Source organism: Haliotis asinina, chromosome 6, assembly GCF_037392515.1.
Source record: "Haliotis asinina isolate JCU_RB_2024 chromosome 6, JCU_Hal_asi_v2, whole genome shotgun sequence".
Classification (NCBI taxonomy): Eukaryota; Metazoa; Mollusca; class Gastropoda; order Lepetellida; family Haliotidae; genus Haliotis; species Haliotis asinina.
Window position 1 is genome coordinate 3,117,535 of NC_090285.1, and position 105,142 is coordinate 3,222,676.

General features: G+C 40.6%; 2 protein-coding genes across 5 annotated transcripts; one reads left to right on the plus strand and one right to left on the minus strand.

The window, feature by feature from the left end:
* Nucleotides 1-1,265: 1,265 nt before the first annotated feature.
* Nucleotides 1,266-81,016, plus strand: LOC137286341 (phospholipase D1-like). Of its 4 annotated transcripts, none has more exons than XM_067818137.1 (26): nucleotides 1,279-1,611; nucleotides 38,693-38,840; nucleotides 40,095-40,223; nucleotides 43,968-43,997; nucleotides 47,215-47,320; nucleotides 47,901-47,966; nucleotides 49,617-49,774; nucleotides 50,130-50,282; nucleotides 50,939-51,088; nucleotides 51,613-51,696; nucleotides 51,901-51,982; nucleotides 55,302-55,415; nucleotides 55,890-56,029; nucleotides 56,314-56,419; nucleotides 57,122-58,060; nucleotides 58,193-58,224; nucleotides 58,386-58,546; nucleotides 58,726-58,844; nucleotides 59,201-59,311; nucleotides 59,882-59,992; nucleotides 60,543-60,634; nucleotides 63,034-63,197; nucleotides 63,569-63,636; nucleotides 73,994-74,217; nucleotides 74,839-74,953; nucleotides 75,254-81,016. In XM_067818137.1, exons 1-26 carry the CDS (start codon nucleotides 1,410-1,412, stop codon nucleotides 75,476-75,478), a joined length of 4,029 nt encoding a protein of 1,342 aa, XP_067674238.1. In that variant the 5' UTR covers nucleotides 1,279-1,409; the 3' UTR covers nucleotides 75,479-81,016. The 4 variants fall into 4 exon arrangements, with proteins under 4 accessions (XP_067674239.1, XP_067674238.1, XP_067674242.1 ...); XM_067818139.1 differs by lacking the exon at nucleotides 1,279-1,611 and adding an exon at nucleotides 36,042-36,128; XM_067818138.1 differs by lacking the exon at nucleotides 43,968-43,997 and having other exon boundaries at nucleotides 1,266-1,611.
* Nucleotides 81,017-89,694: 8,678 nt separating this feature from the next.
* On the minus strand, nucleotides 89,695-99,657 carry LOC137286734 (uncharacterized). The gene is made up of 7 exons (XM_067818716.1): nucleotides 99,476-99,657; nucleotides 98,380-98,498; nucleotides 95,162-95,298; nucleotides 92,208-92,264; nucleotides 91,456-91,595; nucleotides 90,068-90,215; nucleotides 89,695-89,847 (listed from the first exon to the last, which is right to left on the minus strand). The coding sequence occupies exons 1-7, from the start codon at nucleotides 99,655-99,657 to the stop codon at nucleotides 89,695-89,697; spliced, it is 936 nt and encodes a 311-aa protein (XP_067674817.1).
* Nucleotides 99,658-105,142: the final 5,485 nt, after the last annotated feature.

Below are 105,142 nucleotides of genomic sequence, written 5' to 3' on the forward strand. Positions count from 1 at the left end.
AAAGAAGGCCCCAATTATATACTTTGTGATGGAGTGTAACGAGAAAGAAGGCCCCAATGATATACTTTGTGTTGGTGTGTAACGAGAAAGAAGGCCCCAATTATATACTTTGTGTTGGTGTGTAACGAGAAAGAAGGCCCCAATGATTTACTTTGTGTTGGTGTGTAACGAGAAAGAAGGCCCCAATGATATACTTTGTGATGGTGTGTAACGAGAAAGAAGGCCCCAATGATATACTTTGTGTTGGTGTGTAACGAGAAAGAAGGCCCCAATGATATACGTTGTGATGGAACATAAGGAGAAAGACAGTCCCAATAATATACTTTGTGATATACTTTAAGGAGAAGGAAGGTCCCAATATAATTTATATTATGTGATTATGTTATTGATTGTAAGAAGAAAGAATGTCCAGTCGTTTTGTGTTTTGGGGTTTGGTTTTGTTTTGTTTTTTTTTGTTTTGGGTTTTTTTGCCTGTTTTTGTTTTGTTGTTGTTGTTTTGGTTTTTCCCTTTTTTTTGTTGTTTTGTGGCTTTTTGTTGGGGGTAGGGGGGGACTTTGTAGCTGAGTTTGCATGTTGTTTTGATGTCATCAATTATACCTTATTGCATTTATACAAATATGTATTTATACAATACAAATTATTGCAAACTTACATTTTCAAGTCCCTTCATAACTGGCACTAAGAACATTGCAATAATTTTCTGTCACAGTGGCTTTCTCGCGACAACTTTCTTCACAACAGCATGTGTAGACATCTAATGGCCACGTCACCGGATGAAGGTTACAGCTCAAAATAACTTTCACGTGCATGATAAGTAGAACTCGAGCAGAGATCACCATGATAGCTCCATTACAATCAGACTTTAGGCAGTTTTCGCCGATACAGTCAACCAACTCATGATGTGCTGAGGTAATGAACTGACGTGTATGCATGTTAACATTTATTGTAAATAACGAACACACAATGGACGGCGGCACAACTACGAATAGCCTGTGATCGAACCGGCCTTGGTCGAAGTCACAGTGTATAAAAGTAACGATTGTTTTACGACTTCTCAGGCAAATAGGACGCGTATGTTTGAGTAGAGGCGTGGGTTGTAGAGGTTTTAAACATAGACACTATTGATGTTTTTGCTGTCAGCATTTACGTGGACGGTGTCATACTAAGAACACATAAGCGTTTTCGGCGCAACGCGAGCGAGTGGCCCGCAACAGGGGAATCCCTAAACAGCCTGAGCGTCATATGGTAAATCCGGTCGTCGAGGTCACGTGATTTATATATGAGGGCATTCGAATGGCGGACGTGTACACTTGTCAACAAAGTTGCACACTTTATCTAAATGACAACATGTGACGGAGCACCGTCGGGAAGTTTCCGAACAGGAACCTTACACAACGAAAACTTACACAATGGCCACAGACGATACGTCCGGAACGCGAAACACTACTTTTGAATTCCTTCGGTCGTTTTCTGTCGTCGAGGGTGTCATTGACGAAGATGATGATTTTGATGTTTTGTCACCGATTCCCGAAACCGCCGACAGTCCAGATTTCACCGGGGATATCTTGGATGGTGCCCACAAGATTGACCCCATACACCCCGAGGGGCAGGGTAAGTCAGAGCGTGAAATAAGTCAACGACAGGTGGTTGCACACCTTGATGATTAATCGATCGTTTGTTGTAAATTTAATTGATTTCTTGCCGTATAGCGACATCAGTGTGTTGTGCGAAACACGTTGATAAGACTAATTTGAGGGGGAATAGCCGATCTGATTAGTCTACGTGTGAATGAGATACCGATGATTGTGCTCTCTACACCATAGGTGTGCTGACTGTTTACAGGTAAAAGGTGGGTGGGGTAGCATCTTGCACACATGTGGCACTGCTCAAACAGCAAAACTATTCTTCATCTATCTGAAATAGTGGTAAATATTAATAACAATAGAAACAATAGTATTTTTTAGTTTTGAACAGCCATGAATAAATTATTTCATTTAAAGAAATACCCTTAATTAATATTATTGACAAAACACCTGCTGGCCTAATGGTCAACACATGATATATTTATCCACCACGTTAAACGAAGACTACAGGCAGTGGGATAGTCTAGGGATGAAAGTGTTCTCTCGTCAAACCAAACACTCTGATTCCCACATGGGAACAATGTGTTAAGCCCACTTCTGGTGTCCTCTGCCATGATAATGCTGGAATATTGCTAATATCGACATAAAAAACAATGCTCACTCACTCCTCACAGAATATATGTATTGAGTCTTTGAACAGAATTTAGAAGAGATATTCATAAAGGGGAGAGTAAATGAGTGTCAGCACAACACTACTCAAACTATAGTTTGATATCTATAAAGTGTCGATCTCAGCATATCTTTTGTTAGTTTCAAGCTGTAGAGTCAAGTGATATTTTTACGTTATAAATGTTAAACTATGTATGTTCAGGAAGATTGTCTCCAGTTAGTCTCCCTTGAGACTGATGAATTGTTGTTCTTATCTGAATCAGGACTATGTGACTTACCGGTTTAGAAGTGTCTTAATGAGCCCTACATGATGCCAGAGATATTGATCGAGCAAACAGAACACAACCCCCAACTGAGCAGTTCAATAGAAAGTACATGTCATTACCTTAATCAGTCAGCCAATTAGTCCAATACATCAATACAGTTAGGACTGTAAGTTGATATATATGTTTGTGGACATACTTGCAGTTACTTAATGTCAGGGATGCTCTTAGCTTGACATATTTTACCATTGAGAAAAGCTATTTTTCAAATGATATGCCATATTTACAATGTTTTACATCAAATGTGGCAGTCATGAATGACATCATATCCCCAGTGTGTAAATGGTTGTGCAAGATATCAGTCACTGGATTGATAGGTCCAATTGCGTTTATTAATAGTACATGTCATACAACTGGAGTATTGTTCAGACTTCACACTCACTCACACACACACCCACACACAACCAACCAACCAACCAATGATTCAGCTTTGGGGCATTAGGGTAGAAGATAATTTTGATAGCCTCAGTGTGATTTGGCACTGATATTTTTTCAGAATGTTTATGTCAGTTGCATTCTCTTTAAGAAGTTAGAATAAATTTAATGGAGAAATATGCATCAAAAGCAATGTGCTCGCTAAATCTGATTTAAGCTGCAAACATATTTTGAAATCAATTCTTTTTAGATAAGTAAGTGAACAATAAACAATTCACAGACAGCATACTGAATCATGAACGTATGCATCATTAATACATGGAAATTAATGGCAGTTCGATATCAGTGATGTTCTTCAGTGCACTAGGATGCAGCACAAGCCCCTCCCATTTACTCTCTCACTCACTCACTCGGACCCTTCCACTGATAGTCACTAAATGTTGACAAGCCATCTCACTGTGACTGCTCTAGCAAGTCTATATGTTGACTATTACAAAGTGTGACCACACATTGAATACTCTGTTCATCTTGTACTGAGTTACTTCTGTCTTCATACTGACAAGCAGAAATATACTTTTTACACAGTTAACCTCTTATGTACATCTTACATATTGTATACTCATATGTGGGGAAATATGTGCAAGCAGTTAAGGCCTCGATAAAGAGCTTGTCGGCCCTGACTTGAAGTTTAAACATGAACAACTAGACCAGGCCCCAATTTCTCGAAACAAACTTGAATTTTTACTCAAATTTGAAACGGAGTCTGACAGTTTGAAACAGGTGAGCTTTTAACTCAGATGCATTTCAAAATATTAAAGCCCAAACGACTTAAGCAATATATTCATAAAACTCAAACTGTCTACTATTTTTGAGTTTAATATCAATTACAGTACATTCTGAGAAATGTTGTTTCTCAAATTTGAGTAAACTCATTAACTTAAGTCAAAACTCAGACTTCAGAGAAATCAGGGCCTGGACAAACATTCTCCTTCCTACACTGATGCCTAGTCTCTGAATGTACATAATCTTGATCGTAACAATGAACCTGTTGTATTGAATAGGAGCCCAAGTGAAGTGGCAGAACCGGAACCAAGAAAATCAAGACTTGCTTCATTAAAGGATTTAGCATAGCATTAAGGGCTAGGCAGTAGTGGGGATAATGCGGCTCAGGGACTGTGAGACAGACTAGGAGAGCTAGGCAGTAGGGAGAATAGTGTGGTTCAGGGACTGTGTTACAGTCTAGGTCATGGACAATGTACTGCCTCCAGTTCCACAGTCTGTGTGTTGTGAGATGTTTATGGCATCGTTACTTGACTTGTCACTTCCAGCTGGCTTAGCTGTTTTCACCTTAGAGGTTACCTCCTCTGTGGGACGAATAGGTAGACAAATGCTTCAGTATCTGAAAATCTGAAAAGATATAATTGGATCACAACAGGCGTCTGTATTTTGCATGTTGAAAATCAAGACTTTCTTCATGAAGAGCTGCAGCAGTACATAAGGCTGAAGGGAAACAAAAGAAAAGTTTAAGGACTGTGAATAAGACAAATACACTCAATCATGTGAGATTTATTTAATAGCACCTTATATACTAATATAAATGTAGACATTCATCATGAAACTTTACCATGGTCATGTTGACTGGCTGTGGCTGTGGCCAATGTCACTTTAAAATGTTGGGCTCAAAATATTCATCCTTGAAAATTTGGATCTATTGCTATTTAGATGTTGTACATCCTATATGTGTATCAACTGAGGTAATACAGGAAGCAGTCTTGTTGTGATGTCACAGAAAGGATGAAAATAGGGTTGTTACTTCTATGTGAAGGGAAGTCACAGCCTAAATATTCCTGACTGGTGTGAGTCCCTACCTCTCTTCATGTTTCAGGGACTAGTTATGTGTGATTGAGTGAATCAGGAAATGGTGATCATAACTAGATACAAATATTTTGAAATTTAAAAAAAGGGACATTTATGATTAATAAATACTGAGTACTTTTGAAATGTGTGTTTTCAGTTGCGATCATAATGATTCATGCATAACAGTGTACAGTCACCTGTAGTAAGTGATTTAACTTACCCACCAGACTACTGCTAAGTCTCTGAATGTATATAATGTTGACAGTAACAAATAAACCAGTTTAAGTTGTAAAGGAGCCCTAGGAACCTTAGGAAATGTAGACTTGCTTCAGTTAGAGCTTTGCGGTGAGGGCTTAGTTTTAACTTGACATGAACTTCAGACATGATTTGCTACTACACCATCGTTAGTTTCTGTTTGTGTTACAAGACTTCTAAACAATCATTTTTGTTTGGCCACAAACTGGACATTTAGAATATCCTTATCAAAAGTTGTGTAGTATACACCATTTGAAGTCTGCATTTCCCACATGTCTTTAGACAGCAGTTAACACTTCTGAAGTCATCAGGTTCATCCTTCTTGTTGTTTTACCTGTTTCAACAGGCAGGAGTTGTCAGGAAAGAGTTATATAATGAACACAGGTGGAGGGGATGTCAGAGAGAGGGAGGGACAGAGACAGGCGCACTGACTCAGAGGGATAGATGAGGGGAGAGACAAGGGAGGGACAGAGATTGGTGCATTCAGGGGCAGAGAGCGACCGAGACTGACTGGTGTAGGGAGGGATCACAAACACCTATCAAACAGTTTCAGTTAGGTTGTCAAGTTTAATATAAATAATTTTGTATTGTGAGATTGAGTGACAAAAACTGTTGGACATGACTGAATGAAAAGGGGGATAAGTTCAACTTTCCTGAGTTGTCAAGCAATATTTAAACAGGTCTGCCCTGTGTCTGAGGTACAAGTGAGCATACTTGTATGACGATTTCAAACAGTGTTTTGTTGCTTGCGCAACAGTGTTTGATTAGGGGTACAACATTCAAGGCCTCAGTAAAGCTGTCAACAAGTTTAATGGTAGTAGGTACCTGGGTACAAGAACTGTGGAGAACATTTCCAGTTTTACAGGGCAAAAGCTAGTCTGATGGTTAAGGTGTTCACTCATCACATTGAAGACCTGGGATCGATTCCCTTCATGGATACAGTATATGAATATCATTTCTGGTGTTCCCCACTGTAATATTGCGAAAAATGATCTAAGATTAAACTCACACCAGTTTTACCTGTCTTTTTAACTGGGGAAATTGATCAAATAGAATATGTCATTATAAATTATTTAATGGTCTTTTCATTTTGAAAGACCAATAGTTTCCAATCTTTTCCTATTGCAACACATTACATCAAAAAATAAAAAGATTGAACTTTTTTTTAAAATCTTGTACATGGATACACTGCTGCTTGATATAAGTTAAATTCAGTTAAAACATTTGCCTAAGTCAAACTTCACGTACTCATGTAGAATCTATAAGTCTTCAGCAACCCATGCTAGCCACAAATGGTGAATATCTTGTTATAAGAGGTGACAAACAGGACACAATTATTTCAGAGTCATTGGTCCAATTGCACTGTTCGACACTCATGCAGTTAATCACTGGATTGTCTGGTCCAGACTCAGGTCTTATTGTTGGAATTTTGCTGAGTGCCGAGTAAAACTAAACTTCCTCACTGACTCTTCTAATGTCTGGTGATAAGGTAAACACTACCTGCAAGCATATGGGCTGAACAGGTTAGTGAGTGAGTGTAGTTTTATGCCGCACTCCACACTATTCCAGCTATGTGGCGATCATCTGTAAATAATCAAGTTGGGACCAGACCCCAGACAATCCAGTGATCACCAATTTAACCGTGGTAGACTTACTACTAAGTATCTGAAAGAGATCAGCAGATTGTCACGTGATATTTAAGAATCTTATCTTTGAAAGCACAAAATTCAGAAATTTTCAGTCTAAGTAAACTTATCCTCAGTACTTTTCGTTACACTCCACTACTGAGTCTAACAAAACCTTATGGGAGGTCGCATCTGGTAACCTTTGAGATTGATCAATGAGAACACAGCTTACCATTTGGTAATACCAAATCGCCAAAGTGCACATTCGCACATAACATTTGAACTTTGTATCTCGCAAACGTACATAGTCCCAATGATTCCAAATGCTATTTAGCATGCGCTCGCTTCCGGGTGATGCACACAGCGTACGTACAACCTTGACAACGGTGAGTAAACAGTAGCTGAGAATAGTGGTTTGGCAGTATTCAAGGATGTTATCTTGCAAAAATATTAACTGATGGTAACCATGTCAACAGAACCCCAAAGCGTATATACTGCAGGTCAAATAATTGTGTTATATGTGGATTTTTGATTGTGGAGAGATCTGTGTCAGTGACCTGAATATTTTGAAAGTCCCTCTGATCCATAAGTAGTAGCTGTTGTCTGATTGGTTAAATCTATTTAACTGTCTCGTGTTTGATTGGACAGCCATTGGTCGCTCAAAGGTTACCTGGCACGACCTTCTGCTAGGTTTTGTTAGACTCAGTGGTGGAGTGTAACGAAATACACTGAGACTAAGTTTACTTAGACTGAGAAATTTTAAACATTCTGAAGATTGGTGCATTTTTTTTTTACCATAATGTAACACTGATGTGTACATTTTATGGAAAGAAAGACATCATTTTTTTTTATTGTCAAAAACATAATTCTTCAGTTTAGGAAAATATTTAAGCAAATCATCTTAGACAGTGGACTGCCCTAAAGGTGAGAGGTAATTGGAGTGGTTACAGCCAGTGGATAATCCTTGAATGTCAACCAGCCCACCAAACAACATTTCCATATCTGTAGATGGCTGAACATTCAATACAGAGCTACATTTCATGCTCTCTGAATGTACCTTGTTAGTGAAAATGAATTGCATTACTTGGGAACTGGGAAAAATTAATGAAAGAATTGAGTTTGTAATTTGGACTTCGCTTTTCATCATTTTGATGAGCATTTTTTGTTTCCTTAAGTCCCACATGACCCGGTCTGACTCAGCCATTAACATATATTCCAAACTGTGGCACTGTTTCAGGGAGGGATGGAGGTGTGGATGTTTTGCTTTGACCTAAATATATTGCACTTCAATGTCTTTCCACCTGGTACCAGCCCTTCATTATAAATATTAATATAATAAAATTGGTGATTGACCCCCATTGTGCTGACTGACAGGGTGGTCAATTACAGTGACCCATATTCAGAAAGGTTAGCACTAAAGTGGTGGAGTCTGTGGTTGTTCACAGTCATCCAGGAAGTTGTACAGGGTTTGGATTGTGCATTTCCATACAGAATTTGTCTTGTTTCAGAGTTTCAGACTAAGTGAGTGAGTGAGTGAGTTTAGTTTTATGCCACACTCAGCTGCTGAGTGTTCCAGCTATGTGGCGGCAGTCTGTAAATAATCGAGTCTGGACCAGACAATCCAGTGATCAACAGCATCAACATTGATTTGCGCAACTGGGAACCAATGACATGTGTCAACCTAGTCAGCGAGTCTGACCATGCAATCCCATAAATCTTCTCTTACAACAGGCATAGTTGCCTTTTGTGGCTGGCATTCGTTGATGTTTTTGTTTCAGAACACATTTGGTAGTGTAATTACTAATTCGTTTATTGATTGTGTACTTACTAATTTGTTAATTGCCTCTAATAGCGGTAATGATATTAAAGCAATGTTCATTTCAGGTAGTATGATCTTTGTCCAAAAGTTGAGAATGTTGTTCATGCAGTCGACCAATGGTTTTCTTAGCTGTATCGTATGTAAATGGAGATATTAAACAGAACTATTGTTGACTTGGCAAATATACATGAAATATACTTATATACTTATATACTTATTCTGAGGTGTTGTTTCTAATGTTAGATGGGATGGTAGCACCCTCTGTTTGTGGTAGCAGGGATGGGGACCTTTAGGTTACTTTGGGGAGAGTACTTTTGTGTGATGCATAAGATGCCAGACACTTAGTTCCTGATGACATGAGTTATAGTTCATTTTGATGTCCTTTATTGTCTAATTGCAAGCATTCGCTCCTGACACTGAAGACCCGGGTTCGATTCCCCAAATGGGTACAGTGTGTGAAGTCCATTTTCTGGTGTCCCCTGCTGAGATATTGCTGTAATATTGCTAAAAAGTGGCATAAAACTAAACCCCCTCCCCCACTCACTCTAATTGCAATCTTTGGACCTTGGTGATGTTAATCACATGGTTTATGTGTCCATATACATCACATAGTGATAAGTTTGTGTATTTGTGTGTTGTATAATGCAGCAATGCCCCAGCTCCAGGACAGCAACTGAGCCTGGTGATATTAGTTAAGTTACAACACCCATGATATCTGTATGAAGAAGCGACATGTTATGAGCAGCTCAGCTGTGATAGTGTCACTTACAGGGCCAGTGTTGATGTTGACTGGTATTGTGACACTAACGGCAGGCTTGGCTATGTCTTAGGTCGAGATGACCTGCGATTATAGGCTGATCTGTATGTCTGAATGACAATAACCTTCAGTACATGTTTTCAACTATGACCTTTATTTGACCTGTGGTTGATGTTGACTGTCAGATCTCAGTTATGAACTTTGATCTTCAGAATTACTGTGCAAATACTGTTTAGTATTGGCCAGGACCTTGTCAACAACCATCTTGACACATTGAATGAAACTGTTGGACAGAACAGTAAAACCTGGCACTATTTAACAAGTGAAACTTGCACTCTGCAGTAACAATATTTAGTAAATTAGCAGTTTTCGTAAACAGCCTCTATGCAATATTTCAGAAACATTTAAGGGATCTAAAACATGATACAACTGTTCCTGCATTAATCTGTTGTTTGAATACATAAGAACATGAAATACATTTGAACCCCGTTTACTCGGAACCCACGTATCCTGAAATCTCACCTTTCCCGATGATTTTTATGTGAAACTAAACTTACGTTCAGTAATTGTGCTCACTTAACTGGACCCCACACTTCTGGACCCAGAGGGCGAATTTTCAATTTATTCCCATAGGTTTCCATTGAAAAATGATCCACGTCATTACCGTTTACAGCACAACTATGTGATTTCATTCTTAATCTATCGGAAGGCATTTGATGTGCATCGATTAATTAGCCTCAAAACACTAGGGACGCATGTCACTCAGATTGTTCATTAGGATTTGGCGATGTGAGAACATCTCATCAGTAATGAAAACACATGTTAAGCAGGATTAAAGTAAACTACACTGTAATTATACTGTATAAATACACTGTATATTATAAGTGTAATATACACTTATAAATCAACCCCTTCTATCTGTTGCGATGCAAGTTAAAAATAGCCTACCACATGATCTAAGTCATGTGATTCTGTCCGGAAGTTTACTTTTTGCAGACAGCATAAGTTTGATGCGTTGTCATATGTTTTCAGGGCAACAAATGCATCTTTAAAATATAAAAAAAAAATGCAATTGGGGAAAAAAGTGACTTTTTGTCATGGACTTGTGACACCTGAAGCTTCACTCGCCAAATGATTACATCCAGAGTGAGTGAGTGAGCGAGATTAGTTTTACGCCACACTCAGCAATATTCCAGCTATATGGCGGCGGTCTGTAAAAAATCGAGTCTGGACCAGACAATCCAGTGATCAGCAACATGAGCATCGATCTGCGCTATTGGGAACCAATGACATGTGTCAACCAAGTCAGCGAGCCTGACCACCCGATCCCGTTAGTCGCCTCTTACGACAAGCTGAGTCGCCCTTTATGGCAAGCATGGGTTGCTGAAGGCCTATTCTACCCCGTGACCTTCACGGGTCGATTACATCCAGACACCCTGACAACTTGTAACCTGCGTTCTATCTTCCATGTGTTAGCGGTACACTTATATGTTATGATGAGTCAATGTTATTACTATTGACTACTGATTTATTGATATACATACATGAAAACGATTTCACATTTGCTTTCACTTAATTTTCATATTTTGCTTGTTTGATCCAGTTAACTGGAGGTCTCGCTATCCGGACGATTTTCAAGTAAAACCAAAACATCCGGATAAACGGGGTTCGGCTATAGTTTCACAGAAAAGAATGTTCGAGTCTTGTCAGGTACAATAATCTGTGGTTATATCTTGACTAACATGCTTGTAGTGATCTGATAGATACTAGGGACTATTTCATTTGTCATGGCTACATACTGTATGTTAGATAAGTTATTAATTATGATGAACTATGGTAGTAATGAACTGTAGTTAATGTTCACTATGACTGTAGTAGAATGTATGTAGCTAACTCGGTATAACGGAGCAGTTGTAGCAATATGAGAGAACTGGGCATTCTATATATCTTCTTGTAAGTAATCTTTACAATTTGATTTAGGGATAAACCATTGATATGCCATCATACCGGTGCACATGTACCTATACAGAGTTTTACAGTAGTGTACACACACTCCACTTGTTAAAGGACACATACTTATACGCGTGCAAACAAACTCACACACAGTCACACTCTCCAAAAGCTAAATGAAACTTGCCAAGTCACTAAACATACCATATTTTTTGACTGCATGATGCAGTATTGCTAGAGCAATGCATTCACTGTTGTTGACATCCTACCCAGGTGATATAGCATGTTATTCCATGTCTGGTCTAGTATTAACTGGCTGCTAGTTGTAATACCGCCCACTTGCAGTTAAACAACAAACATACTGTTTTACACTGTTTTTAGCAAGATTCTGATATTTCCCAGAACACCCCCACTCAAAACAACCCAACCAACACACACCACCCACAACGCCCCCATGCAAATCACCCCAACCAACAAACCCCACGCCCAACACCCCAGCCAACACACCCCACCCACAACAATCCCACCTAAAACATCCCAATCAACACATCCCACCCACAACACCCCCACCCATCAAAAATACAACTACTCACAGCACCCCTAATCAAAACACCCTCACCCCCATGACCAACCCCCAAAACACCTCCACCCACAACACCCCCACCAACAATACGCCCACCCTATAACACCTCCACCCACAATGCCCCCACCCAAAACACCTCCACCCCCACAAAACCCCCACCAACAACAAACACACACACACACACACCCCACCCACAACACCCCCACCAACAACATGTCCACCCACAACACCTCAACAGACAATACCCCGGCCATCAACACCCCTACCAACAACAGCCTCCACCAACAACACACACCACACCCCCCTCCCAAAAAAAACACCCTCCACCCCCACCAACACGCCTCCCCAAACCCATGGTTCATAAAGAACTATTACAGATTATTAAATGAGCTAGCCATCTGAGAGAATAGTGTCTCATACAGGGTCGTCAGTTCAGCTACACTGCCTGATGTCACTCCAGGCCTTGACACCAGGCCAAGCTTGTGTGTCGATGCTTCTGTCAGCATTGTGAAGGCAGCCAGGTGAATGGCCGACCATGATGTCACTCCTGCAGTACCTGTAGCTACCTGTGGCTAGCAGGTGTATCAGGAGGCCCCTTGTATATTTGTGTAGCCAAGAACAACTGAAGGAATGGCGTTCCATAACTCTGTCAGTAAATGCTGCTCCTATTTTCTTTGATTCAACCATCAACAAGAAAGTTAAATAAATTTGTGAATAAATCACAATTTCTGAACATCAGCTGTGGCATTCCTGACTGTAGAGTAATAGCCAGTATAGACTATATATCACCCTGTATGCCACAGACCCCAGTATATACTCCCGCAAGAGGTTTATGAGTACTGTTAAGCTAATGACATGGTATGAGCTGGTATTTGGAAGTATATGCAGCGATTCAGTGTAGAGCTAACACTGCTATCAAGCAAGTGATGAATAGTGCTGTAGATAAAGTATTTATGTACATGCATGAGTTAAGTTTTATTTATTAGAGGTGTAACGATACAGAATATTCACAATGGGATATGTATTGCAATATCTTGTGATTTAATTCGACGTACATCACAGTATGCTTGCTATCTGTAGTTATTTTCTGTAAAAATGTTAATTTTTATATTAAGTAACAGTGTAATTTTTTTACATAACCTTCAATTTCTAGCAAAAATTAACAATTTTATGATCATAGAAACGTATCACATTATGAAAAAAAAAGTATCAACATATTTATTGTCATAAGGTATCATGATTAAGGACACCACAATATATCGTCACAGCTCTAGTGTTTATACAGAGGATGATAATGTTTATGATGTTAATACAGTACAAAATATGATGACTGTTTACACAGTGATAATGTTTACACAATGATAATGTTTACACAATGATAATGTTTACAATGTTTACACAATGGTAATGTTTACACAGTGATGACTTTACACAATGATGACTGTTTACACAATAATGTTTACACAATGATGACTGTTTACACAATGATAATGTTTACACAATGATAATGTTTACACAGATAATAGACACAGATGGAAGTTGGAGGACTACCGCAAAGTCAAGATAAGATATATGGCTTAAAAGTCTCTTTATTTGCTATGAAGTGCAACATCTCGATGTAGATTCTAAGATGGTTATTAAGCAGGGTTTCTCATTTTGTCAGTATTTTGGTTTGGGTACCTGGCCAGCTATAAAAAGTCTTATATATATATTGTGTTTGGTAATGAACAAATATAGTTCAAGTTGTGTCAAGTTATTGATTATCCTAATCTCCATTCAACCCCACAGACAAGCGTTACATAGAGACACCTGCTGACTGTAGATAGATTAGTTAGACCCAGTGGTTTATCAATACGCTCCCCTCCGGCAAAGTGTTACATGTCCATCTCCTTGCTTGAGCAGCCAACCATCAATGTCGGATGTCACAAAGTCAGTGAATCTGTCAGGTCAGCACTCTGACAGAGATAGAAGAGACTCTGGTATGCATGGCCCTCTATTTATGTCCATATACTGAAGATGATCACAACATTGTGATAAGACAAGACATCCTGAGATTATAAGACAAAGCATGATCATGCCGAAATGGCTACCAATAAAATCTTTTGATGCCTGGTGTAGTAGTGATTCACAATGGGAGCAGTGAGGTAGCTAGTGGTTGAAGTGTTCACTTGTCACACCGAGTTAGACCTGAGTTTGATTCCCAACATGGATACAATGTGTGAATCCCATTTCTGGTGTCCCCACTCTGATATTGCTGTTTCACAACAAGGGATTGAATGTATGGATATCAACTTCAAGTACGGTGAGGAAATACGTCCACAAAACAGAATCTGACAATCATGACCTTTTCCTCACCCAGTATTACTAAGTACAATTGGTGGTGGCAATCACACAGTATATGTTCTATAGATGTGACCACTATTATATATTATATAAGTGCCACTATTTTCATAGTGTCTTGATTTCACCACTGAAGATCAGAAATACAAACTATAAATGTTTATGACTGAATTAGCCTTCCATAGATTCTTCACCTAAGATTGTCAAGATATGACCAGAAAAACGTTCTGCACGTGCAACTCTGTTTCCCTACCATCTGAATCTTGAAAATCGAGTTTCACACACTTGGTTTCACTGGTCTGTTGTGAGATTCTCCTTTCACTTTAGACTTAGAAAATCAGTCATGGTGAGAAAAATCAGTCAAGGGAAGGAGAAAGTTAACTGCTCCTGAGAGATGGCAGGTGATAAGCATGAAAAATGCTGATAAATTTGCATTATGCTTAGATTGTTTTTTAAAACAAGATAAACTTGCTTTGAGACAACAATAGCGTGACTTAAAGTTTACAAAATGAGTTTAAAATAGCCATAGATCCCGTTATGATAATTACTATTGAGTATCCAAAGTAGCAGATCACAAAAATAATGGGTGGGGCTTAACTTTTGTGCAGGTGTACATAATGTTTACTGGCCAGTCATCCTCACCCTGCCTGGACATATGACTTAAGCAGCGCATATTTCATTAACTGAAGTGTTTCTTATGGACCAGCCCTTACAGGCTTTAGTGAGTGAGTGAGTATAGTTTTATGGTGCACTTATTAATATTTCAGCAGTATCACCATGGGTACAGGCTTAGGGGCAGTGGGGTAGTCTAGTGATTAAACCTTTTACTCATCGTGCCAAAGACCCAGATTTGATTCCCCATATTGGTATACTGTGTGAATTCCTGGTGTCCTCGGCTGTAATATTGCTGGAATATTACTAAAGGCAGTGTCAATTCACTCACTCACTCACTCACTCACTCACTCACTCACTCACTCACTCACTCAGGCTTTATGAGGACAATATGTTTCTAAGAAACTGTTATAATTCTGTTCATCTACACTGTCTCAAGGTCAGGGTACAATATCTTCAATCATTCTCAATGATACAGAATGAGATAAACCATCTTCATCAGAAACTGTGCATCACAAAATAAGTGTGATATCTTGTGTACAGCGTCATATTGTGATATGTGTTCACTGGAATTTTACAGAATTTGTTATTGCAGTTAACAGGTTAATCTATATAAGGTGTGCCCCAAACCAGTAAATACATTCATTACAGTTTGGGAAAGTTTCATATCATCAGGGTATCATACATGTGATCAACCAGTCAATGGCTGCATGTGACTTATCGCTCATTTTTGTCCTAATGGTGTTTTTCACATATCTAGATTTTCATACTAGATGTGGTCACAAACGTTGTCATGTCTGATCTGATCTGATATATATCTACTTTTGTGAGACAAAGAACACCACCTGAAACATAGTATAACCAGAAAAAATCTGATTTAATGTTCAATTCAGCAATAAACCTGTGTCACTCACTCACTCACTCACTCACTCACTCACTCACTCACTCACTCACTCACTCACTCACACACTCACACACACACACACACACATACACTCACACACACTCACACAACTATCACCAACAAGCCTGTCATCTTGACTATCAGGTTGTACCTGCCTTGTGCTACATCTGACTCATCTGACCCGACCACGTCATCAGTATCTCAACACTTGCCATAATGAATGATAAAATGGAACAGTTATGGACAGTTGAAGATCACACATTACCAAACAATGAGCTGGCTTTTCCACGTGGACATATTGATTATGATGCACATGTTATACACAGATTATGCCTCATGTTAAGGACACCATGAGGTAACTGTCCATAATTACAGGGTGATACCAGTAATAACAAAGGGTGGTATCAGGAAGAAACGCAAAATAATACTTTGTAAACATCAAACACAATGTGCAGGACTAGCTGATTGTCCGTGCTAAAGCACTTGGTACAGTGGTTAGTCAGAATGGCCCCCACAGGCTACCATACTGATGTATGAAAAACATGGAATATATAGAAATTATGGAAATAAGTAAGGCTATGTATATTTTTATGGTATTGTCCTGCGGTGTGTATTGGTGTAAGAGATACATAATTTGATATTCAGGGGGTGAATTTGTTCAAACTGTGTGCAGCTTGACTTTGTTCTAAAAACAACTGTGGGTCCCTATACACTAGAGCATTGTATCATCAGCTGATGTAGACATTATCACATGTATCATATACAGCTGGTAACACTCACTCACTCTGTTCAAGTTGTGGGACATTGAACATGTTTCAGATGGGAAATACGGTATACATCAAGCTGTATGGCCCTGATGTGTTAAGATCTCTAATAATTTTCAAGTATAATATTTCCGTTAATGCTTAATGTTACAATATTAATGTAAAACTTTCTCATGACTGGTAATTTCCCAGAAGTAATCTGTTTTCTCTGGCCTAGTAATGGCAGCCATCATGAAAGCATTTACACAACACACTGATTTGTGATTCCTTTAATTCTGCAGGAGCTACTTTATAAAGATTTGTCACGCAATTCAGTGTAGTTGTATGAAAAAAAACATATTTTCATCTCCCGGATTACTGCTGCAAGTAGCGTTATGTGTCTATGTCCAAACTGATACATGAGCTCAGAAATCTAACAAAAAACAAAGAAATGTTAACAATTAGCTATGGTAGTATGAAATTAAAGGTCACATGCAACGTAAAACACAACATTGAAGATCCTGGCACCTTTCGGTATTCACTACCGAAACAAATCATCAAAAATGCCAATTCAACCTATAAAGTTGAAAAAAATGTGATGAAAAAAGAGCCCACGAAATCTGAGTTCAAACCATTCACTGAATTTCCACTGGGGGAAAAAGTGGTTTCAAAAGCTGTGATGCGCAGCACCCATGAATCTTACTTTCTTCTGACTCGCCATACTTCTAAAATCATCTTTCTGTACACACAGTGAGCCCTCAGCATGTCAGCAAATGAACCGGCCAATCGGAAGCCATCGTTACACTTGAGTGCACCCCCACCCGCTATGACTGGGTTCGGTCTCCCAAATGCTTCTTTTCAAAGGATTAGTAAGCCCAAGTACAAAATATTGCACTTTTGAATTGCGATTGTACGCTTATAATTTTGTTTATTTGTTTTCTTTTACAAACAGCAATGTAAATTATGAGTCATGAATAAGTGATAATTGTGTTTTAATTATGTTTGATTATTTTATTGCATGTGACCTTTAACTAGTTTTACAAATCAGTATAAAACACTGCAATGTGGCAGTACACAATAGAGTGACAGTACAAAATGCACTGGTAGGACAACTACATTTGTACTATGCAAGGTCAGTGGTGATACAGTGAAGGCAGTGATAGTAAACTTCCTCTAGCAGCTGCCAAAATATGCCACTGGATGGACATCCAGGTTGAAGACATCTTTCACTCGTTTTGATCTACGGACATTTTTACTGTAGCATTGAAATACCTTCTGGAGCGTTCCCTACCATGCTGGATTAGGCAATAGCTGCTGCAGTACATTGCAGAATACATCTAACTCTTAAGCATCCAAATATAGTTTAGGTAACTTCCACACCACTGTTTATATTTAAGGTAGTATCAGATTCCTAACACCTAATTATTCTTAAATCACACTGTTATGAACCTTTTCTGTATTAATGATGGAAGCAATGGCCAGGTATCGAATGGACAGTTGTTTGGTTTTAGTTGTTATTATTCACCATAAACCATTTCTTAGAAATTGTGGTGATCATAATCTAGTGTTATTTTGCTCAAACCATACAACCAATACTTGGGATGGAAGGTGATGTTTTCTGTTTGTCAGTTTTGTAAATCAACAAAACAGAATTATTGTTCATGAGTTCCATGTCAAGTTGATAATCTGTCAATACACAGGCTGATAAAACTATGACAAATGTCATAGTGTCATAAGATGCCTTTATTACCAGTGCTGAAAGCAACCTTAAAAGAATTATTACCAGTTAAAGAGGTCTAAAAAATAATTTCTTTAACGTGATGAGATTGTGTTCATTGTGATCAGTCTGACAACTGATAATGTCTCCCTCACACAGCAGTTAATTGGTGACAGGGCAGCCAAGGTATGGTATGGATTCACTGAATGGTGGCCTTTCTTACTGCCCCCTGATGTGACTCTTGTGAGATTGATGAAAATTGGTAACAGTGAAGTGAAGCATCTTCCCTCCTTCCCTCCTACATAAAGCCAATGTTTCTGACACTGGTATTTCAGGAGCTGTAGACTTGATGAAGGTGAAATCCATTTGGCAAATCTATCTGTGCCAACATTTTGATTTTATGTGGGACACAAGTTTGGGCACGGGTTTAGAAAAAAACTGAAGCCATGTTATTAATCAGCGTCAAATCCATAGAAGCTGGGTGATGCTGAACTGTATTGTTTACAGTCCGTGATGTCGTAAAACATCTTTGGCGAACAAACGTGACTGACTGACTGAGCGAGTGAGGGTGGTTGCGTTGGGGAGGAAGGAAGATGGTTGGGTTAAGTGAGTGTCCTTTATATACAACAAGGTATACCTTGTTTGCAGAAATCCTTGACTTGTGTCATATGCCTGCGCACTTTGGTGATTGATTATGTAGATCACTCACAGCCACATGTTGTCATAACACTACCCAGTTATGTGTTTAAGTGTGTTTTACTGCTGGTTGAAGGTTAAGCATGGCCCATGTCACAAGGCAAAAATATGTTTAGTCAGCTCACATTATCACAGATCTATTTATCTCAACCACGAGTCATCCTTTATACACCTGATTCAGCTGTGTCCTCATGGTCCTTTGGGCCACATGTCATCCTTTGTAGACCTGATCCAGCTGTGTCCTCATGGTTCTTTGGGCCAAGTGTCATCCTTTATAGGCCTGATCCAGCTGTGTCCTCATGGTCCTTAGGGCCACAAGTCATCCTTTGTACAACTGATTCGGCTGTGTCCTCATGGTCCTTAGGGCCACATGTCATCCTTTGTACACCTTGTCCAGCTGTGTCCTCATGGTTCTTTGGGCCGAGTGTCATCCTTTATAGGCCTGATCCAGCTGTGTCCTCATGGTCCTTTTGGCCACAAGTCATCCTTTGTTCACCTGATCCAGCTGTGTCCTCATGGTCCTTAGGGCCACATGTCATCCTTTGTACACCTTGTCCAGCTGTGTCCTCATGGTTCTTTGGGCCGAGTGTCATCCTTTTGTAGACCTGCTCCAGCTGTGTCCTCATGGTCCTTTGGGCCACGTGTCATCCTTTATAGACCTAATCCCGCTGTGTCCTCATGGTCCTTAGGGCCACAAGTCATCCTTTGTACACCTTGTCCAGCTGTGTCCTCATGGTTCTTTGGGCCGAGTGTCATCCTTTATAGGCCTGATCCAGCTGTGTCCTCATGGTTCTTTGGGCCACGTGTCATCCTTTGTAGACCTGATCCAGCTGTGTCCTCATGGTTCTTTGGGCCGAGTGTCATCCTTTATAGGCCTGATCCAGCTGTGTCCTCATGGTCCTTTGGGCCACGTGTCATCCTTTGTAGACCTAATCCCGCTGTGTCCTCATGGTCCTTAGGGCCACAAGTCATCCTTTGTACACCTTGTCCAGCTGTGTCCTCATGGTTCTTTGGGCCGAGTGTCATCCTTTATAGGCCTGATCCAGCTGTGTCCTCATGGTCCTTAGGGCCACAAGTCATCCTTTGTACACCTGATTCGGCTGTGTCCTCATGGTCCTTAGGGCCACAAGTCATCCTTTATAGACCTGTTCCACCTAATGACCCCAAGTCATCTTTTATAGACCTGTTCTACTTACGTCTTCAAGTTCCTTTGGACTTCAAAAATTCTTTGTACACATGATCAAATGGTACGTGTTTCTTTGGGCACCAAGCATCCTTTATACACATGATCGAATGGTACATGGTCCTGTGAGCACCAAGCCTCCTTTATACACATGATCAAATGGTACATGTTCCTTTGGGCACCAAGCATCCTTTATACACATGATCAAATGGTACATGTTCCTTTGGGCACCAAGCATCCTTTACACACATGATCTAATGGTACATGTTTCTTTGGGCAACAAGCATCCTTTATACAGATGATCGAATGGTACATGTTCCTTTGGGCAACAAGCATCCTTTATACACATGTTCCTGCTATGTCCTCATGGTCCTTTGGGCCACACAAGGCCACTAGCATGTCCTTTGCACACATGTTAAAGAGGTGTCCTCATGTTTCGTTGGGCCCCAAGTCTCTTTTATACACATGTTTAAGAGGTGTCCATATGTTGTTCTGCCCATAGTATCTCTTATACACATGTATTAGAAGTGTCCTCAAGGTTCTTCGTGTCCTCAAGGTTCTTCGTGCCCTGCAAGCCTCTTTTATACACGTTCAATCTGTCTCCTGAAAGTGACACTTAGCTGCAAGATCATAATAGAAGCCCTTGGCATTTTGTAAAGTAACAGACGAGTCTTGCCACGACAGCCATTCCTGTAATGATGAACCCTGTGTATGATGGGGCAGTGGTTGAGTCATGGATGCCAATAGGAAGGCCAACTCAGACCACCTTATTGTGGAACACTGAATACCTGGACATGGTATCTGTCAAGTGCATGTATGAAGTTCTGCCCTACTGCTGCACCCCTCTGTGCTAGCATCCTTTTCTTCTAACCCTACAGCCATCTCAGTGGTTGAACTTGTTACTTAGTGACTGGCATTTATTTCTACAGAGGGATGCCAAATTCGTTCATCCATTCTTTTTCATTACCCATTGCAAATGTTTCTTTGGCCATTTTCATTTCTATTTTATTTCAGCTGTCATGTAATTAGGTTAGTGAGGATACAGTGGGGATTAATTTTGGCTGCTGTTCACTATCCAATCTGATTAGGTGAAGATATGTAATTCATTTGGGAAATCATGAAAAGTAAGTTAGCTGTCAAAAACATGTCCCAGTTCACACTTAAGTGGCATCCTTACGGATATCAACAAAACTATATAAACGTCGCTATGACTGGGGTTTGAGAGGAAGGCTCGTGTAATGCTGCTTCTATGGAGGCGGAAGTGATGATGACCGGCGAGGGCAGGAGAGGTGTTGTGCAGAGAACGCACAGACCCACAGACCCATGCACACATGCATGCCATGCAGCACGCACCCCATGAAGTTTCCAGTTATGTATATTCCAGATCACTATGATGGGACATAAAAGTATAACAAACATTTTCAACTTCCATAAGGCATTCAACAGTGTGAGACAAACATACAAAGTATGTTGTTCAAGCGATGTTAGTGGACATATCAGAGCCAGTAGGAGTATGTTCAAGTGAGACACCATGCATCACATTGTCAGTGGACATATAGGATCCACATTGCGTATGTTCATTTGTGACCCCATACATGGTGATTAGCTGGCACTGGCACTGCAGCATGACCTCAGTGTTTAAACACTTGTCTACTCTTGTGAGATAATATTGGGGATTCTCACACAGACTACATCTTTATATTTCAGATAATTTTTGTCTCAAGTTAATGGAATATGAGGTCATCCATATGCATAATACAGTGTGTTGCTGCACCAACTTACAGAGGACAGCTTGTGCGAGTCTAGAAGTGTGATGTGTCCGTTGTCACTTCCAGAGTTGTTTGTGGAGGTACAGTCCAGCATCATCAGCAGATGGCCCAGACTATGTAACAGTATGCTGGTTCTATCCTGTAATGACTCACGTCAGTACATCACTGGATGGCCCAGACTATGTAACAGTATGCTGGTTCTATCCTGTAATGACTCACGTCAGTACATCACTGGATGGCCCAGACTATGTAACAGTATGCTGGTTCTATCCAGTAATGACTCACGTCAGTACATCACTGGATGGCCCAGACTATGTAACAGTATGCTGGTTCTATCCTGTAATGACTCACGTCAGTACATCACTGGATGGACCAACTGTGGAGTAATATTGTCAGGTTCTAGACATAATCTCTAGTACCTAACTGACTGCATGTAGAAGTGCCATGGCATTTTACGGTCCTGGTGGTAGGATAATGTATTGTGTAGGTGACTTGGGTCGTATCTTGATGGAGACTGTGTTTGTATGGTGCAGCTGGTGGTCATATTAACTTAGCATGTCAGAAATATAATGACTCTTATCACCATGTACATAGCAGCAGTTAATCAGTCTCTAAAATTAACATATTTTATGAAAAAGTAGCACATAGTACAAAAAAAGATTTTCTTCTGGACATGCCACAATTTCTAGACTAATGTAGTCTTTCTTGGATATATTTGTATGACAGGCTAGACTTGGACTAAAGCAATTGAAAGATTAGGTGTCAAACAATACAATTTTGTGCTCAGGTGTAAGTACAGAACAGTTGTATGCTTAAGGGTGTCATATGAAGCTTTATGGCAAATTGGTAATTTTTCATTGATTAGGTCAATTGTACTGAGATAAATTGGTTGGATTACTTTTAGATTACTTTGATAAAAAACGTCTTACTGAACATGTTTTATTTGTGGCAATCAAGGATTACCCTGAGTTAAAGTGATTTTTCTTGCTGCCATGATACACGGGATAATTTGATTGATCTTCAGTTTGTATTCATTCATGTCTGTCTCCTCTGATTGAGCTACGTCCTTACTAATACGGTCTTCTCACGCACTTCACAGCAGTCACACAGGCAAGGTGGTCAGTTGGCCTGGGAAATGTACTAACATTGATTGAAGAATATGATAAAACTGTGGTATACGATCTAAAGCTCCCCAATGAATTGCACTCTAACTCAAAAACAAATAATCAAAAATGTCTAACGCCAAAGTAAATAGGAAAAACACATCAACTCTGCCGGATTTTGTTTCAATTTTTTTCAAAATATGAAAGTTTTCTAAAAAACCATATTATTTTCATTGAATACTGCAAGATTTGTGACAGGGGTGTAGCAACAGCTCAGGTAACCGAGTGCAATTCATAGGGGAGATTTTGACTCAAACTGACTGTGAAACCTGTTACTTGTTCTGTTCCTGTGGGTGTTAATTAGTTGGCTCTATCAGGTTTTAGCTGAGGAATGTGCTGTGATGGTACCAGTGTTATGTGTGCATCTGCAGTTGCATACTGAAATTACACCAGTAGTCATGTTGTAGTTCAGTTGGCATTCAAACTACCTTTAATTCTCACACTCATTCACTCACTCACTCACTCACTCACTCACTCACTCACCACCCTTATGTCTCTCGAGCACAGAATGAGTGACACCTCTCTGCCAATGAGGGAGGAAGGAAGTACACCCTTATTATTCCAGTGTTCCTATTACATCACGATTAGTGGTTAGGGTGAAGGAACACCATTGTTCGCTACTCATCTTGTTATACAGATGTTAGGATCTATACCGAAACATTTCATCATGTATTCTTATCCATAAAGTGTCATTCTTGCTCATGTTAGGAAATAGATGCAGACCCTGGCTTCACGAGCACTACGGGAACCCACCATAGTATCGCAGCTTTCAGCACAACAACACTGACAGTTCATATCACAAATATTGACATACATTTTGTCCAAACATCGAGAAGGTTGTTCTGCTACAAAAGAAATAGTTACAGCATGAGCATTCATTTTATAGCATGTTGGACAAGTGAAAACGTAACTGTCGTCTAAACCCATGTTTATGGTTGTCATAGTGATGGTATTAGAAACAGTTATGAAGTAGATGATGTTATGGTTGTCATAGTGATGGTATTAGAAACAGTTATGAAGTAGATGATGTTATGGTTGCTGTAGTGATGTATTAGAAACAGTTATGAAGTAGATGATGTTATGGTTGTCATAGTGATGTATTAGAAACAGTTATGAAGTAGATGATGTTATGGTTGTCATAGTGATGTATTAGAAACAGTGTTGAAGTAGATGATGTTATGGTTGTCATAGTGATGTATTAGAAACAGTTATGAAGTAGATGATGTTATGGTTGCCATAGTGATGTATTAGAAACAGTTATGAAGTAGATGATGTTATGGTTGCCATAGTGATGTATTAGAAACAGTTATGAAGTAGATGATGTTATGGTTGTCATAGTGATGTATTAGAAACAGTGTTGAAGTAGATGATGTTATGGTTGTCATAGTGATGTATTAGAAACAGTTATGAAGTAGATGATGTTATGGTTGCCATAGTGATGTATTAGAAACAGTTATGAAGTAGATGATGTTATGGTTGCCATAGTGATGTATTAGAAACAGTTATGAAGTAGATGATGTTATGGTTACCATAGTGATGTATTAGAAACAGTTATGAAGTAGATGATGTTATGGTTGCTGTAGTGATGTATTAGAAACAGTTATGAAGTAGATGATGTTATGGTTGCCATAGTGATGTGCTAGAAACAGTTATGAAGTAGATGATGTTATGGTTGTCATAGTGATGTATTAGAAACAGTGATGAAGTAGATGATGTTATGGTTGCTGTAGTGATGTATTAGAAACAGTGATGAAGTAGATGATGTTATGGTTGCCATAGTGATGTATTAGAAACAGTGATGAAGTAGATGATGTTATGGTTGCCAAAGTGATATTTTAGAAACAGTTATGAAGTAGATGGTGTTATGGTTGCCAAAGTGATGTATTAGAAACAGTTTTGAAGTAGATGATGTTATGGTTGCCATAGTGATGTATTAGAAACAGTTATGAAGTAGATGATGTTATGGTTGTCATAGTGATGTATTAGAAACAGTTATGAAGTAGATGATGTTATGGTTGTCATAGTGATGTATTAGAAACAGTTATGAAGTAGATGATGTTATGGTTGCGGTAGTGATGTATTAGAAACAGTTATGAAGTAGATGATGTTATGGTTGCCATAGTGATGTATTAGAAACAGTTATGAAGTAGATGATGTTATGGTTGTCATAGTGATGTATTAGAAACAGTTATGAAGTAGATGATTTTATGGTTGTCATAGTGATGTATTAGAAACAGTTATGAAGTAGATGATGTTATGGTTGCCATAGTGATGTATTAGAAACAGTTTTGAAGTAGATGATGTTATGGTTGCGGTAGTGATGTATTAGAAACAGTTATGAAGTAGATGATGTTATGGTTGCTGTAGTGATGTATTAGAAACAGTTTTGAAGTAGATGATGTTATGGTTGCGGTAGTGATGTATTAGAAACAGTTATGAAGTAGATGATGTTATGGTTGTCATAGTGATGTATTAGAAACAGTTATGAAGTAGATGATGTTATGGTTGCCATAGTGATGTATTAGAAACAGTGTTGAAGTAGATGATGTTATGGTTGTCATAGTGATGTATTAGAAACAGTTATGAAGTAGATGATTTTATGGTTGCTGTAGTGATGTATTAGAAACAGTTTTGAAGTAGATGATGTTATGGTTGCGGTAGTGATGTATTAGAAACAGTGATGAAGTAGATGATGTTATGGTTGCTGTAGTGATGTATTAGAAACAGTTATGAAGTAGATGATGTTATGGTTGCCATAGTGATGTATTAGAAACAGTGATGAAGTAGATGATGTTATGGTTGTCATAGTGATGTATTAGAAACAGTGATGAAGTAGATGATGTTATGGTTGTCATAGTGATGTATTAGAAACAGTGATGAAGTAGATGATGTTATGGTTGTCATAGTGATGTATTAGAAACAGTTATGAAGTAGATGATGTTATGGTTGTCATAGTGATGTATTAGAAACAGTGATGAAGTAGATGATGTTATGGTTGTCATAGTGATGTATTAGAAACAGTTATGAAGTAGATGATGTTATGGTTGTCATAGTGATGTATTAGAAACAGTGTTGAAGTAGATGATGTTATGGTTGTCATAGTGATGTATTAGAAACAGTTTTGAAGTAGATGATGTTATGGTTGTCATAGTGATGTATTAGAAACAGTTATGAAGTAGATGATGTTATGGTTGTCATAGTGATGTATTAGAAACAGTGTTGAAGTAGATGATGTTATGGTTGCCATAGTGATGTATTAGAAACAGTTTTGAAGTAGATGATGTTATGGTTGTCATAGTGATGTATTAGAAACAGTTTTGAAGTAGATGATGTTTTGGTTGCCGTATTGATGGTATTAGAAACAGTTATTAAGTAGATGATATTTCTGTACTGGTGAAAGATCATTGGGAGTTTGACATTTACTCCACCATGCTGTAGGTGCTGGAAGTGGACTTAATAACGTAGCAATGTTTTATGATTCACTTCTCAGTAATAGTAAACCTTGCAAGATTAATTTGATCTCCTCAGCTGTAAATTGTTGTTCCTAGATAAAGTTGAGGGAAAATATGAATATGTATTGATTTTCAAAATTTGGGAGTTTCTTACAGTATCAAATGGGAAAACCCTAGCAAATACAGACAGTCCAAATATTCATATGAAAGTATGAAATATGAACGATGAAAGCATTTTCAGTTATTTTGTGTATGGGAGGAATTTAATATTTGATATGTGGCTGGTGGACAGAAGTTACTATTGGACAGAATAGCTAAAATAATAGGGTTGATATTTGGGAGGTATGAAAATAGTTTGGTTTCTGTCATTTGAACTTTCGACACATTTTGCATGCATTGACTTGTAGTAATTCTGATGTGATTCCAGTTATAGCATAAGTTACTTATGAGAACTTTCTAAAAGCATTGTCTTCCCAAATTTTACGCTTAACAATGAGGTACACAACCAGTTGTCAGAACTTCATTTTGTGGAAGTCTTGGTGGCTCAGTGCACTAGGTTGCTCTATGTTCTGGTGACTACGAGCTTCATTGAGCTTTTGGGTTTGAATCCTGTATGGGACACTAGCCCCCAAAGGGCACTCGAACTTGTACCTTGCTAACAAAGTTTATTACCAGATATGGCCTCTGTTACATCTGTACTTGTTGAACCACTAGTGTGAGTACATACAAAGTGATTGTCTGTCTTTGTACAACAGCAGTTACCAGCACAATACTAAAGATGTTTCGTCATTATTATTCCACAGCTACACTTCATGAATAACCATTGTGAGATATTTAATAACACCAAACATTGATACCTTCCCCTTCACTTCAAACATATATTGACAGTGGTGACCTGATTACTGGGGGTTAAACTGTCATTGTAGAAATAAGTAAACGCTGTTGGTTGGGGTATTTCCATACAACACTCACAGACACACACAGTGAGATTGCTGGTCAGGCAGTCCCTCAGTGAGATCTGGGTCTTTACACCGCCTCAAGAAAATCAATATAAGATATAGCGCACACTTCGCCAGCTGTACTTACCGTATAGACTCCAAGAAATAATCAATATATATTTCAGTTGTTGGATGAAATGTGAGCTGATTTCTATGTTGTTGTTATTGAGTGCAGTAAATATGGATGCTGTTGACAGTACCGTGATATAAAGACAGGCAATAGTACATAGGGCATTATGAACGTATTTCTATGAGTGGTTTACGCCATGTGGATGCTGTTGACAGTACCGTGATATAAAGACAGGCAATAGTACATAGGGCATTATGAACGTATTTCTACAAGTGGTTTATGCCATGTGGGTGCTGTTGACAGTACCGTGATATAAAGACAGGCAATAGTACATAGGGCATTATGAACGTATTTCTACGAGTGGTTTACGCCATGTGGATGCTGTTGACAGTACCGTGATATAAAGACAGGCAATAGTACATAGGGCATTATGAATGTATTTCTATGAGTGGTTTACATCATGTGAATGCTGTTGACAGTACCGTGATATAAAGACAGGCAATAGTACATAGGGCATTATGAACGTATTTCTAAGAGTGGTTTACGCCATGTGGGTGCTGTTGACAGTACCGTGATATAAAGACAGGCAATAGTACATAGGGCATTATGAACGTATTTCTACGAGTGGTTTACGCCATGTGGGTGCTGTTGACAGTACCGTGATATAAAGACAGGCAATAGTACATAGGGCATTATGAACGTATTTCTATGAGTGGTTTACGCCATGTGGATATTTAACTGCAATGGCGCACTAATCTGTGAACTTATCCTGTCCTCTGGACAAAATTTGCATATCTTGTGATTAGGATATTTGTAAAGCTGAAATTTCTTACATCATTCTCTACATTCAAGTATATTATATCTCAGTTCTGTAATAGTATATATCCTGGCCATTCCCACCCTGGGCTTCATTTTGATCATCACCATCAGTCTGCTGTCAATAACCTAGCACAGAATTTCTCCATGAAACATTACACATGTGTGAACAGGCTTTATCTTGGATCTCAGGCTTGCTGAACCTGGCAGTTTGTTCTGAAAACTCCAAATTTATCCTCAAATCATTCTAGAAATACAGCTAACCACATGTCTGACATAAATTTGGAAATTTGTAGTTGATTAATGGAGAAATTCTTCTGGAATTAGCAAATCATTTGATTTCTGTGACTTTGGTGATGTTATGATTTATGCACAAGTTCTGTATTACTTGTATTTATACTTGTCCAGAATGAATGGTTTGTCACCTCCTGGGTCAGAATCAATCACATCAATAGTAGCATGATGTTATCACACTTGCAACTGACCGAAAGTGTGTTCAGTTTGGAGAAGGTGGAAGTCCTGGAACTCTCCATAGTCACACTGCCAAAAGCAGTCACCCAACATCACCTTCATGACTAGTGTTGCCTGACTTTGTTTGATTGGTAGCCCGTGCCAGCAGGTAGTCAATAAATCATGTATCCCACATCCAATTATGGACATTATTGAAAGCACTTGACACAAAGAAGGGTCACGGAAAACACATCAGTGTTTTGTAATCTGTACATTATTCAAAATTAATTGTGGAAGTAGAGGAGTCCATCTCAGTAATGAGATTTACACTATTGTTGAAGAAAAAGTTCTAAGGGATGCTGAGAAGCCAACAATAGGAAATGTCTCCCTACGGCCTGCGTTAGTTCTTGTTATGTCACCATGGTTCGAAGTAGGGCATTATTACATATTAGAGCATGATCAGTGTATCTTGTCAATAATTCAATACTCCAAACAACAAATTATGTTTACTTTTGCAAAGTGTAAATATCAAAGCACAATTGACTGAACTGCCCTTTTCTGTAGTGAAACAACTAATTCTGGTTTCCCCATATACTATTTTGATTTGACTGGAATCGCACTTCTTGTACCTTTGATACCTCCGAAGGTATACCAGTTGCTTCTTACATTAATCACTGGATTGTCTTGTACAGCTGTCCGGACTAGTGCAGCTTTACACAACAAAGATACAATACATCCCAGATGATTAATTAATTAATCATTATTTTACATTACACGAATTCCGTTTTGAAAGTTCATGCCCTTTTTACAAAAAAACGTAAGCAAAAGAAAGATCTGGTGTTTATTATCTTATGATCCATTGATATGGATTCACAGGTAAGGAGCATGTTTTGAACAGCATTCTATAAGTAATCCTGGTGACCTTGGTTGATTCTATTGATTTTGTAGTTATATATTTCCATAATCACTATGTGTGTTTAAGCAATAAATATATAGTTGCCAGAGATTTCATTGATCACAAACAAGGAAAGAGAGTAGGAGGATTTGTGTCAGGAAAGAAAGTAAGTCCGTGACGGTAGATGAAGGGAAATATCCTATATATTCAACATCAGGAAACAGATAGGGGATATATGTGGTGCAACAGCTGTCAACATTGTCATACATCTCTCATAGTGTATCTGCTGTAGGTGACATATCCACTGGCTCTCTGTCACTGGTGCTACATTGTAACATTGTAACAATGCTGTGCTGGAAATACCACACATGAACTGTTGGAGGTCCAACAGTATGACTGCTGACAGGTGTGCAGTTATGTTGCAGTTTATAGTCAAGGCAGGATGTCATCTATGATAAAAGCATACTAGGAATCAAGGGATGAAAGGAATAATTAAATATAAAAAGCTTATTATGGTGATAAGAATAACCTCTTTTGGGCCCTAATGGCCATAAACATAATATTGAAAATGTGTCACATATTTTTTTTCCTTTGTTTTGACATGGGAGGCGGGGGAGTAGAAAGGGCAAAACATGATATCCTCATAAAATCATTACCACAGAACCCACCCTATTCCTGGCTCACACACAACTAAAGGGACTGATTGTTAGTGTATGAAGCAAAGTCCATGTAAACAAGGATGTCCCACAAGTCACGTCCACCTCAGTGGCCTGCAGGGAGTTGCACTGGTCATACAGTAACGGACTAGATGTCATGTCATCAGCTGTCTAGTAATAGGCACACTCACAAATTTCTTTTGTTCCTTTACATTTTTATTTATAGATTTGTGTCATTTTTTGTTTTTGCTCTCCATGATTCCTTTGATGTAATTATTGTACTGTAGATCAGTACCCATGCTATTGGTCACTGTTTTTCCTGGTGCTATATGGCTGGAATATTGCAGGGTTGGGTGTAACACTAAACTCTGTCGCTCACTGTAAGCTCATTGCGCTACTGTGAGCCTTTGTCACCATATGTATACAAGAAATAACAATATTTCTTTATAAGTAACTGACACACACAAAACTATTTAGGGAGGAAAGGCTTTGAGGGCTAATGTGGGCCAGTGTTGGTGCAAGTCATTACCCAGAATTACTTCCCTTTTCTGTGCCAGGATTTACAAAACTGGTAATGGATCGTTTCGGCTTTTTCCCTATAGTGTACATGATGACCTGTGGTATTAAGCAGATCCAAATAAATAACTTAATTGTGGCCATACATGTAGAGACTCTCAGTGTGGTGGAGTGTGTGATCATGTGTGTGGAGCCCAGGTTACAAATCTCTTGAAATAACATTTGTCACTGATTGTACTTGGAGGATTCACCGATAGTGTTTGGAATCTTGACTCCTGAGAATTTTTAGGGCTTCACTTATGGTGGACAATAAGTTTGAGTTTGTTCAAAATTGCCTGTATTCACCCTGAAGTACATGGGTACGAATGTTAACCCTCTAGCACCTCACAGGCAGCTTGTGCAACTGGACCAGGGTTGTGATGGATTGACTTCATACATGTTAATTGTTATTTCTGTCATAGAAGTATAAAAAAAACACTGCTTTAGCCATGACTGGACTAATCCGACAAAGTCCTAAAACCACACAATCTGTCAGTAATTTTACAATTACAGCAAAGTATTAAAATTTATCATTTGCAGTCTGTGCTTTGATATGTTACTAAACAATACAAGGATCACAGAATCATATCCTGAGGTGGTAAAGGGCCACAACTTTTATTTGCCTCATGAAATGAGGCAGTGTAGGCTGACTGTGATCTGACACTGGGTCAGCTGATCATTATGGTAGGCAATTCAACTGGCATTACAGCAATTATTTGTTACAGTGTCTTCGGTAATGGTAATTTGCTCATGCTGTTAGGAATATGACATTTCAAAAAACAATTTCAATATTGTGTTTATTTATCTCTTTTTTCTTTATGGAGCACACACTACCCTCCTTCAACCTTCACTAATGTGGAAACTAATGAAGATTCATTATGATATCTATATACCACACCTGTTTCTCATAGTTATGGAATATTAGAAAGAGAGGGTGTATAAAAACAGGTTTTGTAGTGTGACATTAGTAATCCTTGCTTAATTGCAGTAATGGGTTTCAGTATAGTTGTAAAAAACAGCCATGTACTCTGTATCTTTCAACCTCACTTGTAACCACTTTTGAAAATGCATAAACATGCATTTTAATACTGAGAGTCCAGATTAATTATACAATATGTTGAGTGAGTGAGTGAGTGAGTTTAGTTTTACACCATACTCAGCAATATTCCTCCTATAAGGCAGCAGTCTGTAAATAATCGAGTCTGGACCAGACAATCCAGTGATCAACAGCATGAGCACTGATCAGCACAATTAGGAACCGATGACATGAGTCAGCCAAGTTAGTCAGCCCATTAGTTGCTTCTTGCAACAAGGATTATAAGTCGCCTTTTATGGCAAGCATTGGTTGCTAAAGGCCTATTCTACCCTGGAACTTCACGAGTCCGATTTATTAAGGGTAATCTGTGTAGAAAAAATTATAGGTAAGTAATAGAAAGTCCAAGGCTTGGTATATGTTGTATTTTATTATCCCTCGGCATGTAATGTGGGGGGATATAGTGGACGCCTCGTCTGTCTGTCTGTCCGTCCATAATCATTTTGTTTCTGGAGCATTCACTCAAAAACCATTCAATATCTTTAGACCAAACTTGATAGATATGATAATGTTAACCTATCGTTGTGCCTTTTGCTATTTACAAATTTTTGTCATTTTTTTTTTTTTTTTTTTTTTTTCCATGGAACATTTTGGTATTTGTCTAACGGTGGAGTGGGCTTCATTTCGGGAGCAGAACTCAAAAACTGTTCAATATTTTTCTGCAAAACTTGGTAGATATATCAGTCAGAACCTAAAGTGGTGCCTCTTGCTATGTACAGGTTTTTGTAATTTATCATTATCTCTGTTTCCATGGAAACGTTGTGGACCTAGTCTCAAAATGTTGAGATCTGCTTCGTTTCCGGAGCAGAACTAAAAAATCGTTCAATATTTTTCTGCAAAGGCATTTTTCTGTAGGTATTTGTGGCAGACCCCAAAGTGGTGACTTGTGGTACTTACAGGTTTTTGTGATTTATTGTTTTCTCAGTTTCCATTGAAACGTTTCGGACTTCATCTCAAAATGGAGCAAAGGGCCTCGTTTCTGGAGTACAACTATTTAATATCTTTCAGCAAAACGTGGTAGATATTTGAGGCAGACGACAAAGTGGTGCCTTTTGCTATTTACAAAGTTTTGGCATTTTTATTTTGTCCTGTTCCCAAGGAAACAATTGGGACTTACTCTAAAAATAGAGGGATGGGCTTCGTTTCCGGAGCACAACTCAAAAACCATTTGATATCTTTCAACAGATCTTGGCAGATATATGAGACAGATTTTGAAGTGGTGCCTTTTGCTGTTAACAGATATATGGCATTTATATTTTTCATGATTTCCATGGAAACATTTCAAACTTAATCTAAAAAAACATTAAGTAACTGTCAGATGATTTGTCCTTTCACTTTCAGATATTTGGGGGCCAGGGGGATATGTCTTCTTTTGATGACTCTTTATATTGTGGGATTACCTATATACTGAGGGCTGTTGTCTGCACTACATTGAAACATAGTGCTTGTCATAAGTAGGATGTTCCATGAAGCTTATAGTTGCAGGGATGTGCAGTGATGATAAGGCTTGTGAACCTAACCATTATTAAGCATAATGTGATCCCTCACAGTGGGTATCCGAACACTGAGCATCAACATATGGTCCTGACATCATCATGATGTGAAGTGGTTCCGAGTTCATGTGTCAAAGTGTCACCAGATTCTAAACTAGCATACTGCTGCTCTAGATGTGCCCTGGTCATCACAGATCACACATAGATGGGTAAATTGCCTGTCAGGAGGGCTGCATTGATGAGGTATGAATACTGACGTTTCACTGCTGATGGTCAAGACGACCCCAAGCAGTGGCATCACGAGTTATTGCTTGCGAGACGACCCCAAGCAGTGGCATCACGAGTTATTGCTTGCGTTAAGACATGGGTAAATTGATTCTCCTGATAGATACAGTACGTAGATCCAGTTCCTGGTATTACAGCAGCAGTTGTGATTGGTTGGAACAGCTCACGGTTTAACCCACTCATGTGATATAGAAACGTTTGAGACTGCAATAATGACTTGGTGATGTGTCATTCTGTGTTTTGATGACACAAGTGGCCCAGCTTTCTAAGCTACCAGAGATGTTGACAAAGATTCGTCTTTGCTTGAGGCCTGTTAAGTTGCAGGTCTCAGCCTGTCTTTTGTTCCTGCTATCAGTCATTGGTTCAAGAGACGAATTTTACATTGTCAGAAATAATTGTAATGTACACCCACAGCTAACTGATAAAATGGCAACACAAGATACATGTTAATCAGTTGTGGGACAGGTATATGACACAGTGGTGAATGCTGTCAGGTTATTGCAGGTTAGATTGTGATGATCTCCGTCACATGCTCCGGATTCCTATGGGTAGGGGTAGGGGTATCTATGATAAACAAAGCTAACAGTTGATGATCTATTGCAGGAGACTGCTACATACCACCACTAGCAAAGGAATGACTGACCTGATCTTGCCTAGTACAGCAACATCGATGTAACGGTCATGGTGTAAATATCATCACTGATGATGGAGTTGGTGTGAGACGTTGTCTAACGCTTCATAGCAGTAAATTTGGCAGGGGTTCAACATCCTGGGTGCCCCTGTCTGTGGATGCCCCTCACTACACATTGGCTGGTACTGTTATATACTAGCACTGCATATCTTGCTGGTGTCTGCAGATGTAGCTAACTGCACATAGACTGTCTGCGGGCACTGTTTCCTATAGATATTGTGAGATTGTGCCTGACAAACCATGACTGCTGATGTTTGTGAATGCTACATCCAGCATAATTAGATTAGGCTCTGTATTCTATAGATGTTGAGAGAAGGTGATTGACGAAGGTGATAAAGGGGTTTTTTTTCATCATCAATCTGGTGTTCTCTGCTGACTGCAAACATTTGACCCTGTCTAGTCTTTTTAGATTAATACTTTCAATTTGATGTCAAAGGATGTCTGACACTGTGTGAGTGAGTTCAAATTTTATGTCACATTTTCAGCATTATATCAGATGTTCACTGACCTTCTAATTGATTGGGCTAGAAGTATTAAATCATGTCAAAAAACAAGTAAGTCCACCCATCTGTGACTGGAAATTAATGATTTCCCCCAACAACCAACCAGTGCCTGACTGATGCATACATAAACATGACTCCTTACACAAATTGTCAGGTTACAGCAAGGGAAACTCTCAGCTGTATCTGGGCCACACCACAGGACTGGTGTTCAGTCCTACTATTCACTTGTTTGTTTGAAGTAAACAGTGTATGTTCAGTGTTGTATTAAAGTCCTAAGTGACAGCACAGAGTTTCATGTATACTATAAATGACGACAAGTCCCAGACAGACACACTGACACACAGACAGACACACTGACACACAGACACATAAATACACTAGCAAACTTGCACACTCCATCTAGACCAGAATAGCAGATAGTTCATCAGCTGAAGTAGCACATGTAGTCACCATGATGGCATATGTACCTACATCCATGTGTCCATCCTACCATCTATCCACACAGAACTGAGTCAGTGGGTTGATGTCTAGCTTCAGTAAGCTAGGTCTGTATGACAGTGTGTAGCCATGCCTGGCGATGTTCCACAATGATGTCACATAGCAATGCCATGGGAACAAGTTCGTTATCAGGACACTTTGTACTCTAGAATTCAGTTTTAGAAAATACAGCATAATTACCTCTGTTCCTTATTTTATATCAGCTTATTGTTGTGAAAACTAAGTTGGACCAATGAAAGATTTGTGTAAATGTGAAATCCCCTTTAACTGAAGGCAACCTGCGATAGCACTGATGGTAAAGATTTGATATTAGGCCAAGAACTTTCCAGCACTGTAACTTGTACAGTGTTTGAAGATTAGAGCAGAGTTAGCTACTATACCATGGAAGGGGTCCTCCTAGTGAGTTGATATAGTCCTGCTGATGAGGCTGTGGTTCACCTGATGAGGCAATAATCCACCTGATGAGACTGTTGAGCATGCTGACCTATACTCATTGAAGCTGTAGCAGGAACTGTATATGAGGGCATGTATCGCTTCAAATCCGTTATATTAGATTAGGCAGGAATGGAAATGGATGAGTTAGCAACCTAGCAACATATTGCCTGAAGCCCAGTCAAGTCTGCACTATAAATAGCTCCTGCAGCAGCATCAGAGTGAGAGTGTCAGCAGTAGAGTCAGGGAGCTGGCCAAGTGTGTAGGAACTCGGGATTACTGTCAGCGTTAATTAGGAGACAATGGAAGATTATGAAAGTAAGTGTAAGATTGCTGTGTTTAGTTTCACCGTGGGTCAGCACTGGTGTCATAGATAGGCAGGTGTTTCACAGGTTAGGTCAGACATGTGTGGTACCAGGCTTTATGCATTAGGATGTTTCCCCAACACTTGTACTGTACTTTAGTTAATCATATGTTTTCTATTCACTTTTGTGAAAGTGCCAATATGGTTTTATGTACAGTGAGTAAATGAGGTTGTGTCTGGTTGTGTTGGAGATGTCTGTCTGGGCCCTGTTCACTGCAGGTGTTTAGTAATTGAACTGCTGTGGTGGAGCAGATAAAGTGTCTGCCGACCAAGGCAGGTCAGTGGTTCGATCCCCTGGCACTCAGCATTAAGGGAATACAATTAGAACCGATTGGGCTTATCAGGATTCTGTGTCTGTATCCATGTCAGTTTGTACTTCGGTATCTCAGTAGGCCATCACTACAGCCTGCATTAGTCAAGCAAACCGCCCCACTCAGGTGGAAGCACATCACTACAGGTGTAACAGGAACATTTAACTGTATGTTAAATTACACGGAGATATTTGTGGCTAGAAGCAAGACTTGTATTACAAACTTGCTTCAGTTAGACTTCTATTAAATATCATCATGTAACTGATGGATGTCCTTTAAATATTTACCTGCCAGGATTGTCCATGCAGCTTGGTCTGAGTGGCATTTAAGTTTGCATTACCCTGAGACATCACATTGCTGCAGTGTCAGTCTTTATCCCTACCATAGTAGATTTAGCAATAACTGAATTGATTTTCTCCATAACCATTATCTGTTGATGATATATTGCATATCCTGGAATCCATTGGAGAGAAGGATGTTTAGCTAATTTGCATCGAGTTTGTGTTCTGTCTTTGAGACTAGAACCAGACAACAAGCAATCCAAACTCAGCTGTATTACGATACGAAATATGTAACTTGATAAACCTGATACAATAGGCAGTACATCTGATCCTTGTGTTGTACACTCATGGCCTGTGGAGCTGTACATAAATCCAAGAACAGAAATGTCAGCCCAACGGCTGGCCTGGTCCTTTTCAGTTTGAAGACAATTGTTTGTTTCAATTAAAATTATATATATTTATAAACTGATCGTTAGCCTAGGGTATGACCCATTCTACACAGCTCCTGGCTCTCTCTGCCTCCATGATTAACATTCAGTGATATAAACTCACAGATCTACTCTCAGCACACAAATATTAATTTAGGATTCATTTGCTCTGGCCACTGTTACATGCATAGAAAGTGTGTCAGCTGTGCTTGTGTTTTTTATCAGTTTTACATCATGTGAGATCATTAGTGCTGTATCAATATATGGTATGAAATGTTTGTAAAACGTGGTGTTTTTCTAAGTGTTACTTAACGTGGATCCATACCATTCATGCTGAGACTTTGCCCTGGACCTGAGCATGGACACTGAAGGTTTGATTGCTCTTCCTGATTTGTCAGTGCTTGTTGTCCCCCGCCCAAATGCGCAATGGGGGACTGTATTCAGCTCGTATTCAGCAATGTCCGTACATATGTCTCGATTCTTGTAAACACGATATCTCATGAACTGTGGTACCAAATGAGTTCAAATTTGATGACAGCCTACATTGGGGGATGATACAGGCTCCAGTCGATTTGGATGACCTTGACCTTATTTTCCAGGTCACCCCGACTCTTGGTAATGCAGTATCTCATAAACTGTTATACCCAATTTCTTCATATTTGGTGACGGTCTTCATTGGGACATTATGTAAACACCAGTCAATTTAGGTGATCTTGACCTTATCTTCAAGGTCACCCCGACTCTGACCGCTTTTCAAGCTCATGTTAATCTCATATCTCATGCATTGATGTACCCAGTGTCTTCAAATATGATGACAGCCAACACTAGAGGATTACACAGACGATTCAGTTGATTTTGGTGATGTTGATCTTATTTTTAATGTGACCACGACGCTTTGTTCACTTGTCAAAGTTATGTTAATGCAATATCTCATAAAACATTGCAACCAATGTCTTCAATTTTGTTGACAGTCTACATTTGGTGATAATGCAGATACCAGTCATTTCACGTATTTTCTGTGTTAAAAAAAAGTAGTGAAATGTTACAGATATTACAGTCTTCTTTAGCTGGGGGACATTGCAAACACTTGTTAGTGTTGGGATTAAGTGCACTGCTTAGTGGAGTCAGCTGAATGACACTGGCTTGAGACCTCTCATCATCATCATCAGGAATAATACTTGCCAACTACAGAATACCAGATACCTACCACCCATACTGTTTAGTGTCATGTCACCCTAACCCTAAACCTGACATTTTTGCACAGTTCAAAAGTAAAGTCGCATGCTTTTGAAGGTGGAAGATATTCGGTATTTGTTAGTCTTACCACCGGAACAACTCACTCAAAAAATGAATGAAAGAATGGGTGTGACCTGAAGTGGTGCAGAAACATGAATGGTGACTGACTTTTGTCTGATCTACATTTCATCAAGTCTGTGTGCTTGAAGCAGGAAGATATGGTGACGTGATCTATCAGTAACTGATACGTCCTTGTTTGCAGGTTTACATTTCATTCCCTTCCGCACCATCCACAACAAGCCTGACCCATTCAACACCATCAGAGCCAACTGCTGGATTGGGCACCTGCCTGTGGAGGTCAAGCTGACCAAGTATGAGAAGCATGTGTCCAAGATGCTCAACCCTTACTTGTGAGTAGTTGACCCTTGGGATTCTAGGTTAGGATAAGTCCACTAGTCGATTTTCATAATAGTTATCCAACAACTAATTCTATGGATCTGTTCAGAATCTGCCCATCATTTGTGTGAAACACAACTAATGTGATCATATTGATTGGACGTCAGACTGTATAAACAAAAACAAGGTTCATTTATACAATGTCTTAAGACGTTTGTTGTTTGAGCTTAATGAATCCTTCTTTAGTTTTATCATGTGAATGGCATCTTGTATTTACTGATTTGTCCAACCTAAAAAACCAGGATGCAAAAAGTTCTTTCTAAAACATCATTCGAGACAATTCCCTCAGTGATTTAAGTGTTTCCAGGACCTTTTTTTTCTTTTTACATTAATTTCCAGGTTTGGACATAAAATGAGATCTTGTTTAGCGCAGTGCTGTTTTAAAGCTGCAAAAAGGTTCCTGTTTCATGTATTATGCTAACAGATTTGAGGTTTTTGTTCTTTGTTCTTTGTTCTTCTCATGGATCAATAGAGCTTGGTTCCTAACCCAGCAAGGTCCATCAGTTTATGGCAAAGTTGTGTCATGACTGATTCGCAAACTAGTTCCTCACACTTCACACTAAATCAATGTGTCCATTCTGGATTTTCTTGGGAGAGGATCCAAGATGCAGGAGTCAAAGTTTCAATATTATGAAATAATATTATCAGAGTTACTTTGATGTAATCGTAAGAGGCAACTAGCGGGATCGGGTGGTCAGGCTCGTTGACTTGATTGACACATGTCATCGGTTCCCAATTGCGCAGATCGATGATCATGTTGTTGGTCACTGGACTGTCTGGTCCAAACTCAGTTATTTACAGGCCGCTACCATATAGCAGGATGTAACATTCATTTAATAACCTTGCAAAAAGATGTAACAAAGAAAAAGTTTTTTGTAGTCATGTTTTTCTTCTTCTTGATTCCTTGGAAATCGTAGGAATTGGTGATGAGACAAAGAGGACTCTTTGGTCAGGCTCATGTTTTGTCTGACTGAAGATCTTCATACCACATAGTGGATGCTCATATTGTCAGTCACAAGTCCTGTCTGGTCTGAATCCGACAGTCGACTGAGGCTGCATTGTGAAACAGTCATCCACTCTCTCATAAACTCATTTGTGCTGCACTGGTTCAGACACTATGTGCCTTGAAGCAAATAGAACATTGGCCTTGCCTCATTTATGATTACAAATATGATCGTCATTGATGACCTTTCACCCTCTGTCACTAGGTACACGATTGAGGTAAAGCATGGAGACTTTGAGTGGACAGTGAAGCGGAGGTACAAACACTTCCGCCAGTTGCATGATGCTCTGACGCTGTACCGGGCCAGATACAGGCTACCCATACCTAAGAAAGAGTAAGTTGTCTGTGTGTGGCATCACCCTGCCTCATCTCTTGCTTTCTTTTGAAAAAGAACTACTCAGTGTGTGACCATTGTCATGAAATGATTCATAATGTATTCTTTGCTTTAATTCTTTTCAGGGTTTTAGAGCACCAGAACTTATTGCCTTCAAAAATAATGTTTTTATTTAAATAAGGTAATAGCGGGGTCTCTTGTTACAATGTCCCTTTCACTTGCATGAATAATGCACCTTCATAAGATAGCTTTCTGATGGCATTGATTAATGGGAACATTTTGTAGGCTTTTAACTTCTGACATTTGCAGTTTTACCGTTTCCACAAGTTCAGAAGAGGGAACATCGTTCTGAGACATTGTCTTTATTGATTCTGTTGTTGTTAGATTTGGCAGGTATACAGTCCTGTTTTGAAATATCCATTGCTTGCGTGTCTGCTTCACTGAATTTTTCTGCTTCTACTGATCACAGATATGAAAAAGAAGGTGTCTTGTACTGGACTGAATGGGGTCATCGATGGTGCAGAGCTGTATGTCATTAAGAACAATCACAGAAAAATGCAGCTTTGGAGAAAGCCTTTGTAGTTTCCTCATTATCACAGCAGAAGTCTGAGGCAGACTTGCACATAGTGGTGTTGATGCTAGAGTCAGTGGTGGGGCTCTTACTGGGTCAGAGACAATGCAGGATTCCATCAGGAGAACCCCATTGTTGTAATGCGTAAAGGCAATCTGGTATCATATAACATCAAAGAAATAATACAAAAATGTTAGAGCATGCAATAATCTCTTATTTTACTGATGTAGTCTATTTCCCAGATTCAGGTTGTCATGGTATAAACTGACTTCTGTAGACCTGACCATTAAAGACAGAAAAGGCATGTATAGACAGGAAATGATCAACTGTGAATTCCTCACCTTTGATATGACTTTTGAGAATCGGAAAAGTTACGACAAAAGGGTAAAAAATATTACTTGCTTCACTTTTTTTTCGCCAGAATATGAAAAAGACAAAAAAAGCTGTGAAACCTTTCAATCTTCATCTTCAGCAAAAGTTTACAATTTAGTGAAACAAACTCCACTCATCCACTGGGATAGTTTGTCTAGTACGGTAGGTTAGACCATAAACATAGCCGGCAATATTTATTAGGTCATGTCCAGGATCTAACATACATGTTGCTGAGACATGCAAATCAGTGAATGCATGTTCCTTCATCTGGAGGAGTTACTGGGCAGTTTAACTACTCTCTGACTGGTGGTCAGGTGTCTTTTGGATGGGTTTTCATCCTGAAAATTTCCCTCATTAGCAAAAATCACTGAAAAGCAGTCCTGGTCCTGTAGTTTATGTAATAGAGAACAGCATTCAAAATATCTGACTGCCTGATTGCCTGGGAAGTGTTATTTTCAACAAGGACTGCCAGATTCTCAAATTCACCTGCCCAGTGGTCAGGTTAAAATTTAGACATGTATACACATGTCATGACGTGTCATTGCTGGGAGTTTCCTACCTTGTGGAGAAACACCCCAAATCTGTTGATTCTGGAGCAAGAATCTTTGAGCTCCCAGTAGGTTTAGGATTGACTGCAAGAGCAGTTAAAACTGTGACGTCATCCTGATGGTTTAATGACATGCTGTCTTGTGGCAGTAGACTTTGGCTAAACAGACTGATGGCGAGCAACAGTGGGATGCTGTTACACTCAGATGTATTCTTATCCATCAAATCTCTTCTCTACTTTAGCTTCAAAATCAATTTCTTTACTAAAGTGTTCTGGCTTGTGAATTCCTGTGTGTATTGGGCGAATGAAATCAGCTGACAATAGATGTACACAGCCTTCTCAGTAGAGGCACCTTGTATTAATAACCTCGAGCTGCAGCTCCCAAGGCTCAGTCTTCCTTTATTTGTGCATATTAAATCAGTGGCTGATTCGTCCCTTGATATCTGCATGAATAAAAATAAATAATTCAGGAATGTGAAATATTCCTGGTAATGAGGGAATAAACTTATACTGATGGATAAAAGTAAAGGAACAAGCCTCGTGTCAAGTGGCAGTCCATTTTATTTTACTGGTAGAACTATGACTACAGGGTATAGGCCAAACGGTGGCCAGCTGGTTAAACTGGAGTTGGATTGAACAAGAGGTAGACTAAGTTTAGATTTGGTTGAAGTACTAAGTGAAGTTTAAACTTTACAAAGATTGAACCAAGGTGTTTTGAACTATTGGTTGGTTGATCAAGGGGTGGTTTGAACTGTGTCTTGGTTAAACTAGGGACTGGTTAAAATATTGATTGGTGAAACAGTGGTTAGATTGAACTATGGGTTGGTTGCATTAGGTTCTAGTTGAAGTTTGGGTAGATGATGAGGATTGGATTTTACCAAGGTTGATCAAACTAAGGATTGGTTGAAATAATGGTGGATTGGTGATGGTTGAACTAGGGATGGATTGAATGGGAGGTTAGATGAAATGGGAATATTTGGAGTAGGGTCGCTTGATCCAGACATGGTAAAGCGTGAAGCTTGGTAGACCAGGTTTGGTTGAAGTAGTGGAGGGTTGAACAAGGTGTTAGAATAGGGAAAGGTTGAACTAGCGATTGGTAAAAGTAGGAGTATATCAGAATTGGAGCAGGTAGAGAGTATCCATTGTCAGAGTAGTGATTGATTTAACATGGGTTGATCATAGAAGGGATTATTGGGACATGGGACTTGTCAGAATAAAGGGTTCGTCAAGTTAGTTTCAGACAAGGGGAAAATAAGTAGATTTGTAAGTACGTGCCAAAGCCCAATCACCCTCACATGAAAGTACAAGTGTTCCCATGTTCTTTTCTTGGCTTCTTTGCAAGCTTTGTATTGCAGAGTGAGTGAAATTCTGCAAATAAATAAAGGAACACTTATACTTTCAGGATATCCCTTATTTATTTCCATGAGTATAAATCATTCCTTATCTCTGAATTGAACATGGTTCCATGAGTACAAGTCATGGCTGTACTGTTCAGATGAAACAGGGCACTTGCTACGTTATGACCATAGAATGCACGTTATGGCCATACAATGGATGTGATACTAACAGTCAGCCATAGACAAAGATTTGGTGTTGTTCATATCCATTTCTATGCCTTGTTGTCCCCTGCCGCAATGGAACATGGGACTATGTATTTAGCGGCATCTGAAGGTATGTTCCAATTCTTGTTAACGCGATATGTCATGAACTATTATACCCAATATCTTCAAATTTGGTGACAACTATACATTTGGGGATTACACAGACACCAGTCTCTTTTGGTGACCTTGACCTTATTTTCGAGGTCACCACAACACTATGGCCACTTTTCAGGTTCTTGTTAACGTGATCTCATGAACTATTGTACCCAACATCTTCAAATTTGGTGACAGCCTACATTGGGGGAATTACACAAACACCAGCTGCTTTTGGTGACCTTGACCTTATTTTCAAGGTTAATGTCATCAATATTTCATTGTTCTTTAGCGGCGGGGGACATTGCCATATTTGTGGTAAACACTTGTTTTTCTTTACAACCAACCATATTCCCATATATATGTATATATTGACAATGAGTGAAAGTTATTATAACAGGGAAAAAACATTTTTTCAAGTATGAATCATTCATGTGTTGGATAGAACAAGATATTGATGCCTTAAAAGCATTGAATTGATATGATTTAAATAATAAGTCTTTTTACCAAGTGTTGAATGGGGTTGTGAATTACATCTGCTGCTGACGCTCTGCTTCCAGATATGTTGGATCATGGACGCCCTTGCTCAGGTTCTTTGGCCTTTATTGATTTCTAGAAATAATTTTTATTACTCATATATTTTCTTGTGATATACTGCTACAAGATGCTATTGTAGTGGCAGATAGAGAACAAATATTAGCTGCAGTTATTATGCATTCAGTTATGTATCTGTTTATAGGTCAACATATCCCTGCATGTTCTATGCTGTCATCTGCAAGTGTTGCTAGAATTTTAGATAAAACATAGGGTATTGTTTTTCTAAATACTGCATATTGTAATTATTATTTAGAATGCATGATTATCTTGTGTTTTTACCGTGACCTGTCACATGTGGGTTTTTTTCATTCAGACACTATGGTATGATAATGAATAGTTTGAATGTATTTATAAAACAGAAACAAAACTCTTTCTGGGATAGAGTTACATGGATAGTGTAAGTGTAACCATTGTGTCACTAGTTTCCAGAGGTCTTCTCCTCGGGCAAAAGGTTTAGTGTGTTTGAATATTCTAGCAGATTTATTCAGTTCAAATTTGTAGCATAATTAAAGCATAGAGATCTGATAATGGATGTTAGTCATCATCAGCACAATTTCACAGGGCTGCAGGACAGGTGTGAATTTAACCGTTTGTAACTATGGTTTCAAGAGTATTGCTATTAACTTATTGTCGACTATATCAAACATATTGTGTTGACAGCATCAAACCATCTCCTTATATCCCAGTTAGCTGGAGAAAGATCACAGACAGGACTCCTGATCGTTATGACTGGCCAGTTATACCTGTACAAACATGGACTATAATGCTGAATTCTTACAATGGTGTATTTACAAGTACAGACATGTGATATTACCTGCTTAGTTTGTCTATTTTTGGATATTTGATTTTTTAGCACAACTGCTCTTTTTGGCTATAGTCCAAAAATGTTCCACCTTGATAAAAGAGAGCTATTCAGCTCAGGTGTATTATTACTTGTTTGTAAGGTGTAATAAACATTTAAATTGAGTGTGCTTAATCTTGTGTGGAATTATGAACAAATATAGTCCTAAGAATCTGCCATCTAACACATTAATACCTGCCATGTGCAATACAAAAATCTGCATTAAGTGATTCATTTAATCTATTTGTGATCACTTATAGTGTTAGGAAAGACGTTTACCCTCTGCTACTGTTGCTCAGTACATGAGTGTTGTCACACTGCACATATCAGTTGCCTAATACTGTGCCAACTTAACACTGGGTGAGTAGTTTATTAACTGCACCTGTAATCTGCTGCTTATTAAATAATGTTAACTCATGCAATCGGGCATAGGATCCTACCGGTGTTGATACCAAGTTGACCTGGTACCGATATCAACCCACAACTGTCAAACCTGGATTTGATTCCCCACATGGATACAGTGTGTGAAGACCATTTCTTGTGTCCCACTTCATGAATTGCTGCAATATTGCTAAAAGCAGTGTAAAACTTAACTCAGTCACACATCAAACCTGGCAATCAATTAGCTGAAACTAGAGAAGACAGACAAGATGTAAAGTTTTACTGTGATTCTTGTGCAATCTTTGAATATAAGAATATTGTAAGATTTAATAGGCAGAATGTTTGTGAGTGGGGGTAGGTGTTTAGAGGATGGGGGTGTTATCCCAAGATTGGTAAGCTCTACTCATGTCACTGTAAAGATCAGTATCGGTTGTAGAGGAACTAAACGTGGTTTCAGTTTCAGTGTTCCACGCATTTCTACTAAAACAGGGAAATGAATTTGGAAGTTGGTTATTTTTATGATGTTATTTTTATTGTCTATTTATTGGTCTTTCACTTTGATATTTTGTCATGACATTGATCCGGGCGAAGTTGTGATTATCTTTGACATTACTAGATGATCAATTCCCATTATGCAACATGCTTCCTATTTTTTTAATCTCAAGCCCTGTTTTTCTTCTCTTTCATGTATTTTACTTTTACACTTCATGCTTGCTATTATTTGTCTTTACTTCACTTGTCAGTAAACTTGATATTAAATCTTTACATGTGAACTTGTCCCAGATTGGTCGGGCTCAGCCTCCATGGTTTGGTAGTCAGATTGTTTGGCTGAAGAGTGTCCTCTCCCCATCTCCCTCCTCCCCTAACACCATACCCTCTCCCTCCTCCCTGACACCTTACCCTCTCCCTCCTCCACCAACTCCTTACCCTCTCCCTCCTCCACCAACTCCTTACCCTCTCCCTCCTCCCCGACACCTTACCTGCTCCCAGTCCTCCCCCAACACCTTATCCTCCTCCTCCCAGTCTCCTGCACATCCACTTACCGCCCTGCCACATTTTCCACACACCCCCACACACCTCTACACACCTCTACACACCCCTACACACACACACACCAACATACCAACACACCCACCCCACCCCTACACACCCCAATACACACACCTCCACCCATCACTTCACACACCCATAGACCCATCTCAGTAAGTATTTACCAGAAACTAGGTTTCTTCGACATTTCCTGTGTCAGTTGGAAATAACAGTAGCACCAGTGTTGCTCTGATGCATCATCACAACACCTGTCATCCACATGGCACCATCTTGTGATGGAGTAGAGGATTTCATGAATATTCATACACCTACAGTTCTGTTTGAATTTATTGGTCAGGGTAGTGAGGCTTCTATAACAGAAGATACTATCCATGATAGATTACCATGGTAACCACTGCAACCACTTATAGAGAGATCATGCTTCAAAGGTTGATTACATTATCCTCAAATATCAACGTCAGTGCTAATCTTGCCGACAAAACAAGCTATCTCCAAAGTATATTCATTAAGCTCAATACTGACATGGTTCCAGGGCGTCAAACTCAACAGATTGACAGACTGACTGACTGACTGACTCACTCACTCACTACCGCACTGGCAGATATAACCAGCTGCCACTACACCGCTTCTTGCTTGATACTGACATGGTTCTCCAGGGGATTATTAAACACAACTCATTTTTTACTTTATCACAGGTGACAGAATTCCTGCACTGTCTGAAAATCAGAAGAACTGTGTCTGTGAACTCTTTTACAAATAATGATTAAAATATGAAGTTTGTTATTAATAAATCAAATCATTATTAGAAAACATTGAATAGTAGATACTTAATATTCAGTATTTATATCTCAAATCAAATTAAATTTTTGCCAAAGACTGAATGATGTTTGTTGTTTTGCCATGATTCAACTTACAGAGAGCTGTGATCCCAATTGCAGGTATCGTGAAAGACGCAAGACTATGAAACAGGACCATCGCGTCAGTGTTCGGTTCCCCCTTAGACCTGACTACCTCGTCAGTGAACACAACATCCAAGAACGCATGGTAATGTTGCAGTCTGTGGAGGGAAATAAGGGAACACTTGTAACGTGTATAATGGCCGAAGTATTTCAAATGTTGCCATAGTAGCACAGATATCACTTGCAGTCATGGACCTCTCATACCTTGCTCAAAAGTCCTTCAGATTTCTTTGTAATTTTCACATCTGAAATTCTTGGAGACATTTCATTAAGTGATAGATTGATACGCCTGTTGATCACTGGATTGTCTGGTCAAGACTCAGATGTTTACAAACCCTTACCATATGGCTGCAGATTTGCTGAGTGCAGTATTAAGCATCATACAAACAGCAGCAAAACAAATTTGGCATATATTCATCCAAAATGACATGTAATAAATAAGCTGAATAAATAAATAAGCTGGCAACAGGTGGTGTTAACAAAATGTAGTACTGTAATGAATCCCCAGGACTTGAGAGAACTGACCCCTGATTGTCTGGAAGCAAACCTGTATTGTTAGTTTCGGGTTAACGTGGTGTTTGTTATTTCTGTGAGGAGGGTTAATACTGTGAGTAAAGAAACCTGATTTTACATTAATGCTGTAACTGTCTGTTCTTTTGTATCAGACTCAGCTGGAGAAGTACCTCTGCAGCCTTCTCAAGTGCAAGTCATTCAAAAACCACTCAGAGACTGTGAGTACCATCAGAAACATTCACACTCCCAGCAACATGCAGCTCTTCATAAAGTTTAATCTCTCCTTGCCTACATACGTTTAGTACAAACTGAGTTGAGTTGTGCTACTGGGTGCTGAACATGTGGAAGGCCAAAAGAGTTACCTCCCCTGGCAGGAATCCTTTGGTTTAACCCATTAAGATTCAAATTAGAACTGATCTTCAGTAACCCAAGCTTGTCCTAAGACTTGACCATTAGGATCAGGTGGTCAGGTGCACTGTCTTAGTTGACATGTCATTGTGTCCCTGTTTAACCTAGGCTGCTGTTGTCAGTCTTCTCCCAACACTGTTTAACCCAAGCTGTAGTTGTTAGGCTTCTCCCAACCCTGTATAACCCAGCCTCCAGTTGTTATGCTTCTCCTGACCCTCTTTAACCTAGCCTACAGTCGTCATGCTTCTCCCGACCTTGTATAACACTGTCTGCAGTTGTCATGTTTCTCCCAACACTGTTTAATCCAGTCTGTAGTTGTCATGCTTCTCCTGACCCTGTTTAACCCAGACTGTAGTTGTCATGCTTCTCCTGACCCTGTTTAATCCAGCCTGCAGCTGTCATGCTTCTCCTGACACTGTTTAATCCAGTCTGTAGTTGTCATGCTTCTCCTGACCCTGTTTAATCCAGTCTGTAGTTGTCATGCTTCTCCTGACCCTGTTTAACCCAGTCTGTAGTTGTCATGCTTCTCCTGACCCTGTTTAATCCAGTCTGTAGTTGTCATGCTTCTCCTGACACTGTTTAATCCAGTCTGTAGTTGTCATGCTTCTCCTGACCCTGTTTAACCCAGACTGTAGTTGTCATGCTTCTCCTGACCCTGTTTAACCCAGACTGTAGTTGTCATGCTTCTCCTGACACTGTTTAATCCAGTCTGTAGTTGTCATGCTTCTCCTGACACTGTTTAATCCAAGCTGTAGTTGTCATGCTTCTCCTGACCCTTTTTAATCCAGTCTGTAGTTGTCATGCTTCTCCTGACCCTGTTTAATCCGGTCTGTAGTTGTCATGCTTCTCCTGACCCTGTTTAATCCAGTCTGTAGTTGTCATGCTTCTCCTGACCCTGTTTAATCCGGTCTGTAGTTGTCATGCTTCTCCTGACCCTGTTTAATCCAGTCTGTAGTTGTCATGCTTCTCCTGACCCTGTTTAACCCAGACTGTAGTTGTCATGCTTCTCCTGACCCTGTTTAATCCAGTCTGTAGTTGTCATGCTTCTCCTGACCCTGTTTAATCCAGTCTGTAGTTGTCATGCTTCTCCTGACCCTGTTTAACCCAGTCTGTAGTTGTCATGCTTCTCCTGACCCTGTTTAATCCAGTCTGTAGTTGTCATGCTTCTCCTGACCCTGTTTAACCCAGACTGTAGTTGTCATGCTTCTCCTGACCCTGTTTAATCCAGTCTGTAGTTGTCATGCTTCTCCTGACCCTGTTTAATCCAGTCTGTAGTTGTCATGCTTCTCCTGACCCTGTTTAATCCAGTCTGTAGTTGTCATGCTCCTCCTGACCCTGTTTAATCCAGTCTGCAGCTGTCATGCTTCTCCTGACCCTGTTTAATCCAGCCTGTAGTTGTCATGCTTCTCCTGAGACTGTTTATCCCAGACTGCAGTTGTCATAGTTCCTGTCTGTTCCAGATGCGTTTCTTTGAAGTGAGTCCGCTGTCCTTCGTGAACAAGCTGGGTCGCAAGGGGAAGGAGGGTTTGATCAAGAAGTGCTCTGGAGGCCGTAGGATTAACATTGGCTGTTGTGGCTGCCTCAGCAAAGTCCATCTGGCAGGTACTTGGAACAGAAGGTATTCATGACTTTTGTGTGTCTATGTCTTTAGGTTTGTGTAAACAGACAGACAACATCTCATGATCCAGTCATCTGGAGATACAGACTTCAAGTTTATGGTGTAATTAGATTGTATCATGCTCAGTATTTCCTACCAATAATGTGTGTGTAGTTTGTTCTTGCTAATAAAGACCAAGTTGGCTAGTATTAATGCAGGCATTTTTGAGTCTGTGACTGATAACTTCCCTCTGCCCAGTGATTGCGGTTTGTACCAACAATACTTGTCACTCACACGCACGCACGCACTCTCACTCACTCACTCACTCACTCACTCACTCACTCACTCACTCACTCACTCACTCACTGCGTTTCAGGTGGCTTGTGATCAAAGATAACTTCGTAGCCTACATCCGACCCGAAGATGGCGCTGTCAGTGATGTCATGTTGATGGACTCTGACTTCACCGTCCAGTGTGGGATGGCATCAACAGGTGCCCCACATGGTGTCCTCATCTCAAATCTCAACAGGTACAGACAGGTGTTGGGCCAGGCTGCTGCATCTAGGTGGAGGGGCACATGTTCTGTGTAATAATTCTGTATACAATTGTTACTGTTCAGGTCCAGATACATTCCATACCTTAAGTATTTAGTTCCTACACCAAATACAGGTCACAGTTGCAATATGTATGAGTCACGAGAATGTCAAAGGAATATGAATGGCATGAGATACCATGAAACCTCAGATAGCAGCGTATGAAATAACAAAGAGGAGAAATTCACAGCTAGCCAGCCCAACAGTCTGGTGCAGATGTTAAATGTTCCACACGTCTGAGTAAATTCACCGTATCTTGGTGTCTGGTCTGGTTAAATCCATTTTGGCAACTTTTTGAAGTTGCCAGCCCTGTAGTCTGACTGGGGTTCTTGGCTTATTTCATACATTGCAGGTAGACTGTTTGTAAATCAACAGTCAGTCACGCACCAAAACGAATCTTGTTAGACCCTATCTCTTCCCATGGAAACTACAGAATATGTTCAAACTGACTGTCTTTCCGCATGGTAACTACAAAATGAGTTGTGTATGACCTTGTCTGTTCCCATGGAAACTATGGAATCATTTGTGTAAGACCTTCTCTGTCCCCATGCAAATAACAGAAAGATTTGTATATGACCCTGTCCGTTCCCAGGAAGCTGCTGATCAAGTGCTGGACCTCCCGCAAAGCCCGGGAGTGGAAGGAGTGCCTGGAGGACCGTGCCATGACCACGGCACGTGATTACACCCAGGTGAACCGGTTCCGGTCATATGCCCCACTCAGAGAGGATTCTTATGCCAGATGGTAAGATGGTCTGTGATGTCACTGACAGCTTGCAGACTAGAACTAAAGATCAGGCACCAAGCTGTCAATAAATCAGTAAACTCTGTAGAAATGGTGGTTTAGATCTCTATTTCTGGTAACCTTCAAATCAAGCCAGAAATTTATGTCCCTCAAACCTGCATCAGGTCCAACAGTTGAGTGAATGACTTAGGTGTTATACTGCTTTTAGCAATATTCTCTCAATATCATGGCAGGGGACACCAGAAATGGGCCTTACACATTGTATCCATAAGGGAAATCAGATCTGAGCCTTTAGCAGGATGAACGAATGCTTTAACCATTAGGCTGCCACATCGCCCTGGCAGATATCACAAGCTGATTTATCTTCTAGCTCATTGCCACTGAAGTAACATGGTACATCTCCAGTGTTCTTTATCACCAATCATGGTATCCCGAGATCATATAGATGTAGTATGTAAACATGGCCCCCAACACACTGTTGCTAGTTTAGACCCGTGTCAGCAGATTGTTATTTCATGTGACAGGTTTGTGGACGCATCCTCCTACTTTGAAGCTGTTGCCGACGCCCTTGAGAAGGCCAAGGAGGAGATCTTCATAGCAGACTGGTGGTGAGTTGGTGAAGCTGGAGTCAGGAATCAACAGCTAACCTGACACCAATACTGAACCAACAGAAGTGTATACTGTAATGGAGTAGCAAAAATATTGCACTTCACATAAGTTTGTAAAGTTGACTTGGTATGTGTGTCTGACCATCTATTCTGTACATTGTCTTGCTGCCTGTTCTGTACATTGTCTTGCTGTCTGTTTTGTAGGTTGAGTCCAGAGATCTACTTGAAGCGGCCAATGCTAGAAGGTGACAAATGGAGACTGGATGTCATCCTGCAGAGGAAAGCGGTGAGTGGACAGGGGCTGCGTGTTGCAGAACTCCCATATTAAACATGTACTATCTTGTCAGTATATTTCCATGTGAATTCTTCCTCTATTTCTAAACGCATATACTGATGCAGCAACATCATGGTGGGAGTGAACAAGACTGGTTGTTGCTGTGCAGGAGAGGGGGGTTATGGTGTACATCCTGCTGTGCAAAGGGAGTGAACCAAGCCTGGTTGTTGTTGTGCAGGAGTCTGGTTGTTTTTGTGCAGGAGATGGGGGTCAAGATGTACATCCTGCTGTACAAGGGGAGTGAACTAAGCCTGGTTGTTGTTGTTGTGCAGGAGATGGGTGTCAAGGTGTACATCCTGCTGTACAAGGGGAGTGAACTAAGTCTGGTTGTTGTTGTTGTGCAGGAGATGGGGGTCAAGGTGTACATCCTGCTGTACAAGGGGAGTGAACTAAGTCTGGTTGTTGTTGTTGTGCAGGAGATGGGGGTCAAGGTGTACATCCTGCTGTACAAGGGGAGTGAACTAAGCCTGGTTGTTGTTGTTGTGCAGGAGATGGGGGTCAAGGTGTACATCCTGCTGTACAAGGGGAGTGAACTAAGTCTGGTTGTTGTTGTTGTGCAGGAGATGGGGGTCAAGGTGTACATCCTACTGTACAAGGGGAGTGAACTAAGCCTGGTTGTTGTTGTGCAGGAGATGGGGGTCAAGGTGTACATCCTACTGTACAAGGGGAGTGAACTAAGCCCTGGTTGTTGTTGTGCAGGAGATGGGGGTCAAGGTGTACATCCTACTGTACAAGGGGAGTGAACTAAGCCTGGTTGTTGTTGTTGTGCAGGAGATGGGGGTCACGGTGTACATCCTGCTGTACAAGGGGAGTGAACTAAGCCTGGTTGTTGTTGTTGTGCAGGAGATGGGGGTCAAGGTGTACATCCTACTGTACAAGGGGAGTGAACTAAGCCTGGTTGTTGTTGTTGTGCAGGAGATGGGGGTCAAGGTGTACATCCTGCTGTACAAGGGGAGTGAACTAAGCCTGGTTGTTGTTGTGCAGGAGATGGGTGTCAAGGTGTACATCCTACTGTACAAGGGGAGTGAACTAAGTCTGGTTGTTGTTGTTGTGCAGGAGATGGGGGTCAAGGTGTACATCCTGCTGTACAAGGGGAGTGAACTAAGTCTGGTTGTTGTTGTGCAGGAGATGGGGGTCAAGGTGTACATCCTACTGTACAAGGGGAGTGAACTAAGCCTGGTTGTTGTTGTGCAGGAGATGGGTGTCAAGGTGTACATCCTACTGTACAAGGGGAGTGAACTAAGCCTGGTTGTTGTTGTTGTGCAGGAGATGGGGGTCAAGGTGTACATCCTGCTGTACAAGGGGAGTGAACTAAGCCTGGTTGTTGTTGTTGTGCAGGAGATGGGGGTCAAGGTGTACATCCTACTGTACAAGGGGAGTGAACTAAGCCTGGTTGTTGTTGTTGTGCAGGAGATGGGGGTCAAGATGTACATCCTACTGTACAAGGGGAGTGAACTAAGTCTGGTTGTTGTTGTTGTGCAGGAGATGGGGGTCAAGGTGTACATCCTGCTGTACGAGGGGAGTGAACTAAGCCTGGTTGTTGTTGTTGTGCAGGAGATGGGGGTCAAGGTGTACATCCTGCTGTACAAGGGGAGTGAACCAAGCCTGGTTGTTGTTGTTGTGCAGGAGATGGGTGTCAAGGTGTACATCCTACTGTACAAGGGGAGTGAACTAAGTCTGGTTGTTGTTGTTGTGCAGGAGATGGGGGTCAAGGTGTACATCCTGCTGTACAAGGGGAGTGAACTAAGTCTGGTTGTTCTTGTTGTGCAGGAGATGGGGGTCAAGGTGTACATCCTACTGTACAAGGGGAGTGAACTAAGCCTGGTTGTTGTTGTGCAGGAGATGGGGGTCAAGGTGTACATCCTACTGTACAAGGGGAGTGAACTAAGCCCTGGTTGTTGTTGTGCAGGAGATGGGGGTCAAGGTGTACATCCTACTGTACAAGGGGAGTGAACTAAGCCTGGTTGTTGTTGTTGTGCAGGAGATGGGGGTCACGGTGTACATCCTGCTGTACAAGGGGAGTGAACTAAGCCTGGTTGTTGTTGTTGTGCAGGAGATGGGGGTCAAGGTGTACATCCTACTGTACAAGGGGAGTGAACTAAGCCTGGTTGTTGTTGTTGTGCAGGAGATGGGGGTCAAGGTGTACATCCTGCTGTACAAGGGGAGTGAACTAAGCCTGGTTGTTGTTGTTGTGCAGGAGATGGGTGTCAAGGTGTACATCCTGCTGTACAAGGGGAGTGAACTAAGTCTGGTTGTTGTTGTTGTGCAGGAGATGGGGGTCAAGGTGTACATCCTGCTGTACAAGGGGAGTGAACTAAGTCTGGTTGTTGTTGTGCAGGAGATGGGGGTCAAGGTGTACATCCTACTGTACAAGGGGAGTGAACTAAGCCTGGTTGTTGTTGTGCAGGAGATGGGTGTCAAGGTGTACATCCTACTGTACAAGGGGAGTGAACTAAGCCTGGTTGTTGTTGTTGTGCAGGAGATGGGGGTCAAGGTGTACATCCTGCTGTACAAGGGGAGTGAACTAAGCCTGGTTGTTGTTGTTGTGCAGGAGATGGGGGTCAAGGTGTACATCCTACTGTACAAGGGGAGTGAACTAAGCCTGGTTGTTGTTGTTGTGCAGGAGATGGGGGTCAAGATGTACATCCTACTGTACAAGGGGAGTGAACTAAGTCTGGTTGTTGTTGTTGTGCAGGAGATGGGGGTCAAGGTGTACATCCTGCTGTACAAGGGGAGTGAACTAAGCCTGGTTGTTGTTGTTGTGCAGGAGATGGGGGTCAAGGTGTACATCCTGCTGTACAAGGGGAGTGAACCAAGCCTGGTTGTTGTTGTTGTGCAGGAGATGGGTGTCAAGGTGTACATCCTACTGTACAAGGGGAGTGAACTAAGCCTGGTTGTTGTTGTTGTGCAGGAGATGGGGGTCAAGGTGTACATCCTGCTGTACAAGGGGAGTGAACTAAGCCTGGTTGTTGTTGTTGTGCAGGAGATGGGGGTCAAGGTGTACATCCTGCTGTACAAGGGGAGTGAAGTAAGTCTGGTTGTTGTTGTTGTGCAGGAGATGGGGGTCAAGGTGTACATCCTGCTGTACAAGGGGAGTGAACTAAGCCTGGTTGTTGTTGTTGTGCAGGAGATGGGGGTCAAGGTGTACATCCTACTGTACAAGGGGAGTGAACTAAGCTTGGTTGTTGTTGTTGTGCAGGAGATGGGGGTCAAGGTGTACATCCTGCTGTACAAGGGGAGTGAACTAAGCCTGGTTGTTGTTGTTGTGCAGGAGATGGGGGTCAAGGTGTACATCCTGCTGTACAAGGAGGTGGAGCTGGCCCTGCAGATCAACAGCAGATACAGTAAACACATCCTCATGAACAGGAACACAGAGAACATCAGGGTATGTCCAAACAACCGTCAACTCAACTGTCCATTCTACTAATCATCCACCAACTGTGGATAACAGAAACCGACTGCAAACCCCCAACTGTAAACCTACCAATTGTAAACCTTCTAACTGTAAACCCTCCATCTGTAAACCCACCAATTGTAAACCCAGTCCAGGACTTGAAATGGCCATGATGGTGGAAATATTACAGTTTAATTCTAAAGGAATCAGACTTCTTAATTTATTAAAACGTTATCTCAGTAGGACTTTGGATTGTACTTAGAATATCCCTTTAGTGATTCAGATTATGGCTTACCTATTCATATAAGCTTATATAACAAAAACCTGACGTTTGTTATTGATCAAATCCGTCAGTCATTGTTGACTCAAGTATATATAATTTGTACAACAAGTTTCTGGTTACTAAACGTAGCATGATATATATGACAGAAACTTGTGATTCATCTCAAAATGACATGTTGCTAGGTTCTGCGTCATCCTGATCATGGCGCCAATGGTGTATTGTTATGGGCGCATCACGAGAAGCTGGTGGTCATCGACCAATCAGTGGCCTTCCTTGGAGGAATAGATCTCTGCTATGGTCGTTGGGATGACGAGAAGCACAGGTACGTGAGGATACAGAACATGCTAGCTTCTTAGAAAACTGTTTACAAGTCCTGAAACATTTTATGAGAATGAATTTTTCATGGATTTAAACTTATGAATTAAGATATATCTTATGCTCTATTACCTTTTCATAGAATGTAGATTGTACAATTTTTTACTCTGTTGTGGAACATGGTATGGCAAATGATATGCAGTCAAGACACAAAGACACATAAACTTCATGGGTCAGCTTGAATATTTATTGTGAGTGTTGGAGTGTAGAGGACTTGCGTGTCTGTTTCAGACTGAAGGACCTTGGCTCGGTAGATCTGATGCGGACTTCCTCTGAGGTGAATGTCTCCAGCATCAGCATCCATCCAGAAGAATCAGCTGTCACAGACACCACGGAGGTGAGCCACTTATGAGAAGTGTGGCCATTGAGCTGACAGAAATTATGTTTTGGGTGTTAATATTGTTTTGCTGACAATATATTCATCTGGATCAAAGATACAATATTATATGTAACATGGTACATATAAATGTGTAATAATTACTTCTCATATTATATGTTGAGGTTACACATCACGTCCATTTCCAATGCAAACAGATCCATATGATAAACTAGTTTGAAAATATTATGAATTGATCTAAAGTTTACAATTTCATTAGATGGTTAAAAGTTGCACAGTAAGGGACAGGTCCTAATTAATGGCTACAAGGGGATGGTGACATTTCTGGAGGAGCATGTACAAGGTTAATGACCCCCTCCCCAGAACAAAATGTGTAACACACCCAATACCCCCACCCCACCCCCAACAATCCTCATCACCACACCCCAGCCATAGATTATGAATGGTTCCTAAGTGAAAGCCCTACTTTTATTGCTTTATTGCTGTAAAATATTTTCTGCTTTCTTCCTGAGGGTGGAGATATGGAAATATTGATGGCCTTATATTGATGAAGGGCTGGGATAGTTTAGGTGAAACTGACCAAGGGATGCAACTCTGTGCAGCAAAGTGCCATGTTTCAGATGACACCCCAGCCACAACTGATACAATACCCTGCTTTCATAAATGTAGCAGATGTCATAGGTTTTGTTTAATTTGTTTCAGTTAAATGAAGACCTTGGCTCCACTGACAAACTGACAGTACCATCGTCACTGCCACTGACCCAAGTGTCGCCAGCAGAAGTCAGCATCCATGTTATCCCTCCTTCACCTGACGAGCGACCAAAAGTCACTGGTGAAGATCACGTGATACAATCACAGTCAACTAGCGGGACAAGTAACCAATCAGAAGGAGTAACACAAAATTCACAATCAATATTTAAAGCAGAAGTCAACGAATCAGAATTATCTAAAAGTGAAGTGAACCAGTCAGAGAGTGTGAGGACTAGTCAGTCACATGACCAATCACATGATGAAGCACGTGATGTTGTTGATGGTACTGTTGTTGCTCAGAATCCTGTTTTAGAAGCTCACACTAATGAGAGGAATGCTGCTGAGAGTGGAACCCACTTGTGGAAGGAGAAGGCAAACCAGAAAGATCTGAAGCTCATCATTCCAAAGAAAGGTCGAGGTGAATCTGGCGCCAAGAGCAAATTAAAAAAGTCGTTTGCCATGGATACAGGAGATGTTATAGTGCCTGAAACTGTTCATCATGTGAATGCAAGACAAAGAAATAGTGCCAGCAGTGACACTTCAAACAGATCTCATAATTCAGAGACAGAACTGATTAGTGGTGAACAGAAAAGTCCTCAAGGTAAAGCAATTGGGAAAACTGGCACTGATGTGCCTGATATATTCACTGCAGCAGTCAGGTTGAAAGCAGTCAACAAGTTGATGGGAGCAGAACAGAACAACAACAAGGGAGGTTCCCATGGCAAGGACGACCCACCTGGAAGCCCTACCAGCAATCCTGCTGCCCGGAGAAGATGGAAGATGGTGTTTAATGTGCAGAAGTTTGAATCAGTTGTTCGGAAAAATCAAGTCCCAGAAAAAATACCCAGAGAGCTGTTGATGGGTGATACAAAGAAAAAGCGGAAACATTTTGTGAGTTCTTATTTCATTGTGTATTTGGAGAAATTTGGATATGTGTTCAACTGTTTAGAAAAGTGAATTGTTTTTTATAATCTTCCAATGTTGTATTGGTGCATATTTATACATATGTCTGTTCTTTTTCAGCTTATGGCCAAGTTTCGTGAAAGAGCAGGAAGGTAGGTGGAATTATGTAGTACAAGAAGCATTGCAAACTTGTCTCAAAGTGAATTCTTCTTTCAGCTAATAAGTCTTCATTGATACACTTCTGTAGCTGAGATAAGAGAGCTCTGGATGCTGAATGACATTTCACTGTATCATGTGACCTTCCTTACTACAGCTTTGAACTTCACATGGATCTGCCTCCCGACATTCAGCGGACAAAGAGCGAGCAGGACATAGCAGAGAAAGGACTCCAAGGGTCATCGAGGCTATGGATCGGGAAGGACTACGTCAACTTCATCCATAAGGACTTTGTTGAACTCCACTCCCCATATGCAGGTTAGGAGGTTTACACACTGGAAATGCTGTAGAGGTTCCTCTGATGACATTGACAACATGAAGCAGATTGACATATATTCAATCTTTCTTCATTTTCTTGTTAGGACTTCAACTGTGAATATACTTTCATGTACTCATGGTGAATTATCTCCACTTGTGACACATTTCTTGTTTTCTAGATTTCATTGACCGCAATGTCACCCCTCGCATGCCGTGGCACGACATCGGCACCGTTGTGTATGGAAAGGGTGCTCGGGATGTAGCCAGGCATTTTATTGCCCGGTGGAATTTTACAAAGGTATTTAGAACAATGATGCAGAATATCCCATCTGTTTTGTTTTGCAATGTAGTAACTGAAGTGCTTCCTCAGTATGATACTTGGCCTCAGAGTTACTGCATTGTGTCACAATGTTAGGTGTGACAGGGCGTATGGCTTGCAACATGTGAAGTCTATTCTTGATGCTGTGACCTATAATATTATTTCAATAATTTAGTAATCACTCACTCTTTAATCAAGATATCATGTATGAGATAAAGACATCACAGTTAATGGTTTGTTTAAGGTTATTGCACCTACATAGTGATGTTTGGGCATAAAACCTATTTATTTAGTTATATACAGCCAATGATTGTTGTTTAAACCTGCTGTTTCAGCTGGCTAAATGTAAGAAGAATAACAATTTCCCTCTGCTTCTTCCAAAAAACAATGTCAAGTGTCAGATCCCTCAGTCAATCAAGAACATCACCTTTAACGTCAAAACACAGGTGAGTCACTGGAGATCACCTCTAATGTCAAAACACAGGTAAGTCAAGGAAGAGTATCTTTTATGTCAAAACACAGGCAGGTCAAGGAAGAATAATTTTTATGTCAAAACACAGGTGAGTCAAGGAAGATTACCTTTACTGTTGAAACACAGGTGCAGCGTTGATAGTTCTCTGTAACAGTGCTTGATGTCATTTCCGGTTGTAATGTTGGTTCATCCCAGGCTTTGTAAGACAGCAGGCATCAACGTTGACCTTGCATGTGGTTACAGAGGCACAGTTTACTTTGTTGTCATTGTAAATATGTAAATATACTCGGGGACTTATTTAGGTGATCTTAGTGATAACAAATATCTGTGGTGATGTTATTTTTGAGTGACCCGTTCTTCTTTGACAAGTCCTTTCAACAAAATTTGACTCCAAACTGCTAAATGTTCAGGCAGGTAGTTGTCTACTCCGTCCTGATTGGTATACAACCTGAAGTTACTTGACCTTGACCTTCAGCCTCACTATTCATACTTGCAGACCTAACCTACAGCTCCAATGTTTGATACTTATTGTGACTGTCTGCAGATACTACGAAGTACATCAGGCTGGTCAGCAGGGATTGAAGCTATTGAGAACTCCATCCACGAAGCCTACATCCACTGTATAGAGAACTCCAAGCACTATATATACATTGAGGTATTTGACAGTCAGTTACAGTAAGCAGGATAGGGAGCCTTGCATGCAGTGGGACCATGGGTCATCATTTGCAGTCAAGATAGACAATCTGTCTCATAACTACAAAGCTCAAAAATACCAGTATTTTGTCTTGTAATGATAAATTTGTGTACAGGAGTATACCAGATAACATTCATGTACAATCCTTGTTCCTCTTTTAATTTTGTAATAGTGTAAGTATGTCAAGTGCCACTCACTGTAACAGGGGTTTGACTTGGTGCCTCGTAAGGACCCTTTGGACTAGGATGTTGTCAGTCGGGGTCCACAGATAATGAATCAACCCCAAAATGTACAAGAGTTTGTACTCTACTGTCATACAGTAATCACAAATACGTGTCTTACTTTTGACCACGTTATGAAAGACATCTTTGCCTTAAGGAGGAATGGTGCAGAATATTTTTTTTGCAATCAATTGACATTCTACACGGAAGCATGTGTTTGATATTTCAGTGTATCAACATTTCAACATGATTATAGTTGTATTATAAGATGAACTTGTTTGTTTTTCCAGAACCAGTTCTTCATAACACAAATAGACAACTCCTCCTCAGTGTCCAACGATGTGGGGAATGCTCTGTACAAGCGGATACTCCGTGCCTATAGGTAATACAGAGTGTTCCATAAGACAATAAGTGTACAAGCAGACACTCCATGCCCGTCGTTAATACAGAGCATTGTATGGGACAATAAGTGTACAAGCAGACACTCCATGCCCGTCGGTAATACAGAGCATTGTATGGGACAATTAGTGTACAAGCAGACACTCCATGCCCATCGGTAATGCAGAGCATTGTATGGGACAATTAGTGTACAAGCTGACACTACATGTCTATTGGTAATACAGAGCATTGTATGGGACAATAAGTGTACAAGCAGACACTCCATGCCCGTCGGTAATACAGAGCATTGTATGGGACAATAAGTGTACAAGCAGACACTCCATGCCCATCTGTAATGCAGAGCATTGTATGGGACAAAAAGTGTACAAGCAGACACTCCATGCCCGTCGGTAATGCAGAGCATTGTATGGGACAATAAGTGTACAAGCAGACACTCCATGCCCATCGGTAATACAGAGCGTTGTATGGGACAATAAGTGTACAAGCAGACACTCCATGCCCGTCTGTAATACAGAGCATTGTATGGGACAATAAGTGTACAAGCAGACACTCCATGCTCGTCGGTAATACAGAGCATTGTATGGGACAATAAGTGTACAAGCAGACACTCCATGCTCGTCGGTAATACAGAGCATTGTATGGGACAATAAGTGTACAAGAAGACACTCCATGCCCGTCGGTAATACAGAGCATTGTATGGGACAATAAGTGTACAAGCAGACACTCCATGCCCGTCGGTAATGCAGAGCATTGTATGGGACAATAAGTGTACAAGCAGACACTCCATGTCTATTGGTAATACAGAGCATTGTATGGGACAATAAGTGTACAAGCAGACACTCCATGCCCGTCGGTAATGCAGAGCATTGTATGGGACAATAAGTGTACAAGCAGACACTCCATGTCTATTGGTAATACAGAGCATTGTATGGGACAATAAGTGTACAAGCAGACACTCCATGTCTATTGGTAATACAGAGCATTGTATGGGACAATAAGTGTACAAGCAGACACTCCATGCCCATCTGTAATGCAGAGCATTGTATGGGACAAAAAGTGTACAAGCAGACACTCCATGCCCGTCGGTAATGCAGAGCATTGTATGGGACAATAAGTGTACAAGCAGACACTCCATGCCCATCGGTAATACAGAGCGTTGTATGGGACAATAAGTGTACAAGCAGACACTCCATGCCCGTCTGTAATACAGAGCATTGTATGGGACAATAAGTGTACAAGCAGACACTCCATGCTCGTCGGTAATACAGAGCATTGTATGGGACAATAAGTGTACAAGCAGACACTCCATGCTCGTCGGTAATACAGAGCATTGTATGGGACAATAAGTGTACAAGAAGACACTCCATGCCCGTCGGTAATACAGAGCATTGTATGGGACAATAAGTGTACAAGCAGACACTCCATGCCCGTCGGTAATGCAGAGCATTGTATGGGACAATAAGTGTACAAGCAGACACTCCATGTCTATTGGTAATACAGAGCATTGTATGGGACAATAAGTGTACAAGCAGACACTCCATGCCCGTCGGTAATGCAGAGCATTGTATGGGACAATAAGTGTACAAGCAGACACTCCATGTCTATTGGTAATACAGAGCATTGTATGGGACAATAAGTGTACAAGCAGACACTCCATGTCTATTGGTAATACAGAGCATTGTATGGGACAATAAGTGTACAAGCAGACGCTCCATGCCCGTCGGTAATACAGAGCATTGTATGGGACAATAAGTGTACAAGCAGACACTCCATGCCCGTCGGTAATGCAGAGCATTGTATGGGACAATAAGTGTGCAAGCAGACACTCCATGTCTATTGGTAATACAGAGCATTGTATGGGACAATAAGTGTACAAGCAGACACTCCATGCCCGTCTGTGATGCAGAGCATTGTATGGGACAATAAGTGTACAAGCAGACACTCCATGCCCGTCGGTAATGCAGAGCATTGTATGGGACAATAAGTGTGCAAGCAGGCACTCCATGCCCATCTGTAATGCAGAGCATTGTATGGGACAATAAGTGTACAAGCAGACACTCCATGCCTATCAGTAATACAGAATGTTGTGTAAGACAATAAGTGGACAGGTTCGGCAATTTGTAGTCAGCCTCACTTCATTGTATCCGAGATCAGTGCTGATGTTTTTGATCACTCTAAGAGAGCCTTGAAAATCTGGCCCAGATTAATACAAGTCAGATATTTCACAGAGTTCAGCCTCAGTGAGGTTAGAACCTTGACAAAAGCTTATGACTGAATACAATGTCTGTGTACTTGTGTTATTTTCATTGCATGTTTGTGGTTTGTTGACTTCAAGTAGCTCTAGTGTTTCAAGGTGACTCCTATGTGTGTTTTTGTTGTCAGGGCAGGGGAGATGTTCCGCGTGTATGTGATGATGCCCCTACTGCCAGCCTTTGAGGGGGAGTTTGGAACACCAGGGGGCACTGCCCTGCAAGCTGTCACTCACTGGAACTACTCGTCTATATGCAGGGGAGGCAACTCTCTTATAGAGAAACTCAGTAAAGAAGGTAGGAAAGTTGTCTGGTTATATAAATAATACAGTCTTTTGTAGTGTGTATTCAGCAACGAGTATAGTTTCTAATCACATTTTCATACCATGCATCAGTGTCTTATGCAAGATTTTTGCTCTTTGTTGAATCACGTGTGCATCCCGATTTGGACACAGTGAACCGTTTCATTACTTTTCAAACAACGAACTTGCCACAGACTCCGAGTAATAAACAAAATCTGCCTGATTGAATTCATGCATCTCCTGAAAATCGTTTTGTTTATGTTTTGTTTGAATTTCAATCCAAAATTTCAAGATATTCCTGAAATCTTTCAAATCCACCCTTCCAACAATGTCTGTGATATAGAATATTCATTGTTCCTGTTTCAGTGCCCGACCCAATGCAGTACATCATCTTCAACGGGCTGCGAACACATGACGAACTCAACGGTAAACCAGTAAGTCAGCATGTTCTATTGAGTGTTAGATGTGGTAAACGACCACAGTTGCAAGGGCAAGTCTTGTTAGTGCTTAGATTAACACCAGGACAGACAGAAAGTTACATTTTCCATTTTTGTCATACAAGGAAGCCATGGCCACTCTTGATGCTACACCCAGTGGGTGCCATGAATGGTTTGTCTAGCACACAATGCCTTTAGTTCAATATACAGTGGTTTGGGAGCTTTGTAAGTCATATACCCAGAGCTCTTGTTACAGCAAATAATCCCAGACCTATATCTGTTGCAACTCGCATACTGTATCAGTTATTTTCCTGTATCCAGAGACGGGATTATGCTTATCTCCTCTCTCTATGCAAAGATAGTGAAAGACTTGAAATCCCTTGAAGTTCCCTTCTGATTGAAGCAGACGTACAATACACTAACCTACTGCCGCAGTCACATGACCAGCCATGCTTACCACTCTCTCTTTCATCGCACGATGAGGACGGTTAGGGGCACTTTGGGTCCCGATACAGTGATAGGTTTTGCTTATATTTCACTGTAAAGTGAATTGTGTCATATTCGGTTTTTGCATTGTAATCATTATTGTCATGATGATTGTTGAAATTTATAAATTTTCATGTGTTTTGGACATGTTTTCTTCAACTTAGACTCAGTCCTAGTTGACGGAATCCTGCTCCCAGTGTAAGTTACGACTGTAGGTTGATCCACATATGTTATACACTGGACACCAGCCTTCACACAAACCTCTTTGTTCTTCCACACTGGACACCAGCCTCTTCATGCAAACCTATTTGTTCTTCCACCCTGGACACCAGCCTTCATACAAACCTATTTGTTCTTCCACCCTGGACACCAGCCTTCATACAAACCTATTTGTTCTTCCACCCTGGACACCAGCCTTCATACAAACCTATTTGTTCTTCCACCCTGGACACCAGCCTTCATACAAACCTATTTGTTCTTCCACACTGGACACCAGCCTTCATACAAACCTATTTGTTCTTCCACCCTGGACACCAGCCTTCATACAAACCTATTTGTTCTTCCACCCTGGACACCAGCCTTCATACAAACCTATTTGTTCTTCCACCCTGGGGCACCCGTGGCAAGCCACCTCCTCGTGGTGGGTGCCGGATAACGCTAAGAGCTTGCCAACCCCCGTGTGGACCCGGGTCAATTAGGTCCATAGCACCCCATTGCTGGTTGCAAGGAGCAACCGAATTGGGCAACCTGTTGGCCATGGGTTGCGTCCCGTGTCGGTGGAGGACGGTAGGCTGGTGGTTGAAGACACTGGTTCCAGGAATAGCGTTCCTTTGTCCAACACACCACTTTGCCCCTTACTTCACCTAGACGGGTGGTAGAATGGGCCCGATTCTACCAATCGGCTGGTCATGCCAAGCCCTGTGCATGGACAAATATGTTGCACACAATATGATTTATTCCACTATGTATTGTATTGTCTTGGCGCTAAAGGTTGGTTGAAAAACATAATTTCTGACTCATTCTTTTGCCTAGAGTCCTATGCCAGAAGGCGATGGCTCATGGGCCAATCTGGTAGGATTTATCTTTTCAAGATTTTTCCTGCTTGAGTATACCCTCCTAGTATCCTTGGTGCCGTCTGCTGGAGACCCACTGACATAAGGCATCGTCCATGTAGACACTCCATGGTGGGTGGGGAGCTAGGAGGGTGAATCATATTTGCTACAACCATGGCACCCCCACAAAAAAAACGTTCACACGAATTGGATGATTCTTGTTCTTCTGATGATGATATCTTACTATCTCAAAACAAACTTGATCATTGGGCACGTTATCTTGTTATGTGTTCTCCTGATGGCAGTCCTCTCAAGTTAAATCCCTTTGCCATTGCAAAGGGCATTGAAGGATTAGCTGGTGACGTCAAAGAGATAAAAAAGCTTCGGTCGGGACATTTACTTATCGAATGCAAAAAACAAATCCAATCACAGATCCTCCTTTCTGCAAAGTCACTAGCTAACGTTCCTATTGAGGTTTCACCTCATAGAACTTTAAACACCTGTAAAGGCATTGTCCGCGATGTTGGTCAATGCCTCTCAGATATGAATGTGTGTGACATTCTTTCAGAGCTACATTCACAAGGTGTTATTGATGTGAAACGTTTTACTCTCAGGAAAAACAATGAAATTAAAAATACTAACACTTATTTATTCACTTTCGGTGTTCCAACGCGTCCAGACTCGCTAAAAGCAGGTTATTGTCATCTAAGGGTCGATGCATTTATTCCAAATCCACTGAGATGTTACTGTTGTCAAAAGTATGGACACTGCTCTAAATCATGCCGAAACCCAGCTGCTTGTCATCGATGTGGCGGAACATGTGAAAACAGTGCATTGTGTGACAAATCCCCTTCTTGTGTCAATTGTTCAGGCAATCATCCTTCTTCATCTAAAGACTGCCCAGTGTGGAAACAGCAATCCAAAATTTCACGCGTCAAATATGAACGCAATATCTCTTTCCAGGATGCAAAAAAGATTGTTCTTGCCCAAGAAACTCCAGGGCCATCCTATGCTGCTACTGTTTCCGTTTCTATTCCAGCTTCTAATACAGCCCCACGAACCATTTCAGTTAATACAGTGGGTTGCCAGACAGAATACACATGGACTGAATCCTCTGCTCCGTTATTACTGTCTACTAATGCTCATGCCACATCATCTCAACAGACATCTGCGTCACAAACTGATCATCATTCAAATGAAAAGAAAACAAATCCAAATGTAAACTATTCCAAGCAAAAGCAACGTTCAGATCGTGTGCCTAAAGCACAGAAAAATACTGCTTTTCTCTTCAATAAGTTTGGCGTGCTAGAGGACATGGATGTTTCCTCTCCTCAGAGCACCCGTTCCCGGAGTCATTCTCCGAAGAAGAAAGACCGTGAGCGATCTCCTATAACTCCACCATAATGTCTAAAAGTACATTAGTTCAGTGGAACTGTAGAGGTCTTAGGAATAATTTCACTGATTTACGGCTCTTAATTCAAGATTTTAATCCATCGGCTATATGCTTACAAGAAACGTACTTCAAAGACACTGACAAGTTTGATGTCAGAGGCTATACTTCTTATAATGTCTTTTCAACTCATGGAGCTAAAGCCACTGGTGGTACATCAATCCTAATGAAACGAGGTGTCATCCATAGCCCTATCAACCTTACTACTCCTCTTCAAGCTGTTGCCATCAGAGTAACTTTACATATTGTTTTTACATTGTGTTCTCTGTATCTTCCACCGTCTTCATCTCTCCAACAATCTGAACTTCAAGCTCTCTATGACCAGCTCCCAAAGCCCTGCGTTATCATGGGGGATTTAAATGGACATAATCCACTTTGGGGTAGTTCTCAGACCAATACTAAGGGGAAGCTCCTGGAAGATTTCATTTCTAATAACAGCTTATGTGTATTTAATGATGGCTCCCAAACATATTTACATCCCGGTACTGGTACTTACTCTGCTCTTGATTTATCAATTACAGACGCACAACTGCTAAACGAATTTGACTGGTCCGTTCATGTGGACCTCTGTGGAAGTGATCACTTCCCTACCATTCTAAACCCTGTAACTCCTTCAGATGTCCCTCCCTCCACAAAATGGAATTTTAATAAGGCCAACTGGTCTTTATTTGAAATGCTTGCCATTAATAATTTAAAATCAGATGTGTTTATTGATGTCTCTGACCCTATACAATTATTTTCTGATGAGCTGAAAAAGATAGCCGATGAATGTATTCCTAAGTCCTCTATGAACCCACACATTCAAAAACCATGGTTTAATGATACCTGCAAACAGGCCAGAAAGGCACGGAAGAAGGCCGAACATTATTTCCGTCGCCATCCCACAGTCCATAACTTGAACAAATTTAAACTTTTAAACGCAAAAGCACGGCGGACTTTTAAGCAAAATAAACGCCAATCTTGGCGAACATATGTCTCTAAAATCAATGCACGTACCCCAATTTCGAAAGTGTGGAATATGATCCAGAAGATCAAGGGTAAGGGTTCTCGAGCTAGCATTCACCACCTAAAAGACGGAAACCAGCTACTAACAAATAAATCCGATATTGCTAATAAGCTTGGTGAAACATTGGCCAAACATTCTTCTTCAACTAATTATGAACCTCAATTCCAAAAGTATCAAAAACAGCAAGAAAAGAAATCTATCAATTTCACTTCCGATAATGGTGAAGATTATAATGAGGTATTTTCAATTAACGAACTCCATACTGCTCTTGACCAGGCTCATGATACTGCCACAGGAGCTGATAACATACATTATCAACTCCTGAAGCACTTACCTGAATCATGTTTAGAGACGCTCTTACATATTTTTGATGACATTTGGACATCTGGATCATTTCCTTCATCATGGCGTGATGCTATTGTTGTTCCCATACCGAAACCTGGACGTGATCATACCGATCCATCGAATTATCGGCCAATTTCGCTAACAAGCTGCGTTTGTAAGACCATGGAGCGCATGATAAATAATCGACTTGTTTGGTACTTGGAAACCAATAACCTAATTACAGATATACAATGTGGTTTTCATAAAAATAGAAGTACTGTCGATCATTTAGTGCGCTTGGAATCTTTTGTCAAAAATGCCCTTATTAATAAACAACATGCAGTGTCGATCTTTTTCGATTTAGAAAAAGCTTACGACACGACATGGAAACATGGAATTTTAAAAGATTTACATGACTTTGGCTTACGAGGCCGTTTGCCTCAATTTATCTCCAACTTTTTAAATGACAGGCAATTTCAAGTCCGAGTGGGCTCTACCCTGTCTGATTATTACAGTCAGGATCAGGGTGTCCCGCAAGGTAGTATTTTGTCTGTCACATTGTTTAGTATAAAGATCAATAGTTTATCCACAGTTTTAAATGATTCAATAGATGGATCACTCTTTGTGGATGATTTTAATATTTCTTGCCGCGGAAAAAATATGCATACTATTGAGCGGCAACTGCAGATGTGTTTAAATAAAATAGATAAGTGGTGTCTTGAAAACGGCTTTAAATTTTCTAAATCAAAAACCAATTGTATACACTTTTGCCGTCAATACAAACCCCATAAAGATCCAGAACTGTTTTTAAGTGGCACCCCCATCAAAGTTGTCAAGGAAGCTACGTTCTTAGGTCTCATTTTCGATTCACATTTGACGTTTTTGCCTCATATTAAATATCTAAAAGCAAAATGCTTGAAGGCACTTGATTTATTAAAGGTTGTTTCTAATTCAAAATGGGGAGGGGATCAAACTACCCTCCTTCACTTATATAGATCGTTGGTACGATCGAAACTTGATTATGGCTCGATCGTCTATGGTGGAGCCTGTCAGAGCAACCTAAAATTACTTGATTCCGTCCACCACCAGGGCCTAAGACTTTGTCTTGGGTCTTTTCGAACTTCTCCTGTTGACAGTCTGTACGTTGAGGCCGATGAACCTTCTCTTAACCACCGTCGTATAAAGCTCTCTTTACAATATATTGCCAAATTATTTTCTACTGAGTCAAATCCTGCATTTGACTGTGTCTTTAACCCTCTTTATGAGGATTTGTATAACAAAAAGTCTTCTCTTGTCCCGCCTCTTGGGCTCAGAATTAAGCCATTTATTGCTGCTGCTGGTATTGAGCTGGACAATATAGCTCCTTCCCGACTTCTTTCTTCTCCTCCATGGCAGTTGGTGAGACCACAAGTCGACCTAACATTGACCTCATTTAAAAAATCAGAAACCAATGGCTTACAATATAAACAAGAATATTATCAACTTAAAAACAAATATACCAATTACAAATTCATATTTACCGATGGATCCAAGGACGGTGGCACAGTGGCTTGTGCCACTGTCATTGGATCCAGGACAATATCTTCTAGAATACCAGATAAAAGCTCTATTTTTACTGCAGAAGCAAACGCGATATTAACGGCTCTTAAGTATATTCAACGACATCCTAAACATAAACAGTATATAATCTGTTCTGATTCTCTTTCTTGCCTTCAGGCTATAAAAAATGTGTCTTGTAAACATCCACTTTTAATTGAGATTATTGAATTGTATAATGATCTTGCTACTTGCCAATGCGACATCGTCTTTTGTTGGTTGCCCAGCCACGTGGGCATTTCTGGAAATACAACGGCCGATCTTGCTGCCAAGGCAGCACTCAACAAATCTATTACACCACTTCTTATCCCTTACTCTGATTTCAAAGCTTGCATTAGAACTTACATCCGTGATCTGATGCAGAAGAAATGGGACACCCAAGTGGGAAGAAATAAATTACACGCCATAAAACCGTATATTGGATATACCCACTTGGGTTGTCAGTCGAGATTTGAAGAGGTTATCATGCGACGATGTCGTATTGGCCACACAAGGTATACCCATGCGTACCTGTTGAAAGGTGAAGATCCTCCGTTTTGTATCCCTTGTGATGAGAGAGTTACAGTCAAGCATATCCTGCTTGACTGTGTTGAATTCTCCATCACAAGGGATAAATATTTCAATGTGAAAACACTTCATGATCTTTTTAGCACAGTTAATTGTCCTTTAATCATTGGTTTTTTAAAAGAAATAGATTTTCTTGTTGAATTTTGATTAATATGTTCTGTATATAGTTGTATTTTAATGCTTGGTAGTTTATGTTAGTAACTTTGATTGTTTGGGGCTGTACCCTCGAAGGGGGTTGAAGTAGTGTAAAACTATTGTCCCCCGGAGAAGGTACGTAAGTCCCGATACTTTCATTGTCAATTTAAATTTACCAATAGTTTTTAATCGTAGTATATTTGTTATTTTAATGTATGGCTAGCATTGTCCAAATTGCTAATGGCTGAAGGGATGGTGTAAATCCAGCTACGGTCCATGCAGGAAGCTGAGGTACTGTAAGTCCCCATGGTCCCTAGTGTGGTGATCTACCTTCAGTTGTTGGCAATCTATAGCCCAATTTTACATTGTGATGTCCAAATTGGTTTGTATTGTTCTATTATTTTTTAGATTTCGACGCTAGTTTTATATTCTCAATGTGATAATCTAGTCATTTTACTGTCCTTCGTTGACAGGTTTTTACTATATGCACGTCTTCATTTCAATATGTAACATGTTCACGTCACAATATGGCTGCACTATTGCCGATGTGACGTTAAATATTAACTCACTCACTAACTCACTCTTCCACCCTGGACACCAGCTTTCACACAAACCTATTTCCTCTTCCACCCTGGACACCAGCCTTCACACAAACCTATTTGTTCTTCCACCCTGGACACCAGCCTTCACACAAACCTATTTCTTCTTCCACCCTGGACACCAGCCTTCACACAAACCTATTTCTTCTTCCACCCTGGACACCAGCCTTCACACAAACCTATTTCTTCTTCCACCCTGGACACCAGCCTTCATACAAACCTATTTGTTCTTCCACCCTGGACACCAGCCTTCATACAAACCTATTTGTTCTTCCACATTGGACACCAGCCTGCATACCTTCTTCAGACTCTCCCATTCCAGAGCTCTCTGGTCAGCATCTATTTGATGGCAGAATTGAACACACCGCTAAATCCATCACTCATTAGTCCAGGGATGTAATGATCATAAAGCGAGCAGCGATCTACAGGATGCCTACCTGCACATTCAGATTCATCCGGACTCCAGGAAATATCTGCACTTCCTATTCAACGCTCAGCACTTCCACTGGTTGGTTCTACTGTTTAGAATATCTTCGACCCCGTTGCTATTTACTCAGGTCACCAACCCCATTATCACCTACCTACATCGGCGGGACTTCACAGCACCTTTTACCTGGACTATGGCACTCAAGTTCATCAAGTCAACTTAGACTACAGTTAGACTTCACCATCAGGCTGCTGACTCAACTTGGATGGCTTGTGAATCTATGGAAATCGGAATTAGAGCCACAGCAAGATTCATTTCCTCGGGATTCGTTTCATCACTCTGTAGAACTGCATCATTATCCCAGGATATTGATGGGTCAGAATTCAAGCCATGATAGAACAAGCTCTAGTCACTCTGTTACCACTACGACAGTGGCAATGTTTACTTGATTTGCTCATATCAGTGCAGGACGAGGACATCTGCAATTACGCCCATTACAATGGTTCCTGAGTCAGCATCTGAACATAAGTCAGCATCATAAAGACATGTCACATCCCAGGTACATGCAACGCTGTCATGCCCTCTACAACCACAATGGAATGGATGCTACATCTAGAGGCGTTTCAACTCATCAGTCAGATATTCGGATCTCTTCAAATAGACCTATTTGCCACAAGGTTCAACAAGCAGATACCAACATTCATGCCATCTGTTAGCGTGGGCAACAGATGCTCTCAGCTTCTCGTTGGAAAGGCAGAATGCTTACGCGTTCTTCCCTTCAGTACTACGGAAAGATAAAACAGATGATGCTGATACAACTGATTTTGGTTATGCCTTATTGGCCAGTGAAAGATTGGTTCCCTGTAGTCATTGAGGAACTAGGACAACCATCACTACAACTGCCAGAGTGGAAGAACCTACACGTGCATCCACACAGCAAACAAGCACACAGCAGTCTGACATCATTCCAACTTCACGTGTGGATCGCATAAGACCTGCTTGAAACATCAAGGATATTCTACTAGTGCAGCGAAGGCAGTCACCCTAGCTTTTCATAGATTTATCCACCCCTTGTACGATGATAAATGAATGTGGTTTGAAAGATACGCTAGAAATGAAGGCTTCACTGCAATGAAAGCTACACATCCTCAAAGAGCGGACTGCTTATGTCATCCACAATGTACCAGAGGACAAAGGCTCTACACTCTTGAAATACTTGGCGGCACTCAGCTCTGTTATCATCATGAAAACGGGGATCAAGCTGAGTTAAGTACCTGAACTAGTCACCTTACTATGAAAATTCAATCTGGAAGACCAACAACGCATATTAAAGCCTCCAGCTTGGGATTTAAACATCGTTGTACAACACCTCATCGCTTGAATTATTGACACAGAAAACACTGTTTCTGCTCGCCCTGGCTACAGGAGCACGAATATCAGAAATACGTGCTCTGGACTTTAGTCGTGCATGATTTGACTCCAGCTATCATGAGACTGTATGTCTAGGACTGAGATGGGATTTCATCGCCAAAACTTAACTGCCTGGACAACCAGACGGACAATTCCACATCCTGGCATTATCTACTGTCCTTGGGCCACATGATACACAGGATTTATCATTATACCCAGTCAGAGTGTTGAAAGTATATGTGCTGTGAACTAAAACAAGGAGACAACATTTCAAGCGCCTATTCATCCCTTTACCTACTGAGACACCTACAGAAGTATCCCGCAACACTGTCTCAGTATGGATGAGAACCGTTACACTGAGGGCCACAAAGCAGCAGGACTTGAACCTCTGTGAGCTTCCAATCCATACGAAAAGAGAGCCTTGGTGTTGACACTCACTCTACATGGAAACTGCCCAACTCTAATGGAAATCATTTTGGAAATCAAATTTTGTGTTTGCCAACCACTAGCTACATGATATCACTAGCATTCACTAGTTTGGGCCACTTGTCTTTGCACAACAACTAACAGTTCCACAAGGGTACTGAGTTTCACTCACCCTTTTATCATGTGACTTGTTGAGACCAAGATGCTCCACAGAGTATAATGGTCGAGAGTCCATGTGCACATCTTGAACAGGCTAGCATGACCTTGTACTCATAATGAAGATATTGGTACATAAGGAAAGGTCACGACTGATCTTTATAGAAATCATACAGTTGCATTAGACCCTAGAAGGATGCTGACTGATCTATATATTATCACATTTCAGTCAACAAATGCTTCAAGAGAAGACAAGTTTGACTTAATGTGATCCCCCCACTTCACAGATGAATATTGGAAGAACAGGACCAAACAACCACCATTATAGTTCCCGAAAGGGAGAAGTATGGGAGCCAACTGAATCCAGCATGACCTGACTGACCACCGTTTCCTCTGGGTTCTGTAAGCATGATAAGCATGAGTCAGGATAAGCAAAAATATGTATATAATTGATATTTTATACTTATCCTGACTCATGACATCAAGCCCTCTCAACCGCCCCTCTGGGCACGCTCATTCTCGTGTCTGAGATGTCAGAGAGAGTGGCAAGCATGGCTGGCCATATTGGCAGGAAAGGGAGGCTTCCATTTAGTGGGTGTATTGCAAATCCACTTCAATTATACCAGTTCTAGTCAGCACGATATCACAGAATGTTCCTAATATGCTAGGCACATGGCTAGATTTGTTCTCAGCTTGTATATAGAGTTTCCCTTCTTCCAGATCACTGAGCTAGTGTATGTGCATAGTAAGCTGATGATCGTAGATGACGACACTGTCATCATTGGTTCAGCCAACATCAATGACAGGAGCATGCTGGGAAAGAGGGACAGTGAGATGGCAGTAATGGTGGAGGACCTCCCAAAGAACAAGTTTGAGATCTCATTTGGGGATCGGAAGCACATGGCAGGCAAATTTGCCTCTTCCCTCAGAAGGACCCTGTTCAAGTAAGTCATGTCTGGTTGATATCAGTGTAATGCATGGGTGGAGTTTCTTAACACCATTGTTCTTTACTACAAAGCTTCATAATAATCAGACATGTTATTACATTTAATACCACTTGAAGACTAACAAGAACCATGTTTTATCCTGTATATCTTGAAAAATGTAAGTATAGCTATCAGAATTGGAGTAGTATTTAATGCTTGAATGTGATGTTGCCCTACAAAAGATCAAACCTTTCTGCCAATATTGTACAAACTCTCCGACAACATATCAATGGTGGAGATCAGTACCATGGCCTATTTTCCTTGGATCTGTCTGACTTGTTCCCTGTGCTTGAAGACTTGCCCAGTCTGTTGATTCAGACCGACAATGAACTATATCTTGAAGTTTCTTTATGTGTGTGCTACTTGTCTGTATCTGTCCATGCTTGTAGTTATAATGACATATGAACCACTCCCCACCTCATGGTCAGTCTCCTCTCAGGATGGGTCTCCCCCTGTGTCCTGTACCATGTGATAAGCTGTTTAGTCCATGCCTAGTGTGGAAATATATTTCATTTTGTATTGTGTATCCACCAACAAGGTTGAACCATGGAGTAACCAGCTGCACTTTGTATTCTGCAGTGAGCACCTGGGACTGGGAGACGCTGGCTATGAGGTGGACGACATTGTCTCTGACTCCTTCTACAAGGGCGTCTGGATCCACAGGGCCAGCATCAACACGACCATGTATGACAAGGTGGGTTTACTTGTTGGATGTATGACAAGATGGGTTCACTTGTTGGATGTAGGACAAGGTGGGTTTATTTTTTGGATATAGGACAAGGTGGATTTACTTGTAAGATATAGGATAAGATGGGTTTACTTGTTGGATGTAGGACAAGGTGGGTTCACTTTGTAGGACAAAGTATGGCCATTGTTGAAGGTTGCATATTAATAAACGTCTTTGTTTCCTTTACAAGTAAATGAGTTTCAATACTTCTCATAATAGATACAACACATGGTGTAAGTGTTTGAACATGAACATCTTCTATTTCAGGTGTTCAACTGCATTCCATGCGATAGTGTCCACAGCTTTGCAGACCTCAAGAAATTCCAGGCTGAGAAACCTCTTGTTGAAATCAACCAATCAGAAGCCGAGGAAATGCTAAAGAAAGTCAAAGGTTATGTGGTCCTCATCCCACTGAACTTTCTGAAGTATGAAAACCTGGCACCGAAAGTGGGAACAAAGGAGGCCATTTTGCCTTCCTACCTGTGGACCTGATGCTGGAGATGGAAGGATAGATGATGGAGCATGTGTCATCAGTCATTGGCACTTGCTAGGACAACTTTGTGACATGCAGAAGAAGTGGTGACAGTGTCAGCTTGGTGACAGCTGGGCGAGTTTGCCTCCTTCTCTGTTGTGTAGACTGGTTGCTGTGGCTCATGGCTGTTTGTGATCTCACAGTGTGTGTACAGTACACATCTATGAGGAAGTCAAGAGATTGCTCTTCATCTTGGGGAGACAGGGGTTCATTTCCACATGTGGATAGACATTGTGGATCTTGGTAACGTTGACTGCTGACAGAACGCAACAGAACTTAGCAATTTGGTATTTGCAGGCAAACACCAAATTCTGCTGATGTTAATAGCTTGTCAATAACCACAGCTCATTGCCTGATGTTGGTGGCTACTAGTATCATTTTTAATAAGCATAATAATTGGGGTAAAATCATTTTAGTTATGATGACTTATGTCACAGTACCCTCACACAGAGTGGTCTCGGATGTTGTCAGTGTGAACTCTTCACAATTTGGATCTCATGGACTTTTATTTTAAGTGTCTTAAACATTTGAATAGATCTATATTTGTTTCCATTTTTATTAAATTGAACTATAAGGTTCATGTTGTATAGATCTTGTGAGAATAACTTTTCTCATTTCTTACAATAGGTATTTCAGTGACAAGTGCCAAGGTAGAAGTGACACAGTTCCAGTCAGGGTGTCTTTCTTGGTGTCAAACATGGTGTCTATAGATACTCATGATTAACATCTTCCTACACAAACGCTGTGAATTGTGAAATTGGGGAAATCTTTTACATACTTTATGGTGTGCCATACTGTGTGTTCTTATTGTGATGACTGGTAGAAATGGAACTTAAGGTTGAGTGATCTCATTACGATTCAAGATTAAAGTGCAGTCTGTCAGGGTACGTTCTGGCTGTAACTGTGTCAATACACAGGTATCTGTAGTTCGTTACTAATGTACAACAAACAGGTGTAGTCTACAACTGGCCAGAGACACTTTTAGCATAATCTACATCAAGACCCACATAGTTTGTGATTCAGATAAGTCAGTCTTCAGTGTCGTCTACAACAGTAGGACAGTGTATTTGTACCCAACTTAGACAAATTAGAATATGATTGTCACTAAGTTTCCATGCTGTACTGAGACTAGTGGACCACTAAAGCTCAGTACTGTAATGTTCTGAAATGTTGCTCAAACTTGTTCAATGATTGAGTCACTGAATGCATGATGAAATCAGTATTTTATTATTCAACACAACAGTGTTTCTTTATGTTGTGTTCGTTCCTGTATGGTTAATGCTGGTATGTCCAAACTCTAGTTTCTGATACTCTGTCCTGAGTCTTCCTATTATCATCTGTCTGTTTTGCTGATCCAATACATAACGAACCGACATTCTTTAGGGGAAAAGTACTTTTAGTGTTTGGGAGGATGTATGCGGTGATGAATGTCATGAATTGTATTTTTCAATTTTGAAAGAAATGGTTTTATAAGTAATTTTTTTTCTCATTTTCACGGAAGTAGAGTGTTGTCCATGTAGAGATATTTAGATATATGGTAAATTTTAAGCAATCACTTGTATGAACTAGATCTATTTATGTTTTTTGGTAATCTGTAAACACATTTTGTCTGGGTGTATACAGTTTTAAAGGAATTATGTCATAAGAACATGATGAACAAATGCAGAGACACGTGTGGAGGACATCTTGGTCCTGTCCTTCATCCAGTAGATGATCACCAGCCAAGTCTTCTCCAGGTCTGAAATAATTACGTAGAATTTCATATTTTGATGTTGTCTCATGCCATCTTTCGCTATTGTCTGTTTTTAGTGATGACTGTTGACATAAATCATTTGACTAAATACTGATGTAGTTATTAATAGATATTGGAGAAGTAATTTTCACAGAAAATGCCAATAAAGTCTGAAAGACGTCACTGGTGGGTGGTGCATATTTCTGGACTACTGGCGAAAACAGTTTTCTGAACATAGTTCAGAAGCACTCCATGGGTAAAACCCTACCTTTGTGTACTGGTGAATACGCTAAAGGTATAATTAATTACGAAAGTTTGTGTATGTTTTATGAAAAAATTCATATCAATAACCATTTATATTTTCGCTATTGGTGAAAAATCTGATTATTAATCTTTTTAGCCATCACTGGCTATTTTACAACCTTTCATTACTCAAGTTGGAAGTTGGTCATTTAGAAATGTAAGTTGTAGGTATTTGAACCAATCGAGATTAGGTATAGTATGAACCATGCTTTTAGTCATTTTTAATTTTTAATTACCATGTCATGGAATTGTAGTTCTTGTTTTGTTTGTAACCTTTTAACCCTTCTTGTTTATCATCTGTGGAACATCTACCTTTTGTGTTGAGTATTGCTAGCTTGTTGCATGTTTACATAAAGTGTGTATGTTATGTGGAATATACAGTCAGGTCCATTCTCTGAACACTCCATGATATATGTTTCTGCTGAAGTGTCCAATGTATATTGTTGTCTTTAGATCTGTTCCACGAAATTGAGTCTGTCTCTTTTATGGCATTGTACTCATCTTCTTGCTTCAACAGCCCACGGAATCAATCACTCCTACTTGGTGTCAAAGATAGCTCTTGTACAATGTATTCTTATAAAGCCATGTGGTTTGTATCTGAATGTGGTCCTACATCTGGCTCTGTCATGCATGTAGCTACTGCTGCTGTCAGTCTGACACACCGACTGTACAGATACAGCTATGGTTTAAGTAGAGGTTTCTGTAGATTCTAGTGACATTACACAGATAGGGCAATGGCTGCTTCCTGCTATATCCCTTGTTCTCTTACCTCAAGTGTACATTGTTCATATTTCATGCATTCCTATATTTACTTGTTTACATTCTTTTTTTTATACAGTAAAACTATAAAGTTCAAACAATATGTGATGTCATTGTTACTTTATTCCCACGCATCCCAAGTGTTTCTAAAAGGTTTGGACAGAAACATCAGCATAAATATACTACTTGAATGAACCTAAGGACCCTCTATGCTTTTATGTTACTATAAATAGTCTGTGATGGTGGTAGAATGAAAGAATTAGATTAACTTCAACAATATGAAAGTATTTTGTTGTCTTTCACTTCTTTTGAGAAGAATATGTCCAATGGTATTTGGAACTGTTGTTATGGTGATCATGGAAGTAAGTGGTACTGTTTCAGTCCATGTAATGTTCGTGCAAACGTTGTGATTAGCTTTGTTCACTGAATCAGTTCCTATTTATCATTACAAGAATTACTCTGTTGTTAATTTTGATCTCAGCATGTACATGTTCAGCTTAAATAATTCCTCCCATTACTTTTGTCCAGTGAGTGAGTTTAATGCTGCTATGAACTGGTTTTCAGTGATGCTGTGGCAGGACTGTTTGATGTGGGAGAAAAGCCTGGGGTAATGCATGACATTTGCCTGTTCTCTGAAACCCAGGATCAGTGGCATGCTGCAGACACACCTAGAAACATAATCAGGTCAAATGTTATTCTTATAACAATCATGAGATGGAACTTCACTTCAGTGAATTCTGGTGCTTTTGATGGCTTGGTCAGTGAAGTGTTCAGTCTTTCAGTTGGCATTGCAGACAGACAGACTGACAGACAGCTTGACTTCACCTGTGTCTGAATTCTGAAGCTAGAACATAAGCTGCAGTGAACTTATCTGTAACTGCATAACAAATTTGTCTCCAAAGTTATATCTATTTTAGAAGACTATTTTGTTAATGTTGTGAATTATTTTCTCACTGCAGATCTTCTCTGTGGCTGCCACAATGACAACAGTAGTGACACCGCCTCACTTTAACCTGTCTGTCCATTCCCTACTCCCTGTTCTTGTCAATAGACTTGTCACCTGTCTGTCCATTCCCTACACCCTGTTCTTGTCAATAGACAGGTCACCTGTCTGTCCATTCCCTACTCCCTGTTCTTGTCAATAGACTTGTCACCTGTCTGTCCATTGTCTACTTCCTGTTCTTCTCAATAGACAAGTCACTTGTCTGTCCATTCCCTACTCCCTGTTCTTGCCAATAGACTGGTCACCTGTCTGTCCATTCCCTACCCCCTGTTCTTTCCAATAGACAGGTTACTTATCTGTCCATTCCCTACTCCCTGTTCTTGTCAATAGACATGTCACCTGTCTGTCCATTCCCTACTTATTGTTCTTTTCAATAGACAGGTCATTTTTCTGTAAATTCCCTACTCATGGTTCTTTTAAATAGACATGTCACATGTCTGTTTATTCGCTACTCCCTGTTCTTGTCAATAGACTTGTCACCTTGTCCATGTTCTTGTGTATGTATGCTGCTGGCACTCAGTAAGTAGAAGAAGACTTGTTCATAACATACAGATAAACAATTTGAAAGTATACATCATTAGTGTTGTCTGAATATTTGAAAAGTTGTCATGCATATTTGTTGTTATGCAGCGCGACATTGTTATGATTAAAGTGATTTATTTTATGGGAAAATGCATCTTATGGTAGGTCTATTAACCACTTCTGTCGTTGGATCTGTTACATTTAACCATGTTCTGCATGTATGTTATTTATTAGTTGCTGTGGACATTCCTAATCCTGAGTCTTGGCCATGATGAATGTTGTGACAGGACTTCTTGTCTTGGGCATTGGTATCCATGCTTGTCTGACATTCTCTACTCATGGGGTACATGAAGACCATGATACTCAGATTTGACATGCATTAGTATTACTATGACTAATAAACCATCTTCCAATACCATAGGACAGTGAAAATCCTGTTTCAGCCTTACAAACTTGGCAGGAATATTTCCCTGCTCGATAAAGCCCAGGTGATCATACACACACTTTGACAAGTGACTAAACACTGAGTGTTAGCTGCCATTTAGTATTCAGACTGGATGGATTTTGATACATGATTTTAATTGGACAAAGTATAAGTGAAATTCCTGTCTGGTTCAGCAAGTGAGGAGACTAGACTTGTGTTATCCCCCAGTAAACATGATGATAAGCATGCCTATACACTAACTCCCTAAACGTATAAAATCAACATTGACAATATTACGAAATATTTGTAATATTTAATGTAACGGCTTCATAACATTACAGAATGTGCTTGGTAATATTTCAGGCTAAATGAGCAATTTTAAGTCCATTTCATCAACCAAATCTAAACAAGCCTCATTTGGTCCTTTGACATTACTATCTATCAGTATCTGGCAGATTTGATCATTTTATCTGTTTTTGTTTGGGAATAAGTTGTATTGGTGAAGTGGTGTGGTCACATGTCCTTTGTAGCCTCTACTAGTTGTTGGACGATGAATGTTTTCATACCATGGGCTTAATGATGCTGTACAAAACCCTTGTTTAGAGAGATGGTACACTGCTGTCTAATATGGAATACATTTGACAAAACCCTTGTTGGCTTTCATTCTGGGTATTATGTGTATATTTTTGCCCATAGATTATATTTTTATGAAAATGCATAATCCAGGTTATTATTGAAATAAAATCTATGCAGTTCTAATTTGGGTGTGTCTTATTTCATCTATTGCATTAATAAATTTGGGGATATTACAATACTTATAGAGACGTCACAACTTTTGATATTTTAAATTTTCACTCAATAAATAGTTAAATATGAACATCAAAAGATCTCTGGCTGTGCTACATGGCTGGCCAAAACACCCAACTGTTTATGTCATCATATACCAAGTCCAACTCATTATTACCACTTGAATCAGCAGCCATTCTCAGGACGATCCTGCCTGCTCCCACAAGGCACACTCCTGTCAGACCTCCAATATCAGCTTGATTCAGTCCATCCCATTCTTCCTGCAGAGCAGCGCCAAGTTCGTTGAGACTAATTGACGGTTGTTGATATTGATGTACAGATAGTTTAGACCACGGGACAGTGCTGGATTGATAAGGTGCACATGTTCTCCAGCTGAAGGTACCCATGTGTTTTTGCAAACAATGCCCATCGGCGCACAAATGGCATCCCGTATGCCCCCAGGATGTTGTCTCTCTGTACTACCGGGTAGTTACAGGTTCGTGAATGGCGTTATGGTAGTCACAATAATCCCACCAGTCACCATGACCGAGGCACCTAACACGTACGTGCTGTCGTGGAAACGCCCATTCCGTCCGCCCCACATTCAGTTACTGCCGCTCATAACAACAAGGACTTCTTGCAGTGATGCGACTGCCCGTCAGTTGTGGGATAAAATATATGGACATCGGACATGCAGGTTGTATCTACGTGGCCGAAAACTGTCTGTCCACTTGCTTCAACACCCTTTAACTTCGAAGTTCCTCGTCAGTTTTACTGCCAATCTGCGCACGGTGACCTAACAGTCGTTCCAATAAAAATCTCTTGGTCGACCAGATCGACGCCCGTCATCAGGGTCTACTCCCATTTGTGAGAACTCCCAATTGTGAGACTCCCAGATGTGAGACAGTGGAGTAGGTAATCAGCGAAGAAAACATACTGCCCTCAGTTATCAGATAGTACGGTTTAGACGACATGGTCCAGTTTTGATCATTTTTATAGCTTTAGAATTAAATGGTTTATAATCACAATATAAACAGGTTATTTTTTAAGTATGCGAATGTTTACAGAAACGTTTCTATTAGGAAAGAAATTGATGTCTAGCGATTTAGTGCCGGGCAGTACAATATGATCAACAGTTCGGTCACATGTTCCGTAACAAGGTCCTGTTTCAATGGACAACCTATGGTTCAAAGTTCTAAATTTAGTTACCCAGAGTGTTTAGTAATACGGTAATTGTAACAAACAAGGTTCTGAAAACGCGAATGCTCCTACATTAAAGGTAATAAGCTGCAACTGTTTAAACTGATCAATGAGAATGAATTTTACAAGCCATGCTAGGTACAGATCGTGTGAGCGAAATACAATACAGTCCAGTATCCTGTAGGATACGGTGCTCTTGACACTCGATAGCAAAGGAACATGAAAACCAGCATTTGAAGACCATAAATTGTACTGTACATTCTAAAAAATGGTATTTAATTTGCCATCACAACATAACATTTGATGGCAATAACTGTTTAATTATAACTTATACAATGTATCTATTAACCATTGACTTCCCTTTTCGATCACCATTATATGGCAGACCTTCAGCAAGCACTGATTTTGGCCTGACCGCTCCATATCTTTGATAATCTATTTCATTATAATTTTCTTTATCTATCGGTGTTTATTATTGAAAACAATAAATGTTCTTCATCAAACAATGTCCACAGCTTTGATTACACCATTTATTACCTATGCCTCCCGTGAGTACTCTTCAGCGAAGGGCTGTTCCCACTTTTATTGTAGGGATGTGGAAGCACCACCTATGTGCACTTAAAGGTCACATGCAACCAAAAAATCAAATATAATTATAACACATTTATCACTTATTCATGACAAATAATATACATTGCTGCTTTTTAAAAAAAAAACCCAAATAAACACAATTATAAGCGCACAATCGCAATTCAAAAGTGCAATATTTTGTACTTGGGCTTACTTCCCCCGAAACGAAGCCATCGGGAGACCGAACCCAGTCATATGCACTCAAGTGTAACGACGGCTTCCGATTAGCTGTTTCATTTGCTGATATGCTGAGGGCTCATTGTGTCAGGGAGCCTATATAGAGAGGGGAGTGGAAACTCCTCGAAAAACCGCTGAACGTATGTCTCGCTTTGTCACGTGACCAGTGGAGACAATATGGCGGCAGCTTAGTATTAAAGATTGAGCTCGGTTCATTTTCAACAGCTGATTACATTCGCTGAGTGTTGTGACAACTCGGATCCTACACGTAGAACATAAGTCACCTGTTCTGTTACTTCAGTTCTAGTCACATATTTGTAATTAGTGTCAGTATAAGAAAATATGTTTGTAGTAAAGTTTCAAGTCGGCATCTTGTAACTCTCTGGCTTCAATTATCGGTACACAGCGAAGATAGACTGAGTTTCGTCAATAAAAGCTTCTTTCACACATTCCTTTAAGTTTTAGCAGGAAATTATACCTTTAGTTGAAAGGTATCTGCAAAAAATAGTGATAGTTTTGTGACTTAAAAACATGTTGGGGTTTAATTGGGGGGTGTGAAAAATGTGGCAGATCGCCGATCTGATCTGATGCGCCATTGAAATACTACACGCCGTTGTTTGAAGTGTGTCTAGATATTGCTCAACACCGTCTTTCACATACACCTTTAATTTTTATGAGGGGAATTTACCATCAGGCGAAAGGTGTTTGCTGGTAATAGTGATAGTTTCATAATCTAAAATAAATTGTTAGGACGTACTTGAGGTGTGTGAAATATGTGCCATCTCGCCGACCTGATCCGATCCGCCATTGAAATATTGCACGGCGTTGTTTGAGTGCTTTTGTTTCAGCTTCAAAAACTTCATTCACATACACCTTTAATTTCCATTAGGGGAACATACCATCTAGTGAAAGGTGTTTGGAAGTAATAGTGCTAATTTTATAATTTAAAAAAAATCGGTAGGGTGTTTTTGAGGTGTTGAAAAATGTGCCATCTCGCGGATCTGTTCTGATCCGCCATTGAAATAGTATAACTTTGAGTGTTTCTAGTTATTGCTCCAAAACCTCTTTCACATGCACCTTAAATATTTATGAGGGGAATATACAATGACCCGAAAGGTGTTTGCAGGTAATGTTTATAATTTGATAATCTAAACATATTGTTAGGATTTATTTGAGGTGTGTGAAAAACGTGTCATCTCGCTGATCTGTTCTGATCCGCCATTGAAATACTACACAGCATTTTTTGAGTGTTTCTAGTTATTGCTCAAAAAACTTCTTTCACACACACCTTTAATTTCTGTTAGGGAAAAAAGTTCCATCTGGTGAGAGGTGTTTGGAAGTAATAGTGATGATTTTATGAATTAAAAAAATAATTGGTAGGGTGTATACATTCACAAGTATTTCATGTGTGTGAAAAATATGACATATCGTTGATCTGATCTGATCACTCATTACTACAAGCCAATGTTTGAATGTGTTTAGTCGTCCTAAAATTCATTTCTTTCAAAGACACCTCTAAGTATTGAGGGGAATATTCTATCTGGTGAAAGTATGAGGTATGACATATCTGATCTGTTCTAATCTGCCATGGATGCCTTTGATGCTTGAATGTTTTAGTTCTGAAACTATTGTTGATATTTGACAAAACTGCAAAGGACTTTTTAACGCTTTGTGATGGTTTTAAACTTTCTGTTTTTTTAGGGGGGAGTGACTGTGTCAGTTGTCATTCTGTCAGTATCCATGCAATTGCGCACATGCAGGAAGACATCTGGTCATCTTCATTAACAGCCCTCTTAAAAAAAATAATTTCGACTTTGCCACGACCGTCCATTTGTCCATTATAGACTGAGTGTCTGTAAGAATGAGAGTGACTGAATCTACAACTCATTAACATGTGCTTAACTTTCCAAACTGTATTCCTGAAGGAAAAAGAAATAAAAATGTGTTCCTCCCTCGTCACATTTTTTCTATCAAAAATTAAAAATCAAAGTCTTACTCGTCAGTTTTGAAAAGAATGTGCCTGAGAAACATATTTTTATGCAGCCTAAGCATTCCACACAAACAGAAAACCACTGAAACATAATGAGACATTTTAATTGTGTAACAGGTCATTTCAAATACATATAACAACATAATAACCTTTAGTTTGCCATTTGGCCATCAGGGCTTGCTGCCACTTGCAGTCTTTAAAGTCTGCATACCCATTTTGTTGAAATCAAACCAATAAAAACAAAATAGTCTTCATTGTAGAGAGTTTCACAGTCCCTACAAAATCCATTAGTGAAGTGTATGGAGCACAGAGAAGTTTACATTAGTTATAGACTGCTGACATTCCTATGCGGCACTGAATATATAATACTATGAAGTGAAACTGGAAGTTATCCTAACATGAGGGATCAAGGATAATTCCTGAACATTAATACAAATTATGGGCACGATGCTAGTTGAAAAGAAATGAGATCTAATTGACAGAAGACCACAAGGGCCTGCAGATAACTGAAACTGTTGGCCTGATACATTAACAACCGACGCTGGGCCTCTGGGCTGGCGATCGTTTCGAACGCTGTATCAAAATTGTCACATAAACAGAGAGTCTTTGAACAAGGCAATGTGTAAACACATTCTCAAGTCCTCTCATTAATCCACGCATGCATCATTCGGCGACAGGAAGTGTAACCAGCTTGTTGTGACAACATTCAGGGGAGCCTACTCCAATTTACCGAGTATTACTCCGGGAGATGCCGATAGTTTCCGACAATAAACTGGTTGAAATACTGTTAAGCGCAGCCGATTTGCGCTGAGAACAAACCAAGTTGACGTGTGCAGTGGAGCATGACGAGGCACACGTTAATTAGTACAAATGGTAAGGAAAGCTAGCGAGTGACCAATCCCTGTTATAGAGTATCCCTGATTGTGTGTACAGAAAGATGATCTGTTTGATGGGCATTTTAGAAGTATAGCCAGTCACAAGAAAGTAAGATTCTTTATGGATAACAACTTCATTTTGTGTACTTGATGCGTCGTTTCAGTATGGATTCATATACTGTTGTCAAACAAAATCATATACACGAAAAGAAGTCGTTATCCATGAAGAATGTATATAGAGATGTTGGGTTTGGAAAATACATGTTCTCTGAATTTGCGCTCGATCCAATAAAAAATCATGTCAGTAGAGATGGTAAACTACTGCGTGGCTGGAATCTGTCATTCGTCCAAGTACAAAGTAGGACTTGAAACTGACAAGAGTTTGCACCAGTTTCCGTCAGATCCAGTCATCCGAAAAAAATGAATGTAGTTTGTTTGCAACCCACAGACATAAAAACATGTCATGTGTATCACACGTGCCTAATTACATAATGTGGCAGACACGGGACTCGGGTGCACGAGTCATAAATCAACTTATTTTCAGTATGTCGTATAGTGTGATAGGTGTTAAGTTCAAATTGCACGTGGTCAGTGATTGAAGCTGTGTATTGCATGTATTAGCAGACAGGCAGACAGACATATAGGTGTGAATAAACCAGACACTAAGCTTTCTCTGTGTCAGAGACTGCTTACCACAATCAACAAGTTGTTTTACGTAACGAGTAGATTATTTACTTGTTTGTGTACACAACCAAGATTAGACTACTGCTCACGACCTCAGACGCTGGGCATGCATAGTGTTTCAAGCTCCGCGAACTTATTCACTGCGCATGCGTTATTGACGCAGCGCAGCACAGCTGTTGAAACCAGTTTTCTACCCAGCGCTGGGGGGAATTTAGTGAAACGTTTGAACTCCGATTTCGCGGGCTTTTTTTTTTTCATCGCGTTTTTTTTCAACTTTATAGGTTGAATTGGCATTTTTTATGATTTGTTTTAGTAAGTGCATACCGAAAGGTACCAGAATCTGCCAAGTTGTGTTTCACGTTCCATGTGACATTTAACCATTAATGAATGTCTAACAACAGGGCTTTCTCACAATTAGGAGGACGCCGTCATCAGCGGTACAAGTCTGTCAACAGCGTGATCGTAACCAACAACTACTGACTGCAAAACGTTAAGGCTCGTGCCATAATGATACGCCCGGTACCAACTTCAAACATGAAAACTACCGCATGTCACAAACAATCCAACACCTTCAACTGTGTTAAATAACAATATTAGAACAATTTTCAGCTCTTATTACTGAATCACTGAAAGAACAGCAGGCTACCTGTCCTACAAACTTCGTAAGTCAATTTCGAACACACTGGCTACGATCAAAGTTAAGAAATATAAGGGCTACGAACGTTTCGAGAATACGGCCCCGAGCAGCTCATTACAGAAGTACGCGTGCAGCAGGGTTCGTGACGGCACTGGTATAACCGTAGGCGCTGATATAAGAGCAGGCACTGATAAAACAACAGGCACTATTATAACTGCAGGCACTGATATAACCGTAGGCACTGATATAACAGCAGGCGCTGATGTAATAGTAGGCACTGATATAACCGTAGGCGCTGATGTAACAGCAGGCGCTGATATAACAGTAGGCACTGATATAACCGTAGGCGCTGATAAAACAGCAGGCACTGATATAACCGTAGGCGCTGATGTAACAGCAGGCACTGATATAACAGTAGGCACTGATATAGGAGTATGTCGTCCTGAATAACAAAATGGACAGCACATCATGCAGGGCAGAGTTTATAACTGGCCAATAACAATATAACAATACAAAACATTCAGTGTGGAATAACCACACATGGATAGACATGCAAATATCTTGTCTTAACAACTGGATGCACATTTTAAACATTAAAGAAACTATCACTTTATATAAAAATAGCCAGCAAATATTCAAAATTCTGATGTATGTGAGTGTGAATGTTTCCAGTAGTAGAATATCACAGGACATATCTCTCTCATACCTCACTTTGTGTACACGACAGACTAGTGGCATATATATATCACGTCAAGTTCTGGACGGTTTCAAGTTTACCAGAAATGCAACATGCCAAGTTGACACACAAAATACACCCAAAGCATTTCGCGTTAGATATTGTGAAATTATAAATAGATTAACGATGGCAGAGATGTCCGGTGCATCCTCAGTTAGCCTTTCCATCTAGCGTGTTCTCGGATGACGTCTGTAGGCTTTGAATCTAGTATGTCCTGGAATGACTTCAGGAGCCTTTCCATCTAGCATGTCCTAGATGATTCAGAGCAGACACTATATAATGTATCACATGGTCTCCGTTCAGAGTGAAGTAGTGCTTGACAATGGGGAAAGGTCTCCACCGAATTCTTGCATCATAAAAGAAGATAGACGCTGTCTATCACAAAAGCATCATGCTTGCCATAAACCATCTTCCACAAGGTCAGACGGTGGTGTCAAGCTTTGGTTTGGATTGGTCCGCACATGTATACATCCTACGATACAGATGATACAGGTGATACAGATGATACAGATGATACAGACGATACAGGGATCATCTTGATGCGTGGTAATGGTAGCAAGTCCAACAATCCACCAAATTATGGGAAGAAGAGACTAAAAGCTGACTAACAAGGGTTTTCTTTAAAATAAGCAGCAAAGGAAACCATACCTCTCTGTTGATCATCTTTCATTCTCAAGCATATCTAACTCTAACTGTATTACAAAATATCCAGCGACAAAGCTGGCTTAGTCAACACTCAACATAATATCTCTATATAACAAGCTGACAAAGAAAACACAACACGGGCCTTTGTCTGACAATATGTACAGACATCAAATATATCCGACTTTCCTTGAGTGGTATCTCCACCAAGCGTGCCCTAGGATTACACATTTTTAAAATTGGGGTAGACTGTGGTGAATGTGAAGGTTGTTACATCTGTTGTGGTCAATGCGAAGGTGTTTGCGTGAATGTGAAATCTGATACCTGTTTTGTGTCGAATGAGTTCTTTTCTACGTGTTTTGATGAACGCGGTGATTGCCTCGTATATTGTGAGTTTTGAGGTGTGTGTGTGTGAGAGAGAGAGAGAGAGAGAGAGAGAGAGAGAGGAGGTGTGTGTGAGTGAGGAGGTGAGTGTGCGAGGGTGTGTGCGAAGGTGAGGAGGTGTGTGTGAGTGAGTATGTGTATGCGAGTGAGGAGGTTGATGTGTGTGTGAGTGAGGAGGTGTGTGTGAGTGGGGAGGTCTGTGAGTGAGGGTGTCTGTGAGTGAGGATGTGTATGTGAGTGAGAAGGTGTGTGTGTGTGTGTGTGTGTGAGAGAGAGAGAGAGAGAGAGGGAGTGTGTGTCAGAAGAAGTGTGTGAGTGAGCGTGAATGACGATGTGTAATAGTGGAGTTGTGTGAGTGTGCGAGGGTGTGTGCGAAGGTGAGGAGGTGTGTGTGAGTGAGTATGTGTATGCGAGTGAGGAGGTGGATGTGTGTGTGAGTGAGGAGGTGTGTGTGAGTGGGGAGGTCTGTGAGTGAGGGTGTCTGTGAGTGAGGATGTGTATGTGAGTGAGAAGGTGTGTGTGTGTGTGTGTGTGTGTGTGTGTGTGTGTGTGTGTGTGTGTGTGTGTGTGTGTGTGTGTGTGAGAGAGAGAGGGAGTGTGTGTCAGAAGAAGTGTGTGAGTGAGCGTGAATGACGATGTGTAATAGTGGAGTTGTGTGAGTGGGCGGGGCGAGAACACTGGCTGTGACGTCCTCACATATATTGTGAGGGTGGTTGCTGGTACTGAGAGGGTGGGAGATTCTCGGGCGTGTATTGTGGGGGAGGCTGACCCATGTGCCCCATGGTGTTGGTGTGTACAACAGTGGCGTTGATGGTCGGCTGCATCACGAATCCAGGCTGTATCCGCTGAAACAGTGTAACTTCACATGTCAGTGAATTATGCACACAAGCACAAGCACAAACAAGCACACCAATACACTTACATACGCAGAGGGTTCTAGTGACGTGTATTTGCATAATAAGATGTTATATATATTTTACAAAAAATAAGGTCTACTTTCACTCCTCTGATATTCAGTTTCCACGGATTATTTATGCGTTCTTTAAAGGTCATGGATGGTATTACCTCTCGTCGACATGCGAGGATGCCACCAAGGATCGTGGCCACAAGAGTGAATATCCACCCTAAAATAACCATAGCAACGATGGACTGACCCAAGGTGTTCAATTCGTTGAGTAATTCACAGGTGTAGGCCGAACTCCCGCCTCCGTTGCTGCACAAACAGAACTCACATGAGTACATAATTCACGTGCATCACCTACCCACGTACATCACGCACTCACGTGCATCACCTACCCACGTACATCACGCACTCACGTGCAATACATCACAACGTATAGTATCCCCAGAAAGTATTGAGAAAGTTGTATCTAATATCAAATACATGTATATAAACTATAGGAGTTGCTCTCAATGAATGGGTTGAGATATTAATATTTTACAGTCGAAGTGTCTTTTCAGTACTTTCTTTCCTCATCTGCTGTCAAACCTGCCATGTGAACATGTCCTCCACCGGCGTTCGGCCACGCATCTACAAACATCACCCACCTACGTGCATTACCCACCTACGTACATCACTCACCCACGTACATCACCCATCTATGTATATCACATACCTGCGTATACATACATCACCCACGCACGTGCATCACTCACCTCAGGACATCACCCACCTACGTACATTACCCAACCACATACAACACCTGCCAGTAACTACTCTTCTACGCACATCACTCACCTCAGGACATCACCCACCTACGTACATCACACACTGGTGGACACTAGTTATTTATGTGCACCACCCACCTACGTACATTACCCAACCACATACATCACCTACCAGTGCCTACTCATCTACGCACATCACCCACCTATGTACATCAAAACACACTCCTTTAAGTGTACAACACCAAATTACATGTGTGTTTTGCTTTTTAATTTATTGTTTATTGTTTAAAGCCGTAATTAGCAATAATCTATCCATTTGCTGGCAGCATATAAATGATAGAATGTGGTCCAGACAATCCAGTGACTGATATAATGAACACGAATCTGCTTAGTCTGGGATATGATGGCATTCTAGAATGCTTCAGTCAAGTCAGTAGGCCAGGCCCAGTCCGCTCATGCAACAGGCATGGGTTGAGGAAGACCGAATCTAACTCGGATCTTAGGTATTCCAAAACATTGAACTTACTTACGTATATGACTTACGTATATATTATACGAAACCACGTATAATACTTAGTATAGAACACACCAACGAATAACAACCACCTACATATGGCAAGCACCGTTTGTTGAAAACAACGCATGCAGTACACCACCTGACACTGAACCCGACGTATAGAGATGTACTGATCCTGACTTATAGAGGTGTACTGAGTGTAACTTACAGCTGTGTTCTAGCCCTGACTTACAGGTGTACCGATCCCGACTTACAGAGGTGGACTGACCTGCACACGCACGAGGAAAGCAGGGTGGTACAGAACTGTTGGTCCTGGCTGGCGAAGGTCCCGATGATGAGCAGGCACAAGATGAAAATGATTCCCATGATGACGAGTGTCAAGATGCAGAACACCATCTGGGTGATGTACTGAAGCCGCAAACAGATATGTACGGCCATACATTACTCCTCAAGATTAAATTCTGATATTGGATAAAAGAACGCGTAATTTTGCGAAACAGATTTGCTCTATTTTCTAATTTTTAGGTGATAAACGTACTGTGTTTGGAAATCAGATGAATGTTAAACCGAATTGATAGTCTCTAAATTTCATTTGAAGCCGAACGTGTAGAGTGGGGTTTCAAATGATTAATTTAGAGATTATCAATATTCAAAAAGAAGACCATCTCGAAGTAGAGAGTCTATGGTCAGCGTCAGTCTTAGGGCGACCCACAATAAACGCCTTGTGTACACTTCCAACAATATTACATGCCGTAGTGTCTCTGCCGTGGTACTCACCCCTCCCTCGGTGTGCCGTCATGATTGAACCATGATACTCACCCCTCCCTTGTTGTATCCTCATGACTTTACCAATGTACTCACCGCTCCCTTGTTATACTGTCATGACTTTACCAATATACTCACCCCTCCCTTGTACCGTCATGACTTTACCATTGTACTCACCCCTCCCTTGTACCGTTATGACTTTACCACTGTACTCACCCCTCCCTTGTACCGTCATGACTTTACCAATGTACTCACCCCTCCCTTGCCCTGAGCACAGGCCGCTATAACGCCAATGAGACCAGGGATAATGAACTGTGGACGAAACGTTGGTATAAGTTTTGCATCTTTATGAACTCTATAAAATAATACGAAAACATGATTGTAAGAACGCACCATTCGGGACAGAGGGGAGCGCGTGCTTCTGTGATCTCACATTAAATCAAGAGCAGTGGTTAACCTGGAGACAAGTCCTTTCTTCTCTGGATAGCCAGTCTGAATCGACCATACATTGCTGAAGACTGCAGAGTGTTAAAGAACAACCAAATGTACTGCCATTTAGATGGTACAGCCTTTGTGTTTGCATTGCCACTGTAATGGGAGCTACCACAGTAACTAATTAGCAGTAGTCTGCAATCAATTGTAAACCTATTTAATTCTAGTACAGTTGTGTCTTGTTTGACATTCTTCTGTTATTTATTGGTCTGACATCGAAAGTTTCTGGTACAGAAAATGAGATTTCTCAGTTAACTTACAGTGTCAGTTTAGAAATCGACACCTTTCAATAATCCTGTCCGAGACTGATCTTACAGTGTCAGTTTAGAAATCGACACCTTTCAATAATCCTGTCCGAGACTGATCTTACAGTGTCAGTTTAGAAATCGACACCTTTCAATAATCCTGTCCGAGACTGATCTTACAGTGTCAGTTTAGAAATCGACACCTTTCAATAATCCTGTCCGAGGCTGATCTTACAGTGTCAGTTTAGAAATCGACACCTTTCAATAATCCTGTCCGAGGCTGATCTTACAGTGTCAGTTTAGAAATCGACACCTTTCAATAATCCTGTCCGAGACTGATCTTACAGTGTCAGTTTAGAAATCGACACCTTTCAATAATCCTGTCCGAGGCTGATCTTACATGTTTTGTTGACCTCTCCTCCCGGTTGATTAAAGGTCCTCCAGATATTATGGCAGATATTATGTCATGATCTGTTGGTAATGCCTTCCCGTCGTCTCTTTCTTCAAAGATTGGAAAAGGTGGAAATCTGCCTGTTCCAAAATTTGGTGGCTAGGAAAAACTAGTCACCGCTACAGTCATGCATTGTTTTCATGCACCATCATCCACAACATAATGGTGCATAGTGCAGGATCTCGGGGGAACACGCTTAGGTAGTACACACGACGTGCAGCCATGACGTTCTTATGCAGTTTAGGGAACTGACTTGAGGTTAGGAAAGGGGAGACTTTAGATGTTTCTGATGTTGAGACTGTTTTACTGACAGTCGTAAACCCAGGAATCATCCGTGGCTGCAAATTGACAGTGACAGACTCCCATAAGAGATCATGACTCTGACGTTTCTTTGTCTAGCTCAGTTGTCTCTTATTTTTCGATACACCGTCGGGGAGATGTGCGCTGCATTGACATAAGCACCCGTGATCAACATGTTCCTCGCTGTGGCAGCTGAAAATCCTGATCGTGAATTATCGCCAAGGCTTTATCTTAACATCTTGAATACATCAGCATTTCTTTGCAGAGAATAAAAAGCACAAAGGGGCATCCTCCCTTCAAGAAGACACCATATGGATGACTGCAAGAGGTGGTCCTCTCAGATCAGGATATCTGGTGGAAGCGGACATGCATTTACCATTTCACAAATAGAGAATGCATGGTGCCTTCAGAAATATGTTGCACTGGTTTGAATGCATGCACAGTCTGGTGTACTTCGACATGCATGCCATGTTGGAACAGTGTTGTACTGGTATCTCATTGTTTCTGTTGAGATCCATTAGCCGAGAGTGGTGTGTTAGTTGCTTTAGTAAGCCTTGGCGTATTTTGGGCGTCGATCATTGTCAGCGAGGGGGGATATCGTCATCCTTGGGTTTTTTACTGCTTTATACCTTTTTGCTATATTGTTATTGTATGTCCACTTTCACTGAATTGTACTGGGAAGTTTGTCGCCTTGGCATTGGAATTCCTTTCTTATGTCTTTCAGTGGTATATAAAGTTAGTGGATTTTAGAATACAACACCAGTGGGATATACTTACAGCAAAACCAATAGCCCATACCAGTGCGATATACTTACAGCAAAACAAACAGCCCATGGGATATACTTACAGCAAAACCAATAGCCCAAACCAGTGGGGGATACTTACAGTAAAACCAATAGCCCATACCAGTGGGGAATACTTACAGCAAAACCAATAGCCCATACCAGTGAGATATGCTCACAGCAAAACCAATAGCCCATACCAGTGGGGGATACTTACTGCAAAACCAATAGCCCATACCAGTGGGGGATACTTACAGCAGAACCAATAGCCCATACCAGTGGGGGATACTTACAGCAAAACCAATAGCCCATACCAGTGGGGAATACTTACAGCAAAACCAATAGCCCATACCAGTGAGATATGCTCACAGCAAACCCAATAACCCATACCAGTGGGGGATACTTACAGCAAAACCAATAACCCATACCAGTGGGGAATACTTACAGCAAAACCAATAGCCCATACCAGTGGGGGATACTTACAGCAAAACCAATAGCCCATACCAGTGAGATATGCTCACAGCAAAACCAATAGCCCATACCAGTGGGGGATACTTACAGCAAAACCAAGAGCCCATACCAGTGGGGGATACTTACAGCAAAACCAATAGCCCATACCAGTGGGGGATACTTACAGCAAAACCAATGGCCCATACCAGTGGGGAATACTTACAGCAAAACCAATAGCCCATACCAGTGAGATATGCTCACAGCAAAACCAATAGCCCATACCAGTGGGGGATACTTACAGCAAAACCAATAGCCCATACCAGTGGGGGATACTTACAGCAAAACCAATAGCCCATACCAGTGGGGGATACTTACAGCAAAACCAATAGCCCATACCAGTGGGGAATACTTACAGCAAAACCAATAGCCCATACCAGTGGGGGATACTTACAGCAAAACCAATAACCCATACCAGTGGGGGATACTTACAGCAAAACCAATAGCCCATATCGGCGACGACGCGTAGGCGGCGTAGGCACTGGCACCTCTGGTGTCGTAGATGCTGTTCAATGCGGCTGTTACAATCTTGTTGAAAAACATATACACCAGCACGCTGAAGGATATTCCTGGTAAAGAATATCATCAAAATGAAGACAGCCCAAGTCGATAATAGGCCACATTTGTGCCTGTGTGTGCATTCATGATAATCAGACGCTCCCTTGCCAGATATTATAGACGACAATGACTGCTCCCCACATTAATCACATTCCACGCTGTGTACAATTAGGAGATACACATACATTGCTATCTTACTTTAAACACCTCTGATTTTCCAACACAATATGTTTGTGTCCATTCTACCATAACCGTGTCATTAGGATTTAACAAAATACACACTGTGTTAAAAAATCAAAGGTATATTACGTGATTATGTACCTCTGAATAACGTTAATTAACCAATCACAATCCACTGAAATCATGGTAGAATACGCATTATCTCCCTGTCAAGCCTGTCCTATATCCCCATCCCCGCATATCACCCTATTGAGATTCCTCATCCATCCACGGCCCTATCGACGCATTGTCCATCACCACACAGGCATGCTGGTTTTCACCTATGTTCATAGACCATTGACGACCAGGGTTAGATCAACATTAACTAGGTATTATTAGCTAGGTAATAGGTAGACAAAATACATCAACCCGAGACATCAAAGGGTATAGTACGTAACTGCTGCACGCGCACATATCGTATGTGTTCAGTAAAGATGAAAATATGTGGATTTGTTTTCCTTCTACTCTGATTTATTATTTATACACCATCATAAACGTCCTGTCTGTGATATTTATACACCATCATAAATGTTTGAACATAATAGACGGTGTAATGGTGAAATGCAAATTTAATAATATTAGTGAAATGGAACACCAGTTATCTGACTGAAATCGAGTTGAAGTAATGTACTTGGCTTATGTCATAAATGTCTCATTGGAAGGGGCGGCGTATGATAGCCTATTGTTCAATGCGTTCGCCGACAACGTCTCAGGTCCGGGTTCGAGTCCCCGCATTGATACCGTCTCTGAAGCCAATGTCTGGTGGCACCTGCAAGCGATCGCTGAATGTTGTAAAATACCGCAGAACCACACTCACGCACCTTCTCTATATCAACTTAGTATGTGTGTAACATTGGTAGATTTGTTCATCATTTTCCACCAGCAATCGCATGCAGGATGAGAAACATGAGTGATATCTGTCTAACCAGGATAGTTCTATGGGCGCATCCAGCAGTCAGTCCAGACCGTGTCTCAGTAACTATGAAGTTATCGGTTTCGCACCAAAAACTGTTGACGTCTCAGCAACCACGAGAACACATTTCAGTTCGGAACCTCCGAGAAGAGAAAAACACCAGTCCACTGATCTAACATATTCAAAGCGCCAGAATGTACATTAAGCAAGTTGTGCGTTCACTGTGTATTCACAGTCAGTCTCATGTCAGTGTTTGTTATTGAGAGATGAGAACTGGCACATGAGGATGTTTGGTTGGGTGACAGTATCATAGACGCATCATCCACTCCACTCCGAGATGACTAGTAAATACAGTGGAGATATCAATGTTCGTTAAGATAAGAGACAGATCCTTCAACGATCCTATGAGTGAGTGAGTGAGTTGAGTTTTACGCCGCTTCTGCAACATTGAAGCAGAACGCTTTAACCACCGACCTACACGACCGTCAGTTGTGGTAGAGAGAAGTAGGAATTACTTCATGAATCTTCCCGATCCTAGTTGACACTTCTGTCATCTTGAAAAACAGGATATATTGCTTGTTTAACATGACTGCATCTCTGCAGTTTTTCAGGTATATTTACAGAGTTGCCCTTGTGGTGATGTAGAAGTTTTAACTAAACTGACAGTGTTTACTTCAAACAAAGAATGATAATCATACCAAATCATGCAAGCATAATGCCTCCTTTTCATATAATTCTTTAATTCTGTCTTCGAAAGACACCTCTTATCTCCTTACCTAAACATTATAGGTTTCCGTGTGCGTGTGAATGTATATTAGACACAGTCAGTGATTTGTCAGTGACAACTGTAAATACAGTCCCATCTGAAACCTGTTTGTTATAGCCAGGTAGCCGTCACGTCTCTCGGTCCCCTCATAACGTTCGGAACTGCACAATGAGTGAGTGAGTGAGTGAGTGCGTGAGTGAGTGAGTTTATTTTTACGCCGCACTCAGCAATATTCCAGCTATATGGCTCCGGTTTGTAAATAATCAAGTCTGGTCCAGACAATCCAGTGACACTCTAACAAACAACATTTATCTCTTAAAGCTTGCTATCACAGGATCAGGGGATGATAAAACGTTTTATCTTTTTAGCAAGTCTCGGAGGTTTAAAACTGTTTAAACTCGTATTGACATTTTTCCTGGAATTCACGAGAATGGTCATTCCTGAATTTTGGAAATGCCCAGGTCCCTGCAGTTGTCTTGAATTGTCAAAGCCACACCACTGTGTTATACTACTGAGGCATTTTTACCATTTTCGGAAAACATGCTATATTTCATGTAGACTGAGTTACAGTTATCCCTACAATTTTAGATGTCAGTATCCATTTCTCTATTGGTGAAGTTACAACAGTCTCACATATAGAATGTCTTTCATTATTGATCTTAGACCCACTGTGACATTTGCCCATACTGATTACCTGACACAATCCGTTTTCTAAATTATTCATTTCTCCAAATGTGAAGTTTGTACTCTACATGATGGCGAAGTAAACAGAAAGAATATGTCTTTATCAGCGTTACAGGAACATCATGGTGGAGATGGGCTTCGTGTACTTTATCCTGTCGAAGTCACCATAAAACCACGCGGTTACCCCATCTTGTTCTTAAGTGAGGTAGTGTTTGATAAACAGACTTCACGGAGTAACGAGGGTTTTTCTAGATACTGACACGGAACTTCATGCGAAATCCACAAATCTCTGTCTCAAAGGAACCAGATGCAGAGACCCACACTGTGATAGCATCCTTGGGTCATAATCCAAGCCAAAGAACGATGAATCAGTGAGGCATTATCCCAGACAACACCAAACCATTACCTAACAACACGTATTAGCAAGGGCGTCGGGTTGTGTGTTTTGATGTAACGAGAAGTCAAATGAATGCTAAATACTGCAGCAAGATACAAATAAAACACACTCACCACAGGTTAGGACGAGGACGGAGAATACTCCATTTGCTAAATTTATCTTAGATCTGGTCAACATGGTGCCACCTTCCTGTCGTCCTCCCGAGAGTGTCACGGCTCCAGCTTTGCCATGTCTACAACGTTGGCAGCATCACGTGACTGTTATAAATCTGTCCCCGTATCGACCCGTGTCGAGTCTTGCACCTTTACTACAGGTATGATGAAGTACATGGGCGGACAAAGCCGGTGCGACTGTATTACGTGAAAGACTGTTTCAAAGCATCAAGAGCCATTTGTTTCAAAATGGGCAAGATCATGCAATACAGGCGTGTGATTTTTCGACAGGTGTTGATCCATTACATTGGTAAGCAATGGTTCAAACACAATGCCTTAATGACATGACCAGATCATGACAGTGTGTGTATATGATGTGAATCCTGAACCAGGCCCCGATTTCTCGAAACAAATTTAAGTCTGAGATTGTACTAAATTTGACAAAAGGCATTTCTCAGAATGAACTGAAATCGGCATAAACCCCAAACTTTAGGAAACAATTTGAGTTTCGTGAATAGATTACTTAATTTGCTTGCGTTTTATATGTCAAAAATGCAGCTGAGTTAAACCTTCAGCTGTTTCAAATTGTGAAACTCAGTTTCAGATTTGAGTAAAAACTTAAATTTGTTTCGAGAAATCGGGGTCTGTACTCCAGCTCGTCAGATAATGCTGAACTGTGTCAGCTAATGAGACAGCCTAAGTATGAAACTTCGTCTTGGACGTGTCGAGCAAACACTCTGACCACAGTGCCACGAGTACATCAACACCTGCATTAAGCCCCATGAGTACGACGAGCAGTTAATGGTTGTGTCCAAGAGCGGTCGTGGTTGTCGCTCTCGGGTGGTAGTTTAGGATGGTGGACAAGCGACAGGGAGGACAAGAGTCAGTTGTAGAGATGAAGACAGCAGCAGCCATATTTTATTATTGTTTGGTTGAATGATGGTCGAAATGGTATACAAAGTGGTAAACATGTGACAGAACGCACATCGGGACTGAGTGGCCAATGATCCCGATGTGGAGACCCGCTCTGTCACTTACACACATTCAGAAGTCCAACGGCGATTCTTCATCGTCGACGGAGTCGTAGGTTGGGCGACGGCCTTGGCCGACACCCCGACTAGACGCACAATCCGTCCACTTCTGTCGATGATCTATAGTCTCCATGGTTGGTCTTGCTGGTTGGTCTCGCTGGATGGTCTCCTTGGATGGTCTCGCCGGTTGGTCTCCCCGACTGACCATATCAGTCAGGATTAAGAATGAAGATTTTATGGATATCAACTTCTTTATGAGAGAACACAACGTTTCGGAGTTAATGCTTACTCCTTCATCAGGTGATTGAGAAAGGGATACAGAGGTGTATTATATGTACAGGTAAAACAATAACAAAGTAACAAGTGGAATGAGTTAACGAAAGCTAGTATAAACAAGCACTGATAGGAAGCCGATAGTTAAGATAACAATGATGGAAGCCAACGGTAATGCATTACAGTTGATTGGATATGTTTACATAACATGATTGGGGATAAGGATGGAAGCCAATGGTGATACATTACGCATGATAGGATGATGTACATAACACACGATAGGGGGTGAGCATGTTTACATGAGGGTTGGTGATGTACAAACACAAGTATGTACTCGGGTAGATAGGCTATACATGAATTACATAGATAGAATGTACACAGGTAGATGAGATTAATTTATCAATAAGTCCCAGGCACTTGGTAGGTACACTCCTTGGTCGCGGTTGATGGCTGGTTTCTGTCTCCGGATCTCGATGGCCTCTTGCAGTTTCCTTTGGCGCCAGTTGTTGTTGTTGGTAGATAGTATCCTAGTGTCCTCCCATCGAATTGAGTGTTCAGGGTTCTTGAGAATATGTTCAGAGATGGCCGATTTCTGGTCGAGTTTCCTGACTGAGGTCTGATGTTCCTTCATTCTGGTGTTGATTGGTCTCAGCGTTTCTCCAATGTATAGGTCGCCACAGTTGCAAGGGATCTGGTAGATGCATCCTCTCGGGTTAGGGTGTTCACAGCTGGGTCCTTTACCGTTGGCTTTTAGGTAGGTCTTGATGGTCTTGCCACTGGAGAAGGTGACATCGATGCTGGCTTTGGTCTTGATGAGGCGTGATATTTGATGACTGATGGGGCCAAAGTAGGGTATGGTAAAGGGAACCTACTTTGGCCCCATCAGTCATCAAATATCACGCCACATCAAGACCAAAGCCAGCATCGATGTCACCTTCTCCAGTGGCAAGACCATCAAGACCTACCTAAAAGCCAACGGTAAAGGACCCAGCTGTGAACACCCTAACCCGAGAGGATGCATCTACCAGATCCCTTGCAACTGTGGCGACCTATACATTGGAGAAACGCTGAGACCAATCAACACCAGAATGAAGGAACATCAGACCTCAGTCAGGAAACTCGACCAGAAATCGGCCATCTCTGAACATATTCTCAAGAACCCTGAACACTCAATTCGATGGGAGGACACTAGGATACTATCTACCAACAACAACAACTGGCGCCAAAGGAAACTGCAAGAGGCCATTGAGATCCGGAGACAGAAACCAGCCATCAACCGCGACCAAGGAGTGTACCTACCAAGTGCCTGGGACTTATTGATAAATTAATCTCATCTACCTGTGTACATTCTATCTATGTAATTCATGTATAGCCTATCTACCCGAGTACATACTTGTGTTTGTACATCACCAACCCTCATGTAAACATGCTCACCCCCTATCGTGTGTTATGTACATCATCCTATCATGCGTAATGTATCACCATTGGCTTCCATCCTTATCCCCAATCATGTTATGTAAACATATCCAATCAACTGTAATGCATTACCGTTGGCTTCCATCATTGTTATCTTAACTATCGGCTTCCTATCAGTGCTTGTTTATACTAGCTTTCGTTAACTCATTCCACTTGTTACTTTGTTATTGTTTTACCTGTACATATAATACACCTCTGTATCCCTTTCTCAATCACCTGATGAAGGAGTAAGCATTAACTCCGAAACGTTGTGTTCTCTCATAAAGAAGTTGATATCCATAAAATCTTCATTCTTATGTATTTACACTTCTAAATGACATTCAAAGACTTCATATCAGTCAGGTTTTTATACACAGGGCCATTACGCCACATTGTGCAAGGTCACTGGCCCATGCACATATACATACGTAAGATTCGCCGACGTAGGGAGGTGTTAATTGACATGTATTGATAGCGTTTGAGAATTAAGGGTCCTGCCCGGAAGGGGAGAGGTGGGGGGGGGTTATGATAAGAGGGGATACACTGAATGTTTCCTGAATACATTACATAAACAAAGGGGATAGAATTTCGGTGCACTTTGGACTTATATTGAAACAAATAGATTGTTTGAATAAATGAAGTTTTAAGGAAACTTGTTGAAATGATTTAGTCTGTGACAGTTGCAAGCTCAAATAACGAAGGATCAATTCTGGCATGGAACGTTAAACATTCATTAAGAACACTTTCCATATTCGCAAAGAACATTCATTTCGAGTGCCTTTCTCTGAACTCCTTTTCGCAATAAACAGTGAACTGAGTCAATATTTTCATGATAGTCTATTAACCACCTTTTTTATTATCAGGACAAAAATTCTGCAAAAACCTCACAGAGTTGCACGATGTTTTGATTATACTCAGCGTTTCATTGAGTATGTTGTGCTTATTCGTTTACAGGTTACATTGCAATTCATCGGTCCGCTTTTGAGCCAAACGGACTATAACAGCTGACTGACGTCATGCTACCTTGTAACTCCAAGGGAAGTGTGTTTGTCACCTCACTCAGTAAATAACTTTCTCGGCACGTGTGCACGTGCTTGTCGGACACCTGGCTGTGCCTTTCTCTTTACCTAGACAGTGGACAGTCTTTCTGTTACACCTTTATACTTCAGCATAAATGAATCCATATTGTAACCGAACGAAATAAATATGTTAGGGGTTAGTTTAACAGTGAGTGAAGTTTTTAATGAGGAAACTTTATGGAGGAAGGGACAGTTTGATTCCATTGTTTAACAGACACATGTAATAGAAGTAATATTCATGTTACCATAGCAATAAACCAACAGGAAATGTAAAAATACATTATTATTATAGCTTTATAGCGCGGTGTTGTGGGGGTGGGGGTGGGGGTATTTTTTTTTATTATTATTATTATTTATTTATTTTAGGGGTTTTTTTTGCAACATGTGTCATATTTGGGATTTCACTTTCTTAGTAAAGTACAAATTCTAGTACTTTTTGGGGTTGAGGCCCATCAGGGATTCGAACCGGCACCCTCAGAGTCAGGCACCTAATCGCCAGCACACAAAGTCAGCCGCCTAGCCCGCTCAGCCACTTTGGGTTTTTTTTTTTTGTTTTGATTTGGGTTTTGTTTTCTTTGTTTTCTGTTTGTTTGTTTTTTGTTTTGCTTTTTTGTTTTGTTTCTTTGCTTGTTTGTTTTTGTTTATGGTTTATTTTGGCTTTGTTGTTGATTTTTGTTGTTTTTTATTAAAGAAAGAAGAATGTGTAAGTATAGATTATACGACGAGTATGTGCAGTTTAATCAACGGACTGGTTGGTTATACTACGAGCCGTACTCATTTTTGTCACAATGCTTGCGCGGGTGTTAAATGAACCGTAGTTTCTGCATTAAACACATGACAATATGTCTTGCAAGATATTCCCTTAATTTCTTTGTTTTGACTTAAAGTAGAATCTAAGTATAGGAGTTTCGTCCTCATCATATTACAACAGAATATAATGCTGTGTCTTTCTTGTTATTCATCATGAGTATGGGATTGAGTTTCTGCTGTTCCGTGGTTTGCTTGGTGGCACACCAGAGGTACTACGGCACACACATGCGATCACGTGCCGAATTTATCGCCCGTGCACAATTATCAAGTGCGTCGGTATCAACATTGGTGGTGTGGCTCATGTCCAGTCGACCACGTTGTCATGTAAAACCATTTGCTTTAGGTGAAATGGAGGAGGAGGTGACGTGTCTTTCTATGTTAGATATTATTGATGATGATGAGATGATATTTCCGGTGATCAGTTGAAAGTCGGCAACTACGACTTTTCGTCAGATGGCGACGATGTTGTCGCTTCTACCAACTGTGAAGATGACAATATGATTATGAAGATTGCACACAAGCCCGAAAGATGCCCAGTTAAATAATATATGAAGTCAAATATGTTAATAATAATGGACAGTTATCCGGAACATTTAGCCGTTCTACAATAGGCGTAGGGACCGTTCATACATTTATGGCTAGTGGAGTGGTGGTGGGTTTAACACAGAAGCATGTACAATGCCCTCCACCATATTAGCGCGAGTCTTTAGTCTGTAATATTTTCATGTACAATATGTAGAGCCCATAATCCAGTAATTTTAAGCATTGCGAAAAGTTGGTTCTAGTTAGTATTTTCGACAGTATTTATTGGATTTGTAACGAAAAGATACAAAGTAAAGTTGAAATTAATTCTTTCAAGATTTCTGCTAATATGTAGATGATAACATAAATTTTCTAACTGTATTTTCTTTCTTCTCTAGACAACGGGGTGGGTGAGCAGTTGATCGCACAAACCACTGGGCACAGATGGAATGCAGTCAGGGAGTATAAAAGTGTCGACGAGCAACAGGATGAGACGGTGAGCAACATTCTGAGCAATGGAAGTAAACGGGTCATCAAGGCTCGGCGAGGACGACGTCCACGACGACCACATGTGACGCTGAGTCTTTGGAATTAACGGTCAATGTCAAGGTCGTATAATTGTAATTACCGAAATAAAGGTTAATTTGAACTCTTGCATGTCCATGTCTCTTTAAGAAGCAGACGAACAGAAGAGAGTAATCCCCGTACTATAACCATTTTTTTGGATGTTTATACTACACCCGAGAACAAATTAGTCGCTGTGTAAACTAATTAATGCGACTTTTTTAAAGACTGGTGGGAAAATAAGACATAATAACAATGGCCTGTGTATCTGTTCTATGTTCTTATCTCCTGGCTGTCTTTAAATCTATAGAATTCTCACTACTGCATATCATGGCACTGGATGTGCTAACATACTGTGAGAATGCACCAAGCGGAATGCTAATGACACCGAATGCTGGAATGAATACTCACATACCTCGCTGATACTAGTGTGATCCTGGAAGCAGTGTGCCTGCCCAATGCCTGGGTACCCGTAGGAATCTAATCCTCAGCTTATGATGCCTTAACGGGCTACTGAATACGTTGTCAGGTTCGGTGACAGGGTATTCACTAAAATATGATCTATATTTTTGTTTAAATAAAAAGAACACATTTGTTTGGAATTCAGAAGGTCTTTCATATCTGGTGCCGATGTCCTGTTCCAGTCTACAGGTGCCTTGTTGATTCACCAGTCTGTCATCGCTTCATCCTCCGAAAACACCAACAAATTACTTGGTCAGTTCAACGGCAGGTAATCAGAAGCCATGTCTTGAACTGTTCCTTCCAAGTGTAAGTAAAGAAAGCTCACTGACAGTTTCTTAATGGATGAATGGTTCCTCATTCTATCATGATGCAACTTTTCTCTATAAATTTATACACTTACAGAGTTGTCAATCAAGTTGTCACTTCCACCCCTCAGTCCTCTAACGCATTTCCGGAAAAATGAAACGTTATATTTCGTTTCACGTAAACATCGTCCTTTTAGCAGTGTCCCCGAATATCTGGGGTTCG

Bases quoted from the DNA above. Each gene is read 5' to 3' on its own strand.
- LOC137286734 (XM_067818716.1), bottom strand. From the start codon at position 99,657: ATGGTCAGTCGGGGAGACCAACCGGCGAGACCATCCAAGGAGACCATC. The intron at 98,499-99,475 runs GTTGGACTTCTG...CCAACGTTGTAG, and splicing joins GTCGACGATGAAGAATCGCC to ACATGGCAAAGCTGGAGCCG. The intron at 91,596-92,207 runs GTGAGTACATTG...TTGCGGCTTCAG, and splicing joins GTGCTCAGGGCAAGGGAGGG to TACATCACCCAGATGGTGTT.
- LOC137286341 (XM_067818137.1), top strand. From the start codon at position 1,410: ATGGCCACAGACGATACGTCCGGAACGCGAAACACTACTTTTGAATTC. The intron at 58,845-59,200 runs GTATTTAGAACA...CTGCTGTTTCAG, and splicing joins CCCGGTGGAATTTTACAAAG to CTGGCTAAATGTAAGAAGAA. The intron at 74,954-75,253 runs GTGGGTTTACTT...CTTCTATTTCAG, and splicing joins ACACGACCATGTATGACAAG to GTGTTCAACTGCATTCCATG.